This window comes from Mesoplodon bidens (genome assembly GCF_964165515.1).
Source record: "Mesoplodon bidens genome assembly, chromosome: 8".
NCBI lineage: Eukaryota > Metazoa > Chordata > Mammalia > Artiodactyla > Ziphiidae > Mesoplodon > Mesoplodon bidens.
The window spans coordinates 109,473,727-109,614,323 of record NC_138165.1 but is presented as its reverse complement, the minus strand read 5'-3'; the positions used below and the strand labels follow the sequence as shown (position 1 = coordinate 109,614,323).

Sequence of the window (140,597 nt, the reverse complement as noted above, 5' to 3'; positions counted from 1 at the left end):
TCCACGTTCTCACCAGGCAGGCAGTTGGTCTCCACCCTGCGAGGCTGCTGGGAATAGTGACCCCAGCTATGACCCGTGCACCCAGCACAGCGGCCGGCCCCAAGTGAGGTCTCTGTGAGCACCGCTGGCTGTCCCATGACCACAGAGCTCGCGCTACAGGGGAGAAGACAACACAGCACTGCGATGAAGGTGGGGTGGGAGAGGGGAGGGGGGACGCCCCTGCATCCCCAGGGCCAGGGTGCACCGTCCTGTGAGAAGCCAGGAGGTTCTCTGCCGGGTTCCCCCTCACCCTCCATCACCAACCATTTCACTTGGCTCTGTTTCCCTTGCCGAGGGCCAGTTTGGGGGTCTGGTAGACCTCCATCACCCCTCTGGGATACCCCTGCTCCCTCTCTAGAGCCCTTGGGTAGCCTCACTCTGACCCATCCTCAAGCCTCTCGTCGCCTGTCTGGAGGGAGGTCAGCCAGTGTCTGGGAGGAGGCCCGTGGCTTCTTGGAAAGCACTGTAGGCTGAACTGGGCTGCGTCCAAATACACAAATGAGCTGGGTGACCTCGGGTCAGCCCAGCCACACATACACACACACACAACACATATTCACACTGCACACAGAAACACACATGCCCCACAAACACACATGCCCACACACATAACACCGAAAGCAGACTCCCTACTCCCCAGGTGGGGTCAGAGGGGCCAGCAATCTTCCCAGCATCACAAAGAGCTGCTCGCCAAACAACCAGACCACACACTCAACTCGGAGGAGGGAAGCTGAACGCAGGGTGATGGGGGGCCCATCCTGGGGGTGCCCAGGGAGCCATGTTTGTTTCCTCGTCTATAAAAGACCTGGGGTGAACCCCATAAGGATCCTTCTAGCTCTGAGTTCCTATTGCCCTTAGGACAGAAGTATTCCAGAGATGAGGGATCTGTAAGCCTTAATCCACGACAGTCATCAGGGTCATTTGTGATAAGAGGACCATGACCAGGTTCACCCCGCCTCCTAAACAATTGGGATCCAGCCACGTTCTTGAGAAAACACCCAAAATATCACAGGACAAAGTCCTCTACCTGCAGCTGAATGTTCAACATCACACAGCAAATGGAGCAAAGCGCTGAGGGTTTTATCCCTAGAGAAGCAGACCCCGTGCTGATGAAGAAAGTAAACAGCTGGAGGTCAGAGCTGGCGTGCTCTCACTCCGCATGTGATTCTCTGAGCATCCTGGCTTATTTTATGTCCCAGAGCTACAGCTTTAGGGCTGGAGCCCTATCTGGTCAGAGGTGGCCCTCATCTCGGAGAGCAGGGGCAACTTTCATCTTTGACCATTGGCGTCTGACGACGGCTTACTCAGGCTGCATCAGCACCACTCAGGTGGCCCCGTGGGGAGTTCGGCTGCTTCTGCATCCTCCAGGCACCAGCTGAGCATCTTGCTGGCCCCGCTTCGGGGTCAACTCCCTCTCCAACAGTAGTGCCCACCCTGCCACTCTGTCCTCCTATCTTGCTTCATGTTGTATTAACCACGCTTTGTTTACTGCCCCCCGACATGGTAGACATCCGTCTGTTTTCCATCCTGCTCCAAGCTGCACTAGAACATACAGTCCACAAGAGGAGCAAAGTGAGAGCCTGGACGAATCCAGGGAGAAGTCCTCCCTCACCTTTAAGTGGACTCTGAACAGCCGAGAAACTTCTATTGTGCGAAGCCCCTGAGAGCTTCTCGGGGTGGAGGAGAGCAGAGAGGACCAGTGGAAAGGTTTTAGGGGCCAGACCTGCAACAGTGTACACATCAGGTCTATTTCCTTGGTCACTATGCAGTCACACGGCCATGCTCAAGAGCAGGAGAGGGGGAGAAATATAGGAAAGCTGTATGCCCAGCCTCTACCACAAATGAAAACATGAAAACTTACCTCCAACTTTTAAATTGTGGACTCAAGTGTATGAATTCAAGAACATTTGCTACTTCCAAGCAAAAACACTAAAGATAAATGAGTATTCCCTTCTGGACAATCCCATTAATATTTGCTCTCTGACTACCTGAAATTGCCTTTAGAGAGTCGTTCTTTTGCAAGAAAACTTTCCAATAGTCTTTTATCAAAATGTGAATATCCATAAGAGGGGACGCGCATTTGTGTTTTTATTGAGTTATGACACAAGTAGAACAAAGGCACAGTCCAGGATATGAAGGGGAGGTGTTGTCAGCCCCTTAGAAGCCCACTTGCATAGATGTACACCGACAGATGAATGGATAAAGATGTGGTATGATATACAATGGAATATTACTCAGTTATAAAAAAGAAGGAAATAATGCCATTTGCAGCAACATGGATGGACCTAGAGATTGTCATACTAAGTGAAGTAAGCCAGACAGAGAAAGACAAATATCATATGATATCGCTTACACGTGGAATCTTAAAAAAAAAAAAAAAAGACACAGATGAACTTATTTACAAAACAGAAAGAGACTCAGACATAGAAAATAAACTGATGGTTACCAAAGGGGAAAGGGGTGGAGAGGGATAAATTAAGAGTTTGGGATTAACATATACACACAACTATATATAAAATAGATAAACAACAAGGACCGGCTGTATAGCCCAGGGAATTCTACTCGATATTTTGTAATACCCTATAAGGGAAAAGAACTGAAAAAGAATATATATATAAATAACTGAATTATATATATATGTATATAAATAACTGAATCACTGTACTGTAACCTGAAACTAACATGATACTGCAGATCAACTATACTTCAATAAACAATAAATAAATAAATAAATATTTTTTAAAAAGAAGCCCACTTGCAGCGCTTCTGCACTAAGTGTGGTGCACACGGGCCACTTCCAATGCCATCCACCCAGTGAGATGTGGTGCTCTCCCACCAGCCAGGCTCCCATGTTTATGGGGCTTAGCGGTGGGGAGGTCTCATTGGGTGGTACCCTAGCGGGGCTGGCCCTGAACAGAAGCTGATGCCACCCAGAAGCCTCAGTCTCCCCGTGGCACACACGGGGCTGCCATGCTCGGAGCCCAGACTTACACCCAGTCCTGGGGGCTCCCACAGCTCACTGAACACAGCATGTCACCCCCAGTGACCATCGTGCTTGACTCAAACAGCCAGAGCAGGGATGACATCCTCCCTCCTGAAAGATAATTTTACTCCAAGTGGAAACATTGATTCTGCCTCAGCAACTTTCCCAATTTGTGAGAATTCTACAACTGACAGATGAGCTGATGGGGAACATTACCTTTATTATAAAACAGTGAGCCACAGACTTCAAAGGGTTCTCAAAGGTAAATTTAATTCCATCCTCCCCAACAAGACATCCAAAATACCCTCGCTTAGCTTTTGTGTGTGTACTTATACCAAGCACAATGCCCACGTCCTGTGACATTAGTATTTCTCTTAACATCATTGAAAATAGGAGTCCTTTGGAACTGGTTGGAGCAAATTATAATGCCCCTAGCCAGGGCCTTTTGTTACGCAGCTCTTCAAAGGGGGTGCCTGCCTGGCCCTCTGAAAGCTGTCGGACCACTGGAGTTCATTTGAGAACCCTCTACCCCAAGTTGGTCTTGCAAATTATTTCTGCCCTACGCAGAGAGTCTTTTTACTTTCCTCATGGCATCAAGTGACTTTGAATCTTGCATAATACATACTCACACATATACAAGGAAGGGATTATTGTGTTGCCAGGATTAAATAATGCTTATGATAATGAGCTGATAAGATCTGGAATGACAGAGGTTTTGTGTTTGTCCCTGGAGCACGGTGGTGCTGTGTCCAGTGAGGGAAGAGCTGCAGGGCTGTCTAGGCTCAGTCTGCACCTACACACTGGCCTGCGCCATCCTTCAAATGCTGCAAATCTGGATTGGGGCTACATTTGACCTTGGTGAAACCCATTCCTGCTTTCTCTCCTGGTCCTAGGAGGAAGGGGAAGAATGATAGGTCAGCTAACACTAAGATGACAACCAGACCACACCAGAGTCTACTGTTACTTCGTGAGCTTGGTTTCCAAGGCTGGGCACCAAGGGGCACTCCACCCCAGATCCTCAGCTCTGTGAGGAAGGTGAACCCAGCCTCTCTCCCACCAATATGGAATCAAACTGGGACAGTCACCCATGCATGGATGGCAGCAGGGAACTCACTGCCCCTGCAGAGACTGGCATGGTTTCTCCAATGGCCAAGGATGTCCAATGCTCTCTGCGCAAAACCAGCACAGGCTAGCCAGTCACTTGACTCAAGGCCTTTGTCCTTGACGAGAATGGAAACTTCTCCTGTTCCTCAAGGAGCACACTGAGAGTTTGATGAAGAGCTGGACCAGTCAGGCACTTGCCCGGGGTTCCAGTTGAAAGGGACACCAGAACAACACTGGGACCACAGTGCCCTCAAGTGGAGATTTGCGAGCACCGCTCTTGGTCAGTTCCAGGTTGGGAGCGTGTTCCGTTACATCCAGGACACATCGGGAATCGTATTCTAAATGTAAAGATGGCGGCAAGTCATTTTATGAATAAGTATCTTTGTTTACTAATAGAATATAAGCTATTCTACCATCTCCAGTAAGTAAATGTACAAATATTTAAAGAATGCCCCTTTTTTGTCTGCTTGGGGGGTCTCCACACCTCTGCTTGTCCCTGACATCTCATCCATTCTGCATATGCTCACAGGAAATGTCCATCACAGGGCTATCCCTTCCTTGGGACCATGGAACATTTGGGGGATGGACAAGTACATGTCAAAAAGGGAGAAAAGAGTGACCATGAGTGAGAAGAGACCCTTAGTGAACAGGCAATTCCTTTAGTCCTATTTTGTGCAAGGCACAGGCATCTATCAACCTCGTGATGAAGGTGGTTCTCAAGTGTGAGCTGACTGAGCGCCACATGGACTTGGACTCGAGGTGGATCCTGGCCGCCGGGGGAAACTTGGAGCACAGAGTTGCTGTGGCTTCAGGTGACCGTGCCTGGTCCTGTGGTCCCAGCCAAGCCCTCGCCTGTCTGATAGGAAACAGTACAAGTAAGATTCTGGAGTCCTCCTTGTGTGTTTCACCTGGTCATCAGTCACTAACTTCTATTGGATCTTTATCACTGGCCAGGGTCTGCCGGGGAAGACAATGACTTTGCCCTAAAAGATGGATCCTGAAGACTGCTGCTGGCCGTCCACCCTGCAGCTCAATGACATATTCTTTATCTCAGCAGTATTAGCATCAGCTGACCACAGCTGACCATCTGGGCCATAACAGTCATGCCACAACAAATGTCAGCTCACACAGAGCTTTGTTCAGTGCCTCATCGATTTCTGCTTGATAGAGTCTCAAAAGTGGCCCAGCTGGGTCAAAGTTTCATCTACACAAAAAGCAGAAATTAGAAGGGAGTGAAAATCATAGACTACAGGGCCGTGGCCTCCTACCAGCCCTCCAGGGGTGAGGTCTCAGCCTGGGTCATGGACACCCCCAGCAGAGGATGCCTGTCAACCATTTCTGTCATCATAGGAACTGGCCAAAGGCAGATGTGAGCAAGGTCGGGAGAGCCAGCCCTCACTGGAGACATTCCCTGAATCATTCACATCTGTAGATGCCTTCAGAGGGGCCCCAGCGCTGCCATGGTTCCACCCTCTCTGGGGCCATTTGCCAGTGGGAAAGCAGGTGGGCCATGACACCTGTGCTGCCGTGTGTTGAAAAGATCCAGCGCCTCCTGCCACACCAGACACAAAGGGAAAGAGAAAAGGGCAAGGAAGCCATTGTCAGGAGAGGGTTGAAATAAACTCCCAATGCCGTGAGAGCGGAGCAGGAGAAGTGCCTCAGTCAGGTTCCCACTCTCTGCACTCACTGGCGGATGGACACCTCTGGAAAGCAGCTCCCTAGAAGAGTGCTGCCAGGAGCTGGGCGTGTGTGCACACCGTAACCCTGATTGTGATGGTCGCAGAGGATAGCACTGCTGCCCATGCTACGTGGGATTGCTGGCAAACATCTGAATTTGCATCAAAATGAGGCAATGAGTGGGGGAGGGGGAAATGGGGAGCTGCTAATCAATGGATGTAAATTTCAGTGAAGCAACATGGATAAGCTCTAGAGATGTGGTGCACAGCACTGTAACTACAGTCAACAAGACTATATTGTGTGCTTTAAGAAGGTAGATCTCATGTTAAGTGTTCTTTCAAAAATGAAACAAATTTTTTTTCAAAAATTAAGTGTTGGGGAGAGGAGCTTCAGACTACAAGGGATAGGAAGTCACCATCTTGACAATGCACTTAAAAATATGCTCTACAATAGCATTTTAACAGGAGTCACTCAAAAAGAAATGGAGCATGCTCTACAGGGCAGCTGGCTCAAGGGGCAGAGACCTGCATTAACCAGCCTCTACCTGTACCCCCTCCTACCTCCTGGGAGGTGCTGTACCCTCCCACGCGCTCTTAGGACTGGTGACCTCAGGATGCAGAGGAGATGCTTGAGACGGGTGCTCTATAGGGGCTACGCCCACACTAGACACAGAAGAAACAAATCTTTAGCACAGAGAATCCAGGAATGGATGAATCCATCTAAATGTCTCCCCTTGAGTCCAAACACACTAAGGGACTGTCCTGCTTCATGGGCAGCCCTGCATGCACAAGGTGGGGAGAGGACAAGACCCGCCTTTGAGGACAAACAGCTCTGATGGTCAAGTGCAGATTCCACTGCAAGCTCACTCCCCCACCCCCCTTAAAGAAGCCCCCACTTTGTCACAGGGGTATGAGTTGTAATGGTGGAGAAAATGGGGTGCAGGATGGGAGGGGTTATGCAGTGAGGAAGGGGACATAACTTGTTTTCACTTCTCTGATAATTTACACACAGAGTAAGAGTAGTGAGTTAAAGCTGCAAAGAAGTGTGATATTAACCAGACAGGCTTAATAGTCAAATGGATTTGGACGAAATGCAAAAGAGTAGTAAACTTGGCATCTGCTCTTTCTTCTCTCCTTATCAGAATTGCGGATTCGACGAGCCATGCCCAAAGCTAAATAAATCTGTTTACCCATTATTTTCTGTTTGCCTTGGCCAATTACATTAGAATACGACTACAAACCACTATCTCTGCCATATCCAGATGCACATACACACACACACATCTCAGCTGACATATATAATTGGGAAATGTTAAATCCTAATGACTTCCATTGACGGTGGAGGGAAGAGCTGAGGTCCTTTGAACAGAATGCATTTTTCAAAGCCTTCCTCCCTGTTGCCTTGGTGAATCCCAGAAGAATGGAGATTGTCTTGGTGATAAGAGGAAGCCAAGCCAGGAGAATGGAGGAGATGGTATATTGGGGCCAATAAAACCTCCTTGAAAGTTGGTTTCTTGGAGACAAGTTGGGGACACCACGGTGGTTTCACCCAGCTGTCCCGCTGGCATTATTAGGTCAATAAACTCTCCTACGTTTCTATGAGCCAAATGGCCTCTCTCCCTGCACATTACCCCCTAGCCCAGGCCCCGACTTCCGCGAAGGGGAGGGAGGCTGCTGTCATGTGACCACCTCTAGGGTGCCTTAGGGCATCTGCAGGTCAATAAAATGTCCTCAGACCCTGCCTGCCAGACCCCATCTGTGCCCGAGTCCCTGGGATTTTAGTGAGAACACAGCTTGTAAGATGGGGAGAAGGTCCACTGTACAAAACAGATGCCTATTAACTAAGAAGACCACCAGGGGGAGGAAGGGAAGAAGGAGGGAGCAATGGTGGGTCATCAAGTTGGCCTGAAAGGAAAAAGCATGAAAGATGCAGATTGATCTCAGAGAACCTGCCTGGGTACCAGGCAGGCTCCTGGCAGAATCTCAGTGCAGGTGCTGTCTGTGGATTGTCACCAGCAGCTCAGGGTTCCTGCAGTGGCGGCACTGCTGCATCCCTGAGCAGCTCCTCTTCATGTTGGATGTGCATCTGAATCTCCCAAGGAGCTTGTTAACATGCAGGTTCCTTATCTGTGGATCAGGATTGGGGTCCAAGATGCTGCATTTCTGACAAGCTCTCGGATGATACTGATGCAGCTGGTGCCTTCATTAGGAATAGAGCATCTTGGGCTCCACCCCAAACCTAGGGAATCAGAATCTGCAGTTTATCACATCCCCAGGTGACTCAAATGTACATAAATTTTCAGCAGTTTTGTTCTAGACACTACTTACACACTGGAAATCAGGAAGGAGGCAAGTCAGAAAAAATTGTGCCTGAGCACCCATGTTTGGTATGCTTGAAATGAGCCAACCAAGGGACCACATGGAGCCATCACCTTTGAGTTTCTGCCATCAGGGAGCAAATCCATCACACCTGCAGATGCCACCAGACTGAACATGCCAGACAAGGGTGGACAGTTCACTAGGCAGGACTCGTGTTGTATACTTTGTCCCAGGGACCCCTAAGTGTCATCCATTCATATGGCCATTTGGCCATTTGTCTCATGGCACTAATGCCCACAATTTTCTCTGATTTTCAAAAGGTAAGAAACCAATGGTTTTTGTTAAAATGTAGATGTACTGGGCTTCCCTGGTGGCGCAGTGGTTGAGAGTCCGCCTGCCGATGCAGGGGACACGGGTTCGTGCCCCGGTCCGGGAAGATCCCACATGCCGCGGAGCGGCTGGGCCCGTGAGCCATGGCCGCTGAGCCTGCACGTCCGGAGCCTGCGCTCCACAACGGGAGAGGCCACAGCAGTGAGAGGCCCACGTACCGCAAAAAAAAAAAAAAAAACTAGTCTGAGGTGGCGGGTCAGGGCTGGTGAGGAGGTTTTTTCATTTCCGTCTGAGTTTTTGGGCGATGAAAACGTTCTCTGTCTCAACTGTAGTGTGGTGACTTGACTGAATACATTTGTCAGAAGATTAATTATATAGTTAAAATGAGGAAACCGTATATAAATTATACCTCAGAAAAGTTGAGGGGTTTTTTTAATATCCATGTCAGGGCAATTTCTTCTTTTGTGGGAGGTTGACTGATTCACTTTCCCTGGTTATGTGTGAATCCCCAGGTGGAAACCTGATTGCCTGGCACCATCGTTTGCAATTCATTCCAGGGGTGATTTAGCAGCTTTCGTGGATGGATGTGCTCATTGGCCAGGTAGCAAAGTAGCCCAAAGATTGGAATGAACTAGATCAAGGACGACCCCTCAGCCCGGGGCTCGTGGCTCTCCACTCCCAGGCAGCAGCTCCTCCCCTCACAACTCCCCGAGGCAGCTTTCCTGTCAGTCAAACACGTCTCTCTACTTTCCTCCTTGTCTTCTTATCCCAGATGCCCAGTCCTTGACTTCTCTTTCCTAACATCATTCACTCCCTAGATAATATCCCATCGAAAGGTCCCAAGTATCTTCCAAATGCTGATGACTCCCAAGTTCCTATCTCTTGCCTGGATCTTTTTCTGAGACCAAAGATGGTGGATGTATCTCCAACTGCCAACTCAAGGCCCTCCTTGGGTATATAATGGACAACCGAAACTTAGGTCCAAAATCGAACTCTGGTTTCCCCCCAAAACTTGTTTCTCCCCAAGTCTCCCCCAGCTCAGTGCCTGGAAACTCCATTCTCTAATTGCTCAGCCCGCATAACTCTCCATTCATCCTTGACTCCTGTTCCTCTCACTGGCCCATCTGTTCCATCAGGAAATCCTGACTCTTCCATCTTCAAAATGTACCCAGAGTCCAACTTCCTCTCATCTCATCCATGGCTACTGCCCTGGTCCAAGCCTTCCATGCTCACCTGAATTGTTGTGATAACTTTCTAGGTGTCTCCCTGGTCCTACCCTTGTCCCCTGCAGCCCTGCCTGAGCACAGCAACTAAGGAAGGTGAGTCATCCCTCTGCTCCAATAACTTTCCATTTCCCAGAGCAGAGATTCAACATCCTTACAATGACCGTTAAGTCCTTCCATGACTTATCCCCCAACCCGCGCTCGTTCTCACTCCAGCCCAGTAGCAGCCTGGCTGTTCCCAGACACACCTTGCCTGTTCCTTGCTCGGGGACATTGCACCTGCTGTTCTGTTGGCCTGGAAAGCTCTTTGCTCCGATATCTGCATGACTCTCTCCCTCCCTTCCCCCAGTGTTCTCTCACCCTTGCCTTTGACACAGTGCAATAAAAATATTTCTAGATTTGTAACTAGTTGTGTAGTTGTCTTGTCAACCATCATATAAAGCCTAGGGAGGAGGGATGATGTGGTTTTTCTGTCTCGACTCTCCAATGTCTTACAGTGTCAGGGAACAGAGAAGGCATTGAGTGCAGACTTGTTAAATGGGATGACTCTCTATTTCATCCTGACCTCCACATATGGGTGCTCCCAAACTCAGCGGTGACAGACTCCCACTCAAGGAGAGTTACCCTGGTCGGGGTCCCTGCCACTCCAGGCCATCTGGCAAGGTACCAGAAGAGCGAGCCCTCTCCTCTTCCCAGGCACACGTTCCTCACCCCAGTGATAGTGTCATCTGGCTGCTAGGACAGGCGAGGTGATGGGATTACCTGTGCATGATGGATTATCCCCATGGCCCATCGGTCTGAGGGGACACGACATCTCTGCAGAAGCACACCTTCTCAAACACCCGGGCTGCTCTTACATGTCTGTTTGAAAACTGCACCCCCTCCTTTCTGTGTTCCTTCTTTTGATTCCTCCCCGCTTTCCCCTTGGGACAGTGTGAACCACCCACAGAGGTTCAGTGGTGGTGCTCATTTCCCTGCCCAGCTGGATGTGGACATCCACCTCCTTGAGTGTCCTAGATGACCTTGGGTGGAGCCTGGAAATTCTTCTTGGTGACACTGGACTTCTCATTTACGCTATACATGGAGGCCAGTGAACCCTTCCAGAGTCTACTCCCGCTGGACCCTGCAGGCTGAAGACCTGGGGAGGGCTGAGGGAGCCAGACTAAGAGCCAATCACTGCCTGAGAACACAGTCCACATCCAGGAACAGCAAGCTCCCAGAGAAGGCAGAAATCGGCCGGGATGGCAAATGGCGAGCACCATTTGAAGATGAGATACGGCGGGCGGGGGGTGGGGTGGGGGGACGGCTGCTTGCCCTCGGAACTGTTGAGTGGAAACTACAGATAATTCTGATTGTTGACTTGTGGTTACTTCCCCTCCTCCCTCCTCTCCTCTCACCACCAACAGAGAGAGAGCTTCAAGCCAGAATACATTTGAATGGCAAAATAATTTATGCTTAATTAGGGTACTGGATTTAAAATTAGAAGTTTCAATGCAGAATCACATGGATTGTTTAATCGCATTGGTTTGCCACTCATTAGCCACTCTTCTTAGATGTCTGTGACCCTGGAGCCTTCTCCCTATTCCTAGGCACCCCCTTTCTTCTCTATAAACGATGGCAAATTAATCTTCCTAAAATGCCACCCTGGTCATTTCATAAGCTGCCTCCAAAAAAATCGAAGAGTTGGGCATCAATGGCATTTAAGACCTTGCATGCTGACCATGTCCCCTTCCCACGGCATCACTTCCACTCCTGCTGGCCGGGTCTACACAGTTGGTGGTCCCTCCATATCCCTTTGCTCACTTTCTTCTCTACATCTGGGAAGGAACCTTTTTACCTAACAAAATTCTGCCCATTCCTTAAGACTCAATTCAAAAACCACCAGCCCATGGATTCTCTGGTGACTACAACAAGAAGTCTTCTCCCCAGCACCACCACTGATGCCCAAGCTGATCAAGTTCCTTATTGTATCTTCTTATCCAGTTGGTCCTGGAACCAGACACCTTGTTCTACAAACCTTTGTAGCCTACAGTAGGGGCTCACTAAGATGATTCTTTTGGATTAAGGGTAAATGAAAGGCAGGCCCTGTTTCTCCTTAGCCCTTTGTGATAACTCAGAGAACAGTAAGACGTGTGATTTGCTCAAAGCACGAAGCTTCCCCTACTGCATATGCCACTAAAATTCACAGGCTCTCGATGCTGTACACAGATTTTCTCTTTGCTCCTAGTCAGCTACCTCACCCACCAGCCACACCAGATACCTCTAGTTTTCACTGCTGTGTTCAAGCTCTTTACCCCAATCACCTCTCCCACCCCTCAGCAAATGACTTTGACCCTCATTTCAAAGAAAAGACACCATTAGCCCTCCTCCCTTGCTCTTCTGGACCTGGGGACAACCTTACCTCTGTCTTTGGGGCATCTGTGCCTTTCTGCTTCCCTCCAGCATCAGGTGTGCTCCTGCTTCCACTAGAGGCTAGGGCCCCCAACTCAACCTGGTGACAGCCCGTGTGCTCCATCATTTATTCCACTTTCTGCAGTACTTACAAGAGTTCTCTCTCTATAAGCTTTATACCTCGTAGAATATAAACATGTTCAAATCTCTGCCACCTCACACAATTACAGGCCTATCACTGGACTGGTTAATTTTATGTGTCAATTTGACTGGGCCACAGAGTGTTCAGGTATCTGGTTAAAGATTATTTGTAGGTGTGTCTGTGAGGGTGATTCCAGATAAGATTGGCATTTGAATTGGAAGACTGAGTAAAGCCAACGCCCTCCCAATGTGGGTGGGACTCATCCAGTCCACTGAGGACCCAAATAGAACAAGAAGGCAGAGGAAGGGACAATTTGTTCCCTCTGCCTGTCTGGTCTGGGACATTGGTCTTTTCCTTCCCTTGGACTAGAACTTATATCACTGGTTCTCCCGGTTCTTGGGCCTTTGGGCTCAGGCTGGAGCTACCCCACCGGCTTTCCTGGGTCTCCAGCTTACAGAGATGATGGGACTTCTCAGCCTCCATAATCATGCAAGCCGATTCCTTATAATAAATCTAGAGAGCTAGTAAAATGATTCAAGTACGTCATGGCACTCAAGTTTCCTTCTCTCAAAATAGATGGTTTTTCCTGTGGGTCTTTACCGTTTGGAGTCCAGAGCCCAGAGGTCTTTTCGCTTTAACAGGAGACCCCTGTAAGCATTTTGCCTAATTGACTTTGTCTCGGATATATTGGTTCATTTAGTCATTTTATAACTGAGTCTTGCTGACCTGAAAACCATTCTCTCCTTTTTTACATTTTTATGGAAACTATATCTATTATGTGTTCTCTTATAAAAGATGTAGATGCTCATTATAGAAAAAATATAATGTAGGTAAGTGAACAGAGTAAAATAAAATACATCCTTCAAATCTTTAAATAAATAAATACAGGGTTGGTTTTTTGGTTTTTTTGTTATTGTTTTTTACAAATATTGGATCACAATATGCATTCTGCTTTGAAACCAGATTTTCACTTAAAATAAGCTGTAAACAAATTTCCATACCATTAAATATTCTATCGTCACAGATTTCCATGGCTCTGTAGAACTCCATTGAATCAATGTACCATAATTTATTCAGCCAGTTCCCTGTTAATTGGATATTTGGGGTTTTGCCAACTTGCAGGGGTTCATCAAGTAGTCCCTCCCAAAGAAAAACCCCACCACAGAAATGGCTTGCAATCCTCCAAATGATAATTTTTCAGCTTCAACAATTTTTAGATCCAGCATCCATGGAGAACTAGTTCTGACCGTCTCCTCCGCTCCATGGGTCTGTTAGTCCCTACACCCGTACCACACCACTGATCATTGTTGCTTTCTACCTTCTAGGGAAATTCCATCTTTTACACATTCCTCAAAGTTTTCTAAACTATTCTCATATATGTATCCTTGTTTTGGGGTGGGGGGTACTTTCTCAGCATACTTACAAAAGTATCATTTTATTGCAGAAAACTGAGAAAATACAGTTTTTTTTAAATACTCGTTTAGAGATAACCACTGTTAACGTTTGGAATCCGTCCTTCCAATCTTTCTCCAAGCTTAATTTCATATATGCTTTACCAAAAATAAAATCATGCCATAGCATGCTGCCCTCTGGTAATTGTATATCTGCCAGAAATGTATGTAAATACCCCTTTCCCTAAAGTCATCTCAGCACACAAACATGCACATTTTTAAAGATTTGTCAATTTAACATCTGGTTTTAATTTGCATTTCTCTGAATACTAGTGAAGTTTAACATCACTTTAAGAGATTTATTGGCATTTTTATTCTTTTTTGTGAGATGGCTATGAATGTCCTTGGCCCCTGTTGCCACTGGAGACTGGGAGTTGTGCTTATTGAACAGTAAGAAGCCCTTTACATGTGAAGGTTCAATCCTCTGAAATATTTCTCACAAGTGCCCTTACCATTTGTTTTTAGGGTTTTTTTATATTTAGAAGTTTCAAATTGCTTATTTGAGCAAATCTATCTTCTAGATTCTGTCTTTGTTTTAATATTTAGGGAGCTCTTCTTCAGCCCAAGATAATAAAAACATGTCTTTATATTCTTCTTTAGTGGTGATATGATTTTATTTTCAGTATTTTATTTTTTTAATCCTCTGGGTCTTCTTTTGGTGCATGATACGACAGATTTCACTTTTTATTTTTTCAGCTACCCCAACTCCATTTATTGAAAATCCTTCCCTTCCTGGTGAATTAAATGCCAATATTTCATAATCTAAACCTATTCATTGTTTCTGTTTCCAAGCTTCCTACTGTCTTCCATTGATCTTCCATGGAAGCTTTTGCTGCTAACGCACCTGGAAGAATTATTGGTTCTCTACCCTGTGTTTTGCTATCTGGTGAGGCAGATTTTCTCTCAAAGTTCTTCTTTTATTGAATTTCCTGAACATTGATGTGAATTTATTTTTCCAGGATTCTCTCCTCTATGCCTCGCCCAATTTTCTAACTTTGCTGGTATATAGAAAAGCCATCAATTTTTTTTATATTTGGGGAGGGACATAGGCTAGCACACTGAACATTTTTACAAGTTCTAATATTTTTTCAGTTGATTCACTTGGATTTTCCAAATAACTGTATCATCTGCAGATAATGGTTGCTCATTTTGATTTTTTTTAATACTTGTTCTTATTTCTTTCCCTGACTTATCACACACTGACGAACTTCTTGAAGGGTGTAGAATATTGTTAGAGCTCACCTCGGCCTCATGCTTCCATACACCAAAACTTGTACTTGTGTGATGCTTCTGGCCTTCTTCTCATCTCATACCTTTCACTCTGGGAGTACTTTATTGGTATCTCTGGGAGAAAGAATTTGCTTGCATGACTTAGCCACTTCTAGATTCATCTGGGATCTGTGTATCTGAGGAGAGGGTACTCTGGGTCTCTCTGCTTCTTGGGAAGTGTCAGTCTTTGTTGGGTGTGGGTGGGGAAAGGAGGGTCAGAGCTGCCAGGGACTGTGTACCTTGCCTAATTCACGGATTCCTAGCAAGCTCCTCTGGCTTCAGATCTAAAGCCACCTACTTCAGTTGGCTTTATCAGTAGTGAAGCTGACACTTTGAGCCCCATTGGTCTGATGCCTCCTCTCAATTGATTCCAAACTGATACATGGAAGACATAATAATACAAGGTTGGCTTGCCTGTTTTGTTCTTGTCAAAATAATCTCTGTTTCAGCTTAAATATGAGGTAGGTTGTTAATTTTAGAAAGATAATCTCTATCATGTAACAAAGTATTTTTTGACCTAGTTTACTAGAAGTTTTAATACACAATATGTTAGATGTTATAAAATATTATTTTAGTATCAGTTGAGATGATCATATTGTTTTCTCCTTTGACATATTATGAGATAAAATATATTAGTAGAGTTTTTTAAAAAAAACTAAAAATATTTGGCAATCCTACAACAAATTCTACTTGATCATATGTATTATTCTTTTAACACATTGCTGGATTTGATTTGTTGATGTTTTACATAGAATTTTTGCAATTATATTTGTAATTGATATTGATCTAGCTTTGTTTGTTATTATTGCTATGATTGCTATTATGTTTATTATGTTTTATTTTGGCTTTTTGTGAATATTTCTTTGACTTTTTTTTACTTCTGTCGACAAAATTGATGTACTGTGGTTTTCTACTCCTTCCTTATTTTGTTTTTGTTTCTTTTTATTTTCCTGAAAAATCACCCATCCCATTAAGACTTTCAGACAAATTAAAACATATTTTCTTAAAGATTTAAAGTTCTGTTCCTTATCTAGTTATAGCCTCTTTTACCTTAATGTTATGTATTTGTGCCTATTCTCTTGGCTTTTTACTGATCTTTTTTTTTTTTTTTTTTTTTTTTTTTTTGTCTGCTTTGGGTCTTCGTTGCTGCTCGCAGGCTTTCTCTAGTTGCGGCGAGCAGGGGCTACTCTTTGTTGAGGTGTGTGGGCTTCTCACCGCAGTGGCTTCTCTTGTTGCGGAGCACAGGCTCTAGGCACACAGGCTAGAGTAATTGTGGCACGTGGGCTCTAGAGCACAGGCTCAGTAGTTGTGGTTCCTGGGTTTAGTTGCTCCACGGCATGTGGGATCTTCCTGGACCAGGGCTCAAACCCGTGTATCCTGCATTGGCAGGCAGATTCTTAACTACTGTGCCACCAGCGAAGCCCGGCTTTTTACTGATCTTGCTAGAGATTTTTTCATGTCTTTTTTCAAAATAATGTTGAATTTTTAAATCATCTTAACTACTTTTTTAATTATTCATTTCATTATTTTCTAAATTTATTGTTTCTACCTTCTTGCTTTCTTGGTTTTATTTTTATATTACTTTCTGTGTGCTGAGATGAATGTTTAATTCCTTTATCTTCCTTCTTTTTTGTTTCATAACAGAAGCATTGAAGGCTATGAATTTTCTTCTGAGGATAACATTGGCCACCTCCCATAAAATTTGTTATGCAGTGCCCTCAATGTAATTCATTTGAAACAATTTCTTGTCACTGATTTGATTTCTCCTATAACCTATGAGTTGTTCATAAAAAGTACTTTTGTTTGTTTTTAATATCCAAGTGCTTTGATGATTTTTTGTCTATCAAGGGCTATTGCTACATTTTCATTTTATTCACTTGCAGTCAGAGAACATAAATACATTTCATTGGAAATTTATTAATATTTTCTGTACGGCCTAGGATATGAACACGTGTCCATGCAACATGGACATTTGAAAAGACTGTGTGTTTTTGATTTACATGCTACAAAGTGCAATATGTATCTGCGACATCTATGTATTTATCATATAATAGTGGGCGACACATCTACCCTGCCCAAGACACTGGGCAATTTCCCACTGATTTCTGTCCAGCTGTATCTTGGTCCATAAATGTTTTTCTTCACACCATTATCCAACTGCAAGTCTCTTGCCCATTTTTCTACTGGGCTGCCTGCCTTTTTCTAATTGATTTGTAGGAGTTCTCTTTTCACTGGGCTTGTGAGTACCCAGCCCACTAAGGGTGAGTTTACCACAAGTGACAAGTCACTGAGGGGACAAGCAGAAGGACTGGACAACCTTGGGGGCACCAAATATCATCCAAACCAGGGGCTTATTGGCTGACAGGCTGACCTTTGATACATGGGGTCTGGAAGGTGAGCTAAGGGACCCTCCTTCCCTGGGTCAGTCCCCATGGAGACTCCTGGGGTTAGCAGTGGAAGGTCTTGCTCATCATCTGTCTGGGGGATTCCTCCACCCACCCTCCACCTACCCCAGATCAGGTCTTTTTTGGTTTCAAAGTTTGAAGAAGCTCTCAACAAAAGTTCCTCAGACTATTTCTGTCTGGTTTCTGTTTCAGTTGCTTTTTTCTTTGAAACAGTCTGTTTTTATCTTTTTTGTATTATGAAGTATAAGATATATACAGAGAATGTCACACACACACACACACACACACAACTGCTCAATGAATCATCACTAACGCCCCTGTAACCACCAGTTCAAGAAGTAAAACACTACCTGAAATTTCCCAATTTCTCCCTCTTCTGAAAAGGCAATTACTATTTTGACTTTGTTCACTGTAATTTACTTTTGCCCATTTTTAAATTTTATTTATTTATTTATTTATTTATTTATTTTTGGCTGCATTGGGTCTTTGTTGCTGCACGGGCTTTCTCTAGTTGCGGTGAGCAGGGGCTACTGTTCATTGCCATACGTGGGCTTCTCATTTCAGTGGCTTCTCTTATTGCAGTGGCTTCTCTTGTTGCAGAGCAAGGCTCTAGGCACGCGGGCTTCAGTAGTTGTGGCACACGGGCTCAGTAGTTGTGGCTCACTGGGTCTAGAGCGCAGGCTCAGTAGTTGTTGTGCACGGGCTTAGCTGCTCCATGGCACGTGGGATCTTCCCAGATCAGGGCTCGAACCCATGTCCCTTGCATTGGCAGGCAGATTCTTAACCACTGCACCACCAGGGAAGTCCCTCACCCATTTTTTAATCTTTACATAAATGATGTCATACAGAATTCACTCTTTTGTGTCGGGCAACTTTCATTTATTCAACACTATGTTTGTGAGAGTCAAGCACTGTTGCAGGCAACTGTAGTACATTCCCCTTCATCATTGTGTCTTTTCCATTGTAGGAACACCATTTATTTATCCATTCTACTGTTAATAGACAATCGGATTGTTTCTAGTTTGAGGCATTAGGAACAATGCCGTTATGAACATTCCTGAACATGACTTTTAGTGGGAATGTGCACACATTTCTGTTGAGCATTTACCTGGGAGGGAGATATTTCTTCTTTGTTTTTCTTTTTTTTTTTTTTGTGGTACGCAGGTCTCTCACTGCTGTGGCCTCTCCCATTGCGGAGCACAGGCTCCGGACGTGCAGGCTCAGCAGCCATGGCTCATGGGCCCAGCCGCTCCACGGCATGTGGTATCTTCCCGGACTGGGGCACAAACTCGTGTCCCCTACATCAACAGACAGACTCTCAACCACTGCGCCACCAGGGAAGCCCCGGGAGATATTTTTGTAGCTAGATGTGTTTGTCTTCAACTTGAGTAAATAATCTCAATTTTCCAAAGTGGTTGTACCGGTTTATGCCCTAGTAGGTTTTGGAAATCTGCATTGCCCCAAATCATCAAAATGAAATTGTAGGCATTCTGGTGGCAGTGTAGTTGTATTTTAGTGGGGCTTTAATTTGTATTTCTTGGTTGGCTAATGAGAATAAGCCCCTTATATTTATGTATTGTTATTTGCATATCCTATTTTGTGAAGTATCCACTCAAGTCTCTTGTCCATTTTTCTACTTGGTTGTCTCCCTTTTTCTAATTGATTTGTAAGAATTCTTTATCTGAAGGTGAATACTTTGTCTGTTTCACATTTTGCAAATATCTTTCCCCATTTTTTCTCAAGAGATGATGTCTGTGAAATATTTTCCAAGTCCTTTCATGACTGAAGATCTCGTTCTGATTCCCCACACATGAACATTAGATTGGCTGAGAATGGAGTTCTTGGGTTATAGTATATTTCTCCCCCTGCAAAAAACTTTGTGGGCGTTATTCTGTTGCTTTGTGCCACCTTATTATATAAAGAAAACTGCTATCAATTAGGTAATGTGGCTTTCCTACAGTAAACTTATGAGAGCTGTTCCCTTATCCTTGAAATACCAAACTGTCATCAGAATATGTTGAGGTATGTTTCTATCTTTTCAAAGAATCTCTTGAAGGATACTTTAAAGACAACTTTTAATTTTTAAGGGTGCTTAAAGGGAGTTTTGATTTGGAGAGAAGACATTCTTCAGCTCAGGAAACTTATCATAGCCCATTTTTATTATGGGCTACCATAATAAAATAGCATAGACAAGTTGGCTTAAAAAAATTATTTCTCACAGTTTTGGAGGCTGGGAAGGCCAAGATCAAGGTGCTGACGAAGTAGGTTTCATTCTGAGGCTTCTGCTCTTGGCTTATAGGCAGCCACCACCTCGCCATGTGCTCACATGGCCTTCCCTCTGTGTGCCCAGGGAGAGGGGTCTCTGGTGGTTCTTCTATAAGGACACCAGCTTTATCAGATCAGCCGCCCTCCCCACTTATGACCTCATTTAACCTAAGCCACCTGCTTAAAGGCTCCATCCCCACCAGAGTCACATAGGGGGTGAGGGCTTCAACATATAAATTTAGTGGGGGACACAATTCATTCCACAGAAGAACTTACCTTTATTATTTCCTTGTTTACATGTTATATTCTCTCCGCTCCTATTTCTCCTAAGATATAAAGAATTTCCTGAATCTGTCCTCAATGTTACTTTTCTTTACGTGCATCTTTTTGTCCCTTTTATACTCTGAGTATGAGAAATTTTCTCTGTCCAGTCTTAAATCACTGATTTGATTTTCCTCAATCTCCAATCAGTGTGTAAATTGCATTTTAAAACTTGAAGTAATGGTTCTCATCTCAGAGCAATCTTCCTTGATCTCCTGTCGTTCCTTTTCCATGGACATAATGTTCACCTAGATTCTCAGTGGCAACATAAATCAGAGATTTTCTCAAATTTTCTCTTGTTTCTTGCAGCAACTCTGGTTCATAAAGAGACATTGGCTCTGATGACTCAAAATAATCCATCCTTCCGTGGTTCTGAATCCGAGTTCGTGTCGGTTTATCCTTGAGTGAGGAAGGAGAGAACAAGAGAGGGAAGAATGAGGTCCATGGCTTTCTTAAAAAGGTAGTTCAGGGCTTCCCTGGTGGCGCAGTGGTTGAGAGTCCGCCTGCCGATGCAGGAGACACAGGTTCGTGCCCCGGTCCGGGAGGATCCCACATGCTGCGGAGCGGCTGGGCCCGTGAGCCATGGCCGCTGAGCCTGCGCGTCCAGAGCCTGTGCTCCGCAATGGGAGAGGTCACAACAGTAGTGAGAGGCCCACATACCGCCAAAAAAAAAAAAAAAAAAGGTAGTTCTGGTGGTGGATTAATTATGTATTACTTCATAACTAATTACCCCCAAAACCTAATGGCTTAAAGCAACAAGCACTTACAATTGTCCAGTTTCTGTGGATCAGGAATGCAGGCATGGCTCAGGTGGGTGGTTCTAACTCAAAGCCTCTCATGAGGTTGCGGTCATGTCAAGACTCAGCTAGGCTGGCAGTTCCACTGCCAGGCCCCTTCACTGACTGTTGGCAGCCTCAGAATATGCACTTTCAAGTTCACTCACCTGGGTCCCTCCACGGTGCCGCCTCATCACATGGAAGCTGGCTTCCCCCAGGATGAGCAATTCAAAAGGGAGAGAAAGAGAGCATCCAGAACAGAAGCTGCAGTCTTTTTATAACCTAATCTCCAAAGTGACAATCCATCCCCTCTGCTGTATGATATCCATTAGAAGCAAGTCATCAAGTCCACACTCAAGGGGAAGGGATGACACAGGGTGTGAAGATCAGGGACAGGTCAGTAGGGCCATCTCCGAGGCTGCCCACCACAGTTGGGTAGATCATAGATTGTGTGAGTCTGAGGTCAAACATTTTTAGACCCAGACTAAGAGAAGAGACAGAATTTAACCTTATAGACATGGTACTTTTCTATAACAGGTTTGTGTAGATTTGGAGAGAATTAGCCACAGACATAGCCAGGAACTTCACCACTGGGCAGAGTGTTTCTTTCCAGGTTTTTGTTTGTCTTGTCGTCTTTTAATGTATAAGCCTCTGGAATGGCTGGTGCGATGCTCCTTTCTGAAACGTGCATGACTGAAACTAGAGGCCATCGGGAGCAGAGTGTGACCTGAGATGCTGATGTCCTGGGAGTACCACGGGGCTCAGGGCTCTTCCCCTATCTGCTGAAGAGGCAAGATCCACCCCACACCCACCGCAGGACTCCTCTCCTACTTACCCATGCTGAACCCCTGGTGAGCTGGTCAGCCCTTCCTCAGTCTTGCCTGCCTTACTTCTCCCAGGAATTCCCCAACACTTCTGTCATGGTGCACTCCATCCTTAAGTTCAACCAGACACACAGCTCTCCATGTTTCTCCCTTTCCTCTATCTCCAAGATTATCTAAGATGGGAGGAGTTAAAACTTGAAAGCAGATTACAAACTGTGCTTCTGCATCCTTGAAGTTGTCAAGGTCAGACAAGGGGTATACAGTCTGCTTTGCTCTATCAGGTTGATTTTAACTTTTAACTCTCAGAAGGCAAACTTTCCACCTTACAATATTTTGCCTGATGGGTGCTGCACTGTCTCCCCCAGTCAATGGCAGAGATATCCATAATTAGCTGGATTACTCTTAAAAAGTCATGACCCTGGTGGTCTGGGCTCAGCACGGTGTCTTGGTTATGGGAACACCCTCCAGCAACCCCAGATGATTTCAAAGCAGTTGTCTTTCTTTCTTTATCCAATTCCCACATACGTCATAGCTGCTCCCAGGCCTTTTCTCCCAAAGTCCTCCAAATATTCCTGGTCCCTGCCTTAGCCCTTGTACCTTTTTTCTTCCCTCCCATGCCTTCCCCATCTTTTTTCACAAGACTGTTTCTGGAAAAAAGAGCAAAATAGAAAAGAAGGAAGAGGAAGAAACGGATGAAGAGAGTGAAGAATTGGACCCAGTAGGGGTTTGAACGAGAAGCATGGCCACATAGTTCTAATGAGCACAGTTAAACTGCTCGCATTTGCATCTTAGCTCTGCTACTTAGCAGCTGTGTGACCGCCAGGAGATTGCTCCACTAGTCAGTTTCCCCATCTGCCAAATAGTAATAATGATAGCCCCTGCCTCGCAGGATTGTTGAGAGAAAGAGAGTTTACATGTGCAATATCTTTAAAAGAGGACCTATGTAATAAGTACCCAATATATAGTATATAGTATATATAGTATACAGTATACAGTATGTAGTATGCTATATTCTCAGTACATCAAGAGTACCTGGCATATATGAGGGCTCGAAAAGTGTTTATTGGAGGGGAGGAATAAATTAGGAATTTGGGATCAGCAGATACATTCTACTATATCTAAAATAAACAACAGGGACCTACTGTATAGCACAGGAAACTATATGCAATATCTTGTAATAACCTATAATGGAAAAGAATCTGAAAAAGAATAGATATAGATACAGATGCAGATATAGATATGTATAAATGAATCACTGTGCTGTATACCTGAAACATTGTAAATCAACTATACTTCAATAAAAAAGTAATAAAAATAAATAATTAAATTAAATCCTGCTTCAAAAATGTGTTTATCAAGTGAAACTCATTTATTTGTTATTTTGTCTTTGATGGTTATACTAATGGAAAATGTCCACATCTCCATCTGTATAACTTCATCCTTGTGCCATCATAAATCATGCCCCTAACAGGAAGAAAAAAAAAAAGGCAAGAGTTGTAAAGGGCTTTTATCACATCTAGCTAGTGCCCACATGCCATCACGTTGTTTCAAGCCTTCAAGGACACAAAGGAAATGAAAGTGGCCCCTGTTTTCTGGGTGCATGAATTGCTGCCCATAAAGACCATGTAACAATGCCCCTTCACAAAGCAGTTCCCCACAGCCCAGCAGGTTGATGGGTGAGCCTTCCCGCCACACATATGTCTTGGTTGAAATTGTCAAGCCTGAAAAGCTATGAGGAACCCCTTAAAAAGGAATTTAGAAAAATCTTCCACCAAGTTGAAACGCTTCTGACCCCAGGGAGACACATCTGTGTTGCTGAAGCTGGGAACTGGGAGAGTCAGACTACAGGAACGGGAGAGAGGAGAGAACAGACAGAGGTGGATGGAAACACCACAGCCAGGAAGGGAGCCCCGGGCCAGCCCCGAGCTGATAGGGTCCACAGCTGGGTTGGATGGTGAGGTTTGAGCCAAGAGCACTTGGGGGCTGACCTACAGGGAACCCATGTGTTGAAGAAGCAGCTCTCCAGGACCTCAGGATCTAACAGGGGCCTTTCAGGCTCCAAGAAGCAGCCAGTCTCAGAAGTGGACCCACTTCACAGCGGAATTATGCCACAGTCACTTTGAGTAAACCTGGATATGCCCAGTGTTTGTCCCTGACTGAGGTCACAATGGGGTCTGCGTATCTGGGACTGACCATTTCTCCCAGACCATGACCCTCCATTGGCAACGGACTCACTGGTTTTCGTCCTAACACAGGGCTGAGACTAAATTAGACCCACACTGTATTCATGTATTCATCAGGCATTGTTATCTTGCTGCAAAATAGTTCAAGACCAAGAGTAGTGACAGAGAAAAATTTCCAAGGCTGGTGGTCTCTGAAGGCGTGCTATCAGGCTCTGCACAGCTATACCAAACTCATTGGATGCCAACTGCATGATGCAGAAGAATTCTAGCTAATGTTTATGCTTTTCTGTGAGGATCTGTTACCAGTCCTCATCTAAACACATTGGTAAACATAACTCGATGTAAATCACATATAACATATCACTGAAAATCTGTGAATTATGGTACCCTCTGATGAGCATTTAAACATCCAAGCAGAACAATGAAACGACCTTTATCTGATTCAGAGAAAGCCAGGATCCCTCTGCTATTGATTGCTTAAATATATTCTGCACCTTCAAGGACAGTCAGTGAAGGAGAAAGTCAAATACAAGATTTCCAAGAAGTTAAGGGGGAAATATTGATACTGCGTCCCTTCCTCCTCAAATGATTGTTCAGCCAGTGGGGGACTGAGGCAGTGTGGGCAGTAGGGGGTCCCATGAACTAATCAAAAAAGGAAAGACAAAGAAATAGAGATCAGAAGATTTCACGTTGAAATAAAGAAATTCGTGTTGCCTTAAATATAATTTGTGTTAGTTACATTTCAATTCCTAATTTATACATAGCAGGGTTGATAAAGAATTACATTATAACAAAATTAGCCAGAATAATTAGCATAGTATATGTGCTACTGATTAAACACCCAGCAGATAGCTTGGTAATTAAGATCAGTGAGTGCCATATTTTGAGGCTTTGTCATCTTATTATCTGCCTAACAAGTGCTTCATCTTTAGCTCCCTTCTGATTTGAAGTTTGATAGCAATCTCTAATAATTCTCAGTTTATATCTTTAAATTACCTTACCCAAGTTTCGATCATTTTCCTGTGGTCACTACCCTCCCTCTCTTTGTATTGACACAAATGTGCTGGTGTCAAATTTCTTTCTAAACGTAAGGCATCTGATGCTACAAAGCATTTGTGCTTGGAAATTCAGGTTCAAAATCTCTTTCAAAACCCATCATTCTTTGGCTGAAAGAAAGAACCAGAGGCCAACCACACGCTCTGCAAGTTAGTCAAACGTCTGAATACAGATCTATAGAGTTCATACCTCCTTTCTAGGCAGAGCCCCATTGCCAGCAATCCCAAGAATGTCTCCATCAGGGTCCAACAGCAGCCCCTCAAGTGGTCCTGGCTGCTTGCTCACGGATGACCCTAGCCCATGATGCCACTGCTCCATATTCAGGGAGTCTTGGGTCAGCTGCTGTCCTTGCAACACACAGTGAGATTTTGTCATGGAAGGCAAGAGTTCAACTACCAAAGGACAGAAAGCTTGGGGGCTGACTCATATTCTTTTCACAGGCAGAGCTATGTCTGCTGCCATCTCTTTAGACTGAAACCAGAATGTGTCCATGATTTTAAAGGCAGAGTGAACACACCTACATCAACCAGGAATACTTTTAGCTGCAAGTCACAGAAAACACATGAATAGTACTTAAGGAATAAAGACAAGAAGTCTGGCAGTTGGCGGCCTGGAGCTGGGGCAAAGGTTCAGAAATGTCATCAAGGAACCATCCATCTCATCCCCTCTTTCTGTCCCACTCACCTGGGTATGTTGAGCCTTCATTTCATGTCCATCACCTCATGGCTCTAAGTTGGCTGCCACAGCTCCACACATTATGTCCATGTTCAAGGAAAGAAGAAAGGGAAAGGGAAAAAGTGCCAGCCACTACTTCCCCTTTCAATCAGGAGAGCAAAGAAATTCCAGATGCACCAGAGCAGACCATGCCTGCCCTCACTGGCCAGAACTGGGTTGCAAGGGAGGATAATTCGTAGAGTAGCTAGCAAGGAGATTAGGGCGGAAGTTACTGACTTAGATAAATATGATTCATCACCAGGGGCCAGGCACATTGTCACAACAAAGAAAACCCAGGGTCTCTTAGGTAGGAGGAAGGAGAACAAATATTAGGTAGTAACTTCAGGGCTGGCTCCTCAAAAGCAGATGCAGACATGTCGGGAAAAGCATCAGTGTATGGATCAGAAGCTGCAAAATCATGCAGAGGAGCTGAGAGGAGAGGGGTGTATTATTCAGGGTTCTCCAGAGAAACAGAATCAAGAGGATGTGTGTGCATATATATATATATTCTTAAAATAAAGGTATATATGATTTATTTTAAGAAATCAACTCATGCAGTTGTCAAAACCAGCAAGTCCAAAACCTGCAGTGTAGGCCAGCAGGCTGGAGACCCAGGAAGGATTGCAGTTCTAGTTCAAAGGCCGTCTGCTGGCAGTATTCCATCTTGCTTGGGGACATCAGTCTTTGTTCTATGAAGGCCTTCCACTGATTGGATGAGGCCCACCCACATTATGGAGGGTCATCAGCTTTCCTCAAAGTCCACCAAATTAAACATCATCATCTCATTAAAAAAAAAAAAAAAAAAACTTCACAGGAGCATCCAGAATATATTTGACCAAGTATCTGGGCAGTGTGGCCCAGCCAGATTCACACATAAAATTAACCATCACACAGGGAGACAAGACAAAGTAAGAAAGGGAAGAGGTAGCAAGACTGGGACACACGGTGAAGAGGGCTCTATAAAAGCTATGTGATATACATACACGTATATGTATAACTGAATCACTTTGCTGTACACCAGAATATAACACAACACTATAAATCAACTATACTTCAATTTAAAATTTATTTTTAATTTTTCAAATTTTAAACTTAAAAAAAATAAAGCTATGTGAGGAAAGAGGAGAGATGTCATTGAAGGACACAAACTTGCGCCCATCAGGTAAATAAGTCCTGGAGATCTAATGCACAGTATAGTGTCTACAGGCAACAACATTGTATTATGAACATCAAACTTTCTAAGACATGAAGAAACTTAATTATCCCCACCACAAAAAAAAGAAGTCATAATTCTGCAACATGATAGAGGTGTTAGCTAACAGTACAATGGCAATCATGTTACAATATATAAATGCATCAAATCAACATGGTGTACACCTCAAACTTACACAGTGTTATATGTTCAATGTATTTCAATTTTAATATATCCAAAAATTAATTTGTAAGCTAAATGGCATAGCCTGGGCCCCTCAGGTCATTACAGCATACAGGTGCTGCTGGAGCAGCTTTGTGCCCAGGTTCAGGTGGGGAGATACAGGACCACTAGAGACAGAGGTTATGGAAAAAAAGTCCACTACCCCGCAGGAATGCACAGAAACCAACATCAGTGTTTTGCACTTCCACGGGGCATGGAATTGGGTGCTTTAAGCCAAAGTTAGCAGTCTTAAGAAGAACAGAGGCTGCTGCTAATACTTTGGTTACTTTTTGGGTTCACTTATGTGATGCTTTTGTCTTCTCGAGACCAGCCAGTCCATCCTGAATTTGGAAACCAAAGATTTCCCTGCATTCTCAATTTCAAGGCATGTCCAATTTATAGTCAACCAGACTCTCTTTTTAGATGAAGTGAAGGAGGAATACGTGGTGTAGAACGTTACAGTATGTTCCTTTCAACAGAACAGAGGTTGCAAGCCCAGGCTCCGGAAAAGGATTTTAAAGTTTCAGGACACAGTCACACTTTGATAAAAGAAGATGTTGATCAGCAGTACCGACAAGAGATTTTTTTTAAAAAAACGCTGTCCCCTCGGCTTCTCCCACTCACAAACAGGTCTACTGCCCCCGTCTCTAGAATGATCCTTAAGTGAGGCCTTGGGGAGATTAATTCCCATCTCCCTGTGAGGAAGGGGGTGGGGAGGACAGCTGGCGGGCAGCCGTTCCCAGGGCTGTAACTGGAGCCACGTTTCTTCTATTTATAGACACGCCCGCAGCCCTCTCCGCCCAGCTGCTGACTTTGGACTCAGTTAGGAAGAAGAGCAGTTTGGTCAACACACAAACGACATCACAATGTCCATCTCTGATTGCCTTCCCGATTACCCGGTCAACTCGGATTTCGTAAATAGATTGAAGTCAGCCCTGGAAGCCAGGGATGAGGTGAGAGTGAGGGATTTGATCTGCACTGAAGTTGGGCACGTGGACGCCCTGATAGAACTGGCCAACGACGACTGGATGAAGGACCCCTCGGCCCAGCTGCCCCCCGGGGTGCTCCTAGGTAACTGCGATGAATCCACTGCTTCCCCATCGTGTGCACGGGGTCGGGGTGGGGAACATTCGGGGGTGGAAGGGCAAATGGTTGAAAAAGGCGAATGATACGTGCCCAGCTGTATGATTCTTATTTATATACATACGCACATGCTGCATTTACTGTATATATACATGTACCTATTATATATCCATATATGGATACATAGTATATGTCATAGTATATATATATCATAGCATATACATATACACATATTTACTGTATTTACTATACAGTACATAGTAAATATATATATATACTATGTAAATATATACACAGTAAATATGTATATATATACTATGATATATAGATCTATACTATGATATATACTGTATGTCTATATATATACACATACACACACATATATATACACACAGTATGTTACATAGGCAACAATTAAAGTACAATACAAAAAATTTAAAAAGAGAAAAATTAAACCGTGGCACCACCATCCGGGCCCAGCACCTCTTTTCATTTCTCCACTTTTCTCCAAGCTAGTCTATTTGCATGTGTAAATTTCCTCTACTTATAACCGTGTGGTAGATAATAAGTTTGCGTTCTGTTCTGTTGAGTTAATACACCTAAAGTACTTACCATATTGCTACGTCTTCTTAATTTCAATCACCTATTGAGGTGATTAACGACAAAATACTTAAACCAAATGCCTACAAGAGGGGGCTATGTGTTTACATTTTTACTGCTATCAGTAATGCTATAATTAGTGTCTTTATTAGCATTCATATACTTTTTTCTTATTCAGGGTTCTGTCCTTAGGATAAATTCTTAGGAGCTGTATTACTGGGACAAGGATAACAAATTTTCCAAATTGTTTTCTGAAAGGATTTCTATTCCTCCTGTAGTGAGTGTGTGTCACGTCACACCCTGAACATTATGGGTGGTTAATATTCATATTTAAATCTCCAATTTAGTAAGTGCGCTCTGGTCATTCTCCACTGCCTGCTCGCCCATCCTTTTATGTTTGTTTTTTAACATCTTTATTGGAATATAATTGCTTTACAATGTTGTGTTAGTTTCTGCTGTATAACAAAGTGAATCAGTTATACATATACATATATCCCCATATCTCCTCCCTCTTGCGTCTCCCTCCCACCCTCCCTATCCCACCCCTCTAGGTGGTCACAAAGCACAGAGCTGATCTCCCTGTGCTATGCAGCTGCTTCCCACTAGCCATCCACTTTACACTTGGTAGTGTGTATATGTCCATGCCTCTCTCTCACTTCTTCCCAGCTTCCCCTTCCCCCCATCGTTTCTTTACTGCTCAGAACCAAGTCTTATCTGTAGGGTTTGGGTTTTCTTTGTAGACCTTTTTACGTGTGGATCCTTGTCTAGTCAGGTCCTTGGGCAATATCTCCTCATTTCTTCATACCTTTCTGGTCATTTTGTAGGTCTCCTTCACATAACATGTATATAATACCGTTGTCATATTTGCTGAAAATGATTTCCCTGACCAGAGCTTAACTTTTCATTGCATCGTGCTAATTCTAGCTTGTCAGATGTGCCCTCCACAATGTTAGTCTTGACTCCTAAGGAATGTTCAGGGCTCCCCTCCCCCCACTAGACAGACTCCTTCCCAACACATGTGAGTGCATGCACACACGTGTTCCATTGCATACACAAGGCACAAACACACACGTGCAGAAACACATGCTCACACATCCAGGAAGGACACCAAAAGGGAACGTGCCTGGGACATCGGTGCTGGCGAGTGGAGCTTTAATGTGATGAAGGCACAGACCAGAGACTGGGACTTCTAAGGGGGTGACCACCCCTCTAGTCCCCCGTGATGTGGGTGCACGCCCGGCGCTGCCTCTCACTGGTGGAGTAAACAAGCTGCAGAAAGCTTTAAAGAGAAACCAGCTCCTGCTTCTTCTTTTCCTTGGTTTTCCTAATATCTGGGGCCCCCATCAGGGTGACGGCCCAGGAGGCATGAGCCCAGAGAGCACCACACCTCTCTTCAGACCTTAGCCCTGCCTGGATGGGCGGGGGTCCTCACCAAGACAGCACCTGGTACACGCAACAATCCAGGAGCCTGCCCTGGGGTGCAGAGGGGACTTTGAAATCCTAAACTGCGCTTTGGCCAGGAGTGTTGAACTCTACATTTTGCATGTGCACTCCAGACCCACCCTGCCCCCTGCCCCCTGCTCAGTGCCTGCCCATGAGGTGCTCTTACGAACCACATCATCCTGGCCCATGCTCTCTGACCCCCACTGGGTGTAGCTAACGCAAGGTGCTGCAAGGAGCGGGGAGGGGAGGGTATTTGCTCTGGGGACCCCTCCCTGCCAGATCATCGCTGTGATTTGGCTTCACCATTGGGCTGAAGGCTCAGCTCCTGGGTGGCACCTCCTACCTCCCTCCTTGCCCCTTCAGACACAGGGAGGGGGGCTCCCACGGTGGTCCTGGGGACCCCAGCTGGCTCCCCTAGCCCTCCCTGCCTTTGCTACGCCCTGGAGTTGCGCCGTCTGCTTTCTGCTGGGATTCCGACTGGAGCAAGTGCCCGCTTATCACAGCCCCTTTTATAGACCCTTCCCAGCAGGTTGGGGATTTGTGTATTTGGAGCCCCTGAGTTAAAATATCATTTCTTGTCCTTTAACAACAGCCCTAATCTGTTCTTTAGATTCATTTATTAAATAGCATAAGTGTTTTCACAGTAGGACACGTCATCAGTGCTACACATTAACATAAATTACAGGTAACATCTTATTATTTTAAATGAACTACGTGAAAAGCTAATGATGTGATAATATTTTTCTTTCAGTATTAATAACATATTTTTTATTAATCCAAGATAAAAACCTAGTCTTTCCAACAAAAAATAAAATATCATTTCTTTTCACATTACTAATTGCCCTGCACCATCTTTACTGTCCCCACCACTTTACTAAACACTTGAAACCAGTGAAATCTGTGTTAAGAGTGTCCCGTTCCATCCCACGAAGAACCTGTATGTTCTAAATCACATCCGTATCTACTTCTCCCTGTCGAATGGCGCAATTCAGAAGGGCAAGAACAGGTCAATGCTGCTGACATCTTGTCAGGACTTGGGCTTGTTCGGGTTGTTTTTTGTTTCAGGATGATGGTAACTGAATGATTAAGCCTGTGACCTTAGGGCACATACTGTTACCAATGATTTTATTGCGGGAGAAGCAGGCTGGGCTTGAAACCGGGGGAGAGATGCAGCGCGCTCACACCTGCATTTGGGGGGCGCCTCTCTGGCTAACGTGAGAGTAGGATTTGAAGGAAACAAGAAAGGTTAGGAAACAAGATCTACTTAGGAGGTGATTGAAAGCAGTCACCCAAGTGAGAGATGACAGGGTCTAAACCAAGAGAGTGGGGTAGACACAGAGATAAAGGCGAGAAATGACAAAGCTGAGAAATGCTGGGAAGGGGTTGGGGGTGAGTGGAGGACGGTGCCACCAATCCAGACAGATATCAGGGGGCTCTGTGATTGTGACAGTGTTTGCACCTTTGCTGTGAGCCTGGCAGTAACGAGGGGAGACTAGAAACAGGAATGACACACAGGACCGCCTCCCAGGAGTTCAGAGTCCAGCCTGTGTCATCACAGGTAGGCTATCAGGTGCCTCAAGTAGCCTTGGAGTGAGACGCTCCAGAGGGAAGCTTGGACTCTGCCACCAATGAGCTGTGTGACCTCTGGGAAGTCACTTTCCCCTCTCTGAGCCAGTGCCTTTACTTATTAACTAGTTCATGAGATTCCATTAGTGATTCTCAAGCAGAGGTCCCTGAGCAAAGCTCCACGGGAGAGGTCCCTGGAGAACCACGCTGTCAGAGAATACGTGAGGGCAGGTTAAAGGCTCGCTATGGCTTCACCACCACCAGGGGGTCGGGTGGTTTGCAGATGCGCCTTGGGCAATGCTGGCTCAGATCACTGTTGACGTCCCTTCCATCTCCAGGCTTCTCTGAGGCCATGATCCCAAAGTCTCACTGTCTCAGCCTAAAATGGAGCGAGGCTTCCTTTTTCCTGAGTATGAGAGTGAATGGGCTCTTTCTCAAGGGGTAATTGTGAGTCATGGGGGAACAGCCCTGAGAGGAGCAAGAGCTGTTTGCATTCAGACATACACGTGGGGTCTTTAGAATGCGTGCAGAGGGGTCAGAACTTGTAGCAACCCCTTGAAGGGAAGCCCACATTGGGAATGGTACTGGAATTTCAGTCCTCCTGAGGAGGAGGGTGAAGATGACAGGATGATGATGACCAAGGAGACCGGGCCGGGCCCGCCGAGGGGCAGGGGCTGCAGGTGCCCACCCCGGCCAGGAGGAGGCAAGGCCGAAGGTCAGGCTGGAAAGGCTTTTCCGGGAAAGGGGAGGAAAAGTTGTCCATCCCAAGGACAACGCTTGTTCAAAGAACGCTGAGCATTGTTCACAAGATGACAATTTGCAAAAATAAGAAGAAGAAAAGTAACAATTCTTTCTGCTTGTCAACATAAATATACAAGGACCTTGCTTCTCTCAGCGAGATCCCCGTGCTTGTGTGAGCTTATTACTCCCCCCAAATAGAGCAGAAAAAATAAGTATTATTTATTTCTGTGCAGCCATGTCACATCACAATAAAAGCATAGGGAAAAGAGGTACCAGCCAAGAAAATGGCAGGAATGACTTGCTCTGGAGAACCCCTCAGGTATACACGGGTCGCCTTAAGGAGGGCAGAGGGCAAAGGAACTTAAAAGTTCAGCCCCAGCAGATAATGGGTCAAAGTGCAGAATGTACCCTCTCTGCCTGGCCACGAGGCGGAAGAGTGGTCCTCAATCAGGATTCCCCTAAAGACGCAACTCACTTGTGCCTTTGTGAAGCCACCTGCTCTCCTGCAAAGGAGGCCTGGGACTGGGGCACAGCAATCTCTTTCATTCTCTCCCTGTGTGTGTGTGTGTGTGTGTGTGTGTGTGTGTGTGTGTAATGAGGGGAACAGAGCTGAGGCCCCAGCTCATCCACAATCTGCTCCCCCATCTTTCCCACCTACCCCCTCCCAACAAAAACCTTCCTGCCAGGAAGGTTATGCCCAAATCCCAGGGCGTGTCAGGACCTCCCCTGCCTCCTCGGTTCACCTAGGCCATGCCCTCCTTCCAGACCCCACACAAGAGGGCCCCCCTGCACACCCGACCCACAGACCCACAACCACTTCCCTCCACAAGAGCACAAAGCCCTCAGTCTCCATCAGTTTCCAAAACACACAGCCTCGCTGGGCTAATTTTTTTGCTTGTTTTTTTTTTTGTTTTTGCGGTACGCGGGCCTCTCACTGTTGTGGCCTCTCGCGTTGCAGAGCACAGGCTCTGGACACGCAGGCTCAGCGGCCATGGATCACGGGCCCAGCCGCTCTGCGGCATGTGGGATCTTCCCGGACCGGGGCACGAACCCATGTTCCCCGCATCGGCAGGCGGACTCTCAACCACTGCGCCACCAGGGAAGCCCCCTCACTGGGCTAATTTTTATACCCACTGAATATTTCATTCTCAAATATGGCCTCATCGAGATCAAGACCCTTGCCTGGTATCCGGAGCCTGGCTCAGGGTCTTAGCCCTGATAAGGGCTCAAACTCTGGGTGCCCTGGCTGCATGGGTTGGCCAAGCTCTTTTGCTAACATTCCCCCCAGGTGGACACAGACTGCATTTCCACAGACATGACTCGGATGAGTCTTTCTGAAAAGAAAGATTCAATTCTACTTTCTGCTAAAGGCAAGTCTCTATTCTTGAATATTAGCAAGAGCGGCATTATTCATCCCCTCCTCTTCACAATGCCTGTCAGCCCACTAACCAGTGAGCACCCAGCAAGGGAGAAAGGATGGAGGGGGAAGGGTGGGGGGGTTGGCGAGACCCCGCTTGCCCCCCAAATGCATCAACTGTACAATTTGGTAACTGGCGTAATCAAACTACTTAAGAAACAACTGATTACTAATTGCTATTATTAAGGATGTCAGCATTCCATGATTTGGCTGCTGATATCTTATATACAAGTCAAGATGCTACTTGAATTCTTGATTGAAATAGAAAACCAGAGGCATTGTGGTGTGTTTGGGGTAGTGGTATTTAAGCATCTGGAAGCAAGTTAAAGAAATACTAATTGGGTTTTTATTAAGAGATCTCACCCAGCAGCAAGTATAGGTGGGGAATGAGTGTGGGTGATCGTGGGATGGACATAGATAGACCCAGGGGGTCCGTTGGCAGAATTTAACCGTTCATTCAACCAGCTTGACGCTGAGCGCGCTGTGCCATCCAAGGTGCACCTACTCCCTTCGTCCCTGTGTGCGGAGGGGAACATCGCCCACGGAAAACCCAACAGCTGAATGTCGGTTAAGTAAGCACAACCCCTGCCTTGGAGCACTCACATTTGAACCAACGACAAGTGTGTGTACGTTGCTGGTGTAATGGATACAGCAAAAGATTAACGGTGAGGTGACCCTGGCTCTCCCACAGACCGAGTGGTCTTGAACCTTGAACCTGTGTGGTCAGTCCAACTCTATGAACCCTAATTTCCTCATTTTAAAATATGGGGGCTTCCCTGGTGGCGCAGCGGTTGAGGGTGCGCCTGCCAATGCGGGGGACGCGGGTTCGTGCCCCGGTCTGCGAGGATCCCGCGTGCCACGGAGCAGCTGGGCCCGTGAGCCATGGCTGCTGAGCTTGCGCGTCCGGAGCCTGGGCTCCACAACGGGAGAGGCCACAACAGTGAGAGGCCTGCGTACTGCAAAAAAAAAATTAAATAAAAAAATTAAAATATGGGATCAGTGGGGTCATCTCTCAGCGTGTTTCCAAAAGGGACGAACTAGGGTTGTAAGAACAACGACTTGTGTTTATGGAGATTAACAAAACCCCGTTGCCACAACACCTTCAGGTGTCGTGCACCCTGGCAGAGGCCTGTGTAGACTGGGTCCCAACCTCAAAGGAACGACTGGCTCCAGGCCAGATGGGCAGGGAGGGTATCGCCTGGTGGGAGGCTGGTTTCCGAGCTCGAATCACCAAAGACCAGCCGCCTTGCACAGGGTCAGCCTTGTTCTGATTGTTAGGAGACTAAGTCCACAGACCAGAGCTTGTTAGCACTGGAGCCAACCGCAAGTCGGGGCGAAGATGGAGGAAACACATGCAGTGAGCACTTCTCTTAGGTATGCGTTTCCCAAGGGCTATTGTCTTTCCCACTTTCCCGGCTGAGGAAAATGAGGCTCAGAGAGGGTGAGTTCCACACCTCAGATGCCACAGCCGGAGGAGGTAGAAATCCAGAGCTCTTCCTGGTACTCCTTAATGCCTGTCATTGTCCTATGGCTGCATTTTACAGATGGGGACACCAAGGCTCACATGTGTTCCCTTACTGGGCAACAGCCAGTTAGGAGCAGCACACAAACCGGGTATGTTTTCTGACTTGTAGTCAAGGGTTCTTGACACATACCCACCCAGAGACGTGTGGCAGGAAGATCCATGAAAAATGTCCCCGTTGAGGCTGTGACAACCGTTCGACTTTACATCAGACACACACACACACACACAGACACACACACACACACAACGTCAATAGCATGGAGTCCATCGCTTCAAATCATTCAAATAAGAGTATTAAGAAAAAACATGGATGAATGAACGGGGCACTCGGCTGCAGAAAAAAACAAAAATGGGGAGCAGGAGGTCGGTGATGACAGGGAAGGATGGGGAGGCAAGAGCTCTGCCGTCTCGGCTGCAGCCCTGATCAGAGCATGTGGGGGCAGGGAGACCCTGCTCGAAGCAAAATGAAATTAAACCTTTCTAAGTACTTATAAATCAGCACCTAATGACACCATCCCACCACCAGCCGGAGCATTGCTCTTATTACTTTGATTCACAAGCCAGGAAAAGATCCGGAATTATGCACAAATTATTGTCCCATCTTCTTAATTAACGCTGATTGCAAAATTCTTGCTAAAGTCCTTGCTAACAGACTCAATTATGCACTGCCTGAATTGATTCACCCAGATCAAGTGGAGTTTATTAGAAATACACTTTCCTACAATAACATCAGATTATCTTTGAATATAGTTAAATTATTTAGGAATAAAATGGCTCCAGCAGCAGCCCTTGTTTTAGCTTCAGAAAAATATCTCCCACCACCTAGAATGAAGTTATTCCTTTGCTTTCTGCCAGACACACACCCTAGGCTCTTTTTCCCCAGGAGCAGGTTGAATTGCTGTGGTGAGATGAGATATATGCCTTCGAGCTAATGGTCCAGCTTCAAAGCATATGGACAGGAAGAAAAATCCAACAGGGTCAAGTCTCAGCTTCCCCAGTATGAACCGTCACTGCCTGAGGAACACAGTGAAATTGCAATTAGGCTAAATCAGGGTATTTTCAGAATCAAAATTGAGAAACAGGCTAATAAAGACATAATGTATGCTGATGACATACTTCTATTAGCATCGTCCCCCAGCACACCGGAGAGTTTCAAAAGAACAAAAAGAAATGAGGATAAGAGGGAAGAGGCTTTTCTACCTTTCAAGGATGATGGTGGTTCTTGCAATGGTGCACTCTGCTGAGGATAAACATTCCAAAGAAACGAATTGGAAATGGCAAATACACTACCTATAGCCTGGTACCAAATACCAAATTCAACAGCTGGATATTGAACAGGGTCTGGGCTTGTCCTAATTACCACATCCTGGCACATAGTAGGTGTGTAATAAATATTAACAGACCAAATAACATATGGAGGACACAAAATCTCCTCGGTTGGCCCTTGAAAGACGAACGTGTTCTTGACAGGCTGGGATGGAAAGGAAGTTATTCCAAACTGAGGGAGCAAAGGGAGCAGATGTGGAGCACACAGTCTGCACTCAGGGAAGTAGGACCTGGCTGGAAATAGGGTGTGTTAGTCAGGGGAGAGGGAGGAATATCTGGGCAAGCACTTTGAGACTGTACTGTATTGTGTGAGGCCACAAATCCTAGACATAGGCATTTACACTTATATGCAAAGGCAGTGAGAAGCCACTCAGCAATGGAATGAGATCATCTAATTTGGAAAAAAAATGAAAAACTCCTACATATGTAGGAAGGATAGAGGTGGAGAGACTGGTGCCAGGAGTCATGGCTAGCTGCACACACCCACTCCCCCTCCTCCTTTACCAATAAAGTCCCTATGACAACACCATGTGCCCAGCTGGAGAAAAAACAACATTTCCCCACCTCCCCTGAGGCCAGGGCTGGCCTTGTTCAAGTCAATAATGGACTGAACAGCAGATCAAAGATGACGGGAGAAAGAGTCAGTGAATTTGAAAACAGATCAATAGAGAGTATCCAGCCTGAAGAACAGAAAGTAAAACGATTGAAAATAAAATGAACAGGGACTGTGGGACAATATAGAAGTTCTGACACATTCAACTAATGTCCAAGAAAGAGGATGGAGCAGAAAAAATATTTAAAGAAATAATTACCAAACATTTCCCAAATTGGATGAAAGATATAAACTTACAGATTCAAGAAGTTTAGCAAACCCAAAGCAGGATAGGCAACACAGGAGACAAATGTGTGCCTGGTATCTGGACACTCTGTTGGCTGCTGTTCAGTCAAAGTTGCCTTGAAAATAAAGAGCACGTTTCATTGCAGTGAAGGGAGGGGAAAAGGTATGCAGAGAAAAAGACGCAATAACAGTTTCCTATTTGGGGGTGCATGTAACTCTCCTTTTCACAAGCCTGCAGTCGTTCCCTACTGCCTACAGCAAAGGTCGGCAAACTATGACCCTAGGGCCGGCTGCCTGTTTTTATAAATAAAGTTTGACTGGAACAGGGCCCTGCTCATTCATTTACAGTGTCCATAGCTGCTGTCATGCTACAATGGCAGAGCTGAGTAGTTGCCACAAAGACCATATAACGTACAAAACATAAAATATCTATCTGGCACTTTACAAAAAGGCTTGGCAACCCCTGTCCAACAATGTACGGTTCCAATTTCATAGCAGGTGTCCAAGAGTCCAAAAGATGTGCTGTGAACTAACCCACCCCACCATCTCTCCCACATCCTTCACCCACCCTGTACTCCTGGGACTCTGATCAATAAAGATGCTACTCATAGCTCAGTGGGGAGTAGGGGTTGCTCTGCAAAGTGTTTGCCATGAAAATTGACAGTAAACATTTAGAAACGTTGACAGAAATTTGACAATTAATATAATACCCACGTGTGTGATTACTGGACTTGTAATTATGCCTTTTTTTCCATTTTATTCTTTCTTGTAATTAACTGTATTTTGAAAGAGAATCACTCTGTGACAAATTGGGACCAAAAAAAAACCAAAAATCCTTTGTCCTTCACCTGATGTGGTTGAGAAACCCTGGTCCGAACCAGGCCTCAGTGACACCCCCAAGCCCTCTCTCTCCTCTTGGCCTTGGGGCAGGCCATCTCTGATCTCCTGTCTTCACGTGCCCACCCATCCTTCCAGGTGGCCCAGGAGCCTCGGGGTTCACAGTTGGGTGCCGTTTGCCTTGCAGGGTATTTGCTGGGGATGCACACCTTCGAGGGGGAGGGGAGAAAGAGGGATTGACCAGTGACCCAGGCCCCGCCATGCCTCGGCCAGCCCCAAGGGGAGCTTTGGAGCTTGATCCACGTATCACGGTTTTCCCACATGGGGTCACAGTGGCAGGACCTGTCTACCGGTACCCATCAGTCACTGGATCTGTCACTTCGAGAAGCGTATTCTGCAGTGAGACGCCTCTCTACCCAGAAGGAGCAGACAGCGGGGGCAACAAGTCCTCCCTAACAGTGGGGTCTGGGCAGCACACCTCTGTGTCCACCAAAGGTCTTGGGCTGCTGTGCACCTTGGCTCTGATCCCTCAGGCCCGCTCTCTGCGGCTTGCATCCTCCCCAGATCCCCGCTCTGCCTGCCTGATCGCTGCCTGGTCTCCCGAGCACCCACCTTCCAGACTGCACCCTGGGCCCCACCAACACAGCCCTGAGGCCAGGGACGCCTGCCTGCCTCTTGCTCAGCCCAGAATAATGGGACACTCATCCCCCACCACAGGCCAAGAGGAGGAGACATACACCCTCAGGGGTCAGGAGCCATCTTTTCCTTCAGTTCCCTGTGTGCTTAGCTCAGATGCCACCTTCGGAGAAAGCCTGCCCCACCCCTACTTCCTGTCACTCTGATACCTTACCTGATGCGTTCTCACCTTCACACCTGGAACCCTATCGATCAGTGATCTCACTCCACTTGTCAGCTAACAACTGCCTTGTCTGTCTCTCCCACAAAGTGTAACCCTCTTTAAAGGCAAGGATTTCTACTCTGAATCTCCATAGCCCTCTAGTACCTGAAAAATACCCCTTATGTGTACACTCCATACAGAATAATTCCAAATGGTATAGAAATTTACCCTTCCACCTGCAAACTCTGAAAATATCAGTTTCACTAAACACTTCCAAAACTTGATTTTTTAAAAACCTTTCACAATTGGATAGGCAAAAAAGATGTCTTCTTTTAACTTGCATTTCTAATGAGTCAAAATGGATGTTGTGTACATGTTTAGTGGTCATTTCTATTTCTTATCATGCCCTTTTCCTATTTTTCTGTTGGAAATTCAAAGTTTTCATTCTTTGCAAACCGAAACATAAGGACAATGAACTTTAAATGCATCAGACATCACTGGGCTCGCTGTGCTCAGTGCAGACTTGCAAAGTAACCAAAGGACTCCACCAGAAGCAACCCCCCTCCTCAACTACAGGACCAGTAAACTTCTCATTTCTAGAAGTGAAGTAAAGGATGATAGGGCATAACCATCGGACCAAACCAACTTCAGGAGAGAAGTATTTTGCTCCCTGTGTGAGATTCATAAAAAACAATCAGTCTGAACAGGCAATTTGTCTCAAGAGGCAGGAGCTGCAATTTTATCATGTAATTAAATCCCCATGACAGTTGTAAAGAAACTTCGTCACTTTATCAGGGAGAACTTCAATAAGATGCTTTCCAGCTCCATCACCAGAGTCTATAAGTGTCCTTCCAGGGCTGTTTACTCGTGGCTGTGCCTGCCGAGGTCCGGGCTGCCCCATCTCCCGCTCAGCCACAGAGGATGGCAGTGCTCAAGGGCACCTTTGCTTATGAGCTCCCGGAAAAGCCCTCCTGGGCCCTGATGAAAGCAGCACTTGACCTTTGGCATTCGTAATGAGAAGTGACCGTGTTGCTTTGCAGGATCTGCACCAGGCTGGGTAGCGCTGTCAGGAAAATAAGTTAGCGAGGTGTTTTCCCAAGTATTGTACTCTTCCACATGATGGGCATGAGATTTCTCAATAATGTGAAATGAGTACAGACAATTTAATTCATTATTAATAGATACACTTGATCTGAGGAAGTAAAATGTTTTAATGTTTTGTTAAATGAGGTGTGCTGTGCTAACATTGTTATTTGGAGAGAAGGTTAGGATACGTTAATATTTTTGGATGTTAATGTCTGTGTGACTGACTCTGGTGAATGGGTGGGTGGGTGTGTCCTGGGCTCTTAAAAGCAGAGCCTTACATGCCGGTTCAGCTTATTATTTTTTAAAAATGTTTTAATTTTTTTGTGTGAATTGCTTCTTTCACTTATGTAGTATTTTCTTTTTTTTATTGAAGTATAGTTGATTTACAATGTTGTGTTAGTTTCAGGTGTACAGCACGGTGATTCAGTTATACATGTATATATATATTCTTTTTCAGATTCTTTTCCCATATAGGTTATTACAAAATATTGAGTATACATAGTTCCCTGTGCTATACAGTAGGTCCTTAGTGTTTATCAATTTTGTATGTAATAGTGTGTATATGTTAAGGTTAAATTCCTCATTTATCCCTCACCCCACCTTTCCCCTTAGGTAACCGTAAATTTGAAAAACTGTTGTAATTTTAAAAAGCTACAGGGAGTAGGGATGAAGGAGGAGTGGGCTTTAGAAATTAAATAAGGAGAGTGAGGGTCAAAAAAGGTGTGAAAGTAAATCCGCGGTAAGACCTGGGGCCAGTGCCAGGCGGTGGGAACGTTGAATTTAGTCTGTCGGATTTAGTCCATGGCCAATTACAGAAACAATTCAGGTAGGAAGCAGAATATTGATCTGGATAACAGGATGCATTAGTTTGTTTGAGAAAGTAATCAGAATCTCATCATGTCCCCAAGGGGAATGACTTCCTGCCCTAGTGCGCCCATTTACTTGGACGCCTGACCCCAGAAGGAAGCTAGACATTTGCCCAATGGCCTAGGAAAGAATCCGCACAGTTGCCCTTTCCCAAAAGCACAAGGAAACTCTACCTCGTGGCCCAAACACATGGGCAGTCACGGCCCTGCATAACCAGCCTGACCCTGTGACAAACACACCAGCCCCACATTTCAGGCCCTGCTGGATTGTTCCAAAGAACATCACCAGAGCACATCCTCAGATGCTTCTGAGGAAAAGGAAATCATTCAATTCAATGGCAAGATGCAAAGATCCTGATATCACATGAAAATAATAATTACCATTTGAACATTACCATTTGTATATCTCATTATCATTTGAAGGTGGATTTTTTTTTTTTTTTGCAAAAATTCCCTCTTGTTAGCTACCAACGCTACAAGACTTGGTATGGATAACCAGTTTTTGTGTCTCCCATGGGCAAAACGTTATGCTTATAAGTCCCCAAAATATTCTTTACAAAAGTATATTCAGGACTTGAGGACACGGGGAGGGGGAAGGGTAAGCTGGGACAAAGTGAGAGAGTGGCATGGACATATGTACACTACCAAATGTAAAATAGATAGCTAGTGGGAAGCAGCCGCATAGCACAGGGAGGTCAACTCGGTGCTTTGTGACCACCTAGAGGGGTGGAACGGGAGGTGGGTGGGAGGGAGACGCAAGAGGGAGGGGATATGGGGATATATGTATATGTATAACTGATTCACTTTGTTATACAGCAGCAACTAACACACCATTGTAAAGCAATTATACTCCAATAAAGATGTTTCAAAAAAAAAGTATATTCACATCCAGTGGACTACCTAGCAAGCTAGATAGAGAGATTTAGTCTGTTCACTGAATCATCCAGATAAAAGTTGGGTATCCTCTTCTGCTTGCATTTTTGTCTTCTCCGAAGTTCACTCCACATTCTGCAATAAAAGGCCTCAGCAATTAAATTTCTTTACAAATGAGGTTCCTCCATCAAATAAGTACCATCTGAAACTTCATCTGAAACACTAAAAGTATTAAACATATTGATGTGGAGAAAATTTTATTCATCAGAACCCCTCTCTTTCAAGAAGGGCACTGTATTTGTTCAGAAGAATTTCCTTGACCAGCTCCCTGAAGCTGAAGCTGAAACTAGCAAGGCCTGAGAATGTGTGGAGCCACACTGAAAGGGAGAACAGGGAGGAAGATTTCAGCATTTGCACCAGAGAGAGGGGAAGCAGAGATGGAGGAGATTCGTGGGACAAGCCTGTACAAACTGTGATAGACCCCTTCACATCCTCAGTATACTTACCCAACTCGCTAAGTAATATTGTTGGTTGGCTAACTTGAAAGCAAACCAACCAACCAAAAAAAAAAAAATATTAAATGAGCTAACTTTGTGCCACAGGCAGGACAGAACACACACATTCGAGCAGACACAGAAGTGGGGAAACATGAGGAGGCAAAGCACAGGGGTGTTCAGGGTTCCAGGGAGGACTCGGGGTTACACAAAACCAAGGGTCCCAGTGAGTAAGGGAACTCAAACTGGCACAAGTTACTCTATACAGGCATGCTTTGCGGGTTTTAAAATAATGTCAAATAATTTGCTGCCCTTAGGCCACCTAAAGTTAGGTATAAACATCACCACATCCATAGCACGGCTACCTCTGAGCTTAAAAACAAGAAAGAGAAAATTCGGGGCTTCCCTGGTGGCGCAGTGGTTGGGAGTCCGCCTGTCAATGTAGGGGACACGGGTTCAATCCCTGGTCTGGGAAGATCCCACGTGCCTCAGAGCAATGAAGCCCGTGCACCACAACTACTGAGCCTGCGCTCTAGAGCTCTTGAGCCACAACTACTGAGCCCAAGTGCCTAGAGCCCATGCTCCACAACAAGAGAAGCCACCACAATGAGAAGCCTGTGCACCACAACAAAAAGGAGACTCCTCTCGCCACAACTAGAGAAAGGCCCAAGTGCAGCAACGAAGACCCAGCGCTGCCATAAATAAATAAATAAATAAATAAAATTTTTAAAAAAGAAAGAAAAACCTCCAGTGCCAGAAACGAGGGGACCCACGGCAGTGAGTGGCAATTTCAATCAAGTGATTCACGAGGACAACAGGATCCTATGGACCTGGGATGTTGGTTTCACCCACCAATTTGATACCCACTTGTCCACATGTTCACTCAAATCATCAGTAAGCATATTATACAGTATCAGGCTGGAAACAGATTCTGGTCGTCCCTTGTGAGCAATGGTTCTCAACCTTGGCTGCGTGTTAGAAGCACCTGGAAAGTTTCTAACCATCCTGATGCCCACGCTGTCCCCTCCAGCCCATTACATCAGAATCTCTCAGGCTGGGATCCAGGCATCAATGTTTTTAAAGCTCCTCAGTGATTCCACTCTACAGCCACTGCTTTATAGGCACCATGTATATTATTTCTCCAGTTCAAGCTTTTTAGCAATATTTTCCTAAACAAAGACCCATATTTTTCCATCTTCTCTAAAAGGTTTTCAACCTTCGATTACAGGTTGAAATATTCATACCTATGCCTACATCTCCTTGCATATTAATGAGATAACCATGACACAAAAGAAAATTCTTTGAGTCCACCCTCACTTCTTCCTAGTAACCCACAGAGCTCCAAGTGCCCCCACTTCCTTTGCTACATATTCCCAACCAATCCTTTTCATGATCCATTTAGTCATCTTGCCCAGAACTGATGTCAATTCAGACTTGAAGAATCAAGTTCTTTTCCTATTTGAAAATAAAACTAGTCTTCTGGTCCTTCTTCTGTTTTATCTCAGTTTCTCAAAGATTTTGACAATTGCGGAGCAACTTCATACACAAATTCACCCTTGGAAGAAACTGAGTTTTCATATGAACTGAAGTAGGCAGAGAAGATAAGACTTGAGTTACATCTTGAAGGCTATGCATTGCCTTTTTTTTTTTTTTTTTTTTTTTTTTTTGCTGTACGCGGGCCTCTCACCGCTGTGGCCTCTCCCGTCGCGGAGCACAGGCTCCGGACACACAGGCTCCGCGGCCACGGCCCGCGGGCCCAGCCGCTCCGCGGCACGCGGGATCCTCCGGGATAGGGGCACGAACCCGTGTCCCCTGCACCGGCAGGCGGACTCTCAACCACTGCGCCACCAGGGAAGCCCTATGCATTGCCTTTTAAACAAGCTGAGAAGGATGAGGATGATAAAAATGAGATACAAATGGCTTAATCCAAGCAAGGTTTTGATGGGCAGAATTGGTGTGCAGCAGGAAAGGAGGAGCCCAACCAAGAGAGCTGGGTGAGGAAACAGTGTTACTCACGTAACTAAAGGACATCGTTCAGCTGGTGGGAAGGAAGATAAAGAACTCCTGTGTGTTGGGGTCCTATGGTCACTGCTTTTTTCCGTGTGATCTTTTTTTATTGAGTTATGATGAACACACAATATAACATTAGTTTCAGGTGTATAACAGTGATTCGGTATCTTTATACATTATGAAATGTTCACCACAATAAGACCAGTTACCATGTGTCACCATAAAAAGTTGTTACAATATTATTGACTATATTCCCTGTGTGTATTATTACATTCCCTTGACGTATTTACCATTTAGCTGGAAGTTTGTACCTCTTAGTCTCCCTTAGTTATTTTACCTGTCCCCTCAACCTCTCTCCCCTTTGGCAACCACCAGCTTATTCTCTGTATCTATGAGGCTGTTTCTGTTTTGTTTTGTTTTGTTTTTGGATTCCACATGTAAGTGAGATATTACAATATGTGTCTTTCTCTGTCTGACTTCTTTCACTTGGCATAATAGCCTCCAGGCCATCCAAGTTGCCACAAATAGCAAGATTTCATTCTTTTTATGGCTGACTAATATTCCATTGTATATACATACCACATCTTCTTTATCCATTCATCTCTGGATGAACACTTAAGTTCCTTCCATATCTTGACTGTTGTAAATAGTGCAGCAACGAACATAGAGGTACATATATCTTTTCTAATTAATGTGTTTTTCTTTTCCTTCAGATAAATACCTAGAAGTGGAATTGCTGGATCATATGGTAGTTCTATTTTTAGCTCCATACAGTTTTCCATAGTGGCTGCACCAGTTTACATTCCCACCAACAGTGCATGAGGGTTCCCTTTTCTCCATGTACTCATTAACATTTGTTATTTGTGATCATTTTTGGTGATAGCCATTCTCACAAGTGTGAGGTGGTATCTCATGGTGGTTTTGATTTGAATTTCCCTGATGATTAATGATGTTGAGCATCTTTTCATGTGTCTGTTGGCCATCAGTATGTCTTCTTTGGAAAAATACCTGTTCAGGTCCCCTGCCCATATTTTAATTGGATTTTTGTTTTCTTGATATTGAGTTGTATGCATTTTTAATATATTTTGGATGTTAACTTCTTGCCAGACATATCATTGGCAAATATCTTCTTCCATTTAGTAGGTTGCCTTTTTGTTTTGTTGATGGTTTTTTTCACTGTGCAAAAGTTTTGTAGTTTGAATTGGTCCCATTTGTTTATTTTTGCTTTTGTTACCCTTGCCTTAGGAGACATATCCAAAAAAAATATTGCTAAGACTGATGTCAAAGAGGTTACTGCCTATGTCTTCTTTTAGAAGTTTTATGGCTTCAAGTCATATTTAAGTCTTTAATCAATTTTGAGTTTATTTTTGCATATGGTGTAAGAGAGTGGTCCAGTTTCATTCTTCTCCATGTAGCTGTCCAGTTTTCCCAACATCATATATTGAAGAGATGTTTCTCCATCATATATTCTTGCATCCTTTGTTGTAGATTCATTGACCATATGTGTTTGTTTCTGGGGTCTCTATTCTGTTCCACTGATCTATGTGTCTATTTTTGTGCCAGTACCATACTGTTTTAATTACTATAGTTTTGTAGTATAGTTTCAAGTCTGAGAGTGTGATATCTCCAGCTTTGTTCTCCTTCCTCAAGATTGCTTTGGCAGTTTGAGGTCTTTTGTGGTTCCATACAAATTTTAAGATTATTTTTTCTAGTTCTGTGGAAAATGTCATTGTTATTTTCATGCGGTTTGCATTGAATCTATAGATTGCTTTGGGTAGTAGAACATTTCAATGATATTGATTCTTCTAATCCATGAGCACCAAATGTCTCTCCATTTGTTTGTGTAACCTTCAATTTCTTTCCTCAATGCCTTACAGTTTTCTGAGTACAGGTCTTTTACCTCCTGAGGTAAGTTTATTCTTCCTGATGCAAATGTAAATGGGATTGTTTTCTTCATTTCTCTTTCTGATAGTTCATTATTAGTGAATAGAGATGCAACAGATTTCTATATATTAATTTTGTATCCTGCAACTTTAGTGAATGCTTTTATTAGTTCTAGTATTTTTTTGGAAGAGTCTTTGGGCTTTCCTGTATATAGTATCATGTCATTTGCAAATAGTGACAGTTTTACTTCTTCCTTTCCAATTTGAATGCCTTTTATTTCTTTTCCTTGCCTAATTGCTGTGGCCAGAACTCTATGTGTTCCCTGAGAGTAAATGTGTTATATTTTTTGTCTCTGAATCCCCCAAACCTAATAGCACACCCTAGAACATAATATTACACAAATGATTATTGAATAAATAGGTGAATGAATGGGTTGATTTTCAGCCATTTGTGGGGGTTTTCTTGGTTTTGTTTTTATTTTGCTTGGCTTTTTTTAAATGTAAGAGTCACACATACAGCTCTTCTTGTTCTTTAAAACAACAACTCTGCCATGCTGCCATGTAGAACTAATCTTCATGTCCTACTCATGAAACCACTTCTGTCTACCGTAAGCTATTTTTAAAGCTCTCACAAAGAACCAAGTCTGTTTCTGGACTACTACCCCCTACCCACTGAAATCAAGCTTGAGTATTTAGGGTGCTGTTGACAAATATAACACTTGGAAAGCTAAATTTAGCATAGAACACAGGGTGGAATGGCTCTTATCCCTGGACTCACCTCCAGGGTCCCACCCCTTTTAAAAATAGCCCATGACAACATGTATCAGGTACAAAAGAATGCTCCAGTTTAAAGTACAGGCTCCAGTTGGATCCTGGATTATAGTTGCATATGAAAAGTCTTTCAGAAATGTACCTAATTACAAGCTATCAGTCTGAGAAAATAACAGGGCAGAAAGGCTATGTTTAAAGAAACAAAATACCCAAAGAATTAATACTGTTACTGAAATGAACAGAGCAATGACAAAATATGGAAATGAAGAGGCAAGAGTAGATGACTTTATTCTAGTGGACGTTCCAGAAAGGAAATGGTCTCCGTAGTGTTGCTGTTTGTCATTCTCCATATGCTCTTGTCTCTTGTGTCTGATAAAGGCTGCATGTTCCTTGCACACATGGTCTGCATAATCTTTACCACTGCATTTTCCATAGCACTCAGCAGTGTTCTGGGACACCCCCAGCCCCTAGACTGTCTTCACCAACATGAGCCCTTCAGCCTTTGAGGCACTCTCAACACCACTTATCCGCTTGCACAAAGCATCACAGATGAGCAGAGGCTACACCTCTCCCATCCCAGCACCCTGCAGCTCCCTTCAGTAGAGAAGATGTGGGTTTTACCATTTGGGGGAAGCTCCAGACCTTGGGTCAGCCCGTGTAATACAGTTATGCCTGCAAATCAAGTCTATGATAAGGGTAAAGCATCTTTATTAAATCATAAGTGCATCCAATCTCCCCTCCACTCTTTACTGCAAGCCTTGCTAAGAAAGGTCAAGGGTATTCTGCTGGGTCCCCCTTTTGTGGAAAATCTCAATGAAAAGGGCAACCCAGGGGCCAGATTACTCTGAGAGATCCTGCTCAGGATGTAGAGGGACTTAGAGATAGGCATGGGGTGGTCAGGGGTCAGCTTTGGGCAGTGAATGAGAGTGAGAGAGAGGGACATGGGAAAAGAGGGTGCTTTCGAAGTCCAGCTCTGACTAAAGAGGTGCTGCCTCGTGAGCCCTAACCCTTGACATCAGGTCTTTTCTCCTGTTGTCTCTATGCTGTTTGAATGCAACACCACATAGCAATGGATCCCATGATCCCTGGGCTACCCGCTGGCACTGAGAGGATGGTGGCTACTGATATTCACACCTCCCTCCCCTGGGCCTCTGTGCCTACCTCTCCTGGGCACATGCTCCACTCCCTTTGCTGGTCCAGGCAGTGCCCTCCCAACTCTCCTTCCTCCCTCTAGCCTCTGGTCACATTTTTATTGTAAGTCACATAGACGTGGCACAGGATCCTGTTGGCCAACTGCACTGGCCCATCCCAGCTTCCTAGCAGGGGAAAAACAAGAATTGGAAAAAATATATGAGAATTGTGTTTTATCTATGTTATAAGAAAGAAGTGACCTTATTAATTTTTTAAAAAACTTTCCATTGAAATATAGTTGATTTACAATGATTCAGGTATACAGCAAATTGACTTAGTTATATATATATATATATATATATATATATATATATGAATATATATATATTATTTTTCAGATTCTTTTCCATTATAGGTTATTACAAGATATTGAACATAGTTCCCTGTACTATAGTAGGTCCTTGTTGTTTATCTATTTTATATATAGTAGTGTGTATCTATTAATCCCAAATTCGCAATTTATCCCTCCCTCCCCCGCTTTCCCTTTTGGTAACCATAAGTTTATTTTCTATGTGTGTGAGTCTATTTCTGTTCTGTAAATAAGTTCATCTTTATCATTTTTTTAGATTCTACATATAAGTGATATCATATTTGTCTTTCTCTGTCTGACTTACTTCAGTATGATAATCTCTAGATCCATCTATGTTGCTGCAAATGACATTATTTCATTCTTTTTTATGGCTGAGTGATAGTCCATGATAGATAGATAGGTAGATAGATAGATAGACAGATAGATAGTTAGATAGATAGATAGATAGATAGATAGATAGATGATAGCTAGATCACATCTTCTTTATCCATTCATCTGTCGATGGACGTTTAGGTTGTTTCCATGTCTTGGCTATTGTAAATAGTGCTGCTATGAACATAGGGGTGCATGTATCTTTTCAAATTGGAGTTTTCATCTTTTCTGGATATACGCCCAGGAGTGAGATTGCTGGATCATATGGTAACTCTATTTTTAGACTTTATTAATTTTTAGACAATAAAATAAAGCCCTAGACTACAGTGTAGCAAGTAACTAGTAAGTTACTAATAAAGAACTGTTACCATCCATTAAAAAAAAAAATTGTGGCATCTCTCATCTTCAGCAAGGGATGAGCATTTTTGGGATCATTTCTCAACAACTGGAAGAAACTCACAGGCCACCTGGGGCCCCAGATGATGCCTTTGGGAATCCCTGGTGTGTCCTACTATGGAGCCTCCCACCCGGGGACACTTGTGCAGAGCCTGGTCATTTGCAGTGTCCAGCTGGTCCTCCCTCACACAGCCTCGGGGCTGACACAGCCCTCAGAACACGCATCCATTCACCACTGGCCACAGCAGCTAAGAAAGTGGACGGGATGAAAACAAGAAGACACAGTACAGAGCAGGAAAGAGAAGCCCTGCCTATTTTAGGTTGTCTGCCCTTGTCATGCGGAGAGCTGTTTGGAAGATATACAGATGTGCCTGTCTCTAGAGTTTACATCTATACAATCACAAGGGGGTGGCTGAGCTCTTTGGCATATTAGTGGTCACATGATGCTGGCCATATCAAGTAACCATTATCACATCAGAGCCCACAGGAGTTAAAAATACACCACCACCCGAGCCCCAGCTGGATGACAATTGAGTAATAACAATAGAAATAGCTCACACTCCATAAGACCATCTTTCCACTTCCTGGAGAACTTTTCTGAGATCATCGGCATTGCAATGAAGAGACAGCCAGAGCCAGTTAGAGGGAAACTTCAGATCTTTCAGAAGATGGGAAAAGAGCCTCAAGCAAGAGCTGGGTGGCCGGTGCTCGAGTACCATGCTGCCTTGGTCACAGGAGACCTGGACCGTCTTAAGCTCCTCATGGACCAGTTCTTCCAGGATGCCAACGTGGTGTTTGAGATCAAGAAGGATGAGATGGAGTGGCAGGTGAAATCCACGGCCACGTTTGGACCATCAGGTACCTTTGCTCCTTTAAAGCCCGGTTATTTATTTTTTTAAGGAGCTACTGACACACCTCTGAACATATAGCTTCAGTGTGTAGACTGCTCACACGGGTGCTGCACTGAACATACTCGAGCAAAAGACATCTAGAAGCCAAACTTTGCCTGCATGATTTTTAAGATGTAGTTTTTGTTTTGGTTTGGTTTGGTCTGGTTTTTTGCGGTACGCGGGCCTCTCACTGTTGTGGCCTCTCCCGTCGTGGAGCACAGGCTCCGGACGTGCAGGCTCAGTGGCCATGGCTCACGGGCCCAGCCACTCCGCGGCATGCGGGATCTTCCCGGACCGGGGCACGAACCCGCGTCCCTTGCATCAGCAGGTGGACTCTCAACCACTGCGCCACCAGGGAAGCCCTAAGATGTAGTTTTTAGGTGAGAGATGGGAGAGATCAAATTGGAAAGGCCAAGCTGTTGGTGAGAAGTGCCCTTCCCATGCAGGAGGTGCTTCTTGTCTTTAAAAAGAGCTTTGGTTTGAATGCTGATCTGCCAGAGCCTGGATCTGGCAGCCAGGGAGGCAGGAGATAAAGTATGCCTCTCTTTTGAGTGCGCCCGGAGCGGGCCCCTGGTGAGCAGCACTGGGCAAGTTTCCTCTGTGAATCCGTGAACACCATGGCTCCAGAGGGGAAGCTGGGACCCAGCCAGCATCGTGGAGGCAGAGCCCTCAGGAGACGCCCCTCCTGGAACCCAGGGGAGCCTGGGAAGGGGGAGGAGGGGGAGAAGCCAGAGGTCCTTAAGTTGTATATGTCTGCATTCTTGTAGCCTGGACACTGTCGCTTTGTGCCGGGCAGGCAAACATACCCCCAGGTAGAGAGAAGCCCCCTCACCCCATCTGGGATGAACAGACTTTCTGACCATCAGGCTGCAGTGTGGCCCCCTTGGCTGGCACTCTGCATTGGGCACCCTTCCTCCCGTGCATCCCGATGCCACACGTTTACCGAGAGGGTTCATGTGTTGGAATCTGTGAGGATTTCAGACTCTGTGGTCAGTGGGCCAATGGCCAGTGCCCCGTGCCCCTGACTCGTGATCTCTGGCAGGCCAAGAATGAGGAAGGGTGGTTGCCAAAGCACTGACCCAGTCTGTCTACACCTCACACAGGGAGAAGGGAATAAACCCAGACCCTGCCAAAGGGCTAAGCAGCTCAGAGCCACCAGCGAGGCGGCAGAGGCTGTGGGAAAGGCACATGCAGGTCTAGTCTGGGCCAAAACCCCTCCCAGCCAAAGGCATCCCAGAGCCTTTTTGGGTCTCCTCTCCCCCACCTGTCCCAGATAGGGCACACATCTTCCTCCAGAGGGCTGTGTGACCATTCAACCAAGAATGCCAACTGCTTGAATGTTCGATTAACGTTTTTTTTTTTTTTTTTTTTTAATTTATTTATTTTTTCTGTACGTGGGCCTCTCACTGTTGTGGCCTCTCCCGTTGCGGAGCACAGGCTCTGGACGCTCAGGTTCAGTAGCCATGGCTCACGGGCCCAGCCGCTCCGCGGCATGTGGGATCTTCCCGGACCGGGGCACGAACCTGTGTCCCCTGCATCAGCAGGCGGACTCTCAACCACTGCGCCACCAGGGAAGCCCCGATTAACGTTTTTTTAAATCACATGCCTCGCATCCCTGGACACACACACACTCAAATGTTGCATTGATAGATATTAATGTCAGTTCATGGTCTGAATCAAAGCCTCCTTCCTATTTTCCCCCTCAATCTTTCCACCCCTCAGTTTGCTGTTTTTCTATGGCACATCTGTACGACAGGAGATTAGAGCATTGTGGCAGTGAAGGGACCTGAGATATTACCGAGCAAAAGGGCAGCCCTGGGAGTTAGTGCTGGCCTGAGGCCTCGGTGCAGGCTGGGAAGAGAGGATGGACACTTCTGGACTCTGTGCTCTTTCAGCTCAGCCACCTGAATTCTCCCAGCTGGTCCAGTAGCAGAAATGACCAAACCCGGGCTGAGAACAGTGGCCCCGACACTGCCCTCGCTCATATGAGGACTTCCTGGTGGCCAATTCAGCTCCTCCTGAAGGGAGCCATGGGGAAAGGGATACACAGGTTCATAGTGGCTGGCTCCTGGGTACCACATCCACGATGGAGTGCTGGCCCCATCAAGCTCGCAGTGCCAGGAAAGCATTAGCATGGAAGAGCGGGTGTTTAGAGGGAGGTATCACATGGGGAGAAGCCTGTTTCTGTGTTCTTCCTGGTGGCAGACCCTGGACCAAGGGTGGGATTTACAGGAAGCTGATTGATGATTCAGGTTTACTGAATGAGAGAGCTGCCTTAGAATGGGATTCTCTGGAAGGCCTGATAGAAGCTCATCACCATCTCCAGGGACCTGGAGAAGGGGGCTGGCCCTAAGCTATGGCTGAGCTAAATGCCCAGCCAAGGCCCCTTCCCATCACTCCAGGGGAAGACTTGGGAATCTTGGGTGGGTGAACAGAGCTGCTGATGGTGGGAATTTAGCATGCCCCAGAAAATGGAGTACCCCCTTCCTTGACCCCCAGTAAGTAAACTTCCTATCTCAGGAAAATGAGTAGAATCATCAACCAGGAGCTGCCCCTACAAGAATGTAGGTCACTGTTACGGTCAAGGACCATACCCATCATCCCCCTCAAATCAGACCCGGTCTTCAGTGGGCAGGGCAGCTCAAACCCATGCAGGCCCACGTCCGCAGGGCCTCCGGCCACCATCACCCACCACCAGGACGACAGGCCCCCTCTTCCCCCACCGAGCGTGCACGACCTCCAGGCTGGGCCTTGGGGACGCGGGGCGGGTTGGAACCGTGCGCTGCATGGAGGTACGTAATTACGAGTGGTCTTTCAAACTGCTCAGCATGGGTCCCGGGAAGGAGGTGGCCTGTGAAAAGGGTCTCCTCCACAGCTCATTACAGCCACAGTATCGATTCTTCCATCATTATCAGAAGGCATCCCTGCCATGTGAAATCCTGTCCCTTGAAGTGTATTCACCAGGGACAGCTTTCCCCCATTTCCAGGAGTGCACATGGCTGCTAACAACCTTCCACAGGCCTTTTGAAAGCCCAAAGTTTTCAGAGAAGTGAAATGTATAGTTCCTGCTCCATTCATCCCTCAAGAAAGACCAACCCTACACACACACACACACACACACACACACACACACAAAACCCTAAAGAGCGCAAAGGAACAAACCAGAATTGTGCTCAATGCAGACCACCACATCAAAGGGTGCTTCTGAAACCCGGCCACTTCCAAGACAACTAAACTTTCCGAGTCCTTTTCTCGAGCAACCTTGGTGATGGGGGTCAGTTTGTTTTGTCTGTTGTCTTCTCCTCTTAATGATAAAGGGGTAAATTTGGGGCTCGAAAAGAGAGGCCTTGGATTCCAGAAAAATCCACAGCTCACTTTCCTCCCTCAAGCTGCCCCTAATTCAGAGTCTGGAAAATGTGAATTCCTCACGTAAATTCTCCCACTGTCCACCCTGCTTGTTCAGCGTTTAACTCCTCAAATCTTACCCAAGCTACCCTCATATTTGGCAAAACCCTCGTGCTTCTCAATAACCGCCCACCCCAATCTCTCCTCTGTATTTCTTCTCTCCCTGCTTCTCCATCTCTGTCTTTCCAGTGTGTCTCTGCCCCGTGTGCTGTTACTCTCTTTCTCCCCTCTTCCTTCACTTCTTTCCCTTGCTACCTCTCTGCCCCTCTCTGTCAGGGCCCTTTCACCTCTACCCCCAGGCCTCCCTCCATCCCTCATCCGTGATCCAGTTGCACCTCACTGGGTCTCTCTGTCCCGAACCCTGAGCATCTTTGTGTATCTCCCTACATGCCCACCTGGTACCTACTTCTAAGAGATGGTTTCACCCTATTTCAGTCTTAATGGACGCTGCTCCCCACCAGCGTCCCCCGACTCACCTGACCTCTCCCCACCTCCCCTCCACCCCCAGGCCTCTGGACCTTGGAGTACAAGCGCGAGCTCACCACGCCCCTGTGCATCGCCGCGGCCCGGGGCCACACGGCCTGCGTGCGCCACCTGCTCGGCCGCGGCGCGGACCCCGACGCCAGCCCCGGCGGCCGCGGCGCCCTGCACGAGGCCTGCCTGGGGGGCCACACGGCCTGCGCCCAGCTGCTGCTGCAGCACCGCGCCGACCCCGACCTGCTCAGCGCCGACGGCCTGGCGCCCCTGCACCTCTGCCGCACGGCAGCCTCGCTGGGGTAAGGAGCCGGGGCCCCGGCCACCCAACCGACCCTCGACCCCCGACCCCTGACCCTGCCCCCGCCCCCGGACGCCCTCAGCGCCCCGACCCGACTCAGACCCCGGACCAGGCCTGCGTCACCGCTTCAGGCCCCGCCCCCAAGCCCACCCCCCTCAGGCCACGCCCCCAGACCCTCGGCCTCGGCCCCGCCCGCCGCCTGACCCCGCCCCGGACCCGGACCCGGACCCGGACCCGGACCCGGACCCGGGAGCTCTCGGCCACGTCCGTCAGAGCCCCTCGGAGGCCGCCGGGCCCCCCGCCCCGGCCTCGGCCCCAGCCCGGGCCCCGCGCCGGTTTAATTAGCGCCTGATTGCGAGCGCGGGGGGGGCAGGCGCCACACGGAGGTAATGAGCCGGTGATCACCGGCCCACAGACGCCGGCGCTGGAGAATGCTAAAAGGCCACTGGCGGGGTTGGAGGCTGAAAAATTAGGGGTTTTAATGATAATTTTATGCAGAATAATTGTCACAGTGTGACATAAATGGTTAGCTCCTCGGGCGGGGCTTCGGCGTCCCACAAGCCAGCCGAGCTGCGCCCGCATTTTCGGGGCCCACCCCCTCCCAGGTGCCGGGGTTCTGGAAGCTCTGCTGGTGCCGGGTCTAGCCTCGCGGCTGTCCTTGCGGAGGGTCTGTCCCCTCGGGGTCCAGTAGGTCCTGGGAGAGACGGCGGGGCCCACCGCGTCATTGTATAGGATTTCTGTTCCAGGGGCCCAGCTTGCGTTGTGTCATCTTGACATTTCTTTTAGTCCCTGTTCTTGGGATTAAAATTTCTTGGCCTTCTGTCTCTATGATGACGATTAAATAAAATCACCATGTCAAGCGCAGGCAGGCAGGACTACTGGGCTCTCAGGGACCAAGGCGGAGGGGCACCGCCTACCAATGTCACGTGGAGCAGGGACTCAGAAAGGCACGTGGACCACCAGGAGTCTTGAAGGAAAGTGACTGAAAACAATATATTTTTCAAAAGCAGCTTTACTGCGTTGTAATTGCATATAGTAAACTGCGCATGCTCAAAGTATACAATCTGATCAATTTGGACACAGGCGTGCACTCATGAAACCACCCCTATAATCAAGAGAGTGAACCCAGCCATCACCAGCAAAAGGTTCCCTTGCCCCATTGTAATCTCTCCCTCCCCCTCCTCCAATTTCCCACTGATCGGCTTTTGGTCACTATAGTCTGAATTTACTAGAATTTTATGTGAATGGAATGTAGTCTCTTTTGTCTGGCTTCTTTCATGCAGCAATATTACTTTAAGATTTGCTTTGAAGCATATATTATATTTTTTATTTTCATTTTATATTGGAGCGTAGTCGATTAACTGTGTTGTGTTAGTTTCACGGGTACAGCAAAGTGATTCAGTTCAACATATACACGTATCTATTCTTTTTTCAAATTCTTTTCCCATTTAGGTTATTACAGAATACTGAGCAGAGTTCCCTGTGCTATACAGTAGGTCCTTGTTGGTTATCTATTTTAAATATAACAGTGTGTACATGTCAATCCCAATACTTTGAGAGCTGTCATACTGTTGTGTGTATCCATAATTCACTCCTTTTCATTGCTGAGTGATATTCCAGGGTAGAGGATAACACAATGTATCTATCCACTCATATGTTGAAAGACACTTGATTGTTTCAGGCTTGGGGCTGTTACAAATAAAGTTGCTATGAACATTTGTGTACCAGCCTTTTTCTGGGTATATGCTTTCGTTTCTCCTGGATAAATATCTAGGCAGAGCTGTGTCACATGATATGATTAAACGATAATCTTTTAGGAAATGACCTTCCAAATTGGATCTACCATTTTACATTCCCACCAGCAATATATGAATGTTCTAGATGCTTCCCATCCTCACCAATACTTGGTATGGTCACTCTTTAGCTCTAGACATTCTTTAGGTACTTAGGAATATTCCATTGTAGTTTTGATTTGCATCTCCCTGATGACAAGTGATGTTGGTCATCTTCTCATGTACTTATTTGCCATCCATTTGTCTTCTTTGGTGAAGTGCCTGTTCAAATCTTGTGCCCTTTTAAAATATTGGGTTTTTAAAAGAGCACAAGATACTGTTTTCTTCTTAAATTTTGAGATTTCTTTATATATTCTGGATACAAGTCCCTTGTCAGGCATGCGATTTATAAATATTATCTCTCAGTTTCTGGGTTATATTTTCTTTCCTTAAAAGTGTCTTTTGGAGAACAGAAGTTCTTGCTTTTGGTGGCATCCAGCTGATCATTTTTTTCTTTTAGGGATTGTGTTGGGTTATTTTATCTTAAAAAAAAAATCTTTGCCCAACCATGGCCACAAACATTTCCTCCTATGTTTTCCTCTAAAATTTTTAAAATAATTTTATATGTTACATTTAAGTCTGTGACCCATTTTGAGTTAATATCTGAATATGGTGTGAGGTATGGATTGAAGCTTTTTTTTCTCTGCATGTGGATATCCAGTTGTTCCAGCACCATTTGTCAAAAAGCCTTTCCTTTCTCCATGGATTTGCCTTTGCACTTCTGTTGAAAATCAACTGACTACATATGTATGGGTTTATTTCTGGCTCTCTTGTCAAGTACACACAAGACAAGGCAAGGCCTGACTGATTCAACTGGTAAAGATCCACAGAGCCACTCCTAGATTCGGACTTTTAACGCTTACATAAACAGTGAAAAGATGAATAGCCAGAAGTACCAATTCTGCACGGTCCTTGTCCCACACACCACAAAAGACAACACCCAAACAAAAGGGGCCAGAAAATGGCAATGTGAGTTGCAGGATACCCTGTTACAGAACACCCGAATCTAGACTTCAGGTGAGCGGTTTTACAGTCTGCAGCTCTATTCTGAGGGGGGCAAGACAGGAAGTCCCAAACCTCATCAGAACCCAGGAGGTGATGAGAAACGTCTCAGGACGGCCTCCCAGGGGCCGTAGGGAGGTGAGTGGACGATGGTCTTGTAGCAACTCCTTACAAGACTTTCATTCTGGAGGATCACAAGGCGCTCTGCCAAGACTTAGGTCAGCAGTGGTTCAAACTTTTGTTTGCATGGCCTGTGTGGATACATGCAAGTCGCTGGGGCTCCATGGCAGAGCCGTGGTTCTGTGTCTCTACTCTATTACATTGCTCTGTTGGTCTTTTTTTTTTTTTTTTTTTGCGGTACGCGGGCCTCTCACTGCTGTGGCCTCTCCCGTTGCGGAGCACAGGCTCCAGACATGCAGGCTCAGCGGCCATGGCTCACGGGCCCAGCTGCTCCGCAGCATGTGGGATCTTCCTGGACCGGGGCCCCCTGCATCGGCAGGCGGACTCTCAACCACTGCACCACCAGGGAAGCCCCTCTGTTGGTCTTTTTTGACACCAGTACCACATTGTATTGAATATTGTAACTCTGTAAGAAATCTTCAAGTCAGGTAGTATAAGTTCTCCAGCATCATTCTTCATTTTCGAAGTTGATTTGGCTGTTCTAGCCTCTTCGCATTTCCACATAAATTTTAAAATCAGTTTGTCAATTTCTACAAAAAGTGCTGCTGGGTTTTGACTGAGGTTAATGTAAATCTATAGATCAGTTTGGGGAGACTTGACTTAAAAATATTGAATCTTTCAACCCATGAATCCGATAAATCTCTCCATTTATTTAGATCTTTAGTTTCCTTCAGCTTTGTTTTATAGTTTTTAGTGTGCGGGGCTTGCACATATTTTGTCAGATATATCCCTAAGTATTTCATATTTTTGATGCTTTTGAAATGACATTTTTATTTAAATCTCTGTTTTGGTAGCTACTATATAAATTGATAAGTTATTTTTGTATGTTAATTTGAAACCTGCAACCTTGCTAAGCTTACTAACTGTTCTAGCAGCCTATCATAAATTCCATAAGATTTCTATGTAGACAATCATGTCATCTGCACATAAACAGAGTTTTACTTCTTTTCCAATCTGGATGCCTTGTAGTACTTTTTCTTGCTTTATTGCACTAGATAGAGCCTCCAGTGCAATGTTGAATAGAAGTAATGAGAGCAGACAACTTTCCTTATTTGTAATCTTAGAGGAATTAAATCTTTCACCATTAAGTATGATATTAGATGTAGATGACATTTTTTGGATTGAAAGAGTGCCTTTCTATCCCTACTCTGCTGAGAGTTTCTACTATGAATGGATATTGAATTTTCTAAATGCTTTTTCTGCATATATTGAGTTGATCATATGGTGTATTTTTTAGTCTGTTAATATAATTATTTACACTGATTGATTTTCAAATGTTAAACCAACCTTGCATTCTTCAGACCACAGTTTATAAATTGCTAGGTTTGATTTGCTGAAATTTTTTCAATCTGCATCTATGTTCATGAAAGGTATTGATCTGTAGTTTTTTCTTGTAATGTTTTTGTCTGGTTTTGATATCTGAGTAATGCTGGCCTCAAAAATGAGTTGAGAAGTGTCCTCTTCTTGTCTATTTTCTGGAAGAGCTTGTGTAAAATTGTTATTATTTCTTCCTTAAATGTTTGGTAGAATTCATCTGTGAAGCTATCTTGGCCTGGAGTTTTCTTTATGAAAAGGTTTTTGGCTATGAATTCAATTTCTTTAATGGCTATAGTGCTATTCAGGATATTTCTCTCTTTTTGAGTGAGCTTTGATAGCTTGTATCTTTCAAGACATTTATCTCTTTAAGTTGTTAAATTTATTGTCATAAAGTTGTTCCCTATTATCCATTTAATAGCTGCAGAATCTGTAGAATCACCACTCTCATTCATGATACTGGAATTTGTGACTTTTATTCTTTTTTCCCTGTTCAGTCTTGTTTTGGGTTTTACTAATTTTCATTTTTGTTTTACTGTTTTATTTTTCATTGATTCTTTTTTTTTTTTTTTTTTTTGTGGTACGCGGGCCTCTCACTGTTGTGGCCTCTCCCATTGTGGAGCACAGGCTCCAGACGCGCAGGCTCAGTGGCCGTGGCTCACGGGCCCAGCCGCTCCGCGGCATGTGGGATCTTCCCGGACCGGGACATGAACCCGTGTCCCCTGCATCGGCAGGTAGACTCTCAACCACTGTGCCACCAGGGAAGCCCCTTTCATTGATTCTTGATAGGCTCTTTATTGTCCTCCTTTCTTTACTTACATTGAGTTTTATTTGTTCTTGTTCTTCTATTTCTTAAGATGGAAGCTGATGTCTTTGATGATTTTTATTTTCTAATATAGGCAGGCTTTCAGTGTTATACATGTATCCTCTATGTACTACTCTAGCTGAATCCCACAAGTTTTAATATGTTAAAATTTCACTTTCAATCAGTTTTAAATATTTTCTAATTTCCCTTTAAATGTTTTCCTTTTGATTTTTTTCTTTGAAACATAGGCTGTATAAAAACGTGTTATTTAGTTTCCAAATATTTGGGTATTTTCCAGATATCTTTCTATTATTTATTTCTAATTTAATTCCATTATAGTGAGGGAACTTACTTTGTATCACTTTACTCCTTTGAAATTTATTGAGTCTAGTTTTATGATCCAAAATATATTCTATCTTGGTAAAATTTCCATGCACACCAGAAAAGAATGCATATTCTGCAGTTGTTGGGTGGTGTGTTCTATAAATGTCAATTAAGTCAAGTTGCTTAATAATGTTGGGTAAAACTCCTATATCCTTACTGATTTTCTGCCTACTTGTTTTACAGGTTATTTAAAGAGGAGTGTTGAAATCCTTGACTATAATCATGGATTTGTCTATTTCTCTTTGCAGTTCTATCAGTTTTGTTTCAAATATTTTGAAGCTCTATTATTAGTTACCTAGATGTTTAGCATTGTTATTGCCTCTTGAAGAACTGACATCATTATTAAAAGATATTCTTTATCTCTGGTAATATTCTTTGCTCTAAAGTCTCCTTTGTCTGATATTAAAATATCCAGTCTGACATTAATATAGAGTTCCTTTGATTAGTGTTAGCATAGTATACCCTCTTCCATCTTCATTAGTTATCTGTTGCTGTGTAACAAATTACCACAAACTTAGAGACTTACTAAAACACCCATTTATTGTCTCATGGTTTCTGTGGGTAGAGCTTGGGTGTGGTTTCACTGGGTCCTCTACTGCAGAGTCTCTCATATGACTGCAATCAAGGTGTCAACAAGGGCTAGGGTCTCACCTGAAGGGTCACCTGGGGAAGAATCTGCTACAAAATTCATAGAGTTATAGAAAGAATTCAGTTCTTTGGGACTGTTGGACTGAAGGTCTCAGTTCCTTGCTGACTATTGATTGAAGGCCATGCTCAGTTTGTGTCTTTATTTTTAAAGTGGATTTCTTGTAGGCAGGTTATAATTGAGTCTTTTTTAATCCAATCTGGTAGTATTTGCCTTTTAGTTGGGTGTTTAGATCATTTACATTTAATGAGATTTTTATATGATTATGTTCAAATCCAACATCCTGTTATTTCTTTCTATTCATCTCATCCATTCTTTGTTCCCTTTTCTTCTTTTTCTACTTTCTTCTATACTGAGTATTTTTCATGATTCAACTTAATCTCCCTTTTTGACTTATTATATATAACTTTTGGTTCTGTTATTTTAGTAGTTGCTTTAGGGTTTATAGTATACATCTTTACCACAGTCTGCCCTCAAGTTGTATTATACTACTTCATGTATAATATAAAAACCATATGACACTATACTTCCATTTCTCTCCTCCTGACCTTTGCACTATTGGTATCATAGATTTTACTTCTGTATATAAGTCCCACAATGCATTGTTATTATTTTTGTTCAAAGTCAATTATCTTTTAAATATATTGAAATAATAAGAAAAAAAAAGATTTTATGTTTACCCATGTAGTTCCTATTTCCAGTGCCCTTCATTCCTTTGTATAGACTGAAGATTCCATCTGGGATCATCTTCCTTCTGCTTGGAGAACTTTCTTTAATATTTCTTATAGTGAAGGTCTGCTGGGGATGAATCCTTTTGGAGTTTGTATGTTTGAAAAAGTCTTTATTTCATCTGAGTGTTTGAAAGGTACTTTTGTTGGGTAGAGAATTCTAGGTTGACAGGTTCTTTTTTTCCTTCAGTGTTTTACACTCATGGCTCCACTGTCATCTAACTTGAATTTTTATTTCTTTTTTTAAATAAATTTATTTATTTATTTTTATTTTTGGCTGTGTTGGGTCTTCGTTTCTGTGCGAGGGCTTTCTCCAGTTGCAGCGAGTGGGGGCCACTCTTCATCGCGGTGCGCAGGCCTCTCACTGTCACGGCTTCTCCCGTTGTGGAGCGCAGGCTCCAGACATGCAGGCTCAGTAGTTGTGGCTCACGGGCTTAGTTGCTCCGCGGCATGTGGGATCTTCCCAGACCAGGGCTCGAACCCATGTCCCCTGCATTAGCAGGCAGATTCTTAACCACTGTGCCACCAGGGAAGCCCTAATTTGAATTTTTAATCTTTAAATCTTCTATCTATCTGATCTTTGTTCTTTTGTATATAGTGTCCTTTTTTTCTGGCTTTAATATTTTCTCCATATCACTGGTTTTAAGCAATTTGATCATGATGTGCTTTGTTGTAGTTTTCTTCATGTTTCTTGTCCTTGAGATTTACTGACTTCTTGGATCTGTGGGTTTATACTTTCCATCAAATTTGGAAAATTGTAGGCAATTATCCCTTCACATATTTTCTATATGATCCCCTCCTCTGCCTCAGGGACTCCAATTGCATATATGTTACACCACTTGAAGTTGTCCCACAGTTCACTAATGCTCTGGTTTTTTTTTTTTTTTTTTTGCATTTTTTTCTTATGTAATTGAGTTACCTTTTGTTCTGAAATCCCTGATCTGCCATTAATCCCATCCAGTCTATTTTTCATCTCAGACATTATAATTTTCAACTTTAGAAGCCCAATCTTAGGTCTTTTTAAAATATCTTTCATGTCTTAACATGTTCAATCTTTCCTCTAGCTTCTCAGATATATGGAATACAGTTCTAATAACTATTTTAATGTTTCTATCAATTCTATCATCTGAGTATGAAGAACATTTTCTTTATTTTAACTTTGTTCATTTTGTAAATTTCAGATTCACATAAGGCATAGTTGTGAGAGATAAGATATGTAGATATAAGATTCAAAGTAGAAATGCTTATGAATATATTTCTCAATGATTTTTTAAAGCTGTAAATAGATAGCTATTCTGCATGGATACTAAATAAAGATTAACTTCTACTTCATTTTAACTTACAATTTCTATCCTTGAGTCATTTGGTAGATGATTTGCTGGTGTACAAAGTTGCCATCTGGTGACAAAATTATAGAAACCCCATCTATTTTTGAAAAGCACAGCTCTAAGTTCATCCAATAATGATTCCTTCCCTACAAGCATTCAATCGCAAGTTGTTCAACTCTACAAGGTGCTGGGGCTGCGCTGTATTATACACAGTCTATCCCCACAAGATGCTTTTGGTTTCAAAGGACAGGAAGGTAATTTACAGCAGTGTGCTAGACACTGAGCCAAGAATATGTAGAATCCACTATGTGCACGGAAGTTGAGAGTGTGGGCTGGTAAATTTCTACTGGAAATTTTCTAGGAGAGAAAGAGGCACCAGCTCTATTAAAGGACATAAGCCAATCAAATCAAAGCAAATGTCTTTCTATATACTAAGAAAACGGGCAAAATTATTATTGATTGCACTCAGTTTTCATCATATTTTTATACCCTACAATTTTATATGTTACAAGTACATATTTTGCTACATCTGAGGTCTGGGTTGAACCCCAATTCCAACACTTACTAGCTGTGCAAGCTTGGCTAAGTTATTTCATTTTTCTGTGTCTCGCTGTAATATTTGAGCCTACTATGTAGGGTGGTTATTATGAGAATTAAATTAGCTAATGTAGGGCTTCCCTGGTGGCACAGCGGTTGAGCATCCACCTGCCAATGCAGGGGACACGGGTTCGTGCCCCGGTCCGGGAAGATCCCACATGCTGTGGAGCGGCTGGGCCCGTGAGCCATGGCCACTGAGCCTGTGCGTCCGGAGCCTGTGCTCCGCTACGGGAGAGGCCACAACAGTGAGAGGCCCGTGTACCACACACACACAAAAAAAATTAGCTAATGTAGGAAAAATGTTTAGAAGAGCACCTTGCATATAGTTAAGAATTATGTAGGTGCTGACTGCAATTCCTGAGTCCTCTTGTGTAATCATTGTGTCTATCTTACGAGAATTGAAAAAACATTTCACTATTTTTAATTAATATGGGGTTTGTGGTTTCTTTTATCTCCATATTTGTTGGTCATCTATCATTTATTCCCAGTAATATCTCTAGTCAAGAACATACTCCCAATTATAACATATTCCTATGGAAAATATAACCCATTTGATGATATTGCATGTCTAGGAACACACCATGCTTCCCACCTGCCCAAGAAGGCATGTCTATATTTACTTTTCTCTTGTTCGAAATTAAGTTCTCTAAATGCAGTATGGTATCCTGGATTGGATCCTGGAACAGAACATGAACATTAGTGGGAAAAGTGGTGAAAGTCAAACAAAGTCAGTTAATAGTTTTGGACTGATGTTAATTTATTAATGTGGGCAAAGGTACCATAATAATATAAAATGTGAACTTTAGAGGGAGCTGGATGAAGAGCATTTGGGAACTCTGCACTATCTTTGCAACTCTTCTGTAAATCTAAAATAATTTTAAAATAGAAGGAGTTTTAAAAACCAAGTTTTCTTCATACCTTGGGCTCCAATCTTCCACCTTACAGTATTAGAAAAATATTGTTCTTTACTAAATGAGAATGTATCACCTACTCAGAGCACAAAATATTGTGAAACCTGACAACAGCCCTTAAGACAAACCAACAAGCTTACATTTGGAACTGAGGCATATGCAGACCATTCAAGCTACTCGGCTTATACACTGTGTGATAAAAACTAATTTCCTGGCTTCAGCTGGTTTTTCAGAAATCATTCATATCTAGCACATTGTTTAATAAAGAAAGACCTTTAAAATGTCTTTGTATTAAGATGGGGCTTTTACAATCTCTTTTCTTTTGTCTTTCTCTTCCTCTTTGTTCTTTTTCTTCTCATTTTCTCTTCTGTCTCCTTACGTCTCTCTACATGACTCTTTCTCCCTGGTGATTTCACCTGACAGTCTTGACTTATTTAAATCCAGGTTATTGGGGAAAAGTTTAAGATAAGCGATGAACACACCAGAAGTTCAGGCAGAACTATGCAACAGCTGACTTGGAATATCGATGATTTGATGGAAGATGCTGGCGGGTCCCCTTGAACACCTCTACAATAACATAGCCAACTACCTTGAAGGATAAAAGTTAACAGATGTCAGAGAGGGCCTGAGGTTTAGACTACGGCTTTTCAGCTCTGAAGAGTCCCCCTAAAGTTAGACTCCGAGGAGGTCTGGCTTCAAGTAGTATAAACATTATCACTTTGACAGGAAAGAGCTACTTTCTCCAGAATCTTTTTATACATAGTAGATTTTAGGTCATCCTTAATTTTTTTACCTTACAGTAGAGAGGGGGTCGTTGACCTACATACAGAGCCACTTCATTTTCTTACTCTTGATGACAATGGTCTCCACACCTAGGGACCCAGTTCTGCTGCATCCCCTTTTAGTCAGCAATTCTCCATGGGTGCAGGACTTTAAAACCTTTGAGTCTCTGAGTTCCTGGGATTTAAAAAAAAATTATCTGTGCTTCCTTCCAACCAGCAAGCTTCAGAATTCAGAATTCAACACACAAAAAGGGATATCGGAGCTTTAATCTAGGAGCCTTTTGAAGAGATTTTCCCAAAAAGAAAAGTTCCAGTAAAGTTACTCTCTTCACGTTAGTAGCCTGCATGCCAGCCTCGCCCTATTTATTATCAGATTCCTCTCCTTGACCTTTTTAAAATTCTGAGATAATTAAAATGAGAAAAGAATTAATAGAGTCCTGATTTTTTTTCTCATCTAAAGCTGTCTTGATTTAAACAAAAGTGAGGAGGATTTGCTTCCTTCACAAACATATTAGTTAAAAAGCATGCAAGTTTACTTCTTGGTCCCAGTTGTGTCAATTCAACTAAATAAAAATTCATTCGTAAGCCAGAATTGGACTTGTGGAAGCAGCTAATTATCTTGGGAGGAAAAAATTATTGAAGAAAATCATTGGACAATTCTTTTCTAACTCAGACCTGGCACATTGAAATCTGGGCAGAGAGAAATGAAGTATGACTCTTCCTGAGGAAAGAAAGGCACTCTCTGGTCAGGATTTGAACAGGGACAACTATTCTGAGTCCTCGCCCCAACCCCAAAAGCCTTTGCCTAATAACAGGAGGTTTGCTTGCATGAGGTTCCAGCTCATGAGCATCGATGTATATTCCACTAAATGGCCCACTCTCCACATCCCAGATGAGTGACTGATTGTTGTTCAAATGGAGGGGAGAAAACATGGTCTGGTTCAACAGGACTTTGAGGCATCTCAAGGAATATTAAAGAACAAGGTGTCAGTTAGGGGCTACTCCCACTGGATGATTTGATATTTGTAGAAGAACTTCACTTTTTCTTTGTTTTTTTTTTCCTTTTCTGCCATGCGGCACATGGGATCTTAGTTCCCTGACCAGGGATCGAACTCGCGTCCCTGCAGTGGAAGCACGGAGTCTTAACCACTGGACCACCAGGGAAGTCCAGAACTTCACATTCTGAGCACTTGCAAGTGTCTTATGTGCTATGATCCTCCCCGCAGGCCTTCAAGGCATGGTTATCCCCAGTTTACAGGTTAGAAACCTGAGGCTCACCAAGAGCTCATGTTTTGCCGTTAAAGTGGCACCCAGTGTAAACGGTCAGAGCCAGGTTAGAAAGCCAGGCACCATAAGAGAGACGGATGTTGAAAGATAGCTTCTCCCTTGTTAACCTAATTTTTTCAAAAACTGCCAATAGTCAGAAAGTAGCTCTGCTCATCTCTAATCCCGACCTTTCAAACATGTTCTATCGTAGGTTTATCCTCCTTCTTCGCCACTTCTGGCATCTCAGGCAGATTACTCAGTTTTCTGGTCACTTGCCAAGTTCTATTGGAATACAGACAACTCGCTGTCAGGAATTAAAAGAGGTAATCCAGGCCAAATCAAACCTTCACCCTCTGGGCAAAATCCTTGATCAGACACCTCAGGAAAGATATACAAATGGCCAATAAGCAAATGGAAAGGTGCTCAACATCATTTGTCATCAGGGAAATGCAAATTAAAACCATGAGGAAATATGCTTTACGTTACACCCGTTAGGGTGGCTAAAGTCAAAAAGACTGACAACACCAAACATTGGCAGGAATGTGGAGCAACTGAAACGTCATACACTGTTGTTAGGAGTGTATAATGATGTAATCACCTTGGAAAACTGTTTGGCAGTTTCTTTTAATGTTGAATATACACCTACCAGCAATTCCACTTCTAGATATTTATCCAAAAGAAATGAGAACATATGTCCACAAGAAGACTTACATAAAAATGTTCATAGCAGCTTTATTCATAATAGCCAAAAAATGGAAATACCCAAATGCCCATCAGTATCAAAAGGAGAATGAATTTTTTCATTATGGTAAGTCCATACAATTAAATATGACTCAGAAATAAACCGGAATAAGTTACTCATGCATGCAACAATGCGAATGAGTGTCTAATACATTCTGTTGAGCTAAAGAAGCCAGACACAAAAAAGTAGAAAAGACAAAACATGGTGAGAGAACTCAGAACCATGGTTGCCTGTGGGGGTGATGACTGGCTGGTAGCAAACACAAAGGAAATTCTTGGAGAGATGAAAATATGCTATGTCTTGACTGGGATGTTGGTTACAAACAAGTATTCCTTTGCCAATTTCTGCAGCTATACTTCTCAGACCTGTGCATTTCTCTGTAAATTTACCTGACTTAAAAAATACATAAATACATGCATATAAAACTGTTCTCTCATACAACTCCCAGCTCCCCCCAACCTTACCCTCATCCCTGCCTAAAAAGAGAGTCTTTTTTTTTTTTAATTTATTTTTGGCTGTGTTGGGTCTTCGTTTCTGTGCGAGGGCTTTCTCTAGTTGTGGCGAGCGGGGGCCACTCTTCATCATGGTATGCGGGTCTCTCACTGTCGCGGCCTCTCTTGTTTCAGAGCACAGGCTCCAGACACGCAGGCTCAGTAGCTGTGGCGCACGGGCTTAGTTGCTCCGTGGCGTGTGGAATCTTCCAAGACCAGGGCTCGAACCTGTGTCCCCTGCATTGGCAGGCAGATTCTCAACCACTGCGCCACCAGGGAAGCCCAAGAGTAGGGTCTTTTATTTCACTTTTCCTCCTCCTTCTCTTCCCCTCACTCTGATGCCTCTGGGTCTCCCTCTTCATCCAGTGTGCTGGGGCCAGGGGAGGAGAGAAAGGCTGCCCATTTCTTGTTGAGAAGGGGACACTAGTGAAGCTTCCAGAAAGTCAGATACTCCTTCACGGGCAAGTGAAGCAAACAGTGGAGCTATAACTTCTCTAAGTTTGCTCCCTAAATCAGTCCTCCGTCCCCCAAAAGGCAGAATTTCACTCGCTGTCCGGGGAGAATTTGCCGAAAATATCATCAGCAGCCACAACCATTCAACACTTCCGAAGCAAATTAAATGGCAGCTCTTGCTCCAAGGGAAAACGTAAGGATGGAAATGGCCAGCAAGTTTCTCTCTCCATCTCCCCACTACCCTTAAGGATTTGTCCATTCACATCAGCCGTTTCAATTGTAAACATTTATGCTTGATCGTCTCACAGCTTAGCATCCCGGGAGTAAGGGAGGGAGAAGAAAATAGAGAGCAGAAAGGGGCGGGTGGCAGGTCCCCAAAGGAGAGGCTCAGCAGAAGGTCCAGGGAAACCAAGTGGAGCCGCTCCTCCATCAAGGTCAGGGCAGTGGCTTCCCCACCCTTCATTTGGGGCCAGCTGGGGAGTCAATCCACAGAGGGAGCCCCCTTTCAATGGAAAGCACGGCTGTGTTTTCCTCCCAGGTCTCTCCCCTCTGTCCCCTGCCTCCCCCCATTCCTGCCTTGCCCAGCATCCAGCTGATCTGGCTGCCCCCACCAGCGGACCCAGGCTTCGGGCTCCAGCCACCCTGCCCCGGGGACACGTCTCCAGCCCATCTGCCTCTGTGTCAACCCTGAGGAGGAAGAGTAGCATATAAATGGTGATTCAACAAGACTGGTTCATGACACCCATTACTTTCGCTGAGCACACTGCCTAGCGTGAAGCCCCTCCCGTCTGTCAGAAGGGATTCGGGCAGCAACCACGGGAAGAGGACAGTGAAGCGCAGTCGGGATTGTCCAAGGACTGTGGTGACTTCCAGCCATTGAAACCGTTGCTCAGGAGACAGATGCTGAACATACCTGACAAAGGGCTTAGAAGCAATGTCTGTTTCCCCTCGAAAAAATTTAAGTAATCTTTGTGAATTTCACCTTACGTGGAATAGTTCTTTGTCATTGTTGTCTTTCAGTACCATCGTTAGGTTGCTGACTCATTCTCTTAGCCAGTGGTAGCTGGGGTTCACATCCCAAGCAGCATGTTCTGGCTGTGGCGTCACCGTCACATCCCAGGTCCCCACCCTTGAGATCACTGCTGAACCCTCAAACACCACCTCTTCACTGAAAACCAGGGAGAATGAAATCTGTGGCGCAGAGTTGCCCACAGGACTGGACGAGCAGCAGGTTCCTGTTGTTTGTTGTTGTATAGCACGAGGTCCACGGGCCAGGCGACCTCCTTGGCCTTCTGCTGCCTTCAGTGTTCTATCAGTGAGTCTGTCCAGGAATCCTGTGGAGTGCTCAGAGAAGATACCCTCCCCCTCGCCTTGACAGGCTGCTGGCGTACAGAGCATGGAGGAAATTCTCTACTTATGGAATGAGCCGATGAATGAAAAGTTTAGAGAGAACTTAGGGGAAATGCCTAGTACCACGCCTGGCTCATAGAAGGTGCTTAACAAATAGTACCAACGGGAAGAGCAGCCGGGCGGGTAGGGTGACTGAGGAGTAAGCCAGACACAGCAGCCAGGGCCTCTGTTCTGCCACCTCTGGGCTGGATGGCCCTATGCAAATCACTGGTCTTCTTCTAAGCCTCAATTTCCCCCCCTGCAAACTCCACCTACAACACAGAGATGTTGCAAGGACTAAAGATAACATTCTGCTAAAAATAAATAAAAAGACCATGTGCTGGGGAATGCACTGACCACCCAGCTCAGAACCAGAGGCTGTGAAATACCACTTTGGAGGGCTTTCTGCAACTAGACGGATGGTGAGGAGGGAAGCCGGAGAAGGAAAGCCTGGAGCTGGCTCTGTTTCATGGGGTGCAGGGCGGCTTGGCAGGTGGTGTGAAAGGGTAAGGAAGAGGTGAGCAGTGAGGAAGCCTGGGCTGAGGCACTCGGCACCTTTCTGCACCTGCGAGGCGAGTGGGAAAGCCAGCGCTTCGGGAAGATGCTGGAGGTGGCTGGGAGCAGTGTGCGGGACGTCGGCTCAGTCCCACTTCCTTCTTTAGAAATAAGTTAAAATGACATTCATTCAACAGCCCTTGACGGGTTCATCTCTATTAACTCCTGCCTTTTGGCTCAAGCTACTTTTTCTGTGTGCTGTCAACCTTGGGCCCCATAACAGCTTGTCACCTCGATCATTATCAAAGACGGGGATGAGGGATGGTGGTGGGGTGGGGAGTGTTTGCCCAAGTTGCTTCATATCTGAGGTTGTTCAGACAACACAGCATCTCCTTAATCTCGTAAGACAGAGACAAGTCATTCTGACATCGTCAGATGGGAACTTACCCTTGGTTCCCGACAGCGACTGTCCTACGCTGGCTCCAGGCCTTCCTTCTTGTGTCTATCAGGATAGCAGGAAACCTGCTCGCAAAATCTCCCCTGGGAGGAAAGGGCTTGGCCAAAGCTGGGTTTCCCACACAGTCCTGCAAAGCCTTGGGTGGTACTTTCCCCGCTGGGCCATCTCTTCCTTGACTGGAGACACTGACCCATACGAGGTCAGATCTTGCAGGTCCCCAAGACTCATCACTGCTCTGCTTAGCACTGAGGACCTTCCACCCACCCCCGCCCGCTCCTCTCGACTCACCTTCTCGGAGGCACTGCCATACGCGCTTTCCCAGATCGTTGCTTACGCCTGGACAGATCAATGGAAAATTTGAGAGCATTCTGGAAACCTGGAAAGCTGAGCTGACATTCTCAGAATCCAAGAGCTGCTGCTGTGGCAGTGGGGGATGGTTTTGTTATTAATAAGTAACCTCTGTTGTCCCTCCGTCAAATTGCGACTCTGATCCATTTTGGAAAATGGATTTGAAAATACAGACAGGCAAAAAGGAAATAAAAGCACCATCACCCCATCATCCAGAGGCAAACATGCTGGCTTGTGTATTTCTAGGCTTTCGTCATATGCATATACATACCTGCTCTTTTTTTTTTATGGGAGTGTTTGATGCTGTTTTGTAACCCGATCTTCTCACAGGACCACTGCAAATAGTTTTCCATGTCATTAAACAGGTTCCCACAACTTCATTTTTAATGACTGCCCAGTGTGTGCCAGCAGCTATGTGCCCCAGTCAATTTGTTGTGTTGTTGTTTTCTCATGCCTGTGGTCTGCAACTTACATCATTATCTGCTCTAAGGAAGTGCCAAGGTTTAGCCCATTAGAAGCTCTCCATTAAAAATGAAAAGGGCATCTGCAGCCCTCCAGAGGGTGGGCCAGTGTCATTCTTCTGAAAGGTATCTTTGTTGCAAAGAGCAACCTGGCCATCAGCCTGTTAGGCTGTGGACGTGGAAAAGAGACCCACTTATATTTCCCAGTGGGCTTCTTCAGAGAGGTTGGGCTGCTTTAAAAAAAAAAAAAAAAAAAAAGAGCAGAAGAAAATGTTTTGTAATTGTTGGTGAGTGCACACAGGCTCAGTGGCAAAATGAGACGGAACCCTTGATTTCTAACCTCCTGCTGCACTGTTCAAAATTCCTCCCAGAGAGGCAAGGAGGAAGCAGATCTGAAGCACTCTGATTGTCAAATTTGCATCCTCTCTTAGCTGGTTATTGTCCCAAAGGACATTTCACATCAAATTGTACTTGTTTGTAAAGATCTTTCACCCAGGACAGACCACTTCCCAAGACACTGCTGATATGGAGGCTAGAGAAATACAGAGAGAGGATTTAAAATATTGAGAGTCCCTGGGTAGAAATGTAAACAGATTTAAGGGCAGCAGCTTCCGGCCTGGAAACCCCCAAAGGATCCCGTTCAGAGCCCCACTCAGGCAAAGCACAGGAGAAACAGCAGCCACACGAAGGAAAAATGGAGGCTGTTCATTAACGAAATACATTTGTTCAACACGCTCCTAGGGAATACCAACAGTGGGCTAGCCCTGCCCTTGGCGCGGAGAAGCAGAGATAAATAAACCCCCATTTCTACACACCCAAGGCGCCAACCGTCTAAGAGAGGAATCAAACGTGCCAGCGAACATTTGAAACACAGTGTGATAAAGGCTGCGCCCAGACACTTAGGCACGAGGAACATGACAACACAGAAGTGGGACCCAGAGGAAGAGGAAGGAAAGATAGGATACGTCCTAAGAACCACACCTGGTCAGGTAGGATTGAAGCACAGGATGGAGCATCAGGAGCTGAAACTGGTGAGGCCCACAGAAGCTGGATCACGCGGTGTCCTGTGTCCCGGGGAAAGGAGCCTGGGCTTTCTTCAGCCGCCAGGAGGAGCCTTTGGGTTTTCAGCGGGCACAGGTCTTATGATTCACACTGGAAAGGCTCTTTCTGGGTAGTATGGAGCTTGTTAGACTGGCACAGGGAACAAATGAAGAGACTGTCCTTAGCTTCAGGCAAAAAAGGATTGGGGGCCTCAACAAAGGACAGGGACAACGGGATGGAGGGAGGAAGCAGTTCAAGTGATTATTCAAGAGATGGAATCGGCAGGGCTGAGTGGCCCACTGAAGAGGCGGTGGGGGACAGGGTGAAAGCGAAGAGTAAGTAACGCACAGAGCAAGACCCCCAAGGAAGCAGAAGAGGACTACACCTGGGACAAGAGGGTCAAGAGGGATCCCTTTCCTCAGACCTATGGAAGTAGGAGAGGGCAGTCATGTAGACGCAGATTCTAACAGGTACGGGGGCCGACTCAGTGGCACAAGGCGGGAAGGACGGCAGCTCCTGGGAGAACGTGCACGCTGCGTGAAGTAGGGGTAGATTGCTGAGAAGGAGGAGAGTAGAAATAGGATCTCTTGGGGACAGCGGTCAACATTTGGAACAGCCAGTAAAGGGCGAGGAAGGAGAAGCTGGTGCTCAGCCCTGGGAAGTATAAGCCAAAGGGCACTGAGGACCAGCTGAGCCCAGAGGCCAATCTCCATGAATGGTGCTCCCTCCAGCAGCACTCTGCAGCCAAGGGGGGAAGAGCGTGTGGGTGATGATTGGATTCCCAACTGAAAATGCGGCCAACAGACACACGGGATGGCCACGTCCCCTCAACTCAAGGGAACTGAGGACGCCGAGAAGAGAGAGTGGAGGGCTGCCCAGGGAAGGAAGTGAAGCCAGGAAGGGCTGAGAAAGCCAGGGGCCGATGACCCAAGTTTCAACAGAGCAGCGATGAGGAGAGTACCAACAGGAGGGCTAGCGAGACGGACCAGAGCCTTACGCTGTGAAGTCAGCATGCTGGCGCGCCAGACTCCAAACGTGGAGTAAACACACTGATGGCAACGTCCAGGAGGTGACCCGGGAGTGGGGGGTTGAAGTGGGGCTGGTGTTCTGGCGGTGCCCATGAAGGACAAGGGCCAGCAGAATGGAGGAGGGTGGTGGGAGGGTCTATGAGACGGTCCTACTTTCAGGCTGGTCCAGGCTGAGTTCCCCACCAGTGTCTGAGGCCCCATTTCCAGCATGGGCCTGACCAGTCAGCAACGGCCACCTGGGCTTGGATTGAGGTGCCTGGAGTTCTCCCAGGTGGGGAAGAGGCTCTGAGGAAACTGCTCTCCTGGGAGAGGACAGTCTTGGGATCCACCTGATGGACCTGGAAGCAGCAGGAGACACCCACCTCTGGGGGAGACCACAGTGTCCCAAGGGAGCCTACAAACCCCAGGACACCACTGTGGGATTTAGCAACAGCCAAAATCCACAGTCTGTTCAAGGAGAGCTTGGCTGAAACCAAGATAGTCCCACAGTTAGGCATGGTTGTGGGTTTCGCCCATGCATCCAGTCCTGTCTGAGGACACCCCTGTGCCATTCTGTGTCAGTGTCTTGAGGAATGATGGATAGATTCCATCCCAGGGGGTAAGGCAAGCCTTGCCTCACACCGTTGCCGAAGCGCAGGTACCTGCCGGCTGATAAAGAGCCCGACGGCCTAAGGGGCCCTCCTTAGAACCCTGACTCCCAGACCCTTCAACTGCCACCTGTGACAAAGAGCCCAGGAAATCCGTGTTTCCAGCACCGTCACCTGAACCACATTACCTTCCAGAGTAGCACCAAGTAGTTACAAATTACAAGGTAAATGTTAACGCTGCTCGTGGGTTCTTAGGAAAAGTTCCTAGCTGTTGCCACCATTTAGTAACCTGTACCCCCAGGTTTGCCTTAATCTCTTTTTTTTGTTTTGTTTTTCCAGCTCAGTTTGAACTCCTATAGCCTGGGCACGGGAGATCTGGATTCCTGTCCTGGCTGTTTTAGGAGCCAACACCCCCGGTGGGGAGGGAGGGCGTCCGAAGCCCCGGAACCCGCAGGCAGGGCGTGCCGGGCTGGGGGAAACAGGGCGCCGGTGCCGGGGCGTCCGCCGGGCCCAGCCCGGGTGACTGACCTTGGCCTCCCCGCAGGTGCGCACAAGCGCTGCTGGAGCACGGTGCCTCGGTGCAGCGCGCGGGCGGCGCGGGCCTGGACACGCCCCTGCACGTGGCGGCTCAGCACTGCTTGGACGAGCACGCGCGCCTCTACCTGGGCCGCGGGGCGCGCGTGGACGCGAGGAACGCCCGCGGCGAGACGGCCCTGAGCGCGGCGTGCGGCGCTGCGCGGCGGCCCGACGAGCACGCGCGCTGCCTGCGCCTGTGCGCGCTGCTGCTGCGGTGCGGCGCGGCGGCGGACGCGCGCGACGAGGACGAGCGCAGCCCGCTGCACAAGGCCTGCGGCCACGCGCACCACGGCCTGGCGCGCCTCCTGCTGCGGCACGGCGCCGACGCGGGCGCGCTGGACTACGGGGGTGCGTCGCCGCTGGCCCGAGTGCTGCACACGGCCGCCTGCGCCCCCGAGGCCGCGCCGCAGCGCACGCTGCAGGCGCTGCTCAACCACGGCTCCCCCACCGTGTGGCCCGACGCCTTCCCCAAGGTAAGAGGGGGTCGGGGACAGGCCACGAGGACTTTGCAGCGCAGGGACCCGGCCTGCCGCCGGGGGGCATGCAGCACTTCTCAGGCTTTCAGGGGCCCGGAACCCCCCCTGGAGACTGGTCCAGATGCAGATTCTGACCCCGCAGGAGGGGTGGCGGAGTCTGCATTTCTAGCAAGACTAGAGATGAGGGTGAGGTCTTGGAACCACACTTTGAGGAGCCAGGGCTGGGCAGCCCTTTCTAGAGTCACGAGAAAATGAAAAGGTTGGGGGGCCAACAAGCATACTCGAGTGAGACCTTGCAGAGTTGTCACCTGGGGACGCTAGGCACTTGTTTCTATGATGCCGTCATGGCTCAAAATATTTTGGCAGATTATCTTTTGGTGAACAATGAAATCAGTCTCTTGTCGCATCTGGTATTTGGCTTGAAATGAAATACCCAATGTGACCATCCACCTTATTAATAGGATTAGTGATAGCCCTTCACAGATTTCTCTCACTCAGTCCTCACCACATGCCTGTGAAATACACCAGGCTCCTGACATTCCCTTACCTGGATTTCAATCAGGTGAAGTGCCCTGTTCAGGGTCAAGGCTGTGTTGGGACCTCAACCCCACTTTGCAGACTTGGCTCTGAGCTGCTTGTCGCCTTTCCACGTATCAGATCCGCACTGAAATGATAAAGATGAAGAATAAACATTTCTTATCAGAGAAAATAAAGACAGAAAATGTTTCCAAAAGGAAAGTTTCCAAAATACTAGTTAAAATAAGCGATTGTCCTCCCCCGAAAGATTGCATTGAAGGGAGGGCATTCTATTCGATGTAAAATTGTCTGTGCTTAATTTAAAAATTATCCCAGATTCACCAGTCATATGCCAGAGACGTGTTTGGCCTGATAAGCTTTACACAAATAGCCTAAAAGCTGTTATCCTAAAAGGACAACAGCTAGATGGTCTGAAATAGTGAGATTCACACATTTCTTTCACATGCTAACTTTGCATCCCAGATGCGTACAGAATAAAACTCTTGTCTCTCAAAACACAGGTGAGAAATGGAAAATCCACCCAGACAATTCCCTGGGTGTTTCCTTACTTGACAAACTTTATGACAAGTTTCTTATGCCAAGTCTGGCACCATCTTCGAGTCATCCTCTTGAGGCATTCTACTAATGCAGTGATTTCCATACCATGCGTGGACTCTTGAAAGGGAAGAAACGCCAGCCTTTTTGTACTCTATAACACTTCCCTTTTATATTCATGATTTACATTTAGACGTTTCCCAATATTAGCAGCCTTAGTTCATCTACTGATAAAATGGAAACCTACCACCCCTCCAATTCACACTGTGTGTGCCTTAAACCAAGATGCACCCTTCAACCCTTATGGTGTGAAACTGCATAAAGAATGAACAAGAAACAACAAAGAAAGAAACAAGACTTTACATGACGCCCAACAGTGAAAAACACCTGGGACAAATTCTTTTAAAGAAAAAAAAAGTCAGTATATTTCAGTGGTGACCAGTAATAATCCTTTGTTAGCCTCGAAGACATTCGATTTTTAGAGATCTCTGTCCAGGTTTCAATGTCCGAGGTGCAGCCCCACAGGCATCATCCCGGGGGAAAGGACTTCTAGCACCTGAACTCTGTCTCCAAGGCTGTGGAATCACCCCACCTTGACCTAGAGATGCAGGGCAAAGCCCAGTGCCTCCCCTTTGGGCCTCCAGGGGCCCCGTCCTGGGATATCCTCACGACATCCTTTGTCAGCCACACAGGAATGGAGCAGGTCAGTGGGGTGCGGGGTGGCTGTGGATTTGGGTCTTGGGACAGTTAGTTACAACGGGGACCAAGAGGCCACGAGAGGTGCTTGGCTTCTGAAGATGATGATCAATCTCCCAGCAGTTCCACACCATTGCGGAAAGAACCGGAGTCTCTCTGAGAAATCTTAATACTTTGAGGCTTTCACAGAGCACGGTGCAGGGGACCTTCAGTCAAAGTTTGTTGAATGAGAGAAGGGGATTCCAGCAACCCCAGGGCACGGCGCTGCAGTTAAAATCTTTGGAAACAGGCCTCCAACGTCTTTGCGCTGAGGCCCGCCCACACCTCGGGGCGGGGGAGGTCCGCAGCCCCCTGCCCCCCGGCGCCCCCGGCTAGGAGCAGGTTGCGGGCAAGAGCGCGTTTACTACCAACCTGGACATCCTCCAAGCCAACGTACAAGTGCCTGTGAGGCTCTGGCCTCGCCCCAGGACAACCAGGGTGAACACTCTGGTAATGTGGCGTCAGCATCCAGGCCCCCTGCATGTGCTCCACCGGGAAAGGGGTCTAATCAGCACGCGAGACATCAAAGGGCAGACCCGACTTGCTCAGCAGCCCCCGTGGAGCGCGCAGCAAACACGCTGAAATGAGCCACAAAGATGCTCTGCAGGCAAGACTCAGCGCCATGGCGAGGCGTACACAGAGGCACCAGGGAATGTCACAGAGCACGCCGGCCGTGGGCAGCAGCCGTGCTTTAAATAGATGTAAAGAGACACCCACGGAGCTCAGAATTACTGAGGCAAAAGGTTTCGCAGCGAGCTTATGACATAAATCACAGTTCCCCGGTGCCCAGACAAAGGCACCAGCGCCGCAGCAGGCGGACTCAGAAGCATCCGTCGGAGCCGCGCGCACTGCGCTGCCACGAACATCAAAGCGGTGTCACGGCGGGGAAAGCAAGCATGTGGACAATGCCAGGCCTTTCTACCCGGCTGACCGCTGCTTAACCCCAGAGTCAGGTGGGGGCGCGAGGGCAGGTGCAGGTGCGGTGTCAGGATGCAACCAGGTTTGAATTCTGGAAGTTGCCGGGACGCAGGGGGCCCGGCCTAGAGGAGAGCGGGCAGGAGGGCAGAGAAATGCACACACGAGGGTGGATCCAGACTAGCTGCCGCAAGTTGACTTTGTGGGTTGGATGCTTGGTCTGGGGTAAAGGCCTTTGCTCACGTTCCTCTCTCCTTCTGCCCGTCACCTGGGCAGTCATAAATAATTCACGCTTAGATTTGCCCAGGAGTTGGGGAAGTGCCAGGCCAACACCGGTGATGAAAGCTCTCCCCCACAGGCATCCCTTAAGCACTTATTCATTCAACAAACGTTTCTAGGGAGCGGCTGTGCTCCCGTGCTGGTGGTACAGTGTTGAACCGGAGCATGGGTATTTCCTGCCCTCATGGAGCTGCCAGTCAGGTGGGTGAGATGGCCTGGACTCAGATAACCACACACACCACTGTGAAATTGCTGTGATGTGAAAAGCTGCAAAGCCAAGGCCCTCCAGACCTTGAAGGTACCAAACGAGGGGCTAGACCTGGCTGAGCAGGGAGTCCGAGGCTCCCTCGAGGGCTTATAGAGTGATTCTGGATCTGAAGGCTGGAGACTTAGCTGTGTGAAGAGGGGAGGGGAAATCATTCCAGGCAGAAGGAACAGCAGGTGCAAAGGTCCTGGGGCAGGGCTTCGCTGGTGGCGCAGTGGTTGAGAGTCCGCCTGCCGATGCAGGGGACGCGGGTTCGTGCCCTGGTCCGGGAAGATCCCGCATGCCGCGGAGCGGCTGGGCCCATGAGCCATGGCCGTTGAGCCTGCACGTCCGGAGCCTGTGCTCCACAATGGGAGAGGCCACAGCAGTGAGAGGCCCGCGTACCGCAAAAAAAAAAAAAAGTCTTGGGGCAGAAGGAACTCTGCAATATGTGCAGGGGTTGGTGGGGGGAGAATGACACAGTAGCTGGAGGGGAAACAGCAAGAGCCGGGACCCCAGGCAGGGCCCTCGTTAAGAGTTTGCGCCTTTGTCTTAAGAACAATAGGAATCTATTACATCATCTTAAGCAGGACAGGTGACATAATCCAGTGAGAATTGGAGGGTGATTTCTCTGCTCAGGGGTAGAGAACATGCTCTCTTGGGGGCTGCTGGGAAGCCCCCGGCTGTCGTGCGGTCCAGGTGAGGGATGCAGGTAGCTGGAGCAAGGGGAAATGGGAGGTGGAGGGCGAGAATGACAGATTCTAGAAACATCTGCAAACCTCTGGTCTTGCCTCTCCTTCTGGGCATTGACCACGCTGCACATATGGACCTGAAGTTTTTGTTTTCTTTTTACCGAATTACGGAATTAGGTAACGTGACTTCACACTCCAATTTCCTAGGGTTTTCCGTGGGGGGAGCCTGGGGTAGCAGTCGTCAAAACCCAGGGCTCCCTTCCCTGCCTTTACACAGCAGTGCCTGCACGCTGCCCCATGGGAGGGGGGAGGTGAGCTATCAGCCGTAGCGCGCCTCCGTTTTCCTTGCTTCTGTTTTATTTCTCCATCTATGTAGAAAGCGGTGTGCCCGTGTGATTCTTCCCCTTAATTTTCCTTCTGCCTCCTCATTAGCTGAAGAGAGTGTGCGCGGACCCTAATGCCATCAGTGTGTCAGAGTAACGTGGCAGCCGCTTCTCCACAGACAGCAAGGAGGCAGCGGAGATTTTTAAACTGTGTTGGCGTAAAAATAATGAAGGCAGCCAGCTGCCTGGCAAACATGAGGGGGGCACAGCGCGGAGGGGTTGGGAGGGGCCCGGGAGCCCCAGAGAGGTGGAACAGAGAAGAGACAGGAAATGAATTCCCAGAGACAGGCAATAAGACTTTGTCACAGTCCATGACCCAGGGAGGAGGGGCCTGCGGAAGGGGGAGCTCTTACTGAGGGAGGGCAGCTGTTCCTGGGGCCTGGGGCTTGAGGGGAGGGATGGGGATGTCCAGGTAGCATGCAGTCACTGGGAACCATTGAATATTTTGCAGAAAAGTGAGAGGGCCAGTGGGAGGGTAGCTGGAGGGTCCAGGTTGGCCTGAGGAAAGTCTGAAGATGCAGGAATTGCCTAGGATACCATGTAAAGACAGACAAGACTAGATCTGGAGGAATCCACTGTGAACTGCTCTTTTCAATGGCATGGTTTCCTCCCAACACAGAAAAGGGGCCGATGGAATTCACTGTGCTCCCGGAAATGGCATGTTAGTGGTGGCTGGTGTAAGCCAGAAATACCAGCATGTCAAGAGCACACGGTGGGGTGTGAGGCTGGGCTGGGAAGATGCACGCCTGCCTGGCTCTCCCTCTGCAGCTCAGCCTACCGTGTTCATTCTCTCCTTCTCTAAAGCCCACTTAAGCCGGAGCTTGTGACAGTAATGGATTAGGGAAAAAACAAAATTGGGGTAGGGAGGGGACCAGAGATGATAAGAGTAATATGATCACCCATTTAAATGGGCAGCTGCTCCTGTCTTCATGTTAAAATATCTGTGAAGGCATAGACAGGAGGAAGGAAGGATGGAAGGAAGAGGGGGAGGGGGAGAAAGCAAATCCACGGCACCAACAGGAAGAGCTCATGTCTGAGTCAGGAAGGGCTGATGCGGCTCTGCTGCACGGCCCTAAGTTTTCAGGCAATCAGGCAGACATTACAGACAAATAGTTCAAGTCCACCAGGCAGTAGGGGATGCTTGTGGAGGTGCAGTGCATCATGGGAGATGCAGTAAAGTGCAGAGGTGGAAACTGAGGAACCTGAGTTCCATAGCAACCTGCTACTTTGCTGGGGGGAGGGTGGGAGGAAGAGGCCTCCTGGTGGAGTACAGGTCACCAGGCTGGGCATCGCCCTCGCCAGCCTTCCTCCACTCTGCCCCTCCACCATCTCACAAGTGAACAGAGAACGGGACCATGGACTTCCCCTGCATGTTGACAGACCTCGTGTCTGGATCTCACCTTAATCAGAGATGAATACAGAAAAAAATGAATGGATTCATTGTGGGGAAGGGCAGAAGAGAAAAATGAGATGGCATCCTGAGGGGAGAGACGAAATCCGTACCTCTCATCAAAGGATCCAGAAGAAAATCTGAAAACGTGTGTGCCCTGTGTGCCATCCTTTATGGGATGCCAGAAGATCTAGTCTTCAAATGCGTAAAACCAGACAGGTTAAGCTGAGGAGTCAATAGAATGGCATGAAAAGGAAGATGGAGATAAATTTATACCAAGAAAGCAAGAGCACAGTGGTGGGTCAGATTACACATTAAAGGAAGTAAAAGGCAGAACTGATTCATTAAACAAATCGATGATGTAAGGGAGGGTGCTGTGCTGTTTGCGTGTGCGCCCCCAGATCCAGTCCCTGCTGTCTCTGCGTTCTGCTCTGCATCCTGATAGGGTACAGAGCCCCTTCAAGCTAACACAGAGCCCCATATCAGCTGGCTTCTGACTGGGTTCAGCCAAGGGAGGCACCATGGGAAATTGGAGGGGGAGGGGGGGAAAGCCAAGGTATTTCTCCCCCTCTTCCTCCACCTTAGGTAGCTTCTACAGCAGCACATGCATCTCCATGGCTCCAATACCCCCAGGCGGCTCCTTCTCATAGTCACAGCCCCACCAGGCAGCCCCTGCCTGACTTGGTTCCAGCCTCCCTTGTATCTCTCACAACAAGAAGCACAGGCTTCAGGATTGGTGGTTTCTGAGTCCCAGTGACATCATCAAAGAACCCGATGTCTTTTAAGTCAGCCTTGCCCTCAAAAATGGTCCTTCTCTTGGTCCCTAAATGGCTTCCAGCAACTGGGCCAACCAGCCTCCTATTCAGATCCAGCTGTTTTCTCTAGAAGCCCTGAGGAAGTCTTTCTTTGTGTTTTATTGGCCCCAATTGGCTTAAACCTGCCCTTCCCCAAACCATTAAATGCCACAGAGCAACTAAGCCCGTGCGCCACAACTACTGAGCCTGTGCTGTAGAGCCCCCAAGCCACAACTACTAAGCCTGTGTGCCACACGACTGAAGCCCGCATGCCTAGAGCCCATGCTCCCAACAAGAGAAGCCACCACAATGAGAAGCCTGCACACTGCAACGAAGAGTAGCCCCCACTTGCGGCAACTAGAGAAAGCCCACGTGCAGCAACGAAGACCCAACGCAGCCAAAAATAAAAATAAATAAAATAAAATAAATGTATTAAAAAAAAAGAACTTCTTAAGTGCAAAAGAAAAAACAAAGCCAAGAAACTAAAAAAAAAGTGATGGTCGTAAAGGACAAAGAGCAGAGAGCCAATTCACAGATAAGTGATATTATTGAAGAACATACAACAATGGATCCAAAATAATAAAGACATAATAGAAGAGAACTTAGCTGCACTAAAAAATCTTAACATAGAGAAGTTGAATGGATATACTCTGCAAATCAGTGATGGGAGACACATACCTATATACATTCTAAAAAAAATGTTCTAAAAAGGCTTGCAAAGTATCCAAGCAGAAAACAGGTTATTCATAAGGGAATAAAAATCAGGCTGGACTCAGATTTCTCTGCTGCAGTGTTATTGTAAGACAATGAAATATCATCTACAGATTTTTAAAGAAAAAGTTTGGATGCTAGAATTCTATTTTCAGCCAAGATAGCTTTCATTTTGATGGCAAAAGAAAGACACTTTTAGATATCAAGGGCTCATAAGACATGCCTTCCTAAATGCATTTTTTTTTTTTTTTTTTTTTTTTTTTTTTTTTTTTTTTTTGCGGTATGCGGGCCTCTCACTGTTGTGGCCTCTCCCGTTGCGGAGCACAGGCTCCGGATGCGCAGGCCCAGCGGCCATGGCTCACGGGCCCAGCCGCTCCGCAGCATATGGGATCCTCCCAGACCGGGGCACGAACCCGTATCCCCTGCATCGGCAGGCGGACTCTCAACCACTGCGCCACCAGGGAGGCCCCTAAATGCATTTTTTTAAAAGAAAAAAATATTTCCATTTACTGCATTATTTATTCAACAAATATTTATTGAGCACCAGCCATTTGCCAACAACATACTAGATGCTTAGGATACCTAATGAGTGAATAAATCAGGGGAAAAAAAGTATTGCTTCCCTCATGGAGCTTACATTCTAATGGGGAAGACAGACATTAAACCACAACCATAATAAATGGGCCAATAAAATGATAAGGGCTAGGGGAGAAGAAGCAAGACGGGAGACAGTGCGTTTTAAAGAGGGTAGTTAGGATGGGTGGTTTTTGAGTAGACTTGAGAGAGGTGAGGGAATCAGCTAAGCAGATGTCTAGGCAAAGAGCGGCCCAGCAGACAAGCCAAGAGTCTGTGGCCCCAAGGCTGGAGTGAGCCTGATCCACGTGGGGAACAATAAAGGGAGCAGGGTGGCTGAAGGTGGAGAGAACCAGTGGGACAGTAGCAGGAGATGAGATGGGAGAGGAGGGGGAGGGACACAGACTGGGGGGGGGGATCTCATAGGACATTGCAGTGACTTTGGCCATTGGAGTGGTTTGTGAAGAGGAGGGGTATGGCCTGACTAACATTTTCTGAGGCTCCTTGTGGTCTCCATGTTGAGAACATACTTTAGGAGGAGCAGAATAGAAGTGGGGAGATGACTTAGGAGGTTGTGACCATAATCCACCTGAGGGATAACGGTGGCATGGACAAGGGAGGTGGTCTGGTTCTGGATATATTTTGAAGGTGGAGCCAACAGGATTTCTTGACAGACTGGCTGTGGGATATGAGAGAAGAGGAATCAAAGATGACTCCAAGGCTTTTAGCCTGAGAGACTGAAGGGTGCGAAAAGTGCCATCAACTGATATGGGGAAGCTTATGGGGAACGTAAGTCCCGGGCTGCGGGGGGGGAGACTTGGGATTTATGTTTCCAATACGTTAGGTGTGAGATGGAGCCAGCCACAAGGAGATATCAAGTAAGCAGTTGGATATTCAAGCCTGGAGTTTGGGAGGGAGGTTTCACTGACCTGGAGATACGCTTTTGAGGGCCGGTGGCATATGGATGGTATTTAAAGCCAGGAGGCTGAATGAGATCACAGGGAGGGAGAGTAAATAGAGAAGAGGAATGAGGACTAAATCCAAGGCCATTCCAGCAGGGAGAAGATGCAGGGATGAGAAGGTAGCAGAGGAAACTGAGAAGGAGCAGCAGTGAGGGAAGTGAAGGAGTGTAAGTGTGGCTTCCTGGAAGCCAAGAGAAGAACCTGTCACGTGGAGGACGTGATCAGCTGTGTCAGAAGTGCGGACACACAGCACGAGGCGGGGCAGAGCCGGGACCACCGGACGCAGCCTGCTCATGGGCGCTCTTGGCAAGGGCGGATTGGGTGGAGTAGTGGAGACAAAAGGCCAGGTGGGATGGGAGTACCCAGCTGACCAAGAGGTGATGGGAAAGACTGCCTCCGGAATGGGAATCTCAATCTGCAGATTGTCTCAGGTCGACCTCTTAAATGTCTCTCAAAATCTTTCTTCTCTTTCCATCCTGGCTGCCACCAGCTGAGGTTAGGCCACCACCATCTCTCCGCTAGATTGCAAAAATATCCTCGTAACTGGGCTGTCTGCCTCCAATATGGCCCCATGAAACTCTTCTCAACACTGGAGCCATGGTGACATTTCTAAAAGTAAAACCTGACCCTGTCACTCCTCCACTCATCATCCTTCAAGGCCTCTTGGGTGCCCTCAAAATAAGTTTAGCCTCCCTATCATGGCAGACAATGGTCTTCTAGATCTGACCCTGCTTTCCTCTCCAGTCCCAGTTCTCACTACTCCCCGTGTCAAACTCCATGCCACAGCCAATATTTTTTGTTCCTTTTCACCTCCCACGTTTGGTAAATGTTTTCTCCACCTAGAACATTTTGGTCCTCAGAACTCTCCACACCTTTTGTAACTCCTACTCCATGTCTTAGCTTGAATGTCACTTCCTCCAGAAATCTTTCCTTCACCAACTCACCACCCCATTGCAAATCTAGGTCTGAGTTAGTTGTCATTTCTAGCACCTGGTGATTCTCTCACCATAGTACTACGGCACCTATACATTTATTTTTATTATTACTACTGCTACTACTACTACTTCTACTACTATTATATGAGACTGTATCATTTGGGACTGTAAAATTCTGTGAAGCCAAGGCTTGCCTTTGTTATCACACAAACATAACACAATCTTTAATCTTTATATCTGAAAGTATCTGTGGAATGAATGGCTTAAACAATCCAGTTGAAATAGAGACAACTTAAATAATTGTCAGGCAGGTGGTAAAACTAAATGCAACTACCAAAAATTATTTCCCAAGGAGATAGATAGCATCAAATAAGATCGTGTACTAATTATAATCTGGAACACAAACTTCAGATGTTACTAAGGAGGGAGAAGAATTGGTTAAGAGAGGTGAGAGAAGGGATAATGGTAGATCTAGAGCACAAAAGATACTATTTTGATGTTTAGAGAAATATAGGTTAATATTTTTTTTATTCTGAAGGTAACCACTAGTAAAATTTTAAATAAGATATAGACTTCCAAAATATAAAAGATAGGGACTTCCCTGGTGGCACAGTGGTTAAGAATCCACCTGCCAGTGCAGGGGACATGGGTTCGATCCCTGGTCTGGGAAGAGCCCCCATGCTGCGGAACAACTAAGCCCGTGCACCACAACTACTGAGCCTGCACTCTAGAGCCCATGAGCCACAACTACTGAAGCCTGAGCACCTAGAGCCTGTGCTCTGCAACAAGAGAAGCCACTGCAATGAGAAGCCCACACAAGGCAACAAAGACCCAGTGCAGCCCCCCCAAAAAAAAATCTTTTTAAAATATATAGAAGATAGGGCTTCCCTGGTGGCGCAGTGGTTGCGAGTCCGCCTGCCGATGCAGGGGACACGGGTTCGTGCCCCGGTCTGGGAAGATCCCACATGCCGCGGAGCGGCTGGGCCCGTGAGCCATGGCCACTGAGCCTGCGCATCCGGAGCCTGTGCTCCGCAACGGGAGAGGCCACAAGAATGAGAGGCCACCGTACCGCAAAATAAATAAATAAATAAATAAAATAAAATATATAGAAGATAAATACAAAGAAAATACAAACCTGTATAACAGAAATCAGACAACAAAGGAAACAAGAAGCATAAAAAATCGTAAAGAATAAAATGATAGAAGTAAAACCAGATAGATTGTCTATAACAATAAATACAAATTTCTTAGGTTACCCTATTACCAGTAGAGACCCTCAAACACTTTAAAACAATGTGAAACAAAAGGTTAGAATTAAAGAGTGGGCAGAAGTAATTCTAGCAAAAACAAACTGAAAATAAAATGAGGGACTGATATCAATATGCAATGTAGGAGAATCCCAGGGAAATACACAAAATGAGAAGAAAAGATTCGCTTGACATTGATGAAGGAAGGATACAGTCCATAGTGAAGACAAAACCATTAAGAACCTTACATGCCAAAAAGAGATTATGTTAACATGGAGAAAGTAACTGAAAAATAATAATTCTAGATGATTTTAAATTCATATCTCAGTCTTTCCCATAGATAAAGTAGGGAAAAAAATTGTAGAAGCTTCAAATCATAAATGTGACATATACATGTTGAACTTTGAACCGTCAAACAGAATACAACTTCTAGTGCTTCAAAACCAGACATTATTTAAAGCCAGAATACAATACTCAGAAAATTAATAGGAAAAGTTAATTTTTAAAAATAATTTATGGAGTTCCTTGGTGGCCTAGTGGTTAGGATTCCAGGCTTTCACTGCCGTGACCCGAGTTCAATCCTTGGTTGGGAAACTGAGATCCCGCAAGCTGCAAGGCGCAGTGTGGCCAAAAAATTTTTTTAATTAACTTTTTGAAAATTTCATTGCACACTCCCAAATGAATACTGTGTCAGTAGTTATTTAATTGCAGACTGTTTAAGAAAGAAAGACAGTGACAACATTGTGCGTCAAAACTTATGGCTCTGGCCACACCTCTGTTCAAAGGAAGATCCATAGCACTTGAAAAATTGCTTTATTGTGACTCAAGGGAAAACATATTGTCAAGTTAACTGAGCACTCAATCCAAGGAGCTGAAAAGAGAAATGGAGAAAGGGATTAATAACGATAAAGGTAAAAAGTAATGGATTGGAATATTTTTAAAGAGAACTGATCAATGTAATCCGATAGCTGGTTTCCTGAGGAAAAAAAATTAAAATAGACAAAATTCCAGCAAGACTAAACATGAAAAAAAATTGCAAATACAATCATAGTGAATCTCAAATGAGATAGGGTGCTTATTCCTATATACAGTGGAGATACGCCCCCATCCAAATTTGTTCTCCACCTGCATGGACACATCTGCAAGGCTCCTGGCCCTTGCTTCCTGGGTTTCACCAGTGCAGTGTCCCAGAAGTGGGGGAGGAAGGAGAGTGAGGTCAGAGGATGTATCCACTTGGTGCCCTCTCAGCTTCAGGCTGGTTGTGTGTCCCCAGCCAAAGATCACCCACCCCATTCTCTCACCCTGCAGACCCAGGAGTGGAAATAGCTCTGCTGCCAGCTCTATATCAATGCACTGTTCCCTGTGGTTCCCCTGGCTAAATAAGCCCTGTATCAATAAACCCTCCTGGAATAATCCTGTATCAAGTATGCCATCTATTTCCTGTTAGAACTCTGACTGATACATATGAAATGCTAAATTTCTTTTCTTTTTCCAGGAAAATATAGGTGAACAAAATTGAGCCAAGAAGAAATCAAAACAAAATATGCCAGTAACCATGAAAGAAATTGAAAATATTAAATTATCACCTACAACTAAAGGCTAGGCTTAAAAGCTTCAAATGAAAGGTCCGTCATGCTTTCTTATTTCCAATAATTATCTACTTTTCAAAATTTACCAGAGTATTAAAAAGGTAGTTTTCTCAGATGGTTTTACTAAGTTAACATAAAGTGATATTAAAACCTGACAATAATAGCTCAAAAAGCTGAAACTGTAAACCAGATTTAGTTACCAAGAGAGCTGCAAAAATCTTAGCAAATTGAATCTGCCATTCTATTTGGAAGAATAGCCAAATAGAGTCTGTTTTATGAAGGCAAAAATGGGTTAATATTGGAAAAACTTTTTGTATCAACTTGGTTAGAAAAAGGCAAAAAAAAAATTAAATCCTAAAATTTGTAGTAACCTAGGACTACAAAGATATTTCCTTAACTTAGAGTATTTATGTGAAACTAATACCCAAGATTATGATGAAATGTTAGAGACAATCCTATTAAAATTAGGACTAAGATGATGATGCCTGCTATCAGTGTTGCTATTTAACATTGAATTTTAACAGTCTAGCCAGTGTAACAGGACAAGAAAAATAAGAAATATTAATATTGAGGAGGAGAAAATACCATTATTTGCAAAAATGATTCCCTACCTGAAAAATAACCTCAATAAATAAAGTGTACTTATAAATCAATAGAAAAAATGAACACACTGTAGAAAAAATGAGCAAAAGACATAATTTAGCAATTCACAAAAGAAGAAAGGCAAATGGTCAGCCCAAAGTAAACATTCCATATTGTACCTATCAGATTTAAATAATTAATGAGATGGTCTGGGTAGGAAGAAAGAGGCACTCTCATACTCAGTTCTTTAAAAAGTGTAACAACTTACTTATAATTTGACAGTATGTTTTAAAAGTCTTGAAACATACACACCCTTCGACCCTGCAGTTCTACTTCCAGCAGTGCAGTGTGAGCAATCTAAATAACTATGGCTGGGGGCAGAAAGAGATAGAATTGTGTTCACAGATGTTCATTGTTTATAATATCAAAAAATACTGAGGCAACTTATAGTAGTTAATTCATTGAATTCATTATGATGTGTTCATACAATATTTTATGGCCACTAAAAATGATGTTTAAATGCTCATCTATAATTTTTGAATTGTTCACAATCTATTTTGATAAAAAATAAATTTTCAAAATAATGTGCAAAGCACTAGCTCATTTTTGTTATATATATTAATTCCTTGTCTAAATGCATATAACCTTAGTATATACAAAATGTTGACAGTGGTTCTCTCTGAACAAAGAAATGTGAAATTTTTAAATTTTGCTTTCCCGTGTCTTAAAGGGATGTTCAATCTGAAAGAAGCTAGGTAAGCTGTAAAGGGAGCAACCATATTGGGTGTGTTCAAGGAGCACCGGTGAGCATGATGCAGGCCAGGCTCGCCATTGGCTCTGACTGTTGTCTACTGTAGATATTTGGTGCCTGACCTTAGAAAAATTGCTTAACCTCAGTTTTCTCAACCAAGAAATAAAAAGAACAATTCTACAACACTTGGTAAATCCTAAACCTCACAAACAGAGAATAATGAAGTTGCCCTGCCCCTCCCCAAAATCAAATCTGAATTTGATCAAGCTTCTGAATCCAACTACTAATTTACAGAAAGCAGAGAAAGAGCGGCATCCCACAGGGATACAATCAGCAAAATCCCAACAGTGAGAAACTCTACAGGACAAATAACCTAGTTTCTTCAACAAATATATCAACATGAAACAAAAAAGAGAGACCTGAAAATATATCATATCAACCAATGTAAAGGTGTTGGTCTTATTTGAATTCTTATTCAAACAAACAAATGACTGTTTTTGATATAATGGCATTTAAGAGAAATTTGTGAATTTAAACATTGACTATATATTAGATGATACTAGGAAACTATTGTTAATTTCTCAGCTGTTACAGTGACACTGTGTTTGCATTTCTTCTAAACTTCCTTTAAGAGACACACGAATATTTACGGATGAAATGATGATACACTGAATTTGCTTTAAAATAACATTAGAGAGGGGATCTGGAGGTATGGATAGGGCAGGATTGGCCATGAACTGATGTGGGTACATGAGGGTTTACCCTACTATTCAGTCTACTTTGTGTACTTTCAAACTGCTTCATAACAACAACAACAAAAAAGTTTATTTTTTAAAAAGCAAGTACTGTTTCCATCTTTATAGTGAAGCTGATGGACTTGAACTGTAGACTTTGCAAATTAGAAAATAAACATTCTTTGCCAGTGGGGACTCTGAAAATAAAACGGAAAGGCCAAGTGGAGAAGAAATGCAACAGCAAAGCAATTCTTCTCCCCCAGTTTCCCAACACATTAGAAAATCGAAGTAAGAAACTGGGAACACCATCCTTGGGCCAAATTCCCTCCCAGCAGAGCTTATTTCCTTTTCTCTGAGCAGCTCTCCAGAGCCAAAGGAGCCTTGCCCAGCCATCAGCATATTCCTCCTGGGAACTTGAATGCATACCGCTTGGCCCAGACTTTTCATGATGATAAGACAGCCCCTTACAGAGCTCTGCCCTGTGCTTACCTGTGCACTAATACCTGGGGCCCTACATGACCCTATTGTACTGTTACTGGGATTGCTATTGTTCCCTGGGAGGACAGGGAGGTCACACAGCCAGGAACTGGCAGCAGTGGGATCCAAGCACGCCCTCCTGTCTCCCCACCCTTTCCCACCTGGACCCAAAACCCATCCCACCCAAACTGTGCCTCCCACCATTTCCAACCAGGTGCTGAAGACCTGCGCGCCAGCCCCCGCTGTCCTCGAGGTTCTTTTCAACTCCTACCCTCAGCTCCGCGTGTCAGAGTCCTGGAAGGAGGTGATCCCTGAAGAAGTGTTTCAGGTGAGGAAGCTGCTCCTTCTTCCCCCGTTAGTACAAGACTGTTGTCTGTTTCTGTTCACCCACGTGTGGAGTTTTGCGCTAATACCCAGGTAAGTAGAAAACATCTGGAGAAGGGAAGAGAAAGGCAAATTGGGGGCCTATCTGAGCGTGTCTGTTTTTCTTCTGGAGGCTCAGTAATCACACAGCCTGTGGTTCTGATGGGGGTCCTGTGGGCTGCAAGGAACAGAAAACCGACCCACACGGGCTTAAGAAGCTCAGGGCTCCAGTAACCACTGTCCAGAGGAGGGTGGGCTGTGGAGGTCCCAGCTCCTTTTTTTCTTTCTCTGACAGCTTAAGATATGACCGAGGCAGCTGCTGGCACTGCATCCACACAACAAAGTCCACAGGTGACTGTCAATTAAGAAAGAGAGAACTTTTTTTTCTAGAAGCCTCTAGAAAATGTCCCCTCCTGTTTCATTGACTTGAGTCCTGTGCAGATGACTGAACAACAAAGTGTGCTCTACAAAGGGGGTGGGCAGAGGGGAATTCTAGGAGGTTACCCATAGGATCTGAAATCGCCCAAAGCAGACTTCCTTCTGACTGGGCAGGAGCTGCACTTTAGAAAAGTATCCGGACCCTCTCGGGGAGGGTTGTCCCGCATCAGTAGCCTTGAGAGGATCACCTGTGCCGTCAGGGCTCGTCTGTCTGGGAGAGAGACGTGTGTCGGTTCCATGTGCCCAGACTGACGTTCCCCCGCCTTCCTTTCAGATGCACCAGCCTTTCTACCAGTCCCTCTTTGCCTTGGCCAACACCCCACGCTGTCTGCAGCATCTCTGCCGCTGTGCCATTCGGAAACTGTTTGGCAGAAAGTGCTTCTACCTCGTGCCCCAGTTGCCCTTGCCGAAGTCCCTGCAAAATTACCTTCTTCTGGAGCCAGAGGGGGTTTTGCACTGAAACCCGGAGATTTGGACCAAGACACTTGTGCTCTTCTGTGGAGGCTCCAGGGTTACGAGGGGCCCTGGATGGGACTTGGCACCCACCCTGTGCACAGACCCCACCCAGCTTCAGGTTCACCTGGGCATGGAGTTGGCAATAAAGGCCCTTTCTGCCTCTCAGCGTTACTTGTAAGGACTGAAACTGTGAATATTATAGTACTTGTATCACAAAGTACCTTTCAACGGAGGTTGAACTAAAAGGTATGCGTATTTTTCCAAGGTCTGTCTCCTGCCCACAATGCCTTGCAGCATTCGAGCGGCACCCCGCCCCCCCAGCCTTCAGACCCTCTGCCCAAGGGGAACATCCCACCCTTCCTAGTGCTCAGCCCCTTGTAAAGACTGTCCCCCAAACATGACAGACGTACACGCTGAGAGAGGACACTTGCTTCCGTAACGAGAGCCCCCGCCCAGGAGCCCACTGGTGCTTCCCAGCGCATCACAGTCCAGAACCCCTAGAAGGACATCAGAGGGGTGGTGAGCCAGACGTTCTGACCCTATGTGAGTCTTCTGTGCGACAGCCTTACCAAACGCCAGCGGATCCAGCTGTGGGGAACAGTCCAGGAAGCCAGATGCCAGGGACAGACACAGGGTCATGGAGGTTGCCATCAGCTCAGCCCAAGCATCCAGAATAGGAGATGCATTCTTAAAGGTCTAGGGCTGTATTAACTGTGTCTTTTCTTTTCTATATTCTGGCGCTTCGGCATCTGGGGTCTTTCGGACCCTGGAGGGACTGCCCCTCCCAGGGTTGGCCAACTTCTAGAGATTGTAAACAACATGCCCCCAGGCACCCTTTTCAAATACAACTTGACCAACCCAGAGTTCACTCCGTACCACCTCCCTGGAGCTCCAGCCACTGCCCCTCCAGAGCCAGTGACACACAACCAAGGCCAGCCCCTCTGCCCTGGAGCCCCCTGCAGTCATTCAGACTAACCAGCCCTACGCCTGTGGATCCTGCCTCGCCTGTCCTTTCCATGGAAACCACAATAAAGGCTCTTGCCCATGTCCCCTCCCCCCACTTCCCGATCAACCCTGGTGCTTCCCTGTGTGGTGTGACCCTTCTCTTGGGAATGGTGACTAATAAACTATCTCTTCATTGATAACTGTCTCCCAATCTGTTCGCCTTACTAGACCTCACATTTTCTATCAAAAACCATCTTTTAAAACAAGGGCTCTTTATTTTCATCCTCTGAGGATAAGCAGTGGCCCCACTTTTTCCAGTTTGAGCCAGTGCAAGGTGCAGCTGGGACGAACCTCAGGAGGCCGGGCACGCCATCCCACTGTTTGCAGTGTGGAAGGGGGGGGGGTGGTTCCGCACCCCAGTAGATAACTGCCGTCTAAGGTGGGATGTTGTGTCTGTGAGTGAAGCCCACTGTGGAGGTGAAAAGAATGAGGGTGGGCGTCACGAAAGGAGTAGACCGGCTGAGCCTTGGATGGTCAGATTTCAACACAGCGGGTCAGGCCAAGGGAGGGGTAGGACAGCATTCCCCTTCAGCTGACCCACCCTCATCCTGCCCTTTGAGGCCCACACCTCACCCAAACGACTCTGTAAACACGGTTCAAGATCCCACACACCCTCACCCCAGGCAGATGGCTCTCCCCAAGCCCCTCCCACGTAGACATTCTGGAGCTGACCCTGGATCAAAAGGAAAACTTGAACAAAGGCAGGGGTGCAGGACAGTGCACACACCGTGGAGGAACAGTGATTCGTCCACCTGGAGGGGAGGGTCCCTATGCTTTGGCCACTGGAAGGAGGCCAGTCGGGAGGGTCTTGGCTTCCAGATCAAGGATTCTGAACTTCATTGCACAGGCCGTGGGGAGCCACAGAGCAGGTGAGCAGAGGTGACCCCAGTGAGACTCTAGGAAGTTCCTTCGTCCTGGAAAGGGATGCAGCACACCAGAGGGTGGGTAGGGACCCATGGTGACACCCCAGAGGTGGGGCTTCAGATCCAGGCTGCTGTACTGAGCAAGGAGAACAGTTACAGTTATCTAACCAATCGGCTGCAGTTTGCTCAGCTGGGAAGTGAAAACGTGCGTACCTCTCTCACCGGGCTGGGACTCGGTGAGATAATTCGTGAGGGCAGCAGACTTCTCCAGTCTGAAGGGGTCTTGTTGAAATGCAGATTCTGACACTGGCGTCTGGGGCGGGGCCCCAGATTCTGTGGGTCGGCCAACTTTAACGTTGCTGACAAGCTTGGGTGACGCCCCTGCCCCTGGTTGGTCCTCCTGAGAGCAGAGTGCAAAGCCCTAGGCCCAGAGGCGGCCCAGAGAAGGAAAGCAATACATGGTTCCTTCTCTTATTATGATTGTTTGATTATTAGGAGAAGAAAATTGCCTAATATTGGGATAAAGACGGCAAAAATGGAAAAGCAAAGCAACGTTATTTATGAGATAAATGAGAGAGGCGGAAACAGTAAGAAATACAACCCCAGGGCTTCCCTGGTGGCGCAGTGGTTGAGAGTCCGCCTGACGATGCAGGGGACGCGGGTTCGTGCCCCGGTCCGGGAGGATCCCGCGTGCCGTGGAGCAGCTGTGCCCGTGAGCCTTGGCCGCTGAGCCTGCGCGTCCGGAGCCTGTGCTCCACAATGGGAGAGGCCACAGCAGTGAGAGGCCCGCGTACCGCAAAAAAATAAAAAAATAAAAATAAATAAATAAATAAAAGAAATACAACCCCAGCAGCTACTAGGGAGCCCTGTCCTCACGGGATTTTGCAAATGAGAATCTGAGTGAGCCTGCTGCCTGACACAGCCTGTTCTTCAGCCTCCCCTCTCCGCCCCCCTCCTCCTTAGAAAACAGGTTGTATTTCTGAATGCACTAAATTTTAAATATGTTTTGGAGTCCCGGAACAAAGTAGAATTCTTTTAAAACACATTGACTTTAAATTTCTAAATATCTGATGAATAATGACCAATTATTACATTTTCAAAAACATGTTTTTCCCCGAATTACAGCTTAAAAACAACAACATGATTCTCAGAGTGAGCCCCAGACATCTCCCCATAGCTGCTGAAATTCCAACACTGTGGAATTCTTATTCATTATTTCACCACCTCCCCAAGAATTTTCTTTTAAAAATCAGATGCTCCCAAGTAGAGCTAATCCATGAAGTTCCTTGGGGATAAACCATTCACTCATCCATTCAGTCATTTGTTCATTCCTTTAACCAACCCTGCCTGAGCCTGCTGGGGGTGGAGCCCAGGGCTTAGGGCTCAGGACCCACCAACAAGACAGGTTCCTAGTGGAGCTCACAGCCAAGCCAAGAAGGCCAACTTGTCAGCAAGGCTGTTGGAGAGGCTTGGGCACATCAGGGGAGGTGTGGAGAGAAAGGGCCACTTTCTCCACTTCCTCTCTGGCTTCACCTCTGCATCGGATGAGGGCCCCTGTTCCCAAGGCAGGTGGCAGTGTGGGCACTTTGCAGCTTCCCTCACCAACACACTCATCAGGCAGTCATGTGACATCCCCGATGAGCACCCACTCCACCCTCCCCCGCCGGCCAATACCATATGCAGTGGGTCCAGTACCTCCAGTATAGTAGCACTCTTGGTCAACATGGACCCACGTGCAACAGAAACAGAGCAATGAACAGGGCCTCTAAAGATGTCAGGAAGTCCTTTACCCTGCCCCCAACTCAGGTACGTGACTGCTGCACAGAAAAATAGGAAATAAACTGGCACTAGAAATTAGTTCTGAATCAGCCGGATTCTAGTGGCTCCAGATGTGCTGAAAACGATTCCTGATGTATGATCATGAGTGCATGGGACAAAAATGGCAAGTGTGGTCGTTTGGGGGTTATATTAACCATCAAATGGGGTGGAATTCATTCCTAGTTTTTCAGAATTTAATTACTGCTAGCAATTTGCTTTGTTAAGCAAAAAATAAAATAACTGAAAAAATTTGTAGTATTGATGACTGTCTAGCTCTACCCTATGGGTCATGTGGCAGGAAGTTCTAAAATGAAAGGGACTTGCATAATTCCACATAGATAAGAAAGAGGAGGAGGGGAGGAGAAGGACAAGACTAAGAGAAGGAGAGAGGAAGGAGGGAGCAAAGTAAGTTAGCTGAGAAAAACATCCAAAACCACATTCTGCTTTGCAGCTAGAGTTACCTTGTCTGTCTTCTTTTCCAGCGAACAAAACATACCCTGGTATTTCTTTTATTAAAGGGTAAAAGTGTTTTCCATTCTTAAACAGTTCATATTAAACATCATTATTTTTCTCTCTGAGTATATTACATAAACTCAATTCCATAAGACCTAAACTTTTTAAATTTTAAATTTAGTGTTGAATGATGCATTCACATGGTTCAAAATTCAGAAGGTAATAAAAGAGTAGATGATGTTTCTACCAAAAAGAAAAAAGATAGCAGAGGAATATTTTCCCTCAAACTTTGAGTATCTTTGACTATACAACTGTCATCTGACTACAGAAAATTCAAAAATACACACATGAGGTTCTCTGCCAACAATGGTCCTGAGAAGTTTCACCCCTTTCCATCCCGACCATACCCTGGACAGGATGAGATGTCCACAGCACAGCTAGATGGCCAGACACAACCCACAGCCCACAGGCAGGCAGGGCACGGACATGGCACGGTGTGATGTGTCATGTTTAAAATTCTGAAGGCGGCATTGGGATTCTCTTATTAGTCTACTTAAAATCCATATAATTTTAAGTTACGTGACAATCATCCATTCCGCATGTTTGGAAGAAAATCAAAACCACTGACTCTTTAGAAAGCATTTGCTAATCCCAGTAACTGTTTCAGTCTCCGAAATAACCCTTACGTTTTCATGTTGATGGGGCAGGCTGTTGAACTTTTGCAAAGAACACTTAACCCTCTACAAAAACGGTATAAAATACAGGCTTGGAGAATGAGCAGGTCTGCTCCAGTGACGGGTCCTGACGCGGACATCTGAGAGAGAGCTTAATCACTGCAATTGCAGATGTTATTAGCTTGCCAAGTGCTTTCCATCTTTTAAGGGCTGCCCAAGGACCAAGTGATAAACCAGGAATATTGCATCTTTTATTCCATTATTTCAAGAATAAATTATTCCTTAGTCAAATTTTCTATGTGCACTTGGGATATTCAGGAGTCCCAAAGTTTCAACTAGGATCAAGTTCGCGTCTTATTTTTGGCTTTCAGTCGGCTTTTCAAACTCTAGTGTTTGTCTTGAAATTGTCAGTACCGTTCTGATTTTAAACAAAAATTAATCTCATTAAATTGCTAAAAAATAAGCCTGAGTGAGGTCAATTCCTAGAGCCCAGCGGGAGGATTCCAGCGTTGAAACTTATTTTCATGGAGTCCTGCAGGTGGCGCCATAAGCAAACGGTCTTACCCGGCCCACCAACCGGCTCTCCCCAGAATCAGAAGACAACAAGATTTTAGCTCACATGCTAAAGGGGAGGAGAGTATAGGAAAACTATAGAATCGTGACATATCATATAGAATTATGTTGCTATAATTTTAAAAATCCGTAATTAAAATATTGATTATGGGTTTGCCTACTTCCTTTGTATTAAGTATGCGCGTTTTATAGGCAATGTGTTTATAAATAAATATAATTTTAAGTTGACTCTTTTACGATGCCATAATGACAGCCCAATCCTCATTTATGTGTTCAACGTGTTCTTTAACAAAATTATACATTCACCATTGCAATGTAACTAGCTGGGTTTTCAGCCTTCATCTAATCTTCCAGAATGGTATTTCTGCAGTCCTAACACTCTGCTTAATCACTCCAATAAAAAGAGTAGATTTCTTTGTAATGCAATTTGTAAGCAATAAACATGATTGAGAATGCAGTGTTTGCTGTCGACTATGCTTAATGCAGGGTTTTAATTCGGTGTGTAATTATTTATTTGGTAGGCACTTTTCCCATTCACGTATCTTTTCCCTGCTCTGAAAAAAGTTGGTAAGTTGGGAAAACATTGGGGAAACAGGATTTTCTAGTACTTTGTGCAAGCCGGAGTTTGATGCAGATGTCATGGAAAAAGAACATTTTTTTATCTGCTAAAAACAGGAGGTCGCATTAACTCCTAGTACCCATAAAAATGTGATTATGGGTTCTAAACAGAACGCAGTGGGCCCCTAGTTACCAATGAGATTTCTAGGAAGTGATGCATAAATTCTTCAAAAATGACACATTTCTCACGTTTCATTCCAATTAAATTACTGAGGCAGCTAACAGCGAGGAGCACAAAGTACGGGGGTAAAATGAGGGTTTTCTTCTTGTAACTGTATCTCTGCGAAGGTATATTTTTATGAGAAGCAGTTAATATTACGCTATTATTTTTCAACTGCGCCGGAAGGGATATCTTGAGGCTTTCTTGTCGAGAGCTCTCCCCGGAAGAGTCTGCTCCTTTGTTTCCTGGGTTTACTAATAAGAAGGGAGAATTGCTCCTCAGGCTACGGCCCCAACCCGGGTCTCTGGAGTGAAAGAGCCCAGCCTGAAAGGGGTTCCGGGTGTCAGTTCGCAGGGTCCCAGGGTCGGGCCCAGTAGCTGCCCATAGGCCTACGGCCGCGTGACTCAAATACGCCCGGAGCTCCACTTACAAACTGCGGCGCGGAGCCGGGGGTAAGGGATTGGGGGTCCGCACCCACCCGCGATCCGCTAACACGCGGGGCGGGTCCTCCAGCGCCCGGCCCAGGTCTCCGGATCCTGAGTGCCCCGCGGCCGCGCGGGGGAGGTTCTCCGGGTGGGCCGGGAGGGGCATCTAATGGGGGGGGGAAGACCTGCTAGGCCGTGACCCCCCTCCGGGCGAGCCTGGGGGCGTGAGGGTCCAGCCCCGCTCCCAGGGCGACGGGGCTCAGGGCTGCTCCTCCGCAAAGGAGGCCAGAGGAGCGCAAGGCCGCCCGGGGGGAGGCGGGAGGGGGCGTCGGAAGACAAAAGGATGTGAAGCTTTAAATTCAAAAAGATGTTTTTGAAAGCCTCGTCCTGGGGTTTGAAAGGCGCACCGAGGACAGCAGCAGAGCGATCCCAATCACAAATGCGATTTGAAGTCCTAATGAACTTGATTGCGTGAACATTTATAATCCCCCACGGCCCTAAATGAAATCAGATATAATCAGAAGATACAGGGAAGGGAGTGTTTACAGCCGACGCCGGGCGGCTGCGGGACGGTGAGATGCGGCCCCGGTATTGATGTCGAAAATGATGGATAACGCGGGAATGGCAAATATACTATTTGTCTAATGGCTCGGCAATTAAATTCCCCTGTAAATGACCCATGCCTCATTTCATCCTAATCTATGGAATTTTGATTGAATTCGTCAGCTCTAATTGAAAAATACTGCACTTTAATGTCTGCATTGCAGTTTCAGGACGAGAGTGGTTTTAATGAGACAGTGCCCCCCTGACCCGGGAATATTTGAGACTTTTACTCGGAATTTAAAGCCAGAAGATTGCTCAACTGAGCGCTGCGATATCCGCCTCTGTATCCACGTTCATCTATCTCCAGATGCGATTTAATACACGCACTTGGGGATAAATGCGCCCCCGACCCTCGCGCCCACGTGACAACCAAGGGGCGCCCCCTCCCGGAGATAAGAGTGGAGGGGGCTAGGGGCGGTGCAGTGGCGGGCCAGGGGAGGGGGCCTGTGCCCGTCCTCGCCCCGGTGCCCCGCCCCCGCCCCCGCCCCGCCGGCTCCAGGCCCTATCGCTGACCACTGCCTGCGACTTCCCGGGCCAAACTCAGGCATCCCCGCCCCCCAGGAGGCGGCCCAGCTGCCTGCGACCCCTGCACGGGAAGATGGGGCCGACTTCCGACGCGCTTTATACGCAAACGACGAGGCGAAGACATCCCTAAGAAATTAGCTACTTGCCGAAGCATATTTACTAGATTGAAATGAATTAAAAAGAGAGACATTTTAAGTCGTGCCAACGAGATAATTGGGCCACATTAAAACTGGAGATGTTTGCCCCTTTCCATAAAAAAAGCAAGCCGGGGGTGCGGTAAAAATCGCCCCCCACACCTGAAACGAGATCAGGCCCGGCTGCTCAGAGAACGGAAGTCTGGGAGTGCGAGGGAATAGTCCCGGCGGGGACCTTGACGCGGCGACCCTCCAGCCCGGCTTCCCAGCTCCGAGGGGCCGATCCCGACAGAGGCCTGCAGGGGGCGCCGTCGAGCCAGGGTCCTGCAGCGAGAGAGCGGAGTGCTGCCGAGCGGAGAGGGCGGGTCAGCCCTTGGTCCTTGGCTGGCAGCTCGCGTCCCGCCTCCCAGCTTCGTCCACCCGCAGCGTCTCCACGAAGTTCGAAACTCCAGCGCTGGGATCGGGATGGGGGCCCTGGGGAGATGGAGTCTGGGGGGAAGCAAGACGCCAAAGTGTTCAGGTTGCCCACCCCCTCCCCAAAGAGGAATGTATTTGAGTTTTGTTCGTTTAGCACATGAACACAGTTTACGGATATTTTATTTAAAGTAAAATAATCTGAAGTGACAGAGAAGTCATCTCACTGGGCAGGCAGTGCCTAGCGCCCTTCTAATGCTAAACTTGGTGATGAGGGCCGACTGCAGAGGGACGCTCCGGGGCCGGCGACTGTCGGCGCCTCGGCCTCCGTTTGTGCAAAGAGAATGAAGCTGTGCCGACGCGGGGGTGGCGCTTCGGGACCTCTCTCCTCCCGGGGGAGGCTTCGTGTGTCGTTAAATACTGTACCGCATCCTGATCCATTGGTGCCTGTGCTTTGTTTTCAGTGCTCAAGAGTCTTGAGATCAGAGGCTGCCTCAAATTGATACTCTCGCTCTGAGCGCACAGGCTTGCCGCCCTGGCTGCCCCGCGCCCACCCAGCACCTGCAGCGCTCCGGGGCTGGCGGGCTTGCTTGCAATTTAGAGACCCTCCCGAGCATTCGCTCCAGGCCAGGCGCCCTGCCACCGCGTGCTACGTGATCTAGTTCAGACCACCCGTGACATAAGCAATCTGTTAATTATCTGCGTTTTAGGGATACAGTCGGGCCGCTGGTGAGACACAGCCGGCATTCCCGCCCATTACGCGGATGGAAAAACTGAGGCCGGGGTGAGCTCAGCGGTGCACCCAGGCCCCTCAGGCCCAGGTGTCAGAGGGTTTCTTAATCCTTTCCACTTCTAGGCCCTGTTCAGGAGGAATCAAAGAACTAGGAGAACTTTACATGGATTTTAAAGAGAGACAATGTGGGTTTTCTATGATCACGTCCAAAATCTGATCGGATATCTTAAGGCCTTGCGCAATCATGCAAGTCTGATTTTTACCCCCTCATTTGTGACAAAGCCTTCTCTTGTAGCCTAGACGTTTAAAATAAGAAATTGGGACTTTTTCTTGTGCAGTTGTAGACATGAAAAAGGTAGACTCCCCGGCCCTTCTAATTCCACGGAAGGGGAGCCCGCTTCCGTCCCCTTGGAACCGCAGAGCCGAAACAGGCCCTAAAGCCGATGCCATTATCCACATGACCCATAGGCGGCACTCTAGATCGCCGAGCGCTCCACACACCCAAGGTGCTTTCCACGCTAATAGTTTTGAAATTTCAGTCTTAAATAAAACTGTTTCCTGCCATTCTCTCATTAATTTATTAATAGATAACACTTTTTGACTTCTGTTTACAGATATTAAATAACCTTGTTAGATTATTAAAGTTAAAATGTCAATGTGAAATTTGCTTCCACAATAAATTATCCATTTCTTTACATGTTAAAGTATAAGTTTCCAAATAACTTACAATATACTGAACGAACTGAATTTTAAGGGTTTTGGGGGTAAGAATGAAGTTGAACTTTAAGAAGTGCCTCACCTCTTAAGTCTTCCTGGGTTTTCTTGTTTCGTTTTGTTTGCAGTTTAAGTGGGTCTGAGAGAAACTTGAGGACAGAGGGAAAATTATAACAACCAAGAGATGAGGTAGCCTCTTATGCTCAGGAGGAGAGCTGAGGGGCAGACGGCCTGAAGGAGCCCACTCACTGAGCCTTCGCCTCTGCCCTGCTATGGAGTCTGTGACTGTCCTCAAGGGCTGCTCTGCTGTGGCCTGGTCAGAGCAGGCAAGGGACACCCAAGGGAGCCTTCAGAAGCAGCCTTGGAGCCCCTCTGCTGGGGTCAGTGGCAATGTCCCCTGCAGGTGGAAATCACCTCAGTACGGCTCTCCTCAGTACATGGGTGTGAAGGAGCTACGAGAATAACCTCCCCTCCCAGGGGCATCATCGTGCAGAATAAATACTACGTAGCGAGATATGAGCAGCCTTTCTTTAATGCTCTCTGCTCATCGTCCAGAAACAAAACACTCTTTCAACAAACCCACACACACAAGGGGCAACATGGTCCGTGCAAAATATTTTCATTTCCTACAAAACCCAGAAATGTCCCCTAGGGAGGTGTGGGGACAGCATTCTAAAGTTTTCTGGGTTTTTCCCACTGTGTCTCAAAGAACTGCACTCCTCATTCCCTCATTTTCCTGTCTGGTTATGTATGCTCAAGCAGGTTGGTCCCTAAATGAAAACACATGGGGAGGGGCAGTATTAAGGTCTGCTCTCTATCCTGGTTCTTGGTTCCTTCTTTCTCTAAAGTTTGGGGACTTCAGGCTGCACCCACAAGGGAGATACAATTGTTGGTAGCAAACTTATGCAAATTGAGCCTTCTGTATATTTTCAGATGATAAATGGAGGAAATTCAAAGATATTCTTTTGCTTCGGAGGCCTAGGAGATCAGCATTTCCAATTATTTCTGCCATCACCACCAAGGAGGGGTTGTATATTGGGGGACACGAGGCGGCAGGTTTTAGAGGTTTGTTTAAAGACCTAAAAACAAGGATTCCCTCCTCCTGGTTCGATTCCAACCTTCTCAGGCAGTGACAGGAGCAATGAGGACGGTGGGTGTGTACGATCGAACCAGGGAACAGTGTGGATTGTCCCAGCTTGGCAAACACAGACGCCCAGAAAGCTGGCTCACCCCCTTGTGGCCCATGACTTACACCCACCCTCAGGTCAGTGAGCAAAGGAGCCTGGGGAGGTGAGGGCTCAAAGAGTCTGAGTGTTGAGGAAGGGGGAATTGAATCCTGTGGCCAGCCTCTACTGACTGTCCTTTTCATGGGCTCTGGTTCTTGGTGGCTTTCAAGCCCCTCAAACAAGAGTCAAAGATCTACACAGGAATTTCCCTCCAATGTGGAATGGGTCCACCGCAGGGGTTTGGGGGTAAGCACTCTTCTCTTCCATGCTTCTGTAAGTTGGGGGCCCTATTATAAGTGAAGTGTTCCTGATTCCCTTTTCAAGTGGCTTCCACATCTACAGTTAGTTCCATTTAATGGTTGATTATAACAGAATGGTTCTCTCCCCACCTCCATCAGCCCACAGGGTCTCCTGTCCTCCCATGGGAAACATCTGTCATTTAAGTCAATCCTCCCCCGAGAGTCAGAGCTGTCCTCTGGGAAAACCTCGTGGAACTGGGTTGGTCAGTTACAGGCATACCTACCCTTGAGGTTCCCAGGTTCGCTTATTGAGAAGCGAACTTTTTACAATGACCTTTCCCCCAGAAATCCACGGGAGGGATTCGTTAGGAGGAACAGAGGCCACCTCAATTCTCCCTCCACATTTAGCCAACATCTCTCCCCTCTGTTTACACCCAGTGCCCTGCCCTATCCGGTGACATCCTTTCTGGGTCACAGTTTCTTAATCGGAGGGGGCAGTAACCAGAGTAAAATCCAGGCTCTGCTTTGCAAGCATCTCTGGAGAAAGGAGAAACGCAGTTCCGCCTGGGAGCACCTCTGCTTTTTATTCGGTCCCTGTAGAACTTGAAGTCGGAGCAGCGCCCTTGATTGCGGTGGCAGTTGATCCGAACACACTCTTGCTCCCTCAAGTGTGGTTTCCAAAGGGTTAAATGGATGAACTCTAGGTAAACCTCGTCCTCTTTAACAGACAACACCCCGGCAGGGGGTCGGGGCCATCGAGGGGTGGCTGCTCGGCCGTGGTTTGCGAGGGCCCAGAGGCTCCAGTCTGAGTCCCTTGGCGGGCTCTCCCGGGCCACGCGGTCTCCTCCCGAGAGCTGGAAGCGGGGAGGGCGCACTGCTGAGCCCCGGCCATCGGTCGCTTCCTACTTCCGCAACCACTGGACGCCGGCTGTGTCCGGCCCAGGACCGTCACAGTGTGTCCGGCGCCTTCCGGATAAGGCGGGCGGGATGGGACGGGAGGGGGACAGTAGCTGACCCGGGCATTCCAGGAGGGTTGCCAGTACGGCGGTTCCCAAGGCCCCCGGCTCAGGCTGGCGCACCCCCTCACCCCTCGGTGCCCTCTGCCCGCCTCCCGGGCCGCCGTTTACGCGGCCCCGGGATTAGCATCTCTGTGAAGTCCCGCAAACAATGCCCGCTGTGCGGGGAGATGAAAGTCGGGCGCCGGGTAGCGGGGCGCGTTTGAAGTCCCCGAAAGGTGGGGCGGCGGGAATCCGAGGGGGCAGATGCGTAGAGATAAAGGCAGGTGAGAAGTGCCGCGCGGCCCGCGCCTCCCTCCCCGGCGCTCCCGGGCCTGGGGTTAGTGAACTCGCGCGGCCTCCCAGACGCGCGGCCCGAGCCAGCCCCGCGGGAAGGATGCGGGCGCTACTCCCCCGGCAGCCAGGCCCTCGCCCGAGGCCTCGGCCCCGCAACTACAGCCCTCGGGCCGGCTCCCGGCCTGGCCTCCGCCCGATGCTTCTTCCCCCCAGCTTGGGAGCTCCGGGGTGGACGGGCTCAGTCCCCGCTGAGGATCCGCTTTGCAGGGTCTGGGTGCTCCCGGGACGATGCGTGGTGAGCGCGGGCGCGGGGCTTCCAGGACGAAGGTGTCAGGCGATCCAGTACCCCCAGTGGTCACGAACTCCCCACTCCAAGCTCCGGGGCTATTCTGAAAAGGAACTAGGACCCCTGCCTGCGCCCTTGGACGCCTGGACCCCGGCTCTGGAGCCGAGGCCCGCGTGGGGTGCGGGGGAACCTCGAGCTCCACGCGCTCGCAGCTGGCGTCTGGATGCGCCGTCGGCGCGTCCGCGCCCGCAGTCTCGCGGCTGCCGGGAGGTGTAGGACCTCCCCGCCCTGGTCCCCAGATCCCACCAGGGCTCGGCTCGAGGGCCACGCGGCCGTGGCTCCGCCCGTTCCTCCGCGCTGGGGTGGGGAGGGCAGCGCAGGTGTGAGGGTCACGTTTCCCCGACTGCAGTCCTGCGGGGAACAATTTCCAACTCCTCCAAGGAAATGCAAAAAAAAAAAAAAATCTCTTCACGCTTCTGGTTTGCGGTTTTGTTTCTGCTATTTTGACGGTGGGGGACAAAAAGCAAAACTTTCTACAGAAGAATGTCGCAGCACACACGGTGCTGCAAAGTGTTTCTTCTTCAGGGCGCTTTAGAAAACCCCCCTGGTCCTGCTTTCTGCACGGCCAAGGAGCAGAATAATGAAACCAAAGACTTTTATTTTATAAACCACTTGATCTTTGCTTGGGAAACTCTATTAATTGAATGGGTTTGCCTTTTTTGCCAGTCCCCTTTATCATTATTTATGGGCTTTAAATTGTTTAAAGTTCCCTTGACGTTCAATTTACAAGTTTGGGGACTTTTTTTGTTCTGCCTTTTGTCCTGGAGAAAGACATCGTGTTGGAAGTGCTTTGAAAAGCCAAACATGAGAGGTTGGCAATGAAAGGGAAGCGGGCGAGATCCCTTTTAATTCCGTTCTGTTGGTGAATGGCTCTTTTACATAATTGCAGGAGCTATTTCAAAGCCAGCCAAGGGCTGCCTTCACTTAGAACCACATGGAGTCTATTTTGGGCTTTCAGATTTAAAAAAAAAAAATGGCTGAATAAAATAGTTAAAAAAGATGAGGCTTCAATGCTTTCTGCTACTTGCAAATTGGTGTGTCTGATGGGGAATTTTACACAAGCACCCCTTTGTAAGTGCATCTTGGGCTTGGGAGGGACTGCTCTGGGTTAGCTGGGTGTGAATCCCAATTGCCCTTCCATAAATAAAACCCATCCCAAGCTATTTCCCAACTATTGCCAGGAGCAAGAGCTGAGGCAATGACCTAATGATCAGGCCACTCAAAGTCCCTATAAATAAAAACAACATGGTTGCCCGAGAAACCGGCCTGTAGCCTGGGACTGGGCGGCGGGCCGGAACACCCGGCCTGCTAAGCCCGCGGGTTTCTCCGCACCCACGGAGACCTGGGGCTCCCACACTACCTTCTCTCCACGACCACCCGGGACCTCGAGCCTGGCGGCATCGTGGAAGCGCGCGGTTCGCGGTGCATCCTTCTCCGGGCTGGACTCGACAGGGCAACACAAGTTTGCTGCATGAATATTCATTTACTTGTGCATTGAGCATTTTACACTCAGCCTCCATACACCTGCGTGCAAAAGCTGACTCGGACAGCCCCGAAGCGTGGCGACAACTTAATTACCATCACATTTACTGACGTCTGATGTTTTAAGTGGCCTAATACGGTCATGACACCAGCTTGGCACCGGCCGAGGAAAGTGTCCAGGGGCTGGGCCAACTTCATCCCAACTGGAGTTTCCCCGGAAAAAAAAAAGTTCGCAGAAGTTAACTGGAGTTGGAGGACGCAAGATCTCCCTTCGGGTGCATCCTTCGCTCTTCCTCCTCGGAGGGAGGGGACAGGGGACACCTAAGGCAAAGTTGCAAAGGTCTGTGCCACCCGGTTTTCCCGCGCAGCCTGGGCCGAGCTGAAACACCGAGAGCTCTACAGTTGGAGGGAGTTCCGAGCTAGGCAGGTCGGAATCCGAAGGATGGATAAGCGGTGTACCTGTCTCTCGCTGCCCAGAAATCTCTCCGAGGAGCAGTGGAAAAACTCTAAAGGCTTTTATTATCCACGGTCCCCTCGCTCTGAATGCTTTGTAGGTAGCTCAGGTGCCCGAATGAATCTTGTTAATCACGGCGAAACACAAGGATCCTTTTATGAGGCGAACAGTCGTTTTCTAAGCAGTTAAGCATTAGATGAGAAAATATGACTGCACTGCACTTGAGAAAAAGCACACTAGTAAATAAAATTCATATTGATGAGAATTCCCTTAACTCCTTAACTAATAAAAGGAGATTCGTACTATAACCCCTGTAGTCAATACTTTCCACGGCAGTTTATGGGTGCAAATAATATGCCATCAAATTATTTCAAGTGTACCTATAATTCAGTGGACCTCAATCTCCTTGCTGAACTTTAAATGTGGAATTATCACCGAAATAATCAAAGGAACCTCTGTCCCTTGGAGGGTAATCAGGGGACGGAAGTCCCTAGAACAACATTTTTATGCCAAAATAGCAAAGTGGATGGCAAATCTGCTTAGGTAAAATGAGTAACAGCTTACACAGACATGCCACTGTCAAGCAGCGAAGGGACCCGGCTGTATCAACGTAAATCAAGCAGTCGAGCGTTTTTTTTTTTTCTTTAGTATTCAAAAAACAAGGTAACCCTGCCCAAGACGGTGTGACTGTAACTATCTCATAATGAGAGGGAGTATTTATTACACTCATAAAGAAACCAGACTTCTGCCCTGGGCTTCGATTTTTTTTTCTTTTCCTTTTCTTCTTGTGCTTCTTTTGCAGGAGTGGAGAAAGAGGGGTAGCGCTTACAGAGCCCACAGACGTCTCCTTCCCCGTGGATCCCAACGGGAATTTATTTCCCCTCACGCCGCCTAAGCCACCTCGGGGTCTGGGCGTGAAGGGAGTGGAGGCAATACAGGCAGCGTCCTAATGAATTCCTTTCAAACCGCCTGCGGCCGGAGCCATCTATTACTGCGGCCTGGAGTGGGGAAACGCGCTGGAGACGTCTTTGTCCTGGTGGGGGGGCGGGGGGAGGAGGCGAGGAGAGGGAGGGCGGCTGGCGGCGGAGACAGCGAGTTTTCTCAGCCCTCCGGGGCGCCGAGGATGCACCCTCCCCTCGCTCCTCCGGGGCCCGTTGGGTGGGCAGGGGGTCCCTGGCCAGACTCCTGGCTGAGGAGGTGGTCCGGGATTAAGACGTCCCCCAGGGGGCCTTCGGGTTAAAGCCAGAGAAAGAAGAAGAGCGAGAAAGAAGAGCTTCAAAGAATCAGGTCGATAAATTCATAAAGATCGATTTATCTTTATCTCCCAATTAAATGTGCTTGTAAGTGATACATAGCACACGTCCAACACGGGCCAACTCCCCAACCACTAGCTCCTTGGCGTGAGCTGATTTTTAATGACCGGCGTAACAGTGCTCTTCTCTCCTTTCCTCCCGAGTCCGGTGCTTGTCGGCCGTTCCGAGCGAACGTCTAGACCCGGGAAGTTGGAGCCGAGGTCCTGGAGGCGCGTGGAAGCCCCGCGCGCGCTGGCGCGCTTTGCACGGTCTGCCCTTGCCACGAAAGGATTCCATTTTAAAAGGGAATACAAGAGCTGAAAGTTTTGTTTTTATCATGGTGAAGGGGATAAGAACATTCCTAACACTCACCCCATCCCCGCCAATTCCCTTACTCCCAAATTCTGGGTTTTTACCATTGTCGAGACAGGGGAAACATCTTGAGGGAATCGGCTCCATCCTGCAGTAGGCAAAGGGGAACCGCGCACCCTCGAGTCCTCGCGCTGGAAACCTGGCGGCGGCGCCGGGGTGAGCGCTCCCTCCGTTCCCAACGTGCTTAATTAGCGCCTATTTACAAAACGCAGCTTTTATTTGCGCAAACATCATAAAGCTTTCATCAGGATAATCTCACGTTATACAAACTGGAGACACAGCAACTCCCCCCTTCCTCCCCGAGGATGGAGCAGATAAAGGACTCGCTTTATTATCATAATTATCGTGGCTGTTATTTTGGTGCGCAGGCAAAGTGTGTAAATAGGTGCGATGATTAAGAATGTCATGAAAAATGAGAAGGGATCGCTCACTGGAGGGCCCAGCTCGGGATGGGGACATCAGCAGCCTCCCCGCGGCGCCGGGAACGCGGGGGCGCCTCGAGCAACCCGGCGGGTTCCCTGCGGCGGGCAGGGGCTGCTAGCTCCCGGCCGGCGCCCTAGGGGCGGATCTGGAGGGGCAGGACCTTGCCCCCAACTCCGGGAACCTCTCCCGGACCCCGGGAGCAGCAGCAGCCCCCAGCAGGTTTGTTCCAAAGCATATACCAAAGAAATAAAACGCCCGCGGTTTAGACGCGGCCGTCGCTAGCCCCGAAAGCCGCCCTTGGAGGCGGCCTCGTTGAGGCTGCCGAGCCCCGAGTTTCGAGCCTAGGAGGTGCCAATGGCCCCTTTCAAGTTTTTGCGGCGCGGGCCAGGGGCACAAGCTCCGGCTCTCCGGGCCGCGCGCTGCGCTCGCGGCGTCCACAGCCTGCTCACGGCCAGCCCTGGTGGAAGGGGCGGAGCCCCACTTTCGCCCCGCCCACTCCTGGCGCAGCCAATAAGCGGCGGCTCCCGGCCCCACGTGAGGGGAGCCCGGCCCGGCCGCAGGCAAAATGTGAATGAGAAAGAGGAGCGCGATTTAAAGGTGCTGGCGGCGCCCGCCGAAGACAAGTGCGCCAGCTTCGCGCGCTCCCCTGCGGCCCGCAGGAGGCGACCGACAGCCAGACAGACAGACGGACGCGCAGACGGCTGCGAGCCCGGGCCGAGGGCCGCGGAAGCGACGCGCGCGGGCTCCGACGGGCAAACGGCGGGCGGTAGCTCCGGAGAGCCCGCGGGGCCCGGGCGCCCGCGCCGCTCCGGGGCGCACGGCCTCACCCGCCCACCGCCCGCACCCGCTCCCGCCAGGCATGCAGCGGGCCCAGGACTGAGGGGGTATCTGCTCTCCGGGTCCCGCTCGGCCCCTGCCCGGTGCACCAAGCTGTGCTCCCGGCGCCTGGCGGGCTTCCCGGTGGCGGCGCGGCGCGGGGACTTTTCGCCTTTCGCGGGCCTCTCCCGAGCGCGTCTATGAGCGCAGCGTTCCCGCCGTCGCTGATGATGATGCAGCGCCCGCTGGGGAGTAGTACCGCCTTCAGCATAGACTCGCTGATCGGCAGCCCGCCGCAGCCCAGCCCCGGCCATTTCGTCTACACTGGCTACCCTATGTTCATGCCCTACCGGCCGGTGGTGCTGCCGCCGCCGCCGCCGCCGCCGCCCGCGCTGCCCCAGGCCGCGCTGCAGCCGGCGCTGCCGCCCGCGCACCCTCACCACCAGATCCCCAGCCTGCCCACCAGCTTCTGCTCCAGCTTGGCGCAGGGCATGGCGCTCACCTCCACGCTCATGGCCACGCTGCCCGGCGGCTTCTCCGCGTCTCCCCAGCACCAGGAGGCGGCGGCTGCCCGGAAGTTCGCGCCGCAGCCGCTGCCTGGCGGTGGCAACTTCGACAAGGCGGAGGCGCTGCAAGCCGACGCGGAGGATGGCAAAGGCTTCTTGGCCAAGGAGGGCTCGCTGCTTGCCTTCTCCGCGGCCGAGGCTGTGCAGGCGTCGCTCGGTGAGTCGGCGGCGCGCGCGACCCGGGCGGGAGGGCGCGGGGGCGCGCCAGCTCCGTGTTCCCGCGGGGACCGAGGGGGTGAGGCCGAGCCCCCTCTCGCCCCCCGCCCCGGATCCCCCGGCCTGAGGAGCCGGAGGATGCAGAGGAGCTGCGCGGCGGGGCCTCCGGAGGGCATTTAGAGCCACGCAACAAGCGCGGGGGCGGGGGGGCGGGGTGCGCATTCAGGGCCCCAGGCCAGCTGCTGCTCTAAGCGGCGAATTTATCTGCTGGCGAGTTTGGCCGAGTCTTGCACTCCCCCATCTCCGGCGCTGTGACTTGGGATCCCGGGTAGGTTTCAGCCTTTAGGGGAGGGGGGTTGGGCTGCGCGTCTTTGCAGGGAGGGTGCCGAAGGGCGTCCAGACCTATTAAACCCTTTTACCGGGCTTGCTGCTTGCCTGGCGGAATCGGATTCCTAGGAAGCTGTGCGTCCGCATGTGTGTGCTGGGGTGTCCGGTGGGAACTTCTTCTAAGGCTACAAAACTTCCCTTTGACCAACATCATCTGTCTCAGAAACCGACATGGTCTGGGGTCTGCACCTCCCTGTGCACTCACTCTGGCTGCGATGAAATTGAAGTTCACAGAATTTTGGCGGCGGCGGTGGGGAGGGAGGTGGGCGGGCAGGATGAATCGTGAACTCCCCGTCAGTCCTCACCCAGCCCCCACCCCGGGGACAAAGAGGACGCTGTCTTGGGCCTCGGGCCTCCTGTTACTTCTGCCTTAAGCTGCGGGAGGCTGGGAGGTTGCAGAGGAGGCCTGGTGGCCCCTTGAGTGATGGTTCTGGGCAAAGGGCCGTCGCCTGTACTGTCTCCTCCTCTCCCTTGAGCTTTCTCACGCCCACCCCCCCCCTCTACCCCTCAAAGGCCAGGAAATCACAATGTGTTAATGTCACAGAAAGACAATCCGCCAAGGGGGGAAAATGCCCGAGTGACGGTGGGAAAGGGAAAGGAAGGCCAGTGTGCGAAATGTAATAAAACGCCGTTTGGTTTTGCTTTCAGTCGGGGCTGTCAGAGGGCAAGGGAAAGACGAGTCAAAGGTGGAAGACGACCCGAAGGGCAAGGAGGAGAGTTTCTCGCTGGAGAGCGATCTGGACTACAGCTCGGATGACAATCTGACTGGCCAGGCGGCTCACAAGGAGGAAGACCCCGGCCACGCGTTGGAGGAGACCCCGCCGAGCGGCGGCGGCGCGGGCAGCACCACGTCCACGGGCAAGAACCGGAGGCGGCGGACTGCCTTCACCAGCGAGCAGCTCCTCGAGCTAGAGAAGGAGTTCCACTGCAAAAAGTACCTCTCGCTGACCGAGCGCTCACAGATCGCTCACGCCCTCAAACTCAGCGAGGTGCAGGTGAAAATCTGGTTCCAGAACCGCCGGGCCAAGTGGAAACGGGTGAAAGCCGGCAATGCCAATTCCAAGACAGGGGAGCCCTCCAGGAACCCCAAGATCGTTGTCCCCATCCCCGTCCACGTCAGCAGGTTCGCCATTAGAAGTCAGCATCAGCAGCTGGAGCAGGCCCGCCCCTGAGGGCCCAGGGAGGGCTAGGGCCTGGACCACCGTGGAGAAGCCACAGTGCCCGAGGGAACCCATAGTGGACTCCACCGTGTTTGAGGCAAAACTCAAAGTCACCCCCCAACTTTGGACATCCCAAGCAAATTGAGAGTATATTCATGAAACAGGCTTGAAAGACTGCTTTTGAAGGGGCTACAGCTACACCTGAAGACACACTAAATATTTATTATACTATCCTACTTTGTACATTAGATGTCTATATAGACTGGATCTCAGCTGCTGTATTTTGAAAGTTATAGGACCCAACTACCCAGTAATGTCCTCCAGCCACATTCCAGAAGAGAACAAAACCTCTGCTGTAACCTGTCACGCATAGCAGCCACTTTTCCATACTTTTCCAAAGGTAAACATCACATGCAGGAACAAACACTGGGGTCTCCGTTTATTTTTGTTTCCATTCTGGCTTTTTTAGTTGACTGAAATGCAGACATTTTGGGGCAGCCTGGAAATTTGCTTTGCTTTGATTTTGCCTGGCTTTCTTTCCTGGGGTTGCATATCCTATGAGCCATGTCTGAAGCACGTCTCCGTTGTGTTTAATTTATTTCAATGTAGCTTATTTTCGTATAAGTTATGACATTAAAACAATCTCAGTCTTGTGAATAATAAAAAGGAGAGAGAGAGGGAAAAGACCAATTCTTGGGTCTCATAAGTTTGTCCAGATTTGACTGTTTAGAGGGAACCGCCTGCCGGCCGGCGTGTGACCAAGCAGCTGGTCTGAGACCAGTACTGGATGAACACCCCGTGTCCAGGGCCTCCTCAAGCCGGCCGGACATGAGCCGCACAGCACCTCACCAGGTTTGAAATAGGCCAGCAAGAGCTCCAACTGGGTTATCAATTTGAGCAAACCTAATTTTCACCTTAGAAATCTAACATCTTCCCCTCTGCTCAGCCTAACCAGTACCTAGGAGGCTGGCAAACTTTGGCCAGAGGAGGTGGGCGCCGGAAGAGGGAAAGTGAGTGTGGGTATGGGTGGCTTTGCACAAACTCCTGATTCTCTAAATCGACGACAGCCGGGGAGGGAACGCGTTTCCTTACAAACATCCCGGACCCGAAAATAAGCGGTGCTCGCTCGCGGGGCAGGGCCGAGCACTCATAAATCAGCCTCCGGGCGTGATCTTCCGACGGGAGCAGAAACCCAACCAGCCGAGCTGGGCTTCCCGGCAGCGCTCAGCTCGGAGGCGGAGGCGGGCTGTGAACGCCCGCGGGCCGGGCACCTCCCTCTCCGGGCGGGGTCGGAGCGGGGCGGGACCGACCACCGCCCCACCCCGAGGAACGCCGGCCAGTTGGGGGGCCGGTCCGCGGGGCTGGGGGTGAGAGCTGGGCACCTCCCCCTCCTCGGGGTGGGGGGCGCGGCCAGCAGGGCGCGGGAGGGGCGTGTCCGGATTCCCAATCCCGCTCCCCGACCACTGCGGACCGCGTCCCCCGAGCCCGGCCAGTTCCGCGCGCTGCTCCTTTCCCGACACGAAGCGCCCGGCCGGACGCGAGCGGCCAGGCCTTCCGGAGATTGCCGCGGACAGGCCGCGGGTGACCCAGGGGCGCGGTGCCAGAGCCCTCGCGGCCACCAAACCAGCAGCCCGAAGAGCGAAGAGAAGCCGGCGGCTTCGCCAGCCTCAGCCTTCAGAATGGAGGCCGGGGAACGGATTGCGAAGCAGCCGCGCGCCTCACTCACCGCGGTTCTCGGTCCAAGAAGGCGAAATCCATCGCCGTGGGTCAATACTAATATTGACTTAATTTATACGGCTTACGACCCGTCACCTCTGCGCGGAGGAGGGGCATTGGGGACCGAGGTTTCAGCCCGAACTTAAGGCGCAAAGTGAGGGCCGGGCGCGACAGAGACACCGATTTCCGCCGCGTTCCCAAGATTTCCAGGGACAGAAGATGGCCCGGGCTTGGGTTTTGAGCACAGTGATACTGAGTGGCCGTTCCTCCGAGGGCCTCGGTCCGCTCTGCGGGGAGCGGAGAGCTGTGGAGGCTCCTTGCTGCCCCCCACCCAGCGCCCTGGGGCCTGAGGTGGGAGGTGCGCCCGGGCCGCTCCCTGCCCGGCGCACGGTCCCCAAGGCCCCGCCGCTCCGGCCGATGCCGCCGGTAGCCCGTCAGTGATCGCGCCCGGGTCGCCTGTTGGCGTCATCCGCTCGCGGCAGGTCCGCCCTGGCCACTGGCCGCCGCCGCCGCAGCAATGGAGGCCCGTGGAGACAACGTCCCCGCCCCCCATACCCGGGCCTGTCCATCCCCAGGCCGGATATGTGCCCCTGGCAGAACGGCGGCCGGTGGTGCAGAGTCCGGGCCTGAGGATCTGGGGGGCTGTGGCCTCCGCGGCGGGGACCCCCCCACCTGGCGCTCCGGGTCTGGGGAAGGAACCCCGGGTGTTGAGAGCAGGGCACTCCCCGCAGATCCTGGCGTGCCCCCCATCCCATGTACCCTTGCACCATAACAGGTGTAACCCCTACCCACCTTCCCCAAAAGCCCATGGTAGGTAGGGATGGGAGACACAGAGTGGAGGGGCCCAAAGCCTTGGCTTCAAAAACCTTGGGGGGAAAGTGAAGCTCCCTAGCAAGGAGGTGGGTGCCTTCAGGGAGCCTCATGGTGGGGCTCAAGCTCCCAGGCCCACCCCAGCTGCGCTGGTCCTTGGCCTTTGGATGCAGGAGGAGTACAGGGCCTGGGGCTACCCTAGCCTGGTGGACACCGTGGCGCCGGCCACCGCTGGGCCCCCCTGCCCTCTCTGGGCTCCGTCTCCCTCCTCCCCAACCTCCGAACACCGGGCGGCCCTGAGAGCCCAGCGCGGAGGCCCAGGCCCGAGAGGCAGGCCGAGGGGAGGAAGATAAACAAGCGGCGCTTGATGGCCGCTGTCATCATGGCCGTCATCATGGCTTTCATTTGGCTGCCTAATGAGTCACATCACAGGCAGAGAGAAAAATTGTCAATCGCCCGGGCCCTAATGAATTTTTTTGCAAATTGTAATCAAGCCAGGCCGTCTCAGCTGGCTGATTAATGAGACCCACGAGGCTCGGCCAGCACCTCAGCTTTTTATTCCATCCCGTCCTCTCTGCACTAAATTAACAGCAACTTGTCTGAGCTTCAAATTAACTCCCAATGATTAATTCTGATGGGGGGGCCTGAAGAATAGCTTGTTCTAATAGGCTCTGGCCTGAGATGCTGTTGGAAATTAATACACTTCCCCTTTGGCTGCCGGCTTTAATCCAAGGTTGGGTTTTGACATCACTATATTTGTTGTTACAATAAATCCCACTTACATCTGCAGATCAAATAATTACGCTTGGGAGCGCTGCGGACCTGCACCCACCCCCTCCCTGCGCTAGGGCTCTTGGAGCCTGTCTGCACCCTGCATCCACCAACCAGGGTAGGGATCCTGGGGGCGGGGGGTGGGGGGCGCCGAGGAATAGTCACCCAGCCCCAGCCCTAGCCCCTAGCCTCGGGGAGCTGGGTGCCCCTGGCCTTTGCAGAACTGAGGGTACTTTGAAAACCTGCAGCCACGTCTCCACGTTCTGGGGGCAGGGCCTTCTTAGATTGGTCTTGGGCCTTAAACAACCTCCTGCCCCTGCTCCCCGCTGGGGCTGGGAGAACCCCTCAGAGCACCAGGGCTTGGACTTTCCCACCCCAGCCCCGTGCTGGAATTTTTGAGACTCCGGCACATGCTTCTGCACCCAGTTTTTGCCGCCCAGTCCTCATCCCCAGGGTGGTATTTCGCAGGGACTTTTCAGCTAAAGGGGGTGGGGTGAGGGGGAGGTGGGGTGGCCCTCTAGGCCTCTCAAGACCAAGTTTGCCTGGCGGAACCATCCCGATTCTACAGCTGTCTGCGTGCCGGCCAGTCCGCACTAGGTGTGTAGCTGGCCGGAGCACCTGCAGTCCACCCTTTCTCTCAGGGTCAGTGCCCGCTCAGTCTTGCGTCTGTTTGTTCGAGCTTAATTGGCTTAATCATTTCAGCTGTGTCTGGCAAGCCTAGAACAGGGCCTCCGGGCCGCTCCCTCCGGCCCCGGGCCTGTCCCAAGCAGAGCGGCGCTCCGTCCCCCTTGGCAGAGGGTTCTGCTGGGTGCACAGGAAGCTGGGAGGGACACTCTGGCGGCCTCAGGATCTGACCCACCGCCTGATTCTCGCCTCGGGGCCTTCTCAGCTCCCTGTGGCGGTCCCGAGTAGGGGTCTCTAGTGGTTGGAGCGCCGCACATTCCGTGGCCTTGGCCGCAGAGTCAGTTGCCTTCTCTTGTCACCTGCAGGAGGCTTGGGTGACCACACGGCCTAGTGGCGTGCCCGTGCTCAGCCTCCCTGGCGAGGACGCTTTTGTGTATGTGCCCCTATTTCTGTCCCGGGAGACCCCAGGCCTCTGCCCAGGCATGCACAGCAGGAACAGGTGGTCCGCTTGGACCCTCTGATGTGCCAGGGCTTCCCACACAGCCAGGGCCCAGCGGGGCCTCTTTCTGCCAAAGCTGGGTGCCGGGCTCTGAGGTCTAGAGGGGAGCCGAGGTCTGGGGTCTACCGGGAAGGAGTTGCCGGGCAAAGGGAGGCAGCGTTAATCTTCATTTCGGCCCCTTATGGTGTAAACAGGAGAAATACGATCTTGGTAACCGAACATGAATGCAAATCACACCGTCAGAGTAATAAAGCACCTGAAACCCCGACACACAAAAGCAACACCATATGTATGAAGACAACCTGCATAAATTATAAATTACATCATAAAAATTGATTGCCGATTTGAACAGTTCAGAAGTGAGAGACCTAAGCTGACTTCCACCATCTCTGGCTTTGGGGAAAGGTCTGGGAGCACATTCCCTTCGATGGGCATCGGACCAGGGTAACTGGGCCCAGGGTCTCCTGCCAGCACTCTGGACCGATCTGCTTGCTTCGGAGGTGGGGCGCGCACCGCCGGCTCTGCCCTGGGAGGAGAGGACAGGCCCGAAACTCTGGAAGCCCTACGAAGTTCCGTGCAGGTGGGGCGACCGGCGCCACAGGCACCGGGGCTGCTGCGCAACAAGGCCGGGTCTGGATTCCAAAAACCGCCCCACCAGACCAAGGAATACCGCCCCTCGACCCCAACCCTTCCAGCCGGCGCTCAGATGTCTAGCTCTGAGCCAAGGTTCCCTGCGAGGGTGTCCCTCCGCGCGGAGTCGGTTGTGTGATGAGCAAGGGTGTGAGTGTGAGCGCGCGGAGAGCGCTAGCATGTGTGTAGTTGTGCGATTCCCCTCTCACGTCTAAGCCCGCTTTGCCGAGTTTCTCGGAATTCCTGGATCGCGGAGAGCCAAGAGTCCGACCCCGCTGGAGGAGCCGAGACCCCGCTGGAGAAGCCGAGACCCCGCTGGAGGAGCCGTTCGGGGGCGCGCACTGCACCTTCCCCCGCGGGAAGCCGGGCCTGCGCCTCGGAGCTTTACCTCCACTCCTGTCCCACCGCGTGGAGGCCCCCGGGTCTGGTCTCCGGCCTCCACTCCCCACCCTCTAGCGCACTCCGTCCCCTTTGACCTCTGAGCTCTCCGCACACACCCCTAACCTTTCTGATCTCTGGGATGATACCCTCCCCCCACCCCACCCCGGCCTTGGGGCTCTCCCGGGTCTGGACTCTGGGCTGCTCCCCTCCCCGCCCCGAGGTCCACCCCGCCTCCTCCTCTAGGAGCTCCCCCAGCACACACAGCTGGGGGGCCGGATCTACCGCCTCCTGCCGAGCAGACCCGGCCCGGAGCCGGGGCCACACACCGGACCAGGGAGAGGAAAATGAGGCCGGCGCAGCTCCGGCCAAAGCGCGGGGAGACCCTAGTTCTGCCCGAACCGTCGGCGTCCCCTAGGCCTCGAGGGAGAGAGGAAGGAGGTCGCGATCGGACCCCGCGGTTCCGAGGAGGCAGGGAGGCCGTTGGCTCGCGTGCGGCTCCCGGCCCCGCGCGACCTTGCCGGGGACAGGCTCCCGGGCCCGGAGTCCCAAGCTGGGGGCCCATTCAAAGGCGCGCCCGCGGCCGGAGAGCTGCCTAGGGCCCGGGTAGAAGCCCGGGGCAGAGCCCGGCCTGGGGGGCAGACGTCACGCTGGGAGCTCCACCCCCAGCCTTCATCTCTTTATTTCCCGCCACTGCATCCCGCGCCTTTGTCATGCCTGTCCCGCTCTGGTGTGGCCGCGCGTCCTCTTAAAGGGCTCGGCCCCCCCAGCTCGGGCTCCTCGGCCGCCCGAATGACAAAAGCTGAAATGAGATTACACCGACCAGATCCCATTAAGTCGGCCCCCCGGCCCGCGCTCGGGCCGACTCAGATCCCTCAGCCCACCCGTCCCCCCTCTCCGCGCCCCCAGCCCGACTTCCGCAGACGCACCTGGCTCGGCGGCGGGGACCCTGCAGCAAGCTGAGCGCCTTGGGGGTTTGCAAGTGGCCGCCTGACCCCAGGGAGGGAGCGCGGCCCGGTCTCTGAATGACAAAAGCCCAGCCCGACCACAGCACGGAAGGAAACCGAGAGGGGCTGCCCCCAGCCCAGCTTGGACTGGGCCTCCCTGGAGGCAGAGGCGGGGTGCAGCCCAGGCTGTCAGAACCCAGGCCGGGTTGTTCTGTATGGAAGTTTCTAGGGCGCCTCGCCCATAGGGCCAGCCAGGTAGCTGGGGCCTAAGGTGCACGTAGGAACAGGAAAGACACCACCACCCTGTACCCAGTGCTTTACCTGCCCACCCATCTCACAGTTACTGGGAACAGAGGGGGAGGCTCCCTGTCTGCAGGTATAGCAGCCAGACTGAGGGAAGTGGCTCCAGTCAGGGTGTCGCTTGCAGTGGGTCCTGGATCACTCCAAAATCTGATCGCTCCATCCAAAAGCTTTGGGTGCTGAGGCCAAGGCCATTGGCACACACAGCAGCCCCCTGAGTCGGGGGCCAGGACTCAGGTATTGGCCTTTTGGGGCAAGGCTGGTGGTGGGGAAGGGCTGGTGAGTCAGACCTTCGAGCACCCTTGTTGCTGCATATGGGATGGTAGGATGGGGCTGGAGATGCCTGGCCCTGTTTGAAGTTTCCCTTTTTCTTCAAATAAAGAGTCTGTCATCTTTAGATGAAATTCCAGAGACGGGGCGCAGAGCAGTGCAAAGACCACTGGAGGGACGTCACATCCGAATAGGAGCTCCCCTTAGCTAACCTTGACCAAACCACTTCCCCCATCTAAACCATTCTTCCTTCACATGATGACCTGGCACAAGGTTCCAAACTCCAAGACGTCTTGGTTTCTGGGGAGGTTTATGATGAAACACAGATGAAGTGCACGGTAACATCAGGGCCACAGCAGCAGCCCGTTTAGGGCCTCGGTGCACAGTTTTGAATGCAGACCACCCGGGTTCCCACGCTTGGGGGTTTCACTCTCCAACCAAAGCTGATGTGGGCAAAGGGCACTGGGCAGAGCAGGGGCACACAGGGAGCCAGGAGTAGCCAATGTTTCCATTTGTATCCGAACAGAGGCAGGTTCCCCAGCTGAAGGCTGGACAGAAACAAGGGCTGCATGGACACTTCTGCCTCTGCAGGTCGTCCTCTGGGTTGGGGTCTGCTGTGTGACCTCAAGCTCCTCGGTGACAGCCCTTCCACCTGCCCAACCCAGGTTTGTCCTGACACAGCTGAGGCCATTGTTCAACCCTGTCCTTTGTGGAGATGGCCTGGAGTCCGCAGCACCCTCTTCGCTCACTTGGTAAACAGGCTTCAAGTCCTGCACCGGCACCTTCTGTCTTCAAGGGGCCCGAAGTCTGTGGGGAGGAGACAGCTGAATGGGCTGGGGACCACTGCAGCAGGAGACACCTCTTCAACCCATGAAGACCGTCGCAACTCGATTTTTCTCCGTGACACCAAATGACTTCAGTGATCCACATGCGCTGTCTGATCGGATCTGCTGTGACGTCTTAGTCCTGGAGTCGGGGGTCCCTGAGGCTGGCCTGGGGTGGAGGCAGGACTCCAGCTCTAACTTGTTCTTCTGCAGAAAACCCGACAGAGGAGGTCTCAATGAATGTGTAAATTACAGATAACGACGTGAAGTCTCTTTTCAGAAGGGCCTGAATCATTCCTCATATTCGCAGAGTTCCTTCTTGGTACGGACGCCCATCTCCCTCCAGAGGAGCCTGGTGGGATTATTTAGAAAACTGGCAAGAGCACGAGCACTGTGAAAACTAAGATAAGCATTTTAAATGCATTGTTGTCGCTGTGCTTAGGCAAAGAATCTCTGAGTTGGGTGAAATCTCGTCAGACTCGTCATTTGGTTTTCCAGTAACTTGGGGCACAGTGCCACCCACATGCAGAATGACCACAGACCTTCATGCGATCATTCAGAATATTTGTGTTACCAAAGCAATTATTTAACATACATGTATGTGATGATTACTTTGGGGCTTTAAACTATTGATCATTGAAAAACGTTTATCAATAGTTTTGAAGTGCATTTCCATTTTCCATGACTACGGCTGGAATTTTTCCCCACAATAATTTTCCTATTTCAGGATTTTGAAAGCTATAAATTGCCAGAAAAGAATGATAATTGCCCATCTTTAAATGAGAAATTGTTAATTTGGGATTTACAAAGGACTTTCCTTCATGAATAAGTGAAGACAAATTTGTCTTTCTGCCTCATCTCTGGAGGCTGCCGTCTCCTTACAGCGCCACCTATAGGCAGGGCGTCTCTACTTGGTGTTTTTGGCATCGCTGGCAGGACAATTCTTTGGTATGGGGCTGTCCCGTGAATGTCAGAGATATGACCCAGTTAAATGACAGCCAAAAGTGCCCTCAAGGAGAACGCAGCTGTCTCCAGCTGAGACCACTTCTGCTAGGCATGGGGACCCGATGGGCACCTGGGTGCAATGCACATCTTTGGGCACTCGGTGCCAAAGGGGAAGACAGCTTCTTCCAGTGTGGGGAGACCAGTGTGCCCTGAAGCTCATGGCAAGACCCTCATCCCCAGCCAGTTTGGGCAAGAAAGGCGCACAGGGCAGAGGCTCCCGCGGTGAGGCTACCGGATGAACAGGCATTTATCAGGGTCTCTCCCCACACCCCAGTGACCACAGTGGGGCTGCTCCGAGCACCCAGGGCCACCAGTCAACACAGCAGTGTTTGCATGACCAACTGCCTACAGCTCAGCACCCTGAGGGCTCACCTGGCTCCTCTGTTGAGATGCTCCCCGGGCTCTAGGGTTCCTGCTCCCCTCTAAGCCTCGTCCTGCTTCTGAAGCTGTGGGAGCGATCCTGCCCATTCGAGCTCAGTAGTCACAGCCAACCACAGCTGGCGCAGCTGCATGGGATCTCAGCACTCCGGGCACCCTGGCTGAGAGCTGACAATGAACACGGGCAGTTCCACCCCGTGGGAGTTCTCCCTTCCCAGGGCACTTCCCTTCTGCAGAGGTTGCCCAGCACTTACGTGGTTCAACATCCCATCCCTTGGGCTCAGGACCGAAATGGCCTCCAGTATGTCTCAGGGGCACGAAGGCCTTCACGGGGGTCCACACTGGCAGCCTGGAGCTCTTGAGGGGGCTCTGCTGACCTCACTCTCCACCTGGGCCTTTCGAATGTTTTCTCAAAATGAATGAATGAGAACAATAAATAATAATAATAATAGTTCTTCCCCCCTTACTACCCAGCCCCAGCCACTGGACTGCCAAAGAAATCGAGGGGTTTATAGACGAATTTGGAGATATTTAGCCAAGTCCCTGATGAGATCAGAGACCACAATTTTCAAGTAATTCAGTCCATTAAGTCTGTAGCCTGCCAGCATTCCAGAGCTTCCACTGCTTCAGCTGGAGGAATTCGATGATACTTTCAGGAAATGTTCTCAGTGACATTACTTCTTGGCAAGTCCACCTTGGTCTTGAAATAATGATTTAGTAATATGAGCTCATATCCCCTCCAGCCCCTCCAGCCCCTGCAGCCCCTCCAGCCCCTCCAGCCCAGACTAGGAGAGTTCCTCCTCCCCCCTTTCTCTCCTCTTCTCCCTTTAGCTCTGCTCAGACATGTCAGAGGGGACTGGAGTCCATGGGAGACCAGCGCGTGGTAGGGGGAGAGGACAGGGGTGGTAAGGATGTCCATGCTCCCCGAATTAACTGCTAACATCAAGGCAATCTCAATCAGAATTCCAGAAGAATCGTCTGAAATTTGACCAAACGATGCTAGAGTACATCTGGAAGATGGATGAACAGATGGATGTAGCTGGGGAATTTTTGTTTTGTAGTTTTATTCATTTATTTATTGAAGTATAATGGATTTACAATATTGTGTTAGTTTCAGATGTACAGCAAAGTGATTTCGTTATATATATTTTTTCAGATCCTTTTCCTTTCTAGGTTATTACCAGATATTGAATATAGTTCCCTGTCCTATACGGTAGGTCCTTGTTGTTTATTTGTTTTTATATAGAGGAAAGTGTATCTGTTGATCCCATACTCCTAATTTATCCCCCCCTTTCCTCTTTGGTAACCATAAGTTTGTTTTCTATGTCTGTGAGTCTGTTTCTGTTTTGTAAATAAATTCATTTGTGTTACTTTTTAGGTTCCACATATAAATGATATCATATATTTGTCTTTCTCTGTCCGACTTACTTCACTCAGTATGATAGTCTCTAGGTCTATCCATGTTACTGCAAATGGCATTATTTCATTCCTTTTCTATGGCTGAGTAACATTCCATTACAGGCACACACACACACCACATCTTCTTTACCCATTTATGTCGATGGACATTTAGGTTGCTTTCATGTCTTGGCTATTGTAAATAGTGCTGAATTGAACACTGGGGTGCATGTAGCTTTTCAAATTAGAGTTTTCATTCATCTTTTCCAGATATATGTCCAGGAGTGGGATTGCTGGATCACATGGTAACTCTACTTTTAGTTTTATAAGGAACATCCATACTGATAGCCATTCTGACCGGAGTGAGGTGATACCTCACTGTAGTCTTTTTTTTTTTTTTTAAAGAGTTTCCACTTTATTTATTTATTTATTTATTTATTTATTTATTTATTTATTTATTTATTTTCGGCTGCACTGGGTCTTCGTTGCTATGCGTGGGCTTTCTCTAGTTGCGTCGAGCGGGGTCCACTCTTGTTGCCATGCGTGGGCTTCTCATTGTGGTGGCTTCTCTTGCTGTGGAGCACAGGCTCTAGGTGTGCAGGCTTCAGTAGTTGTGGCACACAGGCTCCGTAGTTGTGTGTTATGGGCTTAGTTGCTCCACGGCATGTGGGATCTTCCCGGACCAGGGTTCGAACCTGTGTCCCCTGCATTGGCAGGTGTATTTTTAACCACTGCGCCCCCAGGGAAATCCCCTCATTGTAGACTTGATTTGCATTTCTCTAATAATTAGCGAAGTTGAGCATCTTTTCCTGTGCCTCTTGGTACACGTGTGTCATCTTTGGAGAAATGTCTGTTTAGGTCTTCTGTAGCTGGGGAATTTTTAAAGAAAAGTGTAATGATGAGGGGCACTTCTTTGATAAGAACGCACATCTAATGTCCGTGGGTGATGGGCCCTCTTCTGAGCCCTATAGTCATTAATTAGTTGAATCCTCACAACAACCCTAAGAGCTAGGTATTGCATTTTACCATACGAAACTGTTGGTATTTGCTAGCATTTTTTTACCTACAAAGTGGCAATTTTGTATTATTGCCATCCACATTTTGCAGATGAGAAAACCACGGCACAGAGAGGTTAAGTACTGTCCCAAGGTCACACAGCTAGCAACTGGTAGGTCCAGGATTTATACCCAGACAGGCTGTCTGCAGGAATATTGCTCATAAAATGATATGATGTGACTGATAGGTTACTCAGAATTAGACTCTAGAATATATGAAAATATAATCTATGATAAAGAAAGCTCCACAAATTTGTGGAAAAGGAAGAATAGTTGCATACATGGTATTTGGAAAAACTGGCTAATTAGGGGAAGAGACAACAGATCTTCACCTGCCACCTTTACCGAAGATCAATTACAGATGGATTAAAGAGTTCAATGCATAAAAGGAAACCTCTAAAACCTAGAAAAGAGGATTAGCTGAATAATTATCTGCCGAGTGGAGAGGACACAAGGAAAGAATAGCAAAGCTGTCTACATAAAAAAACCTGGAGCTCTTGTTCATTAAAAAGATCATAAAACAATTAAAAATACAAGGAACAACAGGGAAAAACACTTGTCAGAAACATGACAAGATGGATTAATACATTTCCATATAAAGAACTAGAATAAAAGGGAAAGGAAACTGAGAAAGAGCATAGATGGACAATTCATGGAAAGTGAAAAGCAAACTCATTGATTCCACAAACATTTATGGGACACTTATTACTTGCCAGACACTGTTCTGGTCTTGAGAAGGAGCTTGCCTTCTATGCAGTGAGACGGGCATGAAATAAACCAATAATGCCAGGTGTTGTGAAGACAGGTAAGTGATAGGAAGGAGAATAAGCAGAGTAAGTAGACAGGGAGTGGGAGGTGCTGTTTTAGATGGAGGGTTGGGGACAACCTTGCTGATAAAGTGAGAGCTGGGTAGCTCCCTGAAAGAAGTAAAGGGGCAAGAAATGCACAGGTCTGGGGGCAGAGCATCCCAGGCAGAGGGACAGCAATGAGACTAATGTTACCGGAGCAAACTGGCAAGGGGGAGAGTGATGGGATGATGGGGCCACAGAGGTAGCCACGCACTTGACCATGGAAAGCTTTGGAGGCTCTGGGAAGAACTTGGATTTTATTTTAACTGATACAGGAAGCCACAGAAAGTGTCAGAGTACAGGAGTGCATACTTTTTTCTTTAATTGCTAATAAACATATAAAACTGTTCAAAGAGATACAAATTAAAACCAAAATGAAGTACCAAGGTAATTCTTCAAATTAGCAAAGTTTGTAATATAAAAATAATATAAGAATTTATAATATTAAAAAATTTGTAAAACCGGACAGTGATATGGTTCAGGGAGATGGACACTCATCCATGGCTTGAGGAAGAACATCCATTCAATAAATAGTGATTGAAAAGGCACCATGATTCCAAAATGAAAAGACAACCTACAGAATGGGAGAAAATATTTGCAAACAATGTAACCAACAAGGGGTTAATTTCCAAAAACAGCTCATATAGCTGAATATAAAAAAACAAACCAAACTGAATGAAAAAAAATGCAGAAGATCGAAAGAGACACGTCTCCAAAGAAGACATACAGACAGCCAACAGGCACATGAAAAAATGCTCAACATCACTAATTATTGGAGAAATGCAAATCAAAACTACAATGAGGTATCACCTCACTCCGGTCAGAATGGCCATCATCAAAAAGTCTACAAATAATAAATGCTAGAGAGGGTGTGGAGAAAAGGGTACCCTCCTACACTTTTGGTAGGAATGTAAATTGGTGGAGCCACTAAGGAAAACAGTATGGAAGTTTCTTAAAAAACTAAAAATAGAATTGCCATATGATCCAGGCATCCCACTCTTTGGCATATATTTGGAGAAAACTAATTCAAAAAGATACATGCGGGGACTTCCCTGGTGGTCCAGTGGGTAAGCCTCTGTGCTCACAATGCAGGGGCCCTGGGTTTGATTCCTGATCAGGGAGCTAGATCCCACATGCATGCCTCAACTAAGAGTTTGAATGCCACAACTAAGACCTGGTGCAGGCAAAATAAATAAATAATAAATAAATAAGTAAATACTAAAAAAAAGGTACATGCACCCCAGTGTTCATAGCGGCACTATTTACAATAGCCAAGACATGGAAACAACCTAAATGTCCATCAACAGATGAATGGTAAAGAAGATGTTTTATGTATATATACACTCACACACACACACATGCACACACACACAATGGAATACTACTCAGCCATTAAAAAGAATGAAATAATGCCATTTGCAGCAACATGGATGGACCTAGAGATTATCTTACTAAGTGAAATAAGCCAGACAAAGACAAATATCATATGATCACTTATATGTGGAATCTTAAATATGATACAAATGAACTTATCTACGAATCAGAAATTGACCCACAGACATAGAAAACAAACTTATGGTTACCAAAGGTGAAAGCAGGGGGTGGGATAAATTAGGAGGTTGGGATTAACAGATACACACTGCTATATATAAAATAGATAAACATCAAGGACCTACTGTATGGCACAGGGAACTATACTCAATATTTTGTAATAAACTATAATGGAAAAGAGTGGGGAAAAGAATAGATATATATGTATATGTATAACTGAATCACTGTGCTGTACACCTGAAACTAATACAACATTGTAAATGAACTATACTTCAATTAATAACAAAAGAAAAGAAAACCACAAGCCAGATAGTCTTTGAGGGGCTGCAGAGGGGCAGCAAACAAGAGAAACAAGGGATCCATGCTCAGGAAGTAGGGCAAAATTTTCTCTCAGCCTATTTTAAATTTGTTAAACAATAAGCAATAACCATCATTATAGAAAACAAATAGGAAAACCATTATTACTACTTTTATTCAGCATTGTAACTAGTGGTCCTAACCAAAGCAGTGAAATGAGAAAAACAAATAAAAGCCATAAGGATGAGAGGGGGAAACTAAAATCAAATTCATGAGAGACACATTTAAAAAAAACAAAATATAAGGTACTCAGGAAAAATTATAACATTTTCTTGAGAGACATTAAAGAACATCAGAATAAACAGAGAGAGTAACCACAGCTATGGATGAAAAGATTCAATGTCATAAATATGTCAGTTACTCCCAAATTGGGTTAGAAGATTCAGTGTATATAGAAAACAAACATGGTTATCAAAGGGGAAAGGGGGTCGGGGAGGGATAGATTAGGAGTTTGGGATTAGCAGATACAAACTACTATATATAAAGTAGATAATCAACAAGGTCCTACAGTATAGCACAGGGAATTATATTCAATATCTTGTTGTAAACCGTAATGGAAAAGAATATGAAAACTATATACACATAAAGAATATATATATATATATATATATATATATATATTTGAATCACTTTGCTGTAAACCATAAACTAACATAACATTGTAAATCAACTGTACTTCAATTAAAAAAAAAGAAGTTTCAATGTGATTCTAATAAAAAACCAGGAGGGCTTTTGAAGAGCTTGAGTTAAGAATAATGATGGGGCTTCCCTGGTGGCGCAGTGGTTGAGAATCTGCCTGCCAGTGCAGGGGACACGGGTGCGAGCCCTGGTCTGGGAAGATCCCACATGCCGCAGAGCAGCTGGGCCCGTGAGCCACAACTACTGAGCCTGCGTGTCTGGAGCCTGTGCTCCGCAACAACAGAGGCCACGATAGTGAGAGGCCTGCACACCGTGATGAAGAGTGGCCCCCACTTGCCACAACTAGAGAAAGTCCACGCACAGAAACAAAGACCCAACACAGCCATAAATAAATAAATAAATAAATAAATAAATAAATAAATAAATAAATAAATAATTAATGATGACGTACATGAAGAAGGAGATATGGTGAGAGGACATATGCTACAAGATATCAAGCCTTTTAAGGTTCCGGTTATTAGGGAAGTATAGTGTTGCCATGGGAATAGACAAATTGAACAGTGAAACAATTGAAAGACTAGTACATATACCCCATGCATATATGGAAACTTGATTTATCACAGAGCTTTCAGTAAATAGTGCTGAAGCAATTAATGATCTCCAGAAAAAAAAGAAACTGGATGCTTCTCTCACATTACACACACACACACACAAGTTAATTATAAATAGATTAAAGATGTTGATGTAAAAGACAAAAATTTTAAATTCTTAGAAGCAAACATTCAAGTATTCTTTCTAAGGGAAAGGATTTCTTCAACAAGTTGCAAAATGCACTGTTCATCAAATGAGAGCATTTTTAAAAAGCCACAAACTAGAAGAAAATCTTTGCAAGGAATTTGTATAAAGAACAATAAAAAACTGTTATGAATGAAAAAGAAACAGATTAATCAGGAAAAAAATAATAGAAAAAATATGAACAGACATTTTGTAGATGAGCAACATGATTAACAAGTAAATTTAGGAGTAGGTGCTCAGGCTCACTGGTAATCAGAGGAATTTAATTAAGGCCTAAATGAAATACTATTCTACATCCATCAAATTGGCAAAAACTTAAAAATCTGACAATACCAAGTGGTAGCAAAGTTGTAGAGTACCTTAAACTCTCATACATAGTTGGGGGGAATGTAAATTTCTACAACTATGTTGGAAAACAATTTGCCTGTTACACTGTGAAGTCAAACACATGCATAGCCACATGGCAATGTTACTTTTAGGTATTGAAAAAGGGAATGACTAATGATCATCTAATAAACCTTTTGTAAGTCAGGTAGTTTCCAATTCATTGTTTCCAACGACATGGAACAGAAACCAATCCAGTTACCAGCTGGTACATCATTAAAAATTATGTTTAACAATTAAAGAAATAAGGTCATGGGAAGTTAAAATAAATTTTTAAAATTCATGTTACAGGGCTTCCCTGGTGGTGCAGTGGTTGAGAGTCCGCTTGCTGATACAGGAGACACGGGTTCGTGCCCCGGTCTGGGAAGATCCCACATGCCGCGGAGTGGCTGGGCCCGTGAGCCATGGCTGCTGAGCCTGCACGTCCAGAGCCTGTGCTCTGCGATGAGAGAGGCCACAACAGTGAGAGGCCCACGTACCGCAAAAAAAAAAAAAAAATTCATGTTATATACATATTTGCATTGCAGAGAAGTATAACAGGGTGATCAGTAAATGACCTTTAAGGATACAAGTCAGGATAAAGTTTTCAGGAAGGAAAAGAATGAAAGCACAATTTCAAGAAAAAAAAAAGGAAAAATGTAAGATTTCTGAGTGTTGAAGAGCTTGTTCATGTAGCTTTAAATAGGATGATGATGGATAATAAATTGCCGTGGTGCTTGGATTCCACTGGACACATTTTTTAAGAGTGCTGAAGAGCTAGCAATAAGAGCTAGCTAGCTATAAGAACAAACTGTGAAGTGAGGCAAATAGTAATCTATTTATTGGCCGTTAACTGTCAGAGTAGGCTTCTTCCAGCTTTATATCTTTGACAAAATTCCTTATTTCTTCCATGTTTCTTATATAATAGGAGTGATGTTAAGTATAGTGCATTTGGAATACAATGAAGTAAAATTTTGTCTCAAAAAATTAAAAGATAATTTTTTTTTTTTTTTTTTTTTTCGGTACGCAGGCCTCTCACTGTTGCGGCCTCTCCCGTTGCGGAGCACAGGCTCCGGATGCGCAGGCTCAGCGGCCATGGCTCACAGGACCAGCCGCTCCGCGGCATGTGGGATCTTACCTGACCGGGGCACGAACCCGCGTCCCCTGCATCAGCAGGTGGACTCTCAACCACTGCGCCACCAGGGAAGCCCGATACTTTATTTTTGTGTTAATATTTATAATGTGCCCAAATTATACCATTTTCAAAAACTTATGATAAAAAATTGAGATTTCAACTTTAAAATATGCAAGAGGATGCACAGTTTTTCAAATTCTGTTAGAGAGTGCATGAGGGGAAAGTTGGAAGTTCAGAGAAACTCTTGAACACATGTGCTGGAAAAATGTACAAAAATATTCTTGGCCGCCTGGTTGGTGATGGTGAAAACTGGAAACTCAAATCAAGAGGAGAATGAATAAATACACTGTGGTCTATTCACATTCTGGAGCAGTACAAATGCAGGAATTTTGGTGACATACAACCTGGACAAATCTCCAGTTTTTTTTTTTTTTTTTTTTTTTTTGGGTACACGGGCCTCTCACTGTTGTGGCCTCTCCCGTTGCGGAGCACAGGCTCCGGACACGCAGGCTCAGCGGCCATGGCTCACAGGCCCAGCCGCTCCGCGGCATGTGGGATCTTCCCGGACCGGGGCACGAACCCGTGTCCCCTGCATCGGCAGGCGGACTCTCAACCACTGCGCCACCAGGGAGGCCCGGTGTCATATTTTTGTGTAGTCAAATCTGCCCATTTTTTTAAACTTTGGGTTTTTTATCTTAATGAGGCAACCTTTTTCTAGCCCAAGATTATTAAACTATTCCATATTTTTCTAGTAGTTTTGTTTTTACATTTTGCTTAATTTAATTTAATTTTATTTTATTTTATTTGGCTGCATTGTGTCTTAGTTGCGGCATGCAGGCTCCTGATTGCAGCACAGGCTTCTCTCTACTTGTGGCAGCACGTAGGCTTCTCTCTAGTTTTGGAGTGAGGGTTTTTCTCTTTTGTTGTGGCACGTTGGCTCAGTAGTTGTGGCACAGAGGCTTAGTTGCCCTGCGGCATGTGGGATCTTAGTTCCCCAACCAGGGATTGAACCCACGTCCCCTGCATTGGAAGGTGGATTCTTTACAGCTGGACCACCAGGGAAGTCCCTACATTTTGCTTTAATCTATTTGGAATTTATTTTTGCATACGGTGGGGTAACAGTCAAAGTATACTTGCCCCTGTTGTCTCCCCTGTTTATTAAATAGACTTTTCCCATTGATGTGAAGTGCTACTTTTATCATATTCTAAATTCCCATACATCTATGATCCATTTTCTAGAACTTAGCTATAACTCTGATCTATTTGTTACTTTCTGCTCCAACACTGTATCACTTTAATTTCTGTAGTTATTTTGATATCTTTTATGGTAAGTTCTTCCTCATTGTGCTTCATTTTCAATTTTTTCTTAGCCAGTGTGTCACATTTTCTTTTCCAGAAGAATTTCAGAATCATCTCTCCAAGTTACTTTGAAAAATTCATTTGGAATTTAGATGGCAAATGCACTAAATTTATAGGATAAAGGGGTAACATCTTTACAATATTGAGTCTTATCATGTAGGATCATGACCTGCTTCTCTTGTTATTCAGATCTCTGCCGTCCTTTGGTAAAGATTTAGAATTTAGAATTTTTTTCATATAGGCTTCATGTATACCTTACATAGGTTTATTCTTAGCTATTTAAAAATATTAGTTGCTATTATAGATGGGGACCTCTTTTTCTTTTTACATGAAAAATTGCTAGTTTGTTAATGGTGATGGTATTAGAATGCAATTGACTTTTTATGTGGGTTTTGCCTCTCCTTTTCAATACTTATACACCCTTTTTTTTCTTGTCTTGTTGCACTGGCTCCACCCTCCACTCCAATATAATAATGAATAGTAGTGGCGATGATGTGCATATTCCATTTCTCCCTGATTTTAATGGAAATGCTTCCCTTTGTTTTTTTCTCTATCTCTGTGTCAGGTTCCAACTTAGCCTGTGTGCCTGTGCACACCCCCAAAAGCAGAGCTTAGATTACTCACTTTGGGCTGTAGTCGATCACATTTCAAGGGTGCTCAGGCCTTGGGTCAAACTCCAGCTTTGCCTTTTCACACAGTTGTATGGCCTCTGGCAGGTTCCCAACCTCTCTGGGACCCATTCTGCTCTTCTGTAAGAGGGAGACACTGATGTCTCTCTCTAGCAGGACAATTACAAAGCTCTCAGTGAGGGGAACGCTTATCCCATGCCAGCACCCACTCCCCTTCATGGCTGCGCTCCCCTGGGGCAAGCACTGCACTTGAGATCATGGCAGCAAGCTCCTTGGGCCCTGTGGAGGGAGGCCTACTTGGAAAAGAAACATTTACAAAAAATAATCATAATGCGGGTTTCAATGCTGTCAGACAGGCCAGGTTTTTCTGGCTCCACTTTTCCTTGATGACCAGCTCCTCTTTCTCGCCCCTCAGATTCAGAAGTGTCCTGGGCAAACACATTGGCAGCTGAATCCACCATCATTGTTCATGATAAAAAATGTGACTAAATATATCATTAAAGTTGGTAACTCAAGAAGGTATGTTTCCCCGGTGTGTCCCTAAGAATAGCAGTAACAAAGGGTGCATCACATGAAAATTAACTTGTTAAATTCAGTCTCCTTACTCAACCTCTTCTGGAAGCCTTCACTCTGCCCATGGGAGGCCTAGGCTCCAAAGTGGTGCAGGGTCCCTTATTCAGCATTTTCCATGCATATGTGACCACAGAGCAGACACTTTCTTTCAGGTGTGCGGTAAATGCTTAGCAGTCGGGGGGAAAAAAAACCTCTGCTGTATAGTGTTTGCCAATTTCCTTGGTGTAAACACTCCAACCATGGCCAGTTTCAAGCTACCTATGGGATGTCACTGAGTACGGAGCTGGGAAGGGAGGCTCACAGTCAGCTCTCCGGAGCTGGGAAAAGCTGCTTCCAGCTCATCACTGCTCAGGGAGTGGAAATCCAACAGGCTCTCTGATCCTTAAGGGGGCGAATGGTGATGCACTTCCCTATGCCCAACAGAGGTCCCAGTTTTTTGTGTTCCCTTCCAGAAATTGTTTCTATGTGTGCATCAGTATATATAAATGGATAAAACAGTATGGAATCATATGTAGAATCACATTATTCTGCACCTTGTATTTTTTCACTTAATGTATCATGGCCAGTTTTCCATAATCAGAACATATGAAAGGGCATGGATCTTGTCATCAGCTGCTCCACAGTCTCTTTAACCAGCTCCCCACTGCTGGACATTCCAGGGGTTTGCAGGCCTCTCCTGGAATGACGTTGTTCTCTGCAAGCACACATTTCCTAAGCCTCCCTCAAAGGACCTTGGGCAGCCTGGCCCAGCCCTGCCTGCTCTTCCATTGCAGACACCTGCTGAGTGGCTGAGAACTAACCCTCTTTTGGTATTAATGGCTAATAATAAACTAATCAGTGCCCTTCCTTGAGCACTGGGTACCTTCCCTCTTGCCCAGAGCTACAGACTTGCAAACGCATTCATCAAAGACAACCACCTGGTGCAATTGAGATGGAGGAAGACGTGGACACTCTTGGCATCTTGGAGCAGGAGGGGATCTCAGGGGCTGCCAACAGCTTTGTGGAATCCATCCCCAACTGTGGATTCCGCGTCCTTGGTGGAGCAGCCTGTCCTGAATCAGAGTGGCCAGCACAACTGTTTGCCAGACTCATGAGTCCATCAGAACCTGTTCCAGGCTGGTCTCAACTGAGGCCTTTGAGCAGGGGACCAGGCACAGGAGGGCGGGCATCCCCAGTGCCCCCTCTGTAGGGGCAGACAGTGCTTCTTGGTGCTTTTTGTTTGGACTGAACTGAAAGGGTGGCTGGAGTGGTGGGGAGAGGCCCCAACCTCAGGGCTGAACTAGTATGTCTCTGTCACCAGGGGGCCCAGGCCTGACATCTGCATTCCTGCATGGCTGTCCCTGTCAACTCTGGAAGACCAGGGTAGACGTGTGGTCTAGACAGGCCCAGGTTTTCTGAGGGTGCCAGCCAAGGCCATGTGCCAGGAGCCAGTTCCATGGGGCTCAGAAGGGAATAAGTCTGAAAGCCAAGGAGACCCCCCCCGCCCCCTTAGGATGCCAAGGACCAATGCCCGGGGCTGCTGGGCAGAGTGGGAGATTAGGGAGGATGGCACGGCGGCTGCTTTCAGCAGAGCTGGGGGTTCAGTGAGGAGGACTTCATGTGCATGCATAGCTGTCATGCAGGGGAGAAAAGTCAGGGGGACGGGTGATGGGGGTGGGGGTAGGTGGGAGCAAGGAAAGGTCTAGGGTTTTCCTTCTTGGCATGCCATGACGCCTCTGTGTTTCACTGAATGAATGAGGGACAGATGGGCCGTGTTCTGCTCCGGACCTGGGCTCTGGGATGTGACTTGCTCAGAGCCTGGTGGTGCCAGATAAGCTGCCTGAGTCCGGGGGAAGGACATCTCTGTAAACACACACATACACACATGGGACATTTGGTTTGGGGGTCACATGCTACGTGTCTATGCACTGATCTGCAACTTGACTTTTTATTAACAGTATATCATGGACACCTTCTCCCATCAGTACCTACAGGTCTACTCTATTCTTTTTAATGGCTACTATTATTCTATTATATGGATATTCCATAATTTATGCATCGTATGTTAAAAAGGACTTCCATCCTATTGTTTAATACATGGAATTGGTACGATTAGCTAGCCATTTGGAAGAAATAAAATTTTCACAAATGCAAGATGGATGAAAGGTTTAAATAAAGTACTGTAAAATAATAGAAGTGTACTAGAAGAGAAATTGAGTTTTGTGTAATTTGAGTGAGGAAGGACTTTCTAAGCATCACACGATGGGCAAGAATCATAAAAGTAAAGACTATTTGAGGACATAAATCTTAAAATTCTGTACATTAAAAAAATCATAAAATTGGAAAGGAAATGAAACAATGAGAAAAATTTTTATATGTGTTATATAAAGGGTTAATATCCTCTAAGTTCACACATCATTAAGAAAAATGTAAATGCTCAGAAAGAAAAGTGAGCAAAGTATATTCAAGGGTAACAGCAACAAAATACAAATTGTTATTAAGCAAAAAATTTCACCCCCAATAGTGTTAAAATGCAGATAGACTAAGAGATCCTATTTTTTTGCCTTTCGCATTGGAAAAGAAAATGTTAGCACCATATCGGTAAAGTGCTGGGGACCAGGCAGTCACATTCCTGAGTGAGTGTTTAAATCATATGAGCCAATTTTTTTTTTTTTGACATGAAAAGTTGTTCATGCTCACTTAAGTTTAAAGAAGTAAGTTATCATGACAATTAAGGGCGCCGAGTGATTATTGATTGGATCTTGGATGAGAGGAAAATCAGCTATAGACATTATTGGGACAATTGAGGAGATTTGAATATGGGCTGCATATTATATCATATCAATGGAATTATCTTGGGAGTGATAATTGTCTTGTAGTTACGACAGAGAAAGTCCTTGTGCTTATTTATTTAAGGGTGAAAAATCATGATGTTGGTAATTTACTTTCAAATGGTTCAGCATCGTGTGTGTGTACATTATCATCTTTCTATTACCTGTCTATTTATCTATCGTCTATCTATCTAGCAACTATCTATCATCTATCATCTTTCTAATCTCTATATCTATCATCTATCTGATATCTATTATCTATCTATCTAACCTATTATCTATCTATCATCTATATAGAAATCACCAATGTGTTAAAATGTTAACAGTTGGTGAATACAAATGAGGTATCTCTGATGTTCAATGAAATATTTCTTCAACTTTTCTGTAGGCTTGAAAAATTTCAAAACAAACATCTGCAGGGAAGAGCGGCTGCAAAATAGTTTGAAGAATGTTATTTTTTAAAAGAAAAGTACATCTGTATTTTTTAGAAGGCTGAAAGGGCATGCATTCAAATGCTAAGAGTGCCCATTTCTGAGGTGCTGGTAGTTGTTTATTTCACTTTCTTTCCTTATTTTAAAAACAGTTATAGTAGTAATAAATGTTCAGATGAATCAGAAAATTCGAATGAGCAGAGAACAAGTTAAAATCATGAATAATCTGAGAGCGAACTCCTGTTAAGATTTGCTGCATCATCTTCTGGAGCGTTTCTATACATATATACATATATGTAATTCTATGTATTTTTTCCCAGCCAAAATAGAACTCAGGGTATACACACTGATAACTTGCTTTTTGCAAACTCTTACTCTGTGTTATAAACATCTTCTCATCTCCTGCAAACTGTTTATTGCTTGCATATGGATTAGAGGGGATTTTAATATTTGTATGGTGTTGCTTAATTTGATGTTCCAAATTTTCTGTGATATTAATGATGGTGATGATTTTTAATACTTACTATGCACTCATTAAGCACTGTTCTAAGAAATGTATTAACTTATTTAGCCTTCACAACCCTCCAATGTGAGTATTACCATTACACCCATTATACAGATGAGCACTCAGACTGTAATAGGGAAGAACTTTTGTATCTATTACGAGGTTTTTTTTTTTTTTTCGGCCACGCCGCACAGCTAGCGGGATCTTAGCTCCCCAACCAGAGATCGAACCTGAGCCCCAGCAGTGAAAGTGCCGAGTCCTAACCACTGGACCACCAGGGAATTCCCTCTATTACAAGTTCATCACTACAGGGATGTTGCCTAGAAGCTTGAATGATACATAATGGCTCACCTCTGGGAACCCTGCCTCCCAGGTAATGAGCATAAAGCTAAAATGCCTTTGTTTAGCTCACAGGAAACATCCTGACCAGGCCCACCTGTGAATGACTGCAGGAAGGAGGAAATGAACACATCCCCTCCAGAGTCTGCCTGGAACCAGGAGATGTTTGACTTTACTCCCTTCCCTTTAGTGTAAAAGAAGCCTGAATTCTAACTCAGGAAAGATGGTTCTTTGGGACACGAGTCCACCGTCTTCTCGGTCTGCCGGCTTTCCAAATAAAGTCTCTATTTCTTGCCCCAGCAACTCATCTCTCGATTTACTGGCCTGTCGTGTGGCGAGCAGTAAGAGCTTGGACTTGGTAACAAGAGGATCTAGGAAGCCCAGGCTGTCTGGGTGTACAGCCCACATCTTAATCCAATACACTGCTTTGGCAAGGAGCATGACAGTTTGTTGCTAAAAGGCAATATTTCATTTTCATACCAAACAGCTCAGGCACTGGGAGAAGCTGCAGCCAAGCTCTCTGAGAACTTGGCATCCAGGCCAACACCTTCTGTTCAAGGAAGTCATTTCCCTGAGTGTGGTTTGGCAAAGCCAAGATGAATGGGATGGAGCAACAGTGACCAAATTGTGGTGCATTTCGAAAGTCCACACAACTAGGGCACAGGTCCTGGGCTACTCTGTCCTCCCAGCCTCTCCCCAGCCTGCCTGGTGCAGAGTCACCTGGACAGATGGCACAGGAGTGGGCAGCCACTGGGGTGCCTGATCTGTTGAGCATTTAGCAAGAGAGGACCCTGCACACAACTGATCACTGGATCCTCAGCCAGGAGCAGTGCAGTGCCAAGTTCTCATCATTCCTGTTCGTGTGTGTGTGTGTGTGCACGTGTGCTGTGTGGTGCATGTGTAGTATGTGTATTGTGTGTGTGTTGTGTGATTGTGTGTGTTGCATGTCATGTATATGTGTGTGGTGTGTGTGTGTAGTGTGTGGTGTGTGTGCACGTGTGGTATGTGTGGTGTGTGTGTGTGGTGTGTTATGTATATGTGTGTGTGGTGTGTGTCATGCATGTGTGTGTGGTGTGTGTATGTGTGGGTCGTGTACCCTCCACAGTGCAGTAAACCAGGTTCTTTCTCTCCAGCTTGGAGCGCAGACAGACCTTGAGGCTGGAGCAGCGCTTGGTCAATACCACATGCAAATAAATAAGTGCTAATTGCCTGCAGTGTCTTTGGGTGTCAGGTGCGGTTATCGGACTGCGTTTATGGGCCAATTAGGCTCCTTACGGGACTCGATGGTGATAAATCGTGGCTTAGCGTCTCCGGGAATGTGCTAGGGCCGGCGGGGCGGTGGCACCCCATGCGGGCTTCTGGTTGTCCCTGCACGAGCGTGCTGGGACCCGCGGGGGGGCGCCCAGAAAGCCCCGCACATCAATGACCAACCCTGGCCCGGGACCACGGGCCAGGCTGAGGCTCCACCGAAGTGCCTGGGGACCTCTGGGGGGACCCGAACGCCTGGCGAAAGGGGCGAGGTGCTGAATGCCCAGCTGCGGGCCTCCCTCCGGACCCTTCCCCCTTCAGCCCGCTCAGAGTGACAACGAGGCTTGGTTTGCCGAAAAGCAGAACCCCCCAAAGAAAATGGTGCAGGGGAGAGGGATGAACTGGGAGTATGGGATTAACAGAACACACACTACCATATATAAAATAGATAAACAACACGGTCCTACGGTACAGCATGGCAACAGTATTCAATATCTTGTAATAAACTATAATAGAGAAGAATTATCAAAAAGAATATATGTATACTTTGCTGTACACCTAAAACTAACACAATATTGTAAATCAACTATACTTCAATAAAAACCCTTAGACTTTGTGTTTGTTCCCCATATTTTGTTATTATAAAAACCATAGCCATGAACATCTTTTACACAAATGTCGAAGTGCTCACATTACTCCTTGGCCAGATTCCTAGACATTGAATTTATTCATGTAATTAACACATTTATGGAGCCCCCCACTGTGATGAAGGCTTGTCTAGGCCCTGGATTCCTGGGCCAGAGGGAAGATTTTCAGTGTCTTTGAACACAATTCCGTATCGCTGTGCAGAAATGCTGTTTTACTTTGTTTCCACCAACAGTGTTAGGGACAGTCCCACTGTAGCCTGGCCAGCACTGCATACGATCACTTAAAAAATCTTGGCTGTAAAATCTAGGCACTCAGTCTCACTTTAGATACCTCACTGAGGCCACAGAACTTTCTGTGGCCTGGAAAGGTGAGTGATTCAGTTCCCCACCCTGGAGGCCGAGAAGCTGTGATCTCCCAGGAGGGAGATGGATGCTCTGAGGCTGAGTCAAGAGCGCTGGAGGGAAGGTGGGAGCGGTCAGGACGGGGTAGACCGGGACAGGCCAGGAGCCGCTGAGTAGCGGTGAGGCCGGGCCAACCCGCCGACCGGGCAGCTCTCTGGGGAGTCTGGGTGTTGACCGAAGGGTGTATTTGGATGTTGGGGAAACTTACGGGCGGAGGGGCAGAGACCGAGGGCTGCCCACTCAACACCTGCTCCCCGCTCTTCCTTACCACCAGACCCCGCCCCACTGCGCCCCCCTTGCAGCCCTGAATGACGCCACCTGGTCTGGCCAGCCGTGTGGCAGTGGTCACGAGCGGGGCTTCGAGGACAAAAGGGCCGTCTCGGCGGCCCTGCCCTTCTCCCCACCTGGAAAGCAGACGCTGGATGTGGAACAGCCCTCTGCGGGGGCCAGGAGGTGATGGTTGACCAGGTGGCCGGGAGGAGGCTAGGTCCAGATGGTCTTCTGGAATTGTCCATGCAGCCCTGGTCTGCCTACCTCTAGGTGTCATCCCTGACTTAAAAGAACTGTTTTGTAAATCTCTTACCAAATAGATAACTAATATGCATGTGAATGCAACTGATTCCTCCAAAAAGCAATTTTCTTGGTCCTTTTTTGGCTTATTTACTAGAAGACAGGTCACCTTTTTTTTTTTTTTTTTTGTGGTACGCGGGCCTCTCACTGTTGTGGCCTCTCCCGTTGCGGAGCACAGGCTCCGGACGCGCAGGCTCCGCGGCCATGGCTCACGGGCCCAGCCGCTCCGCGGCACGCGGGATCTTCCCGGACCGGGGCACGAACCCGTGTCCCCTGCATCGGCAGGCGGACTCTCAACCACTGCGCCACCAGGGAAGCCCATAGCAAAGATTTTTTTTTTTTTTTTGACAGGTCACCTTTGTCATGGTTTGAATTTGGCCTGCTGGGGGTCATGTGGCTGTGTGGCTGGGTGGCACGCTCCCTTCTGTGTTGCACAATTCACCAGACACTCTGTGGTACTGCAGGCTCCCCACGCCACGGGGAAATCTCAACAGAAACTGTAAATACTAGCATGTCCTGCGATCACGCGGCTCTATCTTTCCTGACATGGAAGACTGGGGGGTTGGAAAGCCATCCGTCTGTCTGTAGAGAGAAGAGTCTGGAAGCTGCTCCAATAACTAACTGTGGTGACGTCCGGGTGGTGGCATTTTGGGTGAGTCTTACCTTCTTTATACTTTTCTGAATTGGGGGATAAAGATAGAATGTTATTTTGCATGAGAACATTTTAATAATATTAGTAATAACACCGTTCTGGAATGGGTTTATTTTCTAGCCACTGCTGAGTCCTCATCACATATCTGGGGCACTGTGGGTCCAGTGCAAAGATACATCTGAAGCATCTGATGTATCAGAACTTCCGGGCCCAGGTGATCCCTGGCTAGAGGAACGAGGGCCTCTTGGAATTTCTTGTAAATAGGTCAGAAGAGCTGCTCCTTGTTTTTTCCCTCTTGCCATGACTGTAGCACCTTGGGCCAGTGTGCTCATGCACGGGGCTGCCCGGGCCTAGCAGAATCCCTTCCGTAAGCACTGACCTGGGAATAGAAACCCAATTAATCATGACAAAAAATGCCTTCCCCTCCCCCCAAAAAAAAACCCAAGAAAAACCTCCACGGAAGCGGTGTAGACATATTTCCATTTCTTTATTAGAAAGAGGCCTCTACACTATAGCCACCTCTCTCCATTACTTTACACATTTTTCTTTTTCTTTGTCCCCTTAGAATACTGTACAGCTGACACAAAAAAATCCCAAGGCAGGAAAATACAAACTGGCATATTTAATCAAAACAAGATCATATGAAATAACAAGCCAAGTGAAATGTCTGTCAATGGTTTTAATTACAGTACAAACAATATAAATAAAGCATCATTGAGTCATTGTGAAACAAACTTGCCGAATGAGGTAATATAAAAACAACCAAAAAAAAAAAAAAAAAAACCCCACCTCTGGATAAACCCCAGGCTACTCTTCCATCTTCTATACATGGCTATTTACAGAACAGAGAAATGTGCTAAAATGTGCCGAGGCGCGGCCTTCCCTATGCCCTCCTAGAAATGCCTCTCAGTCATCACCTTTGACCTGCTCAGGCTTCCCTTTCAGAAACACACCCAGTGGCAAGATGAGAACCCAGTTCCAAGTCAGGGACAGGAAGCCACACCCTCGGACCCACGTGGCGATGCCTGTGGCTGGTGCGGCCGAATTCTAGCCCTTCTCTGGGCCGCCAGCCCGGTCCTTCCGGGGCTTGGCAGAGCGCCTCTGATCAAGTGCACACGGCAGCCCCAGCACACGGGCACTCAAGCCAGGGCAGGGGCAGCAGCCCCAAGAATTTGATATATTTTAGACACAAAAGCTCAGTCGGAGGAGAGAAACCGTGCTGCTTTTGAAGGTTTGGAGAAGGCGTTATTTCTAAGACCAAGATGCGTGAACAGCCACAGAGCAGTTGCTAAGGGTACCTACCCGCTGCCTATCCACCACAGAACAGCTCTGACCCGCACTCAAGTCCACCATTGCACTCGTAATAGTCCTGGTGAGAAAACTGCCGGGACCCAGTGGGTGGGACTGGGGGTCTGAGAGGTGCGTGTTGGGCTCACATGAGCAGTAAGAGCTAACTCCCTGGCTTGTCCCCAGCTCACGGCACCCTGGGTCCAGCCTCTGTCCTCCCAAGCGGGATGTACCTCTTCCCCAGGTGGCTCAGTCAGGTGCAGAGCTGAGTGCAGTGTCCCCAGCTGGGCTGCTCACCAAGGTCTTTGCACGAAGTCAGGCACTCTGGGTTTCTAACACAGGCATCGTTACAGGGGTGGGGAGACCTGGGACGTCCTTCACCCAGCCCGACACACCTTTAATTTCCACGAGCCAGTTCTGAGTACGAGCTTCCAGGGGATGGGCAGAGTCTCCTTATTACAAGAGTATCTGAACCAGCTCAGGCATTAGCTTCCGGGCCGGTGTGGATGCCGTCCAGCACTAGGGAGACAGGGGCATAATCTGATTTAGGGGCAACTGTTCCCGACCTTGGGTGTGTTAAGGGGGTCTGCTCCATTCCAAAGCCTCTCCAGCCCTCTCACATCTTGTTTGGTTCCTTTCTTTCATCTGCATCTCAAAAGCTGAAGGTCATGGACCGCTCACCGGCACTGAAATCTGGATGAGTCCTAATTGCACTCGGACAGGCGAGAACCTCTCTTACGCCTTGATCACGACCCTCGGGGGTCCTTCTCTACAGATGCCACAGCCAGGCCCAACACAAGACAAGCCTCAAGCCCACCTCTCACTCATGCAGCCACCTTGCCTCTCCTTGCGCACAGCCGGCGCCTGC

At 47.4% G+C, this 140,597-nt stretch overlaps 2 protein-coding genes across 4 annotated transcripts; both read left to right on the top strand.

Moving 5' to 3' along the window:
* Nucleotides 1–27,731: 27,731 nt before the first annotated feature.
* ASB18 (ankyrin repeat and SOCS box containing 18) lies at nucleotides 27,732–91,082 on the top strand. Of its 2 annotated transcripts, XM_081242335.1 has the most exons (6): nucleotides 27,732–27,956; nucleotides 50,087–50,209; nucleotides 54,155–54,422; nucleotides 74,233–74,737; nucleotides 90,019–90,132; nucleotides 90,880–91,082. In XM_081242335.1, the coding sequence occupies exons 1-6, from the start codon at nucleotides 27,752–27,754 to the stop codon at nucleotides 91,063–91,065; spliced, it is 1,401 nt and encodes a 466-aa protein (XP_081098461.1). In that variant the 5' UTR covers nucleotides 27,732–27,751; the 3' UTR covers nucleotides 91,066–91,082. The 2 variants fall into 2 exon arrangements, with proteins under 2 accessions (XP_081098461.1, XP_081098462.1); XM_081242336.1 differs by lacking the exon at nucleotides 50,087–50,209.
* Nucleotides 91,083–108,526: 17,444 nt separating this feature from the next.
* Nucleotides 108,527–111,658, top strand: GBX2 (gastrulation brain homeobox 2). Of its 2 annotated transcripts, none has more exons than XM_081242337.1 (2): nucleotides 108,527–109,438; nucleotides 110,473–111,658. In XM_081242337.1, exons 1-2 carry the CDS (start codon nucleotides 108,916–108,918, stop codon nucleotides 110,994–110,996), a joined length of 1,047 nt encoding a protein of 348 aa, XP_081098463.1. In that variant the 5' UTR covers nucleotides 108,527–108,915; the 3' UTR covers nucleotides 110,997–111,658. The 2 variants fall into 2 exon arrangements, with proteins under 2 accessions (XP_081098463.1, XP_081098464.1); XM_081242338.1 differs by having other exon boundaries at nucleotides 108,527–109,493; nucleotides 110,473–110,674.
* Nucleotides 111,659–140,597: the final 28,939 nt, after the last annotated feature.

What these genes read in the sequence shown, in the direction of transcription:
- GBX2 (XM_081242337.1), top strand. Translation starts at nt 108,916, where the DNA reads ATGAGCGCAGCGTTCCCGCCGTCGCTGATGATGATGCAGCGCCCGCTG. An exon ending in GGCTGTGCAGGCGTCGCTCG is followed by an intron (nt 109,439 to 110,472) that starts GTGAGTCGGCGG and finishes TTTTGCTTTCAG; the next exon opens with TCGGGGCTGTCAGAGGGCAA.
- ASB18 (XM_081242335.1), top strand. Translation starts at nt 27,752, where the DNA reads ATGTCCATCTCTGATTGCCTTCCCGATTACCCGGTCAACTCGGATTTC. An exon ending in CGCACGGCAGCCTCGCTGGG is followed by an intron (nt 54,423 to 74,232) that starts GTAAGGAGCCGG and finishes GCCTCCCCGCAG; the next exon opens with GTGCGCACAAGCGCTGCTGG. An exon ending in TCCCTGAAGAAGTGTTTCAG is followed by an intron (nt 90,133 to 90,879) that starts GTGAGGAAGCTG and finishes CCTTCCTTTCAG; the next exon opens with ATGCACCAGCCTTTCTACCA.